Here is a 106943-nt window from a genome sequence, read left to right as displayed (position 1 = left end):
ACTTGGTGGAAGGACTAGCCAGGGAGCGAGAGACAGCAGAGTGCCCTGAACACACCTCCAAGGAGCTCAGGGGAGACACATCAGGGCATCACATAGGAGTAAACCAGCTCCTAATGCAAACACATGAACTGAACCACATTCTGTGTTGCTGCAGGACTGTGCAGCCATTCTGGTGTTGTGAAAGTATGGCATGGAGCTGGCCTGCTTCCCAGAAAGCAGAGTCAAGCACCGAGCTTTGGCTGCCTTACTCCCAGCATCAGTGTTGCTGCACGGTCAAGTTGTGGGTTTTCCTGGGAGAAGCATGAAGTGAGCAGAACTAGTTGCACAGCAATTTAATGTTTCCTGGTACGACACAGACTACCATGGCAAAGTGAACAGTCTGTTTGAGCATGTGAACTTAAATAATGATGTGGTAACAAATACTTAGAGACTAATGCTGGGATGAACAGAATTCATACATAAACTTTTCCAGTATAAAGGTTCATCTGCATTTTCCTACTGTTGTGCTGAGAGAGAAAATAGTAACATACAATTCTGAAAACAAAAATCCACTGAATTTTTAAGTTTCAAATGAGTGAAAAGACTTTTTTAATACTTTCCAGGGAAAAAAAAAGAAAGAAACTATGACAGGGTAGAGATCAAACACAGAGGATTTTTTGCCTCACCTGTAGTATTCCTAGAAACTCACAATGTTTGGAAAGCAAGAAGAAAAATCCTTTGGTCGCTAGCTATCGTCTTGTCCCTAGCTATGAAGAAAAGCCTCCACCTCAGACTGGGTACAAGTTAAAAACCAGCTGTGTTCCTCAGCACAGGCTGTGGGATAAAGCCTCAACGTGTGCCACTCTGCCCCAGGCTGGAGCAGCCCAGCGTGCCACCCAACGGCAGATTAAATTGCTCAGATGCCTTAAGGTCCCCAGTGTCCTTTCCACTGCACTCTGGGGAGGATCAGCAAGTCTCCTGTAAGCACCTGGGAAAGTGCCTGAGCTCATTTCAATGCCAAGATGCATGAGAAAGGTGCTCAAGTATGTATGGGCCAGGGCAGAAATGGCATGATCAGTGGGGCTGTGCACCAGAAGCCGTCATTTCTGAGCTGTTTTGCTCTTACTGCAGGGCTGAAATTAGCTTCTGTACATGATAACAGTTTTTGCATTTTAAATATGAGAACTTTCCAGCCACTGGATGAGGCCAGAAATGTCACTTTAGGATTATCAATGCAAAAATCCTACACATCGTTTTGGGGATACGTTGCACTTAATCCTGTTTGATGCCTGGAAACACAGACGTTAATTCTCCTAAATGACTCCTAACTATATGAGATAATTTGCATGCAGTGCAATTTTACCTGCTCGCCTCTTCTCTCCTGAATTACCTTCAATCCTGGTCATATTGACTGCCCATTCTTCCTGTAGGAAAAAGAAAAAAAGTTTGTTATAACCAAAGGCTATTGTAACATACAGACACAAGTGTTGCTTCCTCAACAAACAGATCCATCTCAAGAGGGTAAGGATGGAGTGGGCAGACTGTTAGGGTTTCTGAGGTATCTCTGTTTGATGTAAGTGTTCTACTATTAAGCTTAATTGGAGAAACTAGCTGAAGAAAAGACTGAGCCTGCCCACACCAGACCACCCTGTTGCAGTTCAATGTGTTGACCAAACTATGGGACTACACAACGCTACCACCAAGCCCAGAACATCCTGCTTACCCCTCAGCTATGCCTGCAACACAGACCAGCCTTGTGCCTGCATCTACACTGCTCTCTCTCTTTTTGTGAACATGCAAAGCAATCTCTTGAGATTTCTTGGTGAGGCTTTTCAAGGTACAACTGCATTGAAATTGCTGGCAGGGTGCTACAGGCAGTTTAGGACAGAGAACCCTTGTAGAATTATTATTCTCACAGTTTTCTAAGCTTTGGTTAAACTTTCTACCAAAGTTCAACAGAGTTTCAGGAGTGATGTGGGCTGTGGCTTGACACCGTTGGTCTTTCTGCCCCAGCAGCTCTCCCTCTATCTTCATTTTTGCCCACACAACTGCTTGTGGGACTAAGTGTAAGCTGATGAGGGAAGTAATGAAGTTCAATTTCTTCCCCAATGACGTTTATACAACCTGGATCAGTTCTCTCCAGATCACAGAGCAGTCCTGCTGCCATCACATGGGTCTGGAGGCACAAAGGCAAGAACAGCTCAAGCCAGTTTTGTCACCATGGGGAAACCATTGTCCCCCAGCCATCCCAGTCCCAGGCCAGGCCCGGGGCTGCGGTCACATGAAACATTGCTTCAGCAGGAGAACCATCCTGAGAAGGTCCTCTTGCTGTAGCTGGAGCATGGGAGCGAGCCCATCTGGAGCCAACCTAAGAAGCGGGTCACTGCAAACCTGGCTCACGGTCAGCAATCAGGTGCAGAGCCCTGCAAGCAGTTGCATCAGTGCTACTTGTCAAAGCAATACTAAGCCCAGGGCTTTGCACTGTGGCACAGAGGATTGCGCAAAGGGTCCTCGCTTGCTCAGACCTTGGAGCATGTCTGTACTGCACCAGAGCCTGCGGTTCTTGTGGGTGAAGAAATTTATTCTCCCAGTTTTCTAGTTGAGTAGTAAAACAGGTTTACTATTGTGCTAGCAAAAGCTGATACAGGAAATGTGCTTCCTTGCCATTCTAGCAACCTTTGACTAAAATCTCCCACAAGAAATCAGTCTATCACATCTTCAACTCCACTAAATGGGAATCAGAAGTATGGCAGGGCATGAAACAGTTCTTCTCTAACAGGATGTTGCCAAATTAGGGTTCTTATTCCTATACCCAAACTTGCTGGGATATACAGCTTCATTCTTTTTGATTTGATACAGGAATTTAAGATCAGGTGTCCATCATTGCGTGTACCATGACCATTGACTACAAGCTGCCTTGAGCATGGATATGGCGAAAGGGCAAGTTTTTTCTGTGTTTGTGGTGGATCAGTAGTTTTTTACAGGGATCTTGGTTGAAGAGCCATGTCAGCTCATTGGTGTATGTGTCAAAAAGCAAAAAAAGTGAATAAAATCTGTTTGGGGCAATGCAGAGAGCTTGCCCTGGGAGTTGGGGGGGACCGAAAAGCCAGAGTGAAAGGTGTAAATGGTTTTGAATGCATTCAGATGACAATTGTGTAATTAATTACCCTGATTTAAGTTACACTGTTTTTTTTGTGTGTGTGTGTACATAACGCTGAAGGCTACAGTGTTATCTTAGAGGAATGTTTGTGTCTGGAGATTCATTCTCACCCTGCCAATAATAAACATTCCCTGGAGTTTCTGAAACGTTAATTACAGTTTTGTAACGTGCAAGTTTTGCAACCAGCTCAAGGTAATTCTCTATAACACAGAGCTCTGACAGAAACAAATTATTCGCTGATTTGAAAACTGACGGTTGCCTAGGCATGAGCACTCAAGACTTTATTACGTTTGTTATGTATAAATAAAATGGGTCTCACTGTACTTGCCAGCCTGCCTGCTTACATATGCACACGCGCACCCTCCAATGTAGCCAGCATCTGGGAAGAACCGGTTTTCCCCAGCTAAAAAGCAAGCACTGACAACCCCAAGCAGGATGAAGAATTAAAAGTGAAGATCTCAGCTGCAGCTGGACATCATCTGAGTATTTCATCCTGGGGCTTCCCTCACCGAGGTGCCACCAGGACACAGGGGTTCCTTGCTCCAGCCTCCGCACGTCCTGAGTGCAGAGGTCTGCTTTGTAACACCATCTCCTTTAGATCCATGGCTTTTGTCTCTACCACATCAATTCCTTTTGCTCGGATCACGAAATAAGTCTAAAGGGACAAATTTAAACTTTAAAAAAAAAAAAAAGGCGGAAGATTTTTTTATTTCCAGATTTATCAAGTTACTACTTTGGACTAAAAATAAAAAAAGAAATGTAATTTTTAAATCATACAGAAGAATATAGATTCTCCTTAGCCCTTTTCATGTCTCTGCTGTCTTGAGGAGGGGAATGTAGCTTCCCACCTGGCCATTCTAGGGCTGCCTCTCCTCCTTGGCCATCTAGGATGGAACTAAATTCCCATTGGCATTATATTTCTTAATTAGCACAATCCTTCAAATTACGGTTGCTTTCCTGCAAGCCACAACTTGTTCAGGACTGTGGCTGATCTTTATAAATTGTGTAAGAAACATTAGCTGTCTTACCAGATAAAACCTAGAGCTCCTGAGCAGTTTTTCGTAGAGATGTTCTAAAAATACAGGTAACAGTCATGATATTGAAAGTGTATTTCTGATATTTCTGTGCATGACTTCCTTTGCCCTTTTGTTGGTATTGAGGGAATGGCTATCACCTCCGAAAGGGAAAAGGTGATGACACCAATTCAGAAATGAAGGAAGTGAAGCTATGAGTGTTAATAAAAAAGAAAAAGAAGAAATATTTTGCCAATGGGACTGACAACAAGGAAAAAAATAATTATTGAACTAGACGAGAAACAAACAGTATGAACAATGCTGTACGACCAGCAGCAGGTGTAGATGGTAAAAATGTCACGCCACAGGAAAGCCAAACTCAAGAAATAGTTGTCTTTTACACATATGTGTCATATATATACATATATACACATATGTATGTACATACATATATATACATAGGGTGTCATATCCATATCTGAACACAAAATGCTTCACAGCATCAGAGTGGTTGAGGTTGGAAGGAACCTCTGGAGGTCATCTGGTCCAGCCTCAGGGAGGGCCAGCTAGAGCCAGTTGCCCAGGAACGTGTCCAGAAGGCTCTTGAATACCTCCAAGGATGGAGACTCCGCAACCTCCCTGGGCAACTTGTGCCAGTGCTCGGTCACCACCACAGTCAAAAAGTGTTTCCTGATGTTCAGAGGGAACCTCCTGTGTTTAGGTTTGTGACTGTTGCTTCTGGTCCTGGCACTGGACACCTCTGAGAAAAGCTCCATCCTCCCTTCAGGTATTTATATACATTGATGAGATCCTCCTCAGCCTTCTCTTCCCCAGGATGAATCCCAGCTCTCCCAGCCTTTCCTCATATGTGAGATGCTCCAGTCCCTTCACCATCTCGGTGGTCTCTCTGGTAGCGGTGGGCCCAGCACCAGACGCAGCTCTCCTCACCACCGCTTCCAAATGCATCGCTATGGAAGGTGTTAAGCACAAACGATAACAATTAATTTTTTTTTAAAACATTAGGACTTGGTGGTGCATTCCCAGGAATTTTATCAGTTAAGGAAGACGCTGAGCCGTTAACATTGACAGTCAATAAATACTAACGGCCTACGCCAGCCCGCCGGGCCGCTCCTATCAGGGTGGCGGGAGCCTCCCCTGAGGAGGAGGTGGGCATGGGGCCGGCGGCCGGGACACACAAGCCCGGCGTGGCGAGGATCCGCCGACTCCGCGGCCGCGTCCCGCGTCGCCCGGGACGTGGAAGGCCGCGTCCGACCCCGCGGTTCCCGGCGGCGCCGCGAGCCCGGCGTTGAGGGGCGGTCCGCCGTGCCACGGCCCTTCCCCACCCCGCCTCCGGCCCCGCCCGCCGCCGCCATGTTGCGGCCGTTGGTGCCCAGTGTGGGGTGAGGCCTGCTCGGGGACCCTCGGCGGCGGCGGGGCCCTCAGGGGAGCTGCTTGTGTGGGTGAGTGCCGTGCGGTGGGGCCCGGCCGCGCTGGGGCCCGCCCCTCTCGCCCTCCCTCCCGCTGGCCGGGCGGGTGCTGCCGCCCCGCGGGCAGGGCGGGCGGCCCCGCCGCCGGCAGACGGAGCCCTCCGCGTCCGCCCTCCCTCCCGCCGCACCGGCTCTTCCGGCCTGCGGGGCGCCCGCCGCCTCCCTCCCCACCCCCCTCCACCGTGCTCCCCTCACTACCTGGCGGCGGACCCGGACACGGCTCCGGCTGCTCGGCCCACCCCGGCTCGGCCCGGCCCGGCTCGGCTCGGCCCGAACTAACTTCAGTGGGGCTCGCCCACGTGCGGCTGGGGGACGGTGGGGCAGGTCCGGGCTGTCAGCGCGGAGGCGGGTGGTGGGGCCCGGGCAGCGGCGGGACGCAGGGCCGGGGAGGCCCCCGGGCCTTTGTCTCGAGTGGGTCGCGCGTGGGGACGGCACGGACCGGGGTGGGGGGACTGCGGGGCTGCCACGGGCCGGGCGACCCCCGAATCCTCCTCCCGGAGCCCTTGCACCGTTAACCGAGGGCGCGCCGCGTTCCCGTAAAGGGCTCCTGAAACTTTAAAGTGCTGGGTTCCGCCTGCCGTTTGAAGGCTCCGGTGCGATCCCCGAGCAGCGGCGGTCTCCCCGTTTCCATACCCTCCCCGCAGCCCTGACAGCCCCTGGGCAGCCACTTCCCTCGTCGGGCTCGGCCGATTGGCCTGTGCTCCCTCAGCCCCTACTCCTGAGATCACTGCCTTCCCAAAGTGTTCCCCTGGCAGGCAGTCCCAGTCCACCTCCTTCCTCCAGCCCCTCCAGGAGATGCATGCCTCTTCTGGACCCAGGAGAGCAGCCCTTGGTGGATGTTTTGCAGATTGATCAAAAATTATTATTATTTTCCTTTATTCTTTAACCTCCATCTAACTGGGTTTTTATGCTTTCCTAGTTGGTGGCAGTCTTGAACCTCCTCCTTGAACAGCATGGTACGCGCTGGTTTGAAAGTGGCAGAGGAGCTACTGCAGATCTCCGAAAGTCTCCAGGAATAGCACTGCTAGTGAAAGGTTTGTATGGTGCGTGCATGGGACCCTGGTCCTGCTGTACCCCTGCCAGACTGCAGAGTTTTGAAGTTTAGCCACAGCAGAAGGCCCTGGGGTTTGACATACTGCCTTGAGCGAGTTGGCAAGGTTTTTTTGAGTGGCTTGGAGGCTTCTAGATTCCCTGCTTCCTGGAGGACCATGCTGCTGTGAGGCTGGTTTTGTGCAGTGAAATCCATGCGTTCTACTCCATAAGTCCTTCTCTGCTAATGTTATTCACTTCTATCGCTTTGCAAATCTCAACCTCCATGTTTTCATAGGCAAGCAGAGAGAGAAAACTGGATTCCAAGCTTGGGTTCTAAGGCAAGTCCTTTGCCCAAGAAGGATGTAATGAGGATGGTCTTTATTTCCAGCTTTCCTCACAAGGCAGTTTGCAGGAGCCTTTGACACAATTTTCTTTAATATAGTTTTTCTGTTTTTTAACTGAGAACAGAAGTAAATGGTGTTTAGTCAAAACTTTAAATTTGTGTAATTTAAAAATCACTTTTATTGGCAAGGTACTTAGTCTTCTCTAGAATCTGGGTGCAATTTTGCTTTATTTTGAGAAATTGTAGCTTCACATATGACAAATTTAAGGTGCAGTTCTGTGGAGAAATACTTGAGTAATAGCAAAGAATATAAACTAGTCTTCTATAGGACTCAACGATGTACACACAAGCTTCTGGAAAATGCAAGGTTTCTTCCAAAAAATGCTGTAATGCTGCAGATATCTCAGGTTTATTTTGCCTTGTATTTTAAAACACCGCTGCATCTGAAGCTGTGCATAGGTGTTCGAGAGTGAGAATGGAAAAGTCAAGAGCAATTGGCAAGCTCATTTTTCTCTATATGAAACTTGAGCGTTCCAGGTTATGGATGAAATGTCTTCCTTGTGGAAGGATTTGTGTGCCAGAAATTTTGGGAGCGGAGTGGTGCCTAGCTCTCTCCCAGCTGGCACGAGTTTTCCCACCCAAAGGAAGGGGAAGTTTCAGGTCCACACTCTGCCAACTGCAGTAGTCTGCAATGTTTCAAAAGTCATTACTGAGTGCTGGTGATCTGAAGCGTATGCATTATCTTCTGGGCTTCCAGTGGCTCAGGGCACAGCTGCCCTACCTTGCTGCAGGATGCGATTGTAAATTATTGCACAGCCCTCTGTGGACATTCATATTTGTGGTTTAATTTAAGAATGAGAACAAGTTTAAGCTAAACCACAGTGAGCCACTCTTAAGCCAAGTAAATCTCCGCAGCGTGTTTTACCGTAGATTAACCAAAGCAACACCTCCGGGCTTGTCTGTAGGCACAGCTGAACTAAAGCTCAAAGACCAGTATGTCCTCTTGGTCCATGCTGAAGTGATTTCTCCAGGCCTGGCTCTGTAAATTGTTCCCTGACCAGCAGTCTGGCAGGAAGGGTTACATTTTGTTTGGTTTTAATGTGATGTTTGACAAACTTTTAAACCCAATTGTAAATAAGGAAAGCAGCCTTAAATCAGTGGCCTTTTGGTAAGGTGTCAGACATCTTCCTCTCCTTCTGCCTTGTCCCAGGGTTCGCCTCTCTGCCTGCACCTCTGCTCCCAGCTCTTCCCCCTTCTTCTGGGCTCTTGCCACCCTCTCTGCCTCCCTTGCTTGCCACTGGCTTTGCAACCCAAGCCAAGTGAGCGTGGCAGGACTTACCTTGCCTGTGGATGCTCCTCGCCAAGTAGGAACTGGTACTCTGCTAGTTCAGTTGGTGCTCTTCAAGTTTTTTTCCTCCCCTGCATACAGCATATATCAGTTCACATAAACTTGGTGTTTAAATGGGACAGGTATTAAAAGAATGGCTTACTAAATATTTAGGAAGTCTATATATTGCACCACCTTGAAAATATTTTGATTAAACAGGGAAAAAGCAGTATCCCTGACAGTAGTGAACACAAATGTTCAAGTAATTCTGTGCTGTCAGTTTTCATTATGCATCTCATCAGAGCTTGATTATTGCTGTCATAGGTCTCTGACAAGCGTCTAAGTCCCCGCTTCCCTTCTGGAGAGCTTATAAAGAGAGAGCTGGCTGGGAACACCATTTCTTGTTATGATTTGGATATGGTCCTTTATTCTGTCTTTGGGCAGTTTTGCCTCTCATTGTCACCTAATTAAGGATTGCCCCTGTTTCAAGCAGTTTACTATGCTTTGAGCTGCTAATTTGAAATATTTACTGAAGACTTCTATGACTTAACTTGCTCTGGGTTGGGAGTCATCTCACTTTTCAGGTCTATTTCTCTTGGGCTACCTGTTTACTCCTGGCTTTTTACCTTGAGGGAGGACTGAATTCTTCAGGTGTGACAATCTGTTGAGAAATAGGCAGTGATCATTGCCTATTAGCTCTAGAAAAAATCCCAACAAACAAAAAAGAAACCCTGCAGTAATGAACTTCTGACTCTTTTCTGTTGAGGATCATGTCAGTGGCTGTTTTTGGAGTAGTGATGCATCTGACAGGTTGAAAAGATGTCCCCTGCAAGAGCTTGATGTCATTTAAAAGGTCATGTTTGAACCAGCTCTGTTCTTGGGGACTCTGGGAGAAGGGGATGCTGTCTGCCTTTTGCCTGAAGCACCAGGAGCAGCCCTGCCCACAACCTGGAGAGAATGGACTGGTCGCAGGACAGGAGTGAGCAGCTCCTGTCACTTGTCACCTGTCCCTGCCAGCTCGAGCAGGATGGGACCTGAGCTTTTGCTGATCCTCCAGGCGCAGCTAGGGCAGGAGAGGTTCTGTCCCCATGGTGCCCTGCAAAACAGTACTGTTGTGTTTAAAGCTGTGTTGAAAAAGTTGGGCTAATATTTTTGTGTATAAACAGTCAATCTTGGAATAGTTAAAATGGAAGCTGAAGTGTCTGCCCCAGGTGTTTCTGGCCTTTGTACCTGCTGTGGTAGCATTTTGGGCAGTTGTGGTTTTTGTCACAGAAGATGTTTATGCAAATGAGTCTCATAAGGTTTGTCCTTGGGGAAGATGTACCTGACAGTTTTGTGGTTATTTTTTCTTTTTTTTTTTTTTTTTTTTTCTTTTAATTGTAGGTTTCATCATGGGGGACATGAAAACCCCAGACTTTGATGACCTTTTGGCTGCTTTTGACATCCCTGATCCGACTAGCCTTGATGCCAAGGAGACCATCCCATCAACTGGGGAGGAGAATGAGAATCACCTGAAGTCATCAGGAATCTGCATTGATGAGAATGTGTCCTTATCTCACTCTTTGCCTCCCTCTGATGCTCCTGTTGTGAGTGTGATAGTGAAGAACACGAGTCGCCAAGAGTCCTTTGAAGCAGAAAAGGAGGGGAATCACCTCGGGACTGGTCTGCTACACAACGGGTTTCGTGGGTCTGATCTGCCATCAGAGGCTCATGCTTTAGTGCATAATTATGGCAAGTTTGAGTCGACTTTTATTAATGGTGACAGCTCAAGAAGTTACTCTGATAAACTGGACCAGTCCAAATCGGAGCCTTTGCCAACATTTAGTCAGTTTAGCCCGATCTCCAGCCCTGAACCAGAGGACGCATTCAAAGAGAACAGTATTGGTGATAAACCCAAACATGCCCAGACTCCATATTTTCCACCGTCTTCTATGTATATACCAACAGGAGCTTCAGTACTGGATCATCTTAGGAAGGTACCAGAGCCAGAATTAAGCATGTTTGATCAATACTGTAAAAAGGAACAAAAGATGGAAATCCACTGCCAGCCAGACAGTAGGCTGGAAATAAGCAGGAGAGAACAAGACAAAGCAACAGAGAGGTTTGAGTCAGGCAAGGACTTGGTAGATACTAATAGCTTTCTTGGAGAAGGCTTGGTGTTTGGAGGCCTCCCCCACAATAATTTAGGAGAAAGTAAGGGGTCTGTGCCTGAGCTGAACATGTCTTCGTCAGTACCACCTCGCCAGAGGTTGAAGCCAACTCATTCAAAGTTGTCATCCTGTGTGGCGGCGTTAGTAGCTCTTCAGGCCAAAAAGGTTGCATCTATTCCAAAGGGCGATCAGCCAAACCTTACCAAGGAACCTGGCCCTTTTAAAGATGGGATAAAGGGAAGTCCAAAAATGCCCAAGTCGCCAAAGAGTCCCCGAAGCCCATTAGAGGTGGTGAGGAAGGCCAGCAAGCAGCCTGAGAGTCCTCGAAGTGTGTGCAGTGACAGCAGTGGGAAAGGCTCTCCTTCTATGGCAGCTGGCTCTCCACCAGCAATTCCCAAAGTTAGAATAAAGACTATCAAGACATCCTCTGGTGAAATTAAGAGAACTGTAACCAGAATTTTGCCAGAAAATGATGAATTGGGCAAATCTTCAGAAGAGTCGCCTGTGGAAACCTCATCTGCTGAAGAGTTTATCAAATCTTTCCCATCCCCTGACACTAGTGCAGTTATGGAAAGCGAGGCTAACAAGAATTCAACCAAAAATGGGACTGCTGTGGCTATCCAGCTGTCAAATGTAGCAAGTCCTTACACAGACGGTATGAAAACAGATACTGCTGCAAACAGCACGTGTGCTGTGTCCTTGTCTCCACTGCCAAACTGCGGCGGCGGCGCCATAAAAGTAGGTGTTAAGCGGCAGCAGCAGGGTATCGTGATGCAGCCATCCAACATCACCACCTCCAGCCTTCTTCCCAAAGCCGTGCACTTGGCAAATCTCAACTTAGTCCCACATAGTGTTGCTGCTTCTGTTACAGCAAAGTCATCTGCACAGAGGCGAAACCAGCCTCAGGTGACACAGATGTCTGTGCCGCTGGTGCATCAAGTCAAGAAAGCTGCTCCTGTCATTGTGGAGGCATTTAATAAAGTACTACACAGTGCCAATCCGGTGCCAATATATACTCCAAACCTTAGCCCTCCGCCTGACACCAGTATTAATTTACCTGCCTCTGGGTATTGTTGCCTGGAATGTGGGGACTCGTTTGCCTTAGAGAAAAGCCTGACTCAACACTATAGTAGACGAAGCGTTCATATTGAGGTCATGTGCACTCAGTGTTCAACTATGCTACTTTTTTTTAATAAGTGTAGCTTGCTTAAACATGCAAGAGATCATAAGAGCAAAGGATTTATCATGCAGTGTTCTCAGCTGCTAATGAAACCAATTTCCTTAGACCAAATGTTTTCACCTTTTCCTACAAGCTCTTCAGCCTCTCTGGCTCCTCAGACTTTGCACTCGCCCTCTCCTACGTGTAAGTCCAGTGCTACTTCAGGAGGTGGGGTAGGAATTTCTGCTAACACTCAGCCAGCCTTGCCTCTCTATACGGACCCATTGAGACTAATCCGTCATGGACTTAAGTGTTTAGAGTGTAACAAGCAGGCACAGGATTACGTTGCTTTAGCAGCTCATTACCAGAGAACCTCAGAAGATAATGAGACACTGGTAAGTCATCATTTTAATGTTACTAGTTAAATCTCTCTGAGTTTAAAGAGATTGTCCTCTAGGGAAAAAAACAGGGGTCATAGTGGCAAATGAGTCACTTTGCCTAAAAAAGTGCTTGCAGGGAAGAATTGGGATGTGCATGAGCCCAGACGTGTGCCTGTGAAGAGATATTTAGCATTGTTTGCTTGCCCTCTTTTTACCCTTTGCCAACAAAAAGAGGGTAGTAGGGAGACTATGGAGATCCTTGAGCATCAAAGGAAGGTGCTGGAGATCAAGGATCACTTAGATGAGGTGTGCAGGAGTGCTGTAGGGGAGGACCAGTGCAGCGTTACCTGAAACAGGTTTTTGTGCTCTGAGCGTGGCTAGAGGAGATCTGACACAATTTAATTTTACCTTTCCTAGAACTTGTGCCAAGATCTTCTGTGTAACACGTCGAACATTGGGTGCTGGTTTTACTTTTAGCATGGTAAAGTTTGTATTGGGACGGAACTGGCTGAGGGGTGAGCAGTGCAATATGTGGAGTGGGAGGCTATTTTTGCCCGTTTGGGTGGGAGAGGGATGAGCCGGAGCTATGTTTCCATGGGAGGCCTCAGGAGCCCTGTTAGTGGCTTCCTGCCTTGCTCCAATGCTGCTGTGCTCGGGTCTCCACCACCTTTGTGGACCTCCCTCATAGGTGCAGGCAGGGGGTCTGAATCCCCTTTCAAACTCCAGCTTGGGTCTCTACTGATGAAGAGGACCAGATGCTCTTCATTGTACATCAAGACCATATGCTTTGTTTATGTTTTTTATTTTTATTTTGGAGGATATGGTCAATTGCGTTTAAGTATAAACCAAGCTGAAGTTGAACAGGAGGAGGAAACCTCTCCCCGTATCTCTTTAGATGAGGTGAAAGCTTTCTGTATTGGTCTGGCTGCTGGCAGAGCTGGCAGGCTCCCAGTAGTCTCTTCCACAGGCTTCACGAACAAGGACTCCATGCCAGCACGAGATGTTCAGGGAGATGACTGCTTGTGTCTGCCATGGCTATTGTAGTACCTGCATGCTCCAGAGCCTCCCTTTGCTCGTTAAATGGCTTGCAGGAGTACTGAGGTCGCTGTGGTGCTGTTCAGGTGCTTTATCTTTATCTTAAATTCAGCAGCAGCAAAAAAAAAAAAAAAATCATGGCTGAATGGTTTTTATGTCATGAAAAATGGTGAGGCCAGAAGGGATTGGTGTGGCTGTGTAATCAAGTTTCTTGCTTGAGGCATACCAGTGAGCGCTATGCTCCATGAACACCATAACTTACTTTTCAACTATAAAGCATTTTTAGGAAATGTCAGCAGTCTGGAATTAAAAGCTTCAGGTGAAGGGATACAACAAGTGATCCAAAGTGAGCTAAAATGTTAATCAGTTGCATTAAAAATGTATCTCCTATTTTTGCTGTGGGATTAACAATTCAAGAGCTTCTTAAAGAGAGAAAGAATGTCTGATAGTAAGTATTTTTAGCCTTTAATAAAATAATTTATTCTGTAACTTAACCAATAAAAGACTTTAAGCCTCTCACTTCGAGTTAGGTCTGCTAGATGTGAGATTATTTTTGTAGTATTTTTCTAAATAGAAGCACTGAAAAACTGGAAAAGAGAGGTGACATTAGAGCTTGTAAAACCATCTCCTCCCTGTTTGACCTTCCCATGCTTATACTCAACGGAATGCATGCATTTATCCTCTTGTTGCTGGGAGTCCTTTTCCACTGTATCTGCTGTCCTCCAGACTGCCCAGTGGTGCTCCATGCTGTTCCTGGAACATCTGCTTCAACAAAACTGTTATGTTTCTAATGGAAATAGTAATTCTTAATGAACGTGGTATTAACCAAGATGTGAGAAGGATGTAGGTAAGGCTGTTGGAGTATGCATCATAAGCTTCCAAAATAGGAAGACATAAACCAGCCCAACCCATTCTGAGAAGATGCTGTAGATATGCCTGACTCTGCATTAATGAAACTAATTTCTTGGGTTGCTATTTTTATTTTGGTCAGAAAAAAGGGGTGTTGGTAGGAGCTGGAGATGATTGAGCGATTGATTTTTTTCAAACGCTTTTGCAGGTAGTAGAAGCAGTTGAAAAATATTCCTGTCCTCTTATCTTCTTGTTCTCTCTGGTTTCTATCTCCAGAGTTGCATCACATCACTTGGTTTTTGTGGCAGTGGCAGAAATTGTGTTGCTGAGGAAGACATTGATATAACATCTGTATTCAATACAAAAAAAAAATTTCAGTGCCCCCAGTAGTGGATCAAAACCACTACATCCACCGGGCAGAAGGCATTGATTTATATACTGGTACTTCCAGTTAAAAAACCAAGGTACACGAGCGGTAGTGTTGTACCCAGGCTTGATCCAGCACACGCTGCTGTTGCAGGACAATCTGCCAGGATGCGGAGGTGGTATTAATAGTTGTGGGCAAGCTCAGACATGAACCGTATCCCCTACTCTCAAGAGACTAATTATCTAGTATTTATCATAATTTTGCGCATTTGAGCAAAAACCGGTGTGTATTTCTTCCTCCATACCTGACATTTTTCTCACTGTATTGAAACGTTGGTTTAGAAGTAACTATATGGGGTGGGGGGAGAGGTGGTCATAATTTCTTAAAGCTAACAAAAAATTGTACTCTAGTTTTGGAATTTTCTTTTAATTTTTTATTCAGTCCCAGAATTCGGACACAAACTCTTTCCCAAGCCTCCTTGAGAAAGTATGGAGTATCTTGATATTTTCTACATAAAGCTATGGTTTGACTTATGCCTTTTGAAGAGCTTCAAAATACAGAAGGGCAGGTCCCCACTGTATTAAGGCCTACAGCTCATCATCTGGGTGCCTGGCTTTTTATATATCCTATTATCAGTTGCCTGGTACCAGATTGTCCTGAAGTAGGAATTCTTGGGAAGGATCACAGAATGGTAGGGGTTGGAAGGGACCTCTGGAGATCATCTTGTCCAACCCCTCTGCTTGAGCAGGTACACCTAGAGCACAGGGCACAGGACCACATCCAGGCTTGTTTTGAATGTCTCCAGGGAAGGAGACTCCACAACCTCTCTGGGCAGCCTGTTCCACTGCTCTGTCACCCTCACAGTAAAGTAGTTTTTACTCATGTTGTGGAACTTCCTCTGTTCCAGCTTGTGCCCATTGCCCCTTGTCCTGTCATTGGGCACCACTGAAAAGAGTCCAGTCCCATTGTCCTGACACCCACCCTTTAGATATTTATAAGTACTGATAAGATCCCCTCTCAGTCTTCTCTAGGGTGAACAAACCCAGATCTCTCAGCCTTTCCTCATAAGGGAGATGCTCCAGGCCCCTGATATCTTGGTAGCTCTCTGCTGGGCTTGTTCAAGCAGTTCCCTGTCCTTCTTAAACTGGGGGGGCCCAAAACTGGACACAGTACTCCAAATGTGCTCTCATCAGGGCAGAGTAGAGGGGGAGGATAACCTCCCTTGACCTGCTGGCCACATTCCTTTTTATGCACTCAGGGTACCATTGGTTGTCTTGGGTACAAGGGCACATTGCTGGCTCAGGGTCAGCTTGCTGTCCACCAGCACTCCCAGGTCCTTCTCAACAAAGCTGCTTTCCAGTAGTTCAGCCCCCAACCTGTGTGTATGGGTTGTTTTTCCCCAGGTGCAGGACCTTGCACTTGCTTTTGTTGAATTTCATGAGGTTCCCCTTGGCCCAGCTCTCCCGCCTGTCCAGGTCTCGTTGGATGGCAGCACAGCTTTCCAGCATATCAGCCACTCCTCCCAGCTTGGGTATTGTCAGTGGACTTGCTGACTCTATCCCTTCATCCAGGTCATGGATGAATATATTGAAGAGGACTGGACCCAGCACAGACCTCTGGGAAACATCACTAGTTACAGGGCTCCAACCAGACTCTGCCTTGTTGATCACGACCCTCTGAGTTATGTTGTTGAGCCAGTTCTCAATCCACCTCTCTGTTCTCTCATCTAACCCACACTTCCTTAGCTTGTCTATGAGGATGTTATGGGAAACTGTCAATAGGATAGATGAATGGATAAGTGAAAGAGCATCTTTAGCTGAAGATGAAGGGTAAAAGTGATTTATCTGCAGCACCTGGATTTGTACTAGAAGATAGAGACCCCTGACCTATGGAAGATAAGCTAGGTGGATTTTTGATTGATGTTCTTAGAAGCTCTTCTGTTAAATGACACCAGATCTGGACTGTTAACCATGACATGCATGTCTAACATGACCATAACTTGAGAAACTGAGCAGACTTTGAAGTGCTCAGTTGTCATGCTTTTAACTCAAAAGCCTTTAGGCATGGTATGGAATGTGTGTGTCACCTTGCTGAGAAGGAAGGGTTGATAAAGAAAAGAAATAGCAGGAAAAAGACTTATTTTTCAATATTATGTTTTCAGTTATCCAGAAGCAGAAGAATGAGCAGGCTGCAGTAAGGAGCAGGAATGTTTGGATTGGAGAGGGGGAACAGGCTAAGCTGGTTCTGCTCCACAAGAAAACTTATCCTGTGTTGATACTTAAGACTTCTCACTTTAATTGGAATATCTTACCATTACAATTGCTTTGACATCTTCATGTTTCCTATAGCTGTTTAAAAGGTGTTTTTTGGGTTTTCGGTTTGTTCTGGTTGGTGGCTTGGGAAGTACTTGGTCTTATCTTTCTGCATGGCCTTGGGTGAAGCCCATGTTAATAGGACTGATAACCAGTAAATGAGTTTCCTAGGTGTGGCCAAAATGAGAATGATGTGGCTGGGTCATAGTTGTTTTGGAGGAAGGCAGATAGATATGGATGTGGTCTGGACAGCAGGGAAAGGAGATTTGGAGCAAGTGAGAGGAAGAAAGGGGGATGATGCTGTGGTTGAGAAGGTGGAATAAAAAGACCTTTAAAAAAATGATTGAAAGATTGACCTTAATATTACATTTTGGACTTGCAGTGGCTACATGATTGCCATTTTTCAAAGTATAGCAGGGAAATCCCACCTGGCTTATTTTTATATAGAGTATGCATAAGATGAAGGCAATTCATCTCAGCCAAATACTGCGGTGGGATCTCTGTGGCTTACAGTGAGGATGCAGGCTTTGCAAATTGTGAGCTAATCCACTTCAGAAATAGACAGAACTGGATTTACTGGATATGTGTTTTGAGTGGATCATCTTAATGTATCAGTTACTTTTTTGGAGACTAGTGAGGCCGATTTTGCAATTTTTGCAAGCTTGTGAATCAAGTCACTTGATGGGATGGGTTTACCGCTTTTCAAGTGCAGAACTGCAAGAAGTAAGCAGTATGTGAATTTGAATATCTGGTAAGTTGGATTTTGATCAAACTAGAAGCTGTGCTGCATGTAGGCATTATGCTTGTCCAGATGTTCAGAAAGTGTTAGCAAGCGTTTTGTGTAACTTCAGGTCTGTTTGGTCTGATTACAGCAGTGTTACCTTCTAGAGCAAAAATGCTTTTTAGGGAAAAGAAGGATATGATTAAATAGTGCAGTTTATGCAAATTAATCTGATATACATCTTCTGTAATTTATTTTTGGAGTAGAGGAATGGGTAGATCCTAATCTTCTTGATGTTCAGTGGGATGGGTGTTAAGAGGGCCCTGTGAGGAATGGCTGTACTGAAGAGGTTGAATTATGGGGTTGGAGCAGAACCAGGTAGAAGGGAGGTAACTGCAACTGGAGACAGGTTGCTTGTAAGACTTCTCGAGGGATGGCTTTAGGATACATCTGCAGTTAATGATTGTATTAAGGACCTTGGAGGATGAATGTGTAGATAAAATTTTCTGAACCAACAGAGTAAGAAATCATGGAAAACTGGGAATATTTTACAGGAGGATCTAGATGATCTTGAAGACCAAGTAGGAATAGGATGAAGCAACTGAAAAGCAGGATGCGTGTGTTTGATCACGAGAAGAGTCTGAATGACCAAGATGACAGTTGTGCAGGGGATTTATGTTTACCTGCAGTACCGGTAAGGGTTGCGTTAACACTCCCGGTCACTGCTAGAGATAACCGAGCTGGGGAAAGAATGTATTGCTTTGTTTATCAAGGATAAACTGGAATAAGTGAGGGGAGAATGACGAGGGAAATGGAAGGATGATTGCTTGAGGGGAAATTAAACAACCTTCATGAGTTTAGCTTGGCAAATACCAGGTAAATTAGGGTGGTTTTCTTCAGTACTGTAATAGACACAGCATTAAGGTGAGGGTTGTGGCACTTTTTTTCCCATCAGAAACTAAATCTGGAAAAAAGAAATGCTTCCTGTACTTGCAGGGATCACCCTGTGTAGTTTATCAGCATCAGAAAGTTTTTTTTTTTTTTTGTAGCCTGTTCAGGGCCGGGCTCAAATTACAGGAGATGAACAAAACCAATGCAGCTCCTGGTGCCATTGTTTTAGATGTGCTTTTCCTTAAATAGTGAGAGTGGATACAGAGGATGTTCTGTATCCGGTGTGACCTTTATAGAAAAGAGCTTTTTATAATTAGGGGCAACAATAATGCAAGAACAGACTGAAATAAATTTACATGGAAAATTAGAGGATGGTCTGTAACCATCAGAGAAGTGAATTCTGGAAGAGATTTGCAGCAGAAGTAATAAACAAAAGACGCAAACAGGTTTTGAGATGGAGCTTATTTGTTTTTTTGGCAAGGCAGACCATTGCACAGTAACGTGCAAGAATTCAGAATACTTCCTGAACCTCTTGGGCATAATTGTCCATCTACTGGTACCAGAGATATTTTTTTAGTTTGGTTTTTTTGATCTTTTTTTGACTTGATCACCCCAAATCCACCGAGGTAGCTAGAAACTTGAATAAAGTAAAAAATATAAACTAAGGACCTCTGAATTTTCTTGCACTTTTGTGCTTTTGTTCTCCCCCCTCTTTTTCTTCTTCTGTAGCCCTTTATTTGACCAATAAGAATTTTTAAATGAGTCATGACATATCCTGTTTACACACCACCTACACTGGAGTTGTTTAAAAGCAGTTTCATTGCTGCCTTTTCTTTTTCTTCTTCTTTCCCTCTCTTTAATCAATGTTTTTTAATTTATTGGCTAAAACTTGCCAGAAGCTAGTAGGACCACATGCTGCACTGGTAGTTTCCCAGAAGCAAAGTAGCAAGCAAGACAGACAGCAACCATATCTTTGCTATTTGTTCTTCGCCGCCGCCCCCACCCCCCATGTTCATGTTTTGATGTAGAAAATACGAGGATTGTACATTAAAAAAAAAAAAAAAATCCCTTGGCCCCATAAAGCATTGCTTTCTCCCTCTCCCAAACCAAGGGTGATTAGTGCCGTCCTTAGGTACTAGTGAGGACAGATTTTGTTTTATATGGAAATTTTCCCTCTGGATTTTGTAGAAGCAAAGGGATGGAGGATGTTATGATGGAAGCTTGTTGAGGGAATGGAGCTCCAGGCAGGGATCGCTGGGAGCACAGGCAAAGAGATGAGTGGAAGGATAGGAACAAGAGCCTGCACCCTGAGGTCAAAACAGAGTAGTCGGGATGAGTAGGAGGAGAGGTTAGGGAGGGAAGAAAAGCTAGAGTACAGCTCCATGGTCTGCTTAAATCAGTGTGTGATCTGCTGCCACACAAGGTGACAATCCTGCCTCTCCTCCTTTACCACCCATGCTTGCTTGCCTGGCCCTGGTGATTCTGCAGCCCCTGGGGGACTGAGACCAGCTTGGGGGAAGAGCGTAATGAGCATGGGTACAAATGGGGGGCCAAGACATGGGTGAGAGCAAGAAGGAGGGGACAACTGGAGAAAAAGGCAGAGTCTGTCCCAGGTAGGCTGGAAGCTGAGGCTGGAAGCTGGTGTCTTCTGGCACCAAAAGGAAGGCTCATGCTCCCCTGTTCTTCTTCCCTGTGGGCACCGGTGATTCTGCCAAGGGCAACCAGGAGGGTAGCAAAAGTGACTGCAGAGCTCTGGGGGTGATGGGCAGGCACATGGGTCCCAAGTGGTGGTCTGCTCAATACTGCCAGTGAGGGGAAAAGGTGGGAGGAGGAGATGCCCCTCTGAAGTGTCTAATTCTAATGCATGCAGCACGAGAATAAACATGAGGTACTGGAGATCTGTTGCAGGACTCTGATCTTATTGGTGTTACAGACGTGTGGTGGGATGGCTCACATGACTGGAGTGTTGTGTTGGAGGGACACAGGCTTTTTAGGATAGACGGGCCAGGAAGGTGAGGAAGTGGAATTGTCCTTTATGTGAAGCAGCAGCTGGAGTACCTGGAGCTCTGCCTGGGGATGGATGAGGAGCCTATGGGTCAGGATTAAAGAGCTGACCAGTGTGGATGACATTGTGGTGGATGTCAGGTATAGGCCACCTGACCAGGAAGAACAAGTGAATGAGGCCTTCTACAGATGGCTAGAAATGGCCTCACATTCACAGCCCCCAGTCCTCATGGGGGACTTCAGCCACCTTGATATATGCTAGTGGTACAACCCCGCAGGGTGCAAACAGTGCAGGAGGTTCCTAGACAGCATTGATAACAATTTCTTGACCCAAGAGATAGGGGAGCAAATGAGGAGAGGTACTCTGCTGGATCTTATACTCACCAACAAGGAAGGGCTTGTTAGGGATATGAAGGTCGAACACAGTAACCATGAGATAGTAGAGTTCAGGGTCCTGAGGACAAAAATCAAGATTACAACACTGTACTTCAGGAGAGTAGACTTTGGTCTCTCTAGGGGTCTGCTTCAAACAGTCTTATGGGATAAGGCCTTGGAGGGATGAGAGGTGCTCATGAGCAGTCCATCCCAACAAACAGCAAGTCATGTAAAAACACCACAATGCGTGCATGGATGAACAAGGATCTCTTGCCAAAGCTCAGACTTAAAAAGGGGGTGTACAGAAGGTGGAAGCAGGGAAAAGTAACCTGGGAGGAAAGTGGAGACACTATCTGAGTATGCAGCGATGATGTAGGAAAGCCAAAGCCTACCTGGAATCTAATCTGGTGGGGATGTCAAAGGCAACAAGAGGGGCTTTTGTAAGTAGATAAGTAGCAAAAGGACAACTAGGGGAAATGTGGCTGAATAGGGTGGGGACCTGCCTGCACAGGACATGGAAGAGGCTTGAGGTACTGAATGCCTCCTTCACCTCAGTCTTTACTAGCAGGATCAGCCTTTGGGAATATAAGGACCTGGAGACTGGTCAAGGAATACTTAAACTGGACATATGCTAGTCCATGGACCCTGATGGGATGTACTCATGAGCGCTGAGGGAGCTGGCGGATATCATTGCGAAGCTGCTCATGATAATCTTTGAACAATTATGGTGATTAGGAGAGGTGCCTGAAGACTGGAGGAAAGCAAATATCACTCCTATCTTTGAAAAGTGGCAAGAAGAGGGATCCAAGAAGGTACAGACTGATCAGTCTCACCTCAGTCCCTGGGGAGGTGATGGATCAATTAATCCTGGGAACCATTTCCAGGCACTTGGAAGGATGTGAAGATAATCAGGATAGATTACCAAGGGGAGGTCATGCTTGACTGAGCCAGTAACCCACTATGCTGAAAGTATTGCCCTGGGAGATGAGGGGAGAGCAGTGGATATTGTCTACCTTGACTTCATTAAGGCTTTTGATGCTATTTTCCATAGGATCCTCATAGAGAAGCTGATGAAGTATGGGCTGGATGAGCAGGCAGTGAGGTGGATTGAAAACTGGGTGAATGGTCAGGCTCAGAGGGTGGTGATCAGTGGTGCGAAGTCTAGTTGGAGGCCGGTAACTAGTGGTGTACCCCAGGGGTCAGTACTAAGTGCAGTCCTGTTCAACATCTTCATTAATGATCTCAATGATGGGGTAGAGCGTACCCTCAGTGAGTTTGCAGATGACACAAAACTGGAAGGAGTGGCTGGTAAAACAGAGGGTCATGCTGACATCCAGAGGGACCTTGGCAGTCTGGAGAAACGGGCCAACAGGAGCCTCATGATGTTCAACAAGAAGTGCAATGTCCTGCCCCTCAGGAGGAACAACTCCATTCAGCAGTATATGCTGGGGGCCACCCTGCTGGGAGGCAGTGCTGCAGAAAAGGCCCTGGGGGTCCTGGTGGTGGTGTGGTTCAGCCTCAGTTGGCAACTAAACACCACTCAGCCGCTCGCTCACTCCCCCACCCCTGTGGGATGGGGAAGAGAATCGGAAGAGAAAAAGAACTTGTGGGTTGAGATAAGCACAGTTCAATAATTACCATAAAATAATAATTATAATAATGATTATGATAATAATGACAATAATGATAATATAATAAAATGGAAAAGGAAAACAAGAAGAAAAAAAACCCACAGAAACACAAACAATACAGCCACTCGCCACCTGCCGACCAACGCTGCCCCTCCCCGAGCTGCGATAGCTCCTCCCCAGTAACACACTGGGCATGATGTTACATGATATGGAATATCCCTTTGGTCAGTTTGAATCTGCTCTCTTAGCTGTGCTCCCTCCCCTCCCAGCTTCTTGTGCACCCGGCAGAGCATGGGAAGCTGGAAAAGTCTTTGACTAGTACAAGCACTACCCGGCAACAGCTGAAACATCTGTATGTTATCTCAATATTTTTTTCATGCTGAGTTCAAAGCACAGCACTATGCCAGCTAGAGTGAAGAAAATTAACTCTATCCCAGCTAAAACTGTGGCAGTATCCACCCCTTATTCCATATAATTTACATCATCCTCAGGTCCCATACTGTCCAATAGAATTTCAATAATGCCTACCTGCCTTCTCATCCTTTAACAGAATGTACAGATTTCATTTATCATTCCCCTAGTCTATGGACCACCCCTGTAAAATGTCTGTGAAATGTCTATTGAGTTCATTTAGTCCATGACTTTGGGTTCCATCTATTGTAAGAGTCTTTCAGAGAGGTGCTGTGTAGGGTGTTGGATTGTTGCATGCTGAAGTCAGTCCTCGTTCCATCACCCCTGCACTGTTAGTCCTTGTTCCATCACTGCTGCACTTTTCTTGGTTCAACTGAAAGTTCATTTTTAAATTATTATTAGTTTGGGAGATTCCCACCATGATACCATTGATATGGCATATAGCAACCATAGTAGTGATGACATAAAACATTATATAGCAATTAACAGCATATTATTCAGTTCATTGGCTGTTTTCACCCAAAATCAAATCCCCTTAAGGTACACACCGGACTCCTCCATCCTCCCGCATCACCCACCAAGTGCACCCAGGTCCTTGAGCAAATGCAATCCCATGAATGGGTTTGCCTTTGCCTGAGGCAGGAAGAACCCAGACTGTCTTCCCCAACATATTTTTTATGTGCACTACAGGGACTTTATTCCCTGCCACAGTACGTAAGGGTTCTGACTGGGCAGGGCCAGCTCGCTTGACAGATCCCCTCGTGTTGACTAACCATGTGGCCTTTGCTAAATGTGTATCCCAGTGTTTAAATGTACCACCCCCCATTGCTCTCAGTGTAGTCTTTAATAGTCCATTGTATCTTTTGATTTTCCCAGAGGCTGGTGCGTGATAGGGGATGTGATACACCCACTCAATGCTGTGCTTTTTGGCCCAGGTGTCTATGAGGTTATTTCGGAAATGAGTCCCGTTGTCTGACCCCATTCTCTCTGGGGTGCCATGTCACCACAGGGCTTGTTTTTCGAGACCCAGGATAGTGTTCCGGGCAGTGGCGTGGGGGATGGGATATGTTTCCAGCCAGCCAGTGGTTGCTTTCACCATTGTAAGCACATGGCGCTTGCCTTGGCGGGTTTGTGGGAGTGTGATATAGTCAATCTGCCAGGCCTCCCCATATTTATATTTCAGCCATCATCCCCCGTACCACAGAGGCTTTACCCGCTTCACTTGCTTGATTGCAGCGCATGTTTCACACTCGTGGATAGCCTGTGCAATAACATCCATGGTCAAGTCCACCCCTCGATTACGAGCCCACCTGTATGTTGCACCTCTCCCCTGATGGCCTGAGGTGTCATGGGCCCACTGAGCTGTAAATCGTTCACCCTTATGCTGCCAGTCCAGATCCACCTCAGCCACTTCAATCTTGGCAGCCTGATCTACCTGCTGGTTGTTTCGATGTTCTTCAGTGGCCCGAGTCTCGGGGACGTGAGCATCCACATGACATACCTTTACAACCAGGTTCTCTACCCAGGCAGCAATATCTTGCCACAGTGCGGCAGCCCAGATGGGTTTGCCTCTGCGCTGCCCTTTGCTTCCACTGTTGTAACCAGCCCCACAGGGCATTTGCCACCATCCAGGAGTCACTATAAAGGTAGAGCACTGGCCACTTTTCCCATTCAGTGATGTCTAAGGCCAGCTGGATGGCCTTTACCTCTGCAGACTGGCTCGATTCACCTTCTCCTTTAGCAGTTTCTGCTACTTGTCATGTAGGACTCCATACAGCAGCCTTCCATCTCCGGTGCTTTCCCACAAGACAACAGGACCCATCAGTGAACAGGGCGTATTGCTTCTCATTTTCTGGCAGTTTGTTATACAGTGGGGCTTCTTCAGCATGTGCCACCTCCTCCTCTGGTGATATTCCAAAGTCTTTGCCTTTTGGCCAGTCCATAATCACTTCCAAGATTCCTGGGCAACTGGGGTTTCCTACTCGAGCCTGCTGGGTGATCGGTGCAACCCATTTACTCCATGTAGCATCAGTTGCATGGTGTGTAGAGGGGACGTTTCCTTTGAACATCCAGCTCAGCACTGGCAGTCGGGGTGCCAGGAGCAACTGTGCTTCAGTACCAACCACTTCTGAAGCCGCTCAAACCCCTTCATGTATCCCCGACTCCAAAACCCTAGGGGTCGACCCCAGGTCTCCCCATGTGCTTTCTGCCAGAGGCTCCAGGTAGGGCCATTCTCCCCAGCTGCAGTGTAGAGCACATTCTTTACATCTTGTCCTGCCTGGACTGGCCCGAGAGCTACTGCATGAACTATCTCCTGTTTAACCTGTTCAAAGGCTTGTTGTTGCTCAGGGCCCTGTTTGAAATCATTCTTCCGGGTCACTTGACAGAGAGGGCTTATGATCAGACCGTAATGTGGAATATGCATTCTCCAAAAACCCACAATGCCCAAGAAAGCTTTTGTTTCCTTTTTGCTAGTTGGTGGAGACATGGCTGCTATTTTGTAGATCACATCCATGGGGATCTGATGATGACCATCTTGCCATTTGATTCCTAAGAACTGGATCTCTTCTGCGGGTCCCTTAACTTTACTTTGTTTTATGGCAAAACCAGCCTTCATAAGGATTTGGACTGTTTTCTCTCCTTTCTCAAAAACTTCTGCTGCTGTATTGCCCCACACGATGCTGTCAGCAATGTATTGTAGGTGTTTGGGAGCTCCACCTTGTGCCACAGTATTATAGATCAGTCCATGGCAAATGGTAGGACTGTGTTTCCACCCCTGGGGCAGTCGCTTCCAGGTGTCCTGGACGCCCCTCCAAGTGAAAGCAAACTGGCCTGCACTCTGCTGCCAGAGGGATTGAGAAGAATGCATTAGCGATATCAGTTGTGGCATACCACTTGGCTGCCTTGGACTCCAGTTTGTATTGAAGTTCTAGCATTTCCGGCATGGCCGCAGTCAACAATGGAGTGACTTCGTTCAGGCCACGATAGTCTACTGTTAGCCTCCACTCTCCATTAGACTTCCGCACTGGCCATATGGGACTGTTAAAGGGTGAGTGGGTCTTGCTGATCACTCCTTGGCTCTTCAGTTGATGAATGAGCCCATGGATGGGAATCAGAGAGTGTCTGTTGGTGCGATATTGCCGCCTATGCACTGTTGTGGTGGCGATCGGCACGTGTTGTTCTTTGACCTTCAGCAACCCCACAACAGAAGGGTCCTTCGAGAGGCCAGGCAAGGTAGACAGCTGTTTCATTTTGTCCATCTCCAAGGCAGCTACATTAATTAACTCTATCCCAGCTAAAACCATGACAGGTGGATACCAAGTTGACCGGGAGCCAGCAATGTGGCCATGCTGCAAAGAAGGCACATGGTGTCCCAGCTGCATTAGGAGTGTTGCCAGTAGATGTGGGGAGGTGATCCTTCCCCTCTGTTCAGCACTGGTGAGGCCACAGCTGGAGTGCTCTGTCCAGCGCTGGGCTCCCCAGTACAAGAGAGACATGGACATACTGGAGAGAGTCCAGCAAAGGGACACCAAGATGATGAAGCAGCTGGACCACCTCATATGTTAAGAGTGGTTGAGCGAGCTGGGACTGTTCATCCTGGAGAAGAGAAGGTCTGGGGAGGATCTCATCAATGCATATAAATACCTGAAGGGAGGGTGCAAAGAGGATGGAGCCAGGCTCTTCTCAGAGGTGCCCAGTGCCAGGACCAGAGGCAACAGTCACGAACTGAAACACATGAGGTTCCCTTTGAACATTGGGAAACACTTTTTGACTGTGATGGCGACCGAGCACTGGCACAAGGTGCCCAGGGAGGTTGTGGAGTCTCCATCCTTGGAGGTATTCAAAAGCCATCTGGACATGTTCCTGGGCAACTGGCTCTAGGTGGCCCTATCTGAGCAGAGGTTGGACCAGATGACTTCCGAAGGTTCCTTCCAACCTGTGATTCTGTGATTCTGGGACTGTCCCTTGGGTGGCAGGCACTCATTCATTTGGCATAAACCAGTTATGAAATCCCAGGAAACAAGAAGCCACTGGTAGTGATGGGGCCTAAGAGAGGCTGTTGGAAGCAAGGAGTGGAGGAGTTTACTCTATGTCTTCCTTCTGGAGCAAGAGCTGAAATCTTTGAGTTGGGATTAGCAAATAAACCGTTGGTCAAGTAGGAAGAGAATCGGTGAAAACCCAAAGTGATTGGTGAAGATCATAGCAAAACTGGTATTTGAAGAGCTGTGGGACTGTCTTTGATGGGATACAAGGCACAAAGAAGTGCAAGATCAGAAGGAAGAAGCAGAGTTGAGAGGCTGCGAGATGGGCATCGCAATTGACAGATGGATAGCAATAAGCCCTGCGGGGTAGTGGGAAGAGCAGAGGGTTTAATATTGCCATTTAATTTATTGCCAGCCAAATCAGAGTAGGATAATGAGAAATAAAAACCAAATCTTAAAACACCACCCCCTCACTACCCCTCCCTTCTTCCCAGGCTCAGCTTCACTCCTGCATTCTCCACCTCCTCCCCCTAAGAAGTGCAGGAGGTCGGGGAATGGGGGTGGTCAGTTCATCACACATTGTCCTGCTGCTTCTTCCTCCTCATGCTCTTTCCCAGCTCCAGCATGGGGTTGGCTCCACCCACAGGATTCAGTCCTCCACCAGTTTCTCCAACATGGGTCCTTCCCACGGGCTGCAGTTCTTCACAGAGTGCTCCAACGTGGTCTCCTTTCCATGAGGTGCAGTCTTTCAGGAATAGACTGCTTCAGCATGGGTACCCATGGGGTCACAAGTCCTGCCAGAAGACCTGTTGCAGTATGGGCTCCTCTTAATGGGCTGCAGCTCCTGCCAGGAGCCTGCTCCAGTGTGGGTTCTCCATGGGCTGCAGCTTCCTTCAGGGGACATCCACCACCTCCAGCATGGGGTCCTCCACAAGCTGCCGGGAGGATATCTGCTCCACCACCATTAACCTCCATGTGCTGCAGGGGCACAGCCTGCCTCACCATGGTCCTCACTGTGGGCTGCAGGTGAACCTCTGCTCTGGTGCTGGGAGCACCTCCTCCCTCTCCTTCCTCATCAACCTTTGTGTCTGTAGGGCTGTCTCTCTCACATATTCTCACTCTTCTCTCCCAGCTGCTTCACAGCATTTTTTCCCCTTTGTTAAATATTGTGCTGGTTTTGGCTGAGAAGGGGTTAATTCTCTTCACTGTGGTGGTCGGGTACCTTTCCAGCTTCCTGCTCTGGCTGGGAGGGGCGGGGCCATGGTGGGGGCGGCTGACCCCAACTGGCCAATGGCATGTTCAATCTATACCATGTGACACCATGACCAGTATATTAAGCGGGGGGGCAGTTGTGACTCAGGGAGGCGCAGTGTCGGGTCGGTGGGCGGTGAGTGGCTGCGTCACGTGCGGTTTGTTTTGGTGGTTCATTCCCCTTCCCTCTCCTCCCCTATCCCCCCCCCCCCCAGGTTTCACACCTCTCGTTGTTTTCTTTTCCATTGCATTTTTGTTGTTGTTTTTTAAATTTTATTTTAATTATTAAACTGTTCTTATCTCAGCCCACAAGCGTTACCCTTCTGATTCTCTCCCCCATCCCACTGGTGGGGGAGTGAGCGAGCAACTGTGTGGGGCTGAGTTGTCGGCTAAACCATGACAAATATGTTACCTAGAGGCACTACCAGCATTGCTGATGGGCTCAGCTTTGGCCAACAACAGGTCTATCTTGGAGCTGGTTCTGTCTGACATGGGGACAGCTTCTGGTGTCTTCTCACAGAGGCCACCCCTGCAGCCCCCCACTACCAAAACCTTGCCACGTAAACCCAATACAGTGGGTCAGAAGAAAAGATGTGGAAACTGAAATTCTTGAAATTACAGCTGAAATCATAAACAGAAAAGAGGTGCAAACTGAGGAAATTCAGAATTAAGCTTATTTGGTGCATCATTGTCCAAGATGTGTGATATGAGTGGTTTTTTCCATTGCAATTCCATTCTGTTTCCTAAAACTGTCAAGTTTCTAGGTGTACACTGATGTTTTAGCTAGGGATTTCTCCACATACACAGCAATGTATTTTGTCTTTATTGAACAACCTCAATTTCCAGGGAATAAGGTTTTAGTTGAATGCTTTATTTTATTGAGGCTTAAGTACCCTGGCATCTTGGGATGATTTAGATGTGTGTGTAGGAGTTGGTCTTGGTGAAGGTCTGAGGAGGATGCTAGGTTTGGGAGTGTTGGGCAGTGAGTGAGGTGCAGGAATACAAATGAGAGTGAGCAAGGTTTACTGGAGGAGGTGGGATGCAGTGATGAGGCTGAGGATGAATAGATGTGACAGAGAGTAAGCTGGAGGTAGCAGAAGAGAGAATGGATGGGAGAAGTTTTGCATTGAAGGGTATCTTGTGGTCATGTCCTTTAGGCTGAAGGCCAAACAGACTCCCTCAGTGGCATTGGCTCTTAAAATAGGCAGTTGTAACCAAGGAAATGAAAATATCTTTACTGTGCTTGGGTATGATAATGTAAGAGTCTGTAGGTGTTAATTAGGATTAAACGTCTACATTAAGACTGGACTTGACACGTATGCTGTCACTGAAACTTGAATGCACTGGTTTTAGGGTATCAGTTTGTTTCTAGATTTTTGTTCTTAAAATTAATAATCTGGAGTTTCTGTTTTAGGGTTTTTTTTATCTACAATTTGAAAGTGCTAATGCAATGATGCCTATTGATTTAAGGAGAGCCTGGGGAGTAGTATAGTTTAGTTATCATGATGACAGGAAAATAAATTTTCTGCTCGCCACTTCTGCTGAACGTTGGTAAAATTTTCTGTAGCAGCATTGTAAACAGGATTGTTGAAATAAACAAAGTAAAAAATAATCCTCCGAGCATTTGGATCTTGACTTTAGCGTGGCCTAGCAAACAGTGGTACTGGTGGGAGTTGGGGGAGGGCAGCATGAAGTTGCAGAGATGAAGATGTTGAGACCAGCCGTGCTGCCAGAGCCAGCACATCACACTGGTACACACTGGAGCATCTACACTGAAGGATGCAGGTTGCTGGCATTTATCCCAGTAAGGCAGTAAGTGAAAGCTAATGCAAAGTTAAAGGTTAACTTTAAGTAGTAATTCAGCACTATTTTTTTTTTATAGCAGAAGCACGCTGCTAATCTCTAACTGCCTGTGATCCCTCAGCTGCCAGAAGTATCGGCTGCCCCTGCAGTCTGCCTAAAGTAGAAAAATTAAAGCTTGCAAAAGGCTGGATTTGGGAAGAACTGGGGCTTTGGGGCACCACTGGTAGGGAATTTTTGGTTTGAATATGTAAAGGACAAGCACTTTTTAAAACATTTACATTCTAAAAATATAATTTCTGTTCACCTCTAACTGTTTCACTTTGAGTCCTTAGAATTTTTTTTAAATTTAGAGATCATTAGGCTTATGAACCTTTCCCTCTTTCATAGCCCTGATCCCATCCCTTAAGGTCAGTGCAATCCTATATTTTTAGCTGAAGCTACATGATGATCATATCAAGGAGGACCCTTGTAATCTGGGGCCATCTCTTAAATAGTCGTGAGTTTAATCAACATCACTTAACTCTCAGCAAAGAGACTCTAAAACCAATGTAAAGTTTCTTTGCTTGTGCTGAAGCCACTTCCCTTTCCACTTGCGCATTGGGAGTGAGTGAAAGCAGAGTTTTGTGCCCTGAGTTCATCTTTCAGTGGTGCATTGATGGGGATCGTGCCCTTGCTGCTCACAGGCTTTATCTGGGCGAGAAAACTGGCCGCAGGAATTTTGGTGGGACACTTGTGTGAGAAGATGGAGCTTGCTCTGAATCTCTGACCTGGGGTGCTTTGCACCACCCATGGTTAGAAGAAAACATGCTTACAAATGGATCAAATCTGATGCTGAGTTGTGTAGTCAGTCCTTTCAATGAAAGAGAAAGGCTAACAGCACTGCCTCCACGCAGGCACTTTCCAGAGCAAAACTGTGTGTTAACTATAAATATCCTGATTTGCAAACTCCTCTGTGGCCACAGGTTTGGGTTTAATAGACGAACTTTTTTGGAGCAGTATGTTTTTTCAACCTTCACTCTACTTTAGTGAGTACTCTATTTTTTTCCCCCCTTCTGAAGAAGCTAATAATTAAAAATGGGAATAAAATCAAGCGTTCTGAAACGGCTGAGCTTCTGAGCATTTTTGTGTGTGTGTGTGCGTGTGTGAATGTGACTTCTGGAAGAAAAGCCCAAATGAAATGTGGCAGGCAAACTGGAATTAAAGAAAACTTGTAATAAATAACTCTTGATTCAAGTGTAGGTTATGGGAGTATATGAACAACACAGACATTACACAACTCAGATTCATATCCTGTTAACATGCTTTAGAAATAACTGACTAATGAATGTCTCAAATTGCTGCCAGACTTCTTTGAAAAGTCATGGAAAACTAGGAGAGAGATAAAAATATGACATCTGGAACCAAGTTACAATTTCTCATACAAAGCAGAATAGTTGCAAAAGAAAAAGCCACTCTGTATCCAAGATGAAGCCTTCGCTGGGGGAGCCCACATGCAGTTGCCCCTTTGCTCCTGATAAACGCAGCAGCTCCTGGTGTAAAATGGATCAGCAGACCCTCCTCAACACTGGGCAGAATTTCTGGCGATCTGTTAAAAAAGGAGGAGCATGAACATAAAGATGCTGGTTATAATTATTTTCATCCACTGAACCTGTTCTACTCTACTGCATTCCTCGGTTGATTCAATAGACAAACATAACCTGCCAATTTATCACCCAGTTGCTCAGTCCTGCAGTTCTTCGTGATCAGCCCTTATCTGTAACATACTGAGTTACTGGGCTATGTTCATCAGTCTTTGCCATTTTACTGCTCATTTGTCTTTCACAGATACTTTGAGAGTATTTTGAAGAGCCCAAATCCCAGCAGAACATCCTGGGACCTTCCTCCATCAAAAAACTGTTTATTCCTTTCTTCTACGTATTTATCCATGCAAAAACCCTCCCTCTCTTATGCCACAGCAGCTTACTTTCCTTAAAAACCTTTAGTGAGGGGTGTTGCAAAACCATTTTGGAAATCCAGGTAGCCTGAGCCATCTGCAGGTCAGATCTTCCTTACCGATATGGTTGTTGACACCTGTGGAGAACTCAAATGGGTTCATGAAGCAGGAAGGGAGAAACTGCATTGACTTTTCCCAAGTACTGAAGTAATGCTGGTTAAAGATAACAGTTGTCCTTACTCTTACTGATTTATCCTGGTGATTCATCACTCTTCATTTTGTCTGTTTACTCCCTAACTTCTTGTCTCTTCCACAAGACGATCTGAACTCAGAGGCTAGGGCTGGGGTTTTTTGTGCCCTCCCTGCAGAGCATGGTGTCAGCGTGGGAACCCTTCCAGCTTCTTCCCTAGCATCTGCAGATGCAATAAATTCGTTTAGCCTTATCCTCACCGAGTCTTGCTTTTTATTCCCATATTGTGTACGCACTGTCTGGCAGGCTTCCTGTTCCTGCAGAGCCTGAAGGTAACCACTAGTTTTGATGCCTCTTGCTAGCTGTCCCCCAAATTTTTCTGCCCTGCATTAGCATATTTTTGGTCCCTGCTGAGCCTTTCACATAATGAGGGAGGTGATGGGAGCTCACTGCTCCTCTGTCATAGCCTGCACATCCCCAGGCAACAGTGCCCAGGCACGGAGCCCATTAAATATCAGGCAATTTTGGCATATTTGGGATCCGGCACAGGCACACACAGCAGTGAAAATGCATGTTTTTAATGTGTGCCAATTGCCAGGGTGCCTTTGGGGGCAGTGGGTATGGCATACTGGGGAGGAAGAGATGAGCCCCAAACAGTCTTTTTGCAGACTTAAAATAAAAACTAAATTGGCTTTGACAAGGCAGGATCTGGAGAGAAAGCGTTTCTTGCTAAGCTACAAGGACAAAGGTGCTTTCAACTGAGTTGTGCCAAGTCTGCCTTAAATATTAAGCGAGATCAAAGCAAGAGGAGTCCTGTTTTAACAATGCCAAGAAGCTGAATTTCCCATTGCAAATTGAAATCCAGTTAGAAAAAAAAAATGCCGTAAAACACAATAAAACTGTTCTAAACATTAATTTCTTCTTGTAGCTCTTGTTTGGAGATTTGAGAGAACTTTGGAGAATTTAAGGTCCCGTTCAGCTGCTCACAGAGTGGTCCTGGGGGCTTTTCTATTTCCCATTTTCCCATTCCCGTTTATATTTCATGGCTCAGACCGTGGCTCAGTAGTGCTATTTTTCTTTGCTGAAATTGGGAGGCTTATTTGGTATTTGGGGAAGTGCTGAAATGCTCCTGAGTTTATTTAAATTGCATTTGGGTGCATGCGTGGGGGTCCTACAATACAGTTTCTTCCACCCATTTCTGTCTTTCCTAGGGAAACCTTTTCTCCTCTAAAGTTGCAACATGTCTCAGGTCATGTGTGTGAGGCTTTTGATGTGTTTTGGCAATTTCTGCAGTTTGCTCTTAGGAGAGCCTAATTCCCCCCCATGAACCTTTTCAGGTTTGTCATAGCTTTGCATTTTATTATACATGATGCTTTCTATTACTTCCAGTGTTTTTGACAGTTGCTTGATGGACATTACACAGTGGAACATCACAGACATGCTGCATGAAATAGCGATACAGAAAATGGAGTTGGCCCTTAATTTTATTTTACTTTTTTTGTTAGATTTAGAGGCTTCTGTCCTGGGTTTCTACCCTGGTTGCCAGCAGTGACATCTGCAGGACTTGGTTTGGTCCATCTGTGTGGGCACATGCTATGTTAAAAGGTTTGTTTGATCATGCAGACGTACCCTCTGGCACAACTTCTCACCACCTCTGATCTAATGAGCCTCATAACCTTCTTTAACTGTAGCGGAAGAAATTAGGTAGTTAAATTACCTGATTTGATAATCCATAATTACCTGCATGCTGTAGTTAATTCTTAAGCTAGAGTTAGGAGCAGAGGAGTAATTTTGTATGGGTTTTTTAATGACAGAAGAGATTTTGAGCTCCTAGAGGGCTCAAGGCCAGAGGGCTGGTATCTACTCAGCTCTACTCCTGCTTAGGATCAAGTAACATGCATCCTGCAGGGGATGAGCCCCTCCTGGGCTTTGAAGCAATACGGAAGAGTTGAGATGCCTGTGAAAGGGAGCAGAGGTTTGACATCTGTTGAAACTGGGATGATAGGTCCGCATAAAAAACTTTACAAGCCTCGTAAATGATGCTGCTTCTGCAAAGCTGTATTGCTAGTCAGTTAGGCCCTTCTAAGGGCAGGGAAGAAAATGGATTTCATAAAGGGTGCAGAAACAGGGAGAGAAAGAGTCTTTGCATCATTTCTAATTATCAAGAAGTTTCTGCAAGAGTATCATAGCACATGTGGTTTGTGGTTTTTGAAAGTTCAGATTTCATCTGGTCCAAAGAAATTTTGCAAGAGACACAACTGTGGGTTTGGTGGGGAAGGACTGCACTGCGTTCAGCAGTAGGGGTTTCGAGTTGGGGTATAATGAAGTTTTCCTGCTTTTTTGGGGTGGTTTTGGTGGGGGACAGGGTCTTGTTGAGAAACATGCTTTCCTTCTCAAGTGCCTTAATGCTGAAATGAAAGCAGTGACCACGCAGAATATCTTCAGAGCTAACAGGTAAAAGGGTTTTTTTTTCCTTTTTTTGGGGAAAAAAGGAAAATAAACCACAGAGGACATGGTTTAAGAATGGATACTGTCATCGGGAATGGCTAATTTTGGAAGTTGTTAGGGTTGCTGTGGAAAAAGATGATAAGGATGCTAGCCAAAGAGCTTTGTAGAGTTAATGCTAATACTAGAGGAATGTGCTGGAGCTTCCTCTAAACCTGAAAATTGTCTAGGGTGAATTAGGGGATGGAAAAAGCAAATAGAGAATAAATAACTAATGTAACCTTTCTTCCATCAGACGTGTCAAGTGTGTCAGATGATGCTGCCCAACCAGTGCAGTTACTGCGCTCACCAGAGGATCCACGCTCACAAGTCTCCGTACTGCTGCCCGGAGTGCGGAGCTGTCTGCCGCTCTGCCTATTTCCAAACTCACGTCAAGGAGAACTGCCTGCATTACTCCCGCAAAGTCGGATTCAGGTTTGTGAGGCTCCAGTGGCTCTGTGCCAAGATGGTGAGAGGGAGCGGGAAACTTGGATTTAGATCTTTGGAAATGTGTCTTCCTTACAGCAGAAATGTAGCAGAGGATGTAGCCTGGGCCTGGGATGGTTTTCTGCATGACAAAACATATTTGAAATGGGTAATTACTAAATGGATTTAAGAGAAGGTTTCTGAAAGCAGAAATTACTTTGAGGCAGCTTTAAGCTGAAAGACACTTGTGTTGCAGATGGGCCTCTCAGGATTGATATTTACAATAAAAAGACTGCAGATCTTAATTCTCGAAATCTCTTTAAGGTTTAACTTATATTTATGCCAGTAAAAATGGACTGAGGGATGTGTGCCTTCACAAGAAGGGCATAGATTATTTTCTTATATCCCCCTAGAACTCTCCAACCGCTTCTTATGAACTGAGACAGATGGAGGAAGGCTCCCGAGGTTCTGGATGTGGTGGTGTGTATGTGTGTGTGTTGTCTTCTCTCTAAACAAATTGATTCTTTTATAAAAGACATTTCTTTTCCCTACAAGCCTTTTCTTGGCACGTTTAGATTACCTCAGCTGAAGCACAGCTCTTAAGATGCAGAATATTTACTTGGGAGATGTGACTAGGTGACCTTTAAAGATTCCTTAAAGTTCGGGTTTTTCTCTGATTGCCACTAAATATTTTGAAATTTAAAATTAATAGGGCAATTTCTGCTCTTGGAGTTGTTCTTTTAAGATGTCTGCAGATTCAGGAAGCCTCCACTGTGTCGTTTGTTCTGAAATCACACTTAGGTTTTCAAGGGCTTTTTCTTTCAACTGTGGAGACAAGATACATAACAAACCAATTCCGAATTTAATTATATGCAGATAAGGGGGTTTCATGTGGGATCTGATTTGAGGGCACAGCCCACAACAAAGAATTAATTCCATTGCAAATTAAATGGCTGTGATACTTGGGCTGTTTGAAAGTGAGTTAATCTGAGAGAAGGAGGAAAGCTGGAAGAAAAAAAGGTTTCCCTGAGATGGAAAAATGGGAGTGGAGTAGATGTCAGAAAAACTAACCACAGGTATGGTTCAGTTCTTTGGACTTCACTGGCACCTGAGAATCCCAAATGCAGACACAGTGTCATCTTGCTGAGCAGCTTGTGCAGCATCCCCATCAGCATCTCAATGTGTTACGCTGGCCTGGGCTGCATTATGTAGGAAGCTCAGTCTTTTAGCAGTGGTCCAGTGCAAGTCCTTTCTCCTCTCTTTCCAATTGATGGGCTCACAGGATACAGCAGAGCTTGGTCCTGACTCTTAAGTGTATGACCTGGCATTTTTTAAAAACATTATTCATTCCAGATATATTACAGTAATATCTTTATGATGCCTTAATCTGTGTCAGCAACAAGAGCTTCCATCCGTCTTCAGATATCATTAGCAAATATCTGCTTTCTGTGCCCGGGACATTAATGAAGATCTAAACCAAGACTGAACTCAGGAATGATACATACGGATTTTTTAGGTTTACTCAGCTTCTCTAGAAGCTAAATTTCTTTAATCTCTTCTCTAATTCACATCTGCTTAGACTCATCTGTGAAAACTGAGTCCACCAGACAGGTGAACTTCTGACTGTGCCATCCTTGTTACCTCGCCTGTCTCTGCTGTGGGGTTGATGTCACTGGCATTGTTGAAAACAGAAGAAATAAATTTTAGTTGCAGAACTGCATCTAGATAACCCGTGGCATCTGTCCTGTGGTCACGTAGTGACTTTACTTCTTTTCTTTCACTTTTGTTACTCACAGAGCTGAAAAGCTGAGGAGTTCTTTTGAATCCTTCCCAGGGTCAGCTTGACTTCTGCAGCTTCTCACTATATCCCTGTTCTTCTGGAATTTCTGATGCATAAGTTTGGCTTTGGTTTTGTGATCAGTCCTTACTGTCTCCTCTTCTGCTAATACCCCAATGCATTTAATTAAGTTTGGAGTAAGATTGTTTTATTTGGATTTTAGTCATGGCTAGTGATTACATTGAAAATGAGAAAGGTCTTCTGCAGTTAAAAATTAAAATCAGCAAACCTGTCCTAAGTGCTCCTTTCCACTTGGCTCCAAGTGTCACCTCCCCACGTTTTCCAAGCACCATCCAGCTGTTCCGACTGATCTGGGACTTGTTTTCCTGCTCAGTGCCATTTAGAGAGTTGAGGGGCTGGAAGGTGACAGCATAGGAAATGTTCAGGGGGTTAAGACAACATCATGTAGCTTTATCTTCTCTCAAAGGATGCTTTCCAAGAGTTTTATGCCACCGTTCCTTGCCCTGAGGCCATCTGAGAGTCTTCACTTGTAAATCATTCCCCCATGCTGGGGAGATGATAGCAGAACTTGAAATTTGCAGAGATTATATGGCAAGCTTCTGACACCCTCCATCATCTTTATTCTGCTAATTAGTGTGTATGTGCAGGACTGGTTTAAGCGGAGATCTGCCGTTAGTTGTTTTGATTGAATCTTCTTAGGAGAGGCTGTTCTGGTCCTGGATCAGTGTAGGTGCTCCTGTGGGGATGGTAAACCCTGCAGCTGGCGTGGCTGAGGCAGGTGACGGTAGGTGTCTGCATCCCCGTGTGCCCTTGTAGTGTTGGTGTGTGGCTTCTCTCAGAACACAGCAGGTGGGTGGGTGCTTGGGAAGAGTATTAAAGCTAAATATAGTGTGGCTGCCAGTTGTTGCCATCCTAGGGGAGTGTCAGGCAAGGCCTGCTGCAGGAGAGGCTGGGACTGGTGGGGTGACCCTGGTTCTCCTGGCCCTGGGTTTATACTTTCAGCTGCCAAGAAGCGTCCTTTGGCTCCATATGCAACCTCTGCTTTTTCCTCTCTCTCCTCCTGGAGCATCCCCCCAGCTCCCAGACAAGTACTATCCAGGCAACACCTGTATCTTAATGATTTTAATGAGCTTAATCAGTTCCTTGGGTGTTTCTGTTGCTGTTTTCAGTATCTTTGCTGTTGCTGTCATTATTTTCTAGTGTTTAGTGGAGTATGAAAAGTAATTGTACAGGGTTACTGAAGATTTCCTAGCTGAATATTCTTTTTCTGTTTATTTTGTACTGGGTACTAATTGGTATTTATGCTGTTCATTGCTACCCGGAGATCTCATCAGATACTATTGCTTTAGTTCTTCACTTGTACTTGTGGTGGAATTGGCTTTCACAGATACATTTTGCTGAACCACATCTTCCTTTATACTTTCTGGGTTGTTATAGTCTTAGTCTCTGAAGGCTTCTTTTATAGATCTTGTTTGCTCGTCACTAACATCTAGTTGTGAGATCTGCCCAGCTTGTGAATTCTGTATCGTATTCCTCCTTGACTCTTCCATGTTGATATTCAAGAGAGCAAATGAGGACCCACCATACCTCTATCTGCGCCACTTTGCATGCATGTTGGAAGCAACACTGTGGCTGTAACTTGGCTCTTTCTTTGTTCACCCCCCAGGTGCATCCATTGTGGAGTTGTCTTCATGACCCTTGCCATGCTGAAAGTGCACATCCATGAGAAACACTGCGAAGTCTTCCACAAGTGTTCTTTTTGCCCAATGGCCTTCAAGTCGGCTGACAGCACCATGGCTCACATGACCAGCCAGCACCCAGCAGAGCCTCACAAGACTACTCAGTAAGGATTTTGGTTTTATCTCTTTTCCTTTGCTGGGTAGCTCCAGGATTCACTGTTTCCCTCCAAAGTTTTTTCAATTTTCTGTTTCTGTCCTCACATGAGAAGAAGAACTGCCACTTTGTCTGCTGGCAGGGGTCTGTTCTGAGCCACAGCGTGCTCTCCTTGGTACAAACACGGTCTCCTTGGGTAGAAGGAGAGGAGTTTGGGCAGAGAAGAGCTGAATATCTGTAAAAGGATTTTAATTGTCACCTCTTTGTCCAGCAGGACCCAGAGTGGCATCTCTTGGTAGATGACTCCAGGGTAACTGCTGCATCTGGCATTCGAAAGGAAGAGGAGAGTTATGCCATGCAGTGATGCCCCCCAAAATCACTAGAAAGAAACCTCCTGTTTCTGCACTCTGTATCTTTCCCCTCCAAGCTACTGCCAAAAATGTGTGCTTTAAGGGAGGAACTGTGGAAAGGTGGGATTGAAAGTAACATGTAGCTAGCTAGTGTACTTTGAGTTTGTTCCCATCTGTCTGCACTTACCAACGCATACACACACACACACATAGGTAGTTATGCATATGCATAGATGTAAACTTATTTTTAGAAAGCTGTGGTATGTGCCTGAGGCATTTTGTTGTTCTTCCCAATTGAGTTAATGGTTCAGTTGTCCACGTGGGTGTGTGTTGACAATATGCTGAGAGCGCAGCCCTCCTCAGAAGCCCATCCCTTTCTGAAGTTGCTGAGATAACTTTTTCCACTGTCTTCTTAAGACAACTAATGAAGAGAGACTGAGTGTACTTTTTTTTAACTTTTCCAGGGTGATCTACAAATGCTCTTGTGAGACCATCTTTAACAAGAAGAAGCTGCTGCAAGAGCACTTCCAGCAGAACACCAAGTTGTTAGTGGGAGTGTTTAAGTGCCCACAGTGTCAGCTGGTGTATATGCAGAAACAGCAGTTAATGCAGCACGTTAAGGTAGGTAACTGCCACCACTTGCTGATACTAGGTCCCATTTTTTGTGTTCACAAAGAGTTTACATTAACTGTGTGAGGAAATTGGTTGAAGTGGAAGGTTCTTGAGGAATATATTAGTAGAAGAGTATTATCTGGAAACATCAGTGGAGCATTTTGTGTTAGTTGGTAATAATGCAGGCAGTTACTGTCATCTATATATAATTTAACCTTATGACAAAGGCTTGTTTTCTACGGGTATATCTTCTTGATTTTTAACTGTTCTGTATTAAACCCAAGGAAGAGATTAAACCGGGGCAGAAGCTTTATCTTTGGCTGGGAGACAGGGTAAAGTATTCTCTACCTGCAGTGTTACTCAATTTATATAATGAAAGCTGAATCTCCCTCTTTTGGGTGCCCACCTAGAGAGCTTTGGCCTCCTTGCAGCTTCCTCAGAGAGAGGCTGTGTGGCATTTAACACTCCACTTCCCTGGCTGCTCCATTTGCCTGCAGAACCACACCAGACTGCAAGAGCAGAGGGACAGCAGCAGAAGTGATTACCCCAGAGGTGCCACCCTTTGGGAGGTGGGACCCCTGCGTTGTGTACATCCAAGTTGGCACCACTCAGGCTTCTCCCAGAAGATGGTCTGAAATGGATAGTTGTGTGGAACCCCAAAGCTTGGTGGAAATGATTGTCTGGAGAGTGCTTTGAAGCTGCCCTCCTTCAGTAACAGCTCATATTGCAGTAGGCACTGCAATAATCTCGCTATCATTCATCGCTCTTTTATACATATGAAAAGCTGGTTATTGTCCATTTGGTGGTGGTTTCTAGCGGGATGCGTGTGAGGACTTGCAGATCTGATTATCCCATGAATGTGCAAGCGCTGCAGTTTTCTGTTGTCTTAGTCAGTATGTTTCTATGTACAGTGTCTAACAACACTGCTGTGGAAGTCCTCTCAGATTTCTTGATGGCATTCTGAAGAAAGACCTTGCAAAGTCTTATTTCCCTTTGATTTGGAAAAAAGTGACATAATTTTTTTAATCAGTGACTTTATTTTGTTTATACTTACACTTAACAAGCAAGAAGATTCATTAGCTCACTCCTAAAAGCAGAACCCATTCAAAACTACTTCTTTGCTCTCTCCCCCATGCCTTTAACTTGCAAATCTGGAAAAGCTTGCCACGCAATAATGAATTAAAATTTGAAGCCCTCCTGTGAAGTTGATGATTGCTAATCTTCCTGTATTATAGCTGGGAAAATAGAGTTGAGATTAAGGCTTGGACCTTCAAAGAGGCATTCAACCCCAATGCTGAAAGACAGACTTGAGCTGAGGTACACAATTTATTGCGGCTTATTTGCAAATCCCACCCCTAGGGACCTGCCTGGAGCAGTTTGTGCACCAGCACCCTGACACCTCCACTACAAAACTTTCGTCTTTTAACCATGAGACTGTATTTGGCCATCAACAGGTCCTTGATATGCAAACTGAAGAAGGCTTTTTGGCTGCGGCAGAGTAGTAATTGCACTAACACATCTCCTGTCCCATCAGATCCCACTCCTTTATGCAGTATAGAGTTTATAGGAGGTGCTGTCTAATTTACTCCTCCGTGCAAAGTAAAGAAACCATGTGCCTTCTCGTCTTTCCTGGCTTTCCATTGTGAAAGGGTAAGAGTAGGAGTTAGAAGGTCTGGTTCGTGTTATTGATTCTGCAGAGAAGACAGTTCATTCTACTGTGCTCTCCCCACCCCCCCCACCCCCCCCGTGGTGCAATAACAGGAGGAGTGGAGTACTGGGTACTAATGTACTCTTTGCTCATAAAACACTCTTGAAATTTCCAGATGGGGAGAAAGGTGAAGTGTTTGTGTTACCCTAAATAGCTGGCAGTGCTGTGGAGCACAGCCGTCATTGACCTGCCATTGCATGAAAGAGCTTCTGGGGACATCAGCTGGATCAGGTGCAAAGCACACAGGCATCTCAGATGAGACCTTGTGTTTTGAAGCCTGTTTGGTGTCTAACCCACAGAAAGACTTCCAAAGGCCTGGGGCCTTTGTATGTTGAAACTTTACCCATTATTAATTACTGCGTACAATTAAACCTTTAAATTATCCTTTTGTGTGGATGAATGGTTTTGCTCCTAGGGGAGTTTCTTGAGGTTTCTTTGGTATGTTGCTATTTTATTTGCTTTTGCTTTCCCACAGCTCTTTGTTTCTGGATTATTTTCCTTATGTTCAATTTTCTTTGTTAAAATAACTTTTTGGGGACTTTGGATTTTGGCCTGTTGAACAACCAAAGAGCCTGGAGACGTATTCCTTAAAAGGCTGGTTTCTGGCTTTATGCTTGCTTTGATTTGTCAAGAGCAAAGGTTTGAACCGTGAAAATGTAAATAATGATAGGCATTGTGGAATTGAGGAAAGTAGGGTTGGAGAAAATGAGAGGTTGTCTCTTCCTGTTCCTTGAGCAAAGATGAAGCAGCTTTGGAGCCCCCAAGATAACAGCAACATCGCATTCAGAGCTTACCAAAACAATGTGTTTTTAGGGCTTAGGCTCTTGAAATAATGACAGTTAACATTTCTCTTCCAGTACATCTTCCCTGTTTAAGTAGAGCTCTCAGAGCTCATCCAAGATGTTGAATAGGCAGCACCAAGGAGCTGCTCTTGTCATGCAGGAAACGTAAATAAAGGAACAAAAGCGTCATGTTTCGTGGGAAATTCTTTTGCTGGGGAAAGCACCAGAGCTGGCTTTGCGGGGAAATGGGAAGATATGCAGGAGCAAGACATCAGCATACAGTTTCAGGGGAGCAGGAGCTTAAATGATTTATTTAAATAATAAATGTTATTTATTTATAAATAAAGGTGTGTGATATGAATTACATGTAAATGTTATGTGTGATTCCATTATTATTGTTATCCAGGGTGTTCATGGAGTCCCCCAAAATACTGAGGAGCTCTCAAACTTGCGACAGAAGACTGAGAAGGCATCAAGGAACCAGGTTCATACCCCACCAAAGGAGCTGTCAGTAGCCAATGGGACTTCCCACTCCCCTCTGCTTAGGAAGGACATGAGGGTGGAAGGCTATAATCCTGAATCCAAGTCCAGACTGAGAAGAACTGGTTGGACTTGCAAGGAATGTTCACAGTGGATCCCCGATCGGGAAACCTATGTGTCCCACATGAAGAGAAGTCATGGAAGGGTAAGGACTCAGATGAAACACTTCAACTAGGTAACAAGATATTTTTAGCAAAAAAGTGATAATTGTTAATATTTGGGGCAAAAAGAAACCGAGAATCTGTTTGCCAGCTTACTGAGGAGTATGCTCAGGGCCAGAAAAAAAAACAAAACCCAACAGATGTAGCCCATTGTAAGCACACTTTCTGTCCTTGATCGTATGCTCTACAACCTGCGTACCTCATCCTCTTTGCTGTTCCTTCTTCCACTGCATCTATTGCCAGGCTTCCTCTTTGGCTTATCTGGGTAAGTGGATGGCAAGTCATGTCTTCTCCAGTTGCTGATTCAACAGTCTGATCTAAACTATCTACACTCAACAGTTACAGAAGGACCTACAGTTCCTGTAAATGATGTTGTGTTGTTTGGTAGATATCACTGCATCTAAGTGGGGAAGAGTAACAGACTCACGCAGTGTGCAGAGCTATCATTATAAGAACTGTAAATCTCAATTTTGATGGTTTCATCCAGCTCAAGCCTTGTGTTGCCTTGACCTACTTCTGTCAAGCTAAACCTTGCTCACTGGCAGAACATAGGCCAAGATGTTGTGTGCGGCCAGATTTCTTAGTACTTTGGCATCAGGACTTCTTGTTTGATACACTTCTTGAGTGCCATGAGCAGAGGCTGTGAAAATCTGGATCATCATCTTTGATTCCTTCTAACCTGACTTGGGGAGTGCTGGATTGTCCATTTGATAAATATCAAGAGAAGAAGATGGGGGCAGGGTGAGCATGCTGGATTCTCCCATTTGAATTCTATAGAAGTAGGAAACTTCCCAAATATTTAAGTTCAATGCATATATGTATTCACTAATCAAGTCTAAGAAGATTTTTAATGGGATGCATGCAGGTTATACAAAGGACTGTAGGAAAAGGAAGAGGCTAGTTGCGTAGGGGATGCAGCTATGATAAATGGATAACAAGCAGGACCATGTGATGCTCTTTAACATCTTGCCCTTCTATTGTGCTGAATTATGAGGAGAGAAAAGGGTAAGTGGATTTGTACTTCATGCTGGGGACATGCCTTCTTCTGGGGCAGAAGGGACCTTCCACTGAATTAATTCTGGAGAGGGTCCTCTAGTGAAATGTGTCCACAGGAGAAGCAGCTAATGCAATTCCTATTAAAAAAAAATCAAGCATGTGCTTTAACTACTCCTGGTTTTTATAAAACAAGTGCTGGTATTAGCCAACTGTTGGGCTGAGTATAAGTGGGACCCCAAAATCTCAGTGATCTTTATCAGTGGAAGAGGGATTTTTTGCACCTGAGAGGTAAGGTCCAGATAAAGAGCATGGGAATGTTAGAATCCAGTCAGTGCCTTACATCTCCCTGTTAATAAAAGGTATTTCTGTTCTCCTGCTAGTCTATGAAGAGATATCCCTGTCGACAGTGTGAACGCTCATTTAATGCCTCCAACAGTCTGCGTAGACACATCCGCAATAATCACGACACAGCAAAGAAAGTTTATACTTGCTGGTACGTACTGAATGCCACTTTTCAAATTTGGTTTTCAATGACAGGCTAATCCTTCAAGTTTGGAAGCCCTTTGTAATAGGTCATGTCTGCTCCTACTTACACCATGCTGTAAGTTACTGAGGGAGAGAGAGAAGAATATATTAAACATGAGAGACTTGGTGGCTAAAATAAGTCCTTGCTTTTGACAGCACAATGCCCTTTGGAAACTTAGGGTAAGGTTTGATTTGAGATCTGCAGCTGCAAAATGAGAATTACATTGTGCAGCCTTGTGGAACAGCCAATAAAATATTGGGCCAGTCTTTCACTGCTCCATGGTTGGTGTAGTCATGAGGCACTCTTGTGCCTTCCCCATGAAAAAATTGTACAAAAGGTGTGTAAAGTCCTAAGAATCAGAGCCATTGCTCTGGGTGGGTCTTGCCACCACTTTACATGGGCAGAACTGACTGCACAAGCTGAAGGGCAGTGGAGAATTAAGCCTGCTGGATTTGGGAAGATGCACCTCAAAGTTGGAGAATGGATTTGGAGACTTCAGATGAACTATGTAAATCATCAGTGAATGAAAATCATTGCTGGTGAATGTATTTTTACTGTGAATACAGTCTCAGTTCAGGACAAAGCCTAGCTCTTACAAAACCGCCTCTACAACTGCTGCATTCTTATCTGCCATTGCAGAATAAATCGTATGCCAAGTGACCCTGCAGACTTGCTTCCTCTCTCATTCTGAGACATCCTTCTGAAACAGAATTTAAGCACATTTGTGTTGGAAGGGAAGTTTGCAGTGATGTAGGTTGGGGGATCTTTTTTTATTTAACTAAAATTTTGGTTTAATGCAAGTGTTTCTGAAGAGCATGTTGTCACTTTACAGCACTTAAGTTATGAAAAGCCCCTCTTGAAGAGTACATCCCTCATGTACTTTATTTCTTTGGACTGCCTAGTGAACCAAAATAGCTTTTAGCAAATGGATAAGGTATTGGCAACACCACTGGGGCCTGATACAAATGCATTCCTGGTGCATTTTTCAGCCAGGACTTCTAAATGTTCCATTTCTTCTAACTGTTCTCAGACTTGGAACTTCTGGAGAAGATGAAACCTTGGGTCCCAGAGTGTTTCATTACACTTTTAAGTTTGTGGGTGATGGTCTTTGGAGTTATGTGCACCTGTTCTGTATAAATCTATTCTATCTGGACCAGTTGTTTTCAAAGTGGAGTGTATCAGAATCAAAATGAACATAAGGCCTAGCTGGGAAGAAGGCTTTGTACAGAAATACCTAGCAACCTGGGACGTGCCAGCCTACTGTACGCATTAGCTTGTACAGGACCTAGGGTCCAGTTTGTCTATTACTTTTCAGAATGACACACAGTTGTGGGTCCACTGCTTCACCCAAGGGCCTATGGTCATGCCATGTTTACAGCGGAGAAGACACAGCTAGAAATTCAAATGAATTGTGGTTGTGTTTAATTCTCAAGTTTGTAGTTGCTCCTTCTCAAAATCTACTGATGAAGACTTAATTGGACAGTGGTTGCACTCTCCTTAATCATTGTAGTGGGAGACTTACCGAAATCACAGCACTCTTCAAATGAAACCTCTTTCTTGAAATACTTGTTCCAGCATCTCCAACAGCTGCTCTTTGTTGGATCCGAGGTCTTCTGTTCAGTCTCTCCTTTGATCCCTCTTAGTTTGTCCAGAGCACTGTTCTAAAAACCTCCTCTGTGATTGTTCCTTGCAAATCCTCCCATCTCTTTGAATTCCTCTTCAGCTCCTTTCTACGCTCTGTAAAGCATCGGATCTCTGCTGCTCCTTTTCTTTTCCCTTGATTGCTGGTGTCTGTTTTCCTTCTTCCCACCAGGCAGTTTCTATGAGTCTCACCTGTTATTCCCTTCAGGGGTTTTGACACCTTAACTTCATGTCACACTCTTCTCCTGGATTTACATGTGAAGCATGAGTAAATTTGTCATTGATCTGACAATTGCGTATTTTTCTGACTCCAGCGTACTGTTTTGTAGGTGACCTCCCTCTGGCTTCTAACATTTCAAGCTGTGATTTCCCCTTCTCCCCTTGCCCTGCTTAGGTCTCTGCATGTGTTAAAATTATAGGGAGAAACCAGTGGTGGAGGACTTTCTTGAACACCCTCCTGCCAAGCTTGTCACTGGAGTAATTCAGGTTAGGAAAGCATCTTTCCCTGCTCATGTGAAAAGAATTCTGAATTAAGACAAATTGCAAAATATTCTGATGTTTTATCTATTTTCTTTCATAATTCACTTGGTTATTGTTATGAGAACTTGCTCTTATTTTCCAAGTCTTAAGGATAAACTGGAACACTTGATTTTCAACTTGTTTATTTTTAATAAATACCACTTAATAACCTCTCATCTTTCCTCCATGAGGGAGAAAAATTTCATCATTATTAAATATTGATGTATCATCTAAGCGGTTCCTGTTTAAAACCAGAAGTATTCAATGAGCAGGTCTGCATTTTCACATCATTACTCATTGTTGTTTAATTTCCATCTAGTTACTGGAAGATCAGTAGGAATCTTCTCTCCTTTTAAAAGATGTCTTAGCTGCCCAGAGACACATCATCTCTTCTCTGTTGCTTTTCACCCCTTGCTGCCTACATTTCAGCTGCCATTTGTGCATTTCAGAGAAGTCTGGTCATACTTGCTTCATTGCTCGGGTCGATATGTAGCTGATGGACCCTCCCCATGTTGTGCTGACAGGCAGCAGAAGAGTACAAAGTCAATATTGGGTTTCCCAATTGCTAACAGAGACCTCAGTGTACTTCACCATGCTGCAGGGGGGTGGTTTATGTGTCTGCAAGACTGGGGGCTTATTCCCAGTAGATCTCGGTCATCCGGGAGTGAAGGTTAACAATGGCACATAGCCCTTCACACCTGCATTTGAAACGTTAATCACAGTCTCTGGCAGCTCTTGAATCCTACCAAGTTTTAACATGAATTGTTACATGTAAATGATGCATTTGTGCATGCTTCTGTCTAAGTTATGGTTATCAAAGATGGAAGTTCAGCAGTTTTGTAAGAATTTTAAGTGTGTTTTGAGACACATGGTCTTGTGAATGGGAGGCTACACTCGTGCTTGGGAGCACAGGGTGCAGCACCTGGTTCTGCTGCAGCCCTCCTTGGTGTTACACAGTTCATGAGGTCCCTCTGAGCCTGGGTCTCTCATGTGAGAGTCGTTTTTCTCACATGCATTTTCCGCCTTGATTATTTATTTTGGACTTGTGTAGCATGTACACCATGGACCTGATCTCCACTAGTTCCTGTATTTATTTAGTACTGTACTGTAAATAAGACGTGCCCTACTTTCACTCTCATTCATTCTTAGCGTGGTAAGTTCTAAACTGTTCTGGTATCTCTCAAGGGAAATGTTTTATTATTAAAATAACGATTTATTGCATATTTTGGTAATCTGATAGTACATTACTCACCAGCGTCTGTCTCCAATGACATCTATTGGTTTGACACATAACAAGGAGCTGTTTGGATGGAAATGAACAGTTGGGCATTTCCTCTAATAAATTTTCTTCCTTTTTATATTTCCAAGGTACTGCACAGATGAAAATCAGACATTTCCTCAGCCATTCATGCTGGAGAATCACATCAGCCTCATGCACGGCATCAAAAACCCAGACTTGTCCCAGATGGCCAAAGCCAAAGCTCCAGAGAGAGACACAGCAGAAGTAACTGATATGTTTTCATTGAAAAATAAATGTACCTGGCGAGTAGCTGTTCACTTGGGGTGTTATGTCAAACCACAGCCTTGTGGCAGTCAAGCCCTGTTGTCCACAGGGCAGATTTCTTTCCCCTCCTCAACTCCATCATTTGCTTCTCTCTGGCAGTGTTGGGATCAGAACTGAAAGTGCAGCTGTGCTGCAGAAGCACCAGGGTGACATATCTTGCATTTTTCAAAATACTCTTGAATGTGAGGCCTTGTGTTTTACTGGCCTTTTTGCAGTCTACTTTGTAACCAGGTCTAATTTAGGTTTGTTATTACTCTTGTTTTACCACTGCCACTCTGTTCATGAGCCTGGTGCATTTTTTCTCCTTCTCCCTTGCTTTTTGTGCTAGTAACAAAATATATCTTTTATCTTTTAAAATACTTATTAGATCTGTTACCTACGAGAACTGCGTTCCTCCTAAATAGGACCATGTAATTTTTTTCAACAAAAGTCACTGTTGAACTAATTTTATTTTGGGTTGTTTTGGAGTGGAGTGTTGGCTGATGGGGCTTCTTCGCTCCATTTACTTTAGAAATAGATGTAGATTTTCCATATCACTGCAATTTATCATTCATCTGTACTGTAGCACAGAGACTGACTCCCCTCCCTACAGTATTTGTGCCATAAGGAAAGCTGGGGTGACTCAAGAATTCACTCCCATGAGCTGATGGCTGCTTCCCCCAAGCACAGCTGGCGTAGCAGGGCACCTGGCTAAAGGGGGGCAGAAGGGTGGCTTCACGTAGCTCCAGCTGGTTCTGCAAATACAAGCCTCTAAGCTGTATCCTAAAGAAAAACTGCTCAATGCTGGTGGATGAGGAGATGACAAAATCACATGAAGGGACGTATGCAAGCGAGCCATCCTCATGGGAGGAGAAGCATGCTGTGGGATTGTAAGACAGAGGGGATAAGTTATTAAGAGATGCCACGAAGAAAAAGCCTGAGTGGAGGGGAAAATATTCAGAGTTAAATCTGAGAAGCATAGTCTGGGCTCATGACCATCCCCGAGTTTCTCAGTTGCCTCTGCTCTACGGGCTCCTCCTTCCCACACCAGGTTCACATTCTCTTTTCTCCATCACAGTTCTGTCCAACCAACCCCTCTCAGGTCTCCCATCTCACGTTGCAGGACGGCAGTTGGGATCCTGCATGTTGGGGTGAGGTGTTCAGGTGCTTGTAGGAAAGGCAATGCAACTGGAGCCCGTAGGCATGGCTTTGTTCAGTTTGTATCAAAATACCAATGTGTATTCACCCTCAGGTGTCTTCAGATATGCGTGTGGAATTTAGCACTACTTCTTCTGTGGGCTCGAACAATAAAGTAACTTTTTTATCTTATTTTTTTTAAGGCAAAATCTTCAAAGAGGATGGCAATGGATGAGTTGGGTCAGGCAGAGACCGCTGCAGGTTCAGATGCGCCACCAGCCAAAAAACTGAAAGCGCACTGGAAATGCGCTAAATGTGGATTTGCGACAGACATCAGTACTGAGTTTCAGGAACACATACCTCGGCACAAGACGGACAGCTCCACCTACCAGTGCTTGTTCTGCGGTTTGTGCTATACCTCTCACATCTCTCTGAACAGACACCTCTTCATTGTTCATAAAGTAAAAGATGAAGAGGAGGAGGAAGAGGAGGAGGAGGAGGAGGAGGAGGAGGAGGAGGAGGAGGAGGAGGAAGATGAAGGTGAAAGGCAGAAGTTACAAAGGGAGATGAGTGAGAACGGACATGAGGGGTATAATGGTGAGATGAACACTACGGTGGAAGAAGAAAACCTGAAATACAAAGAGTGCAAAAGTGACTCAGTTTTTTGTGAACACAGTCAGACATGTGGCATGGAGGGTCTGAATAGCACCTCGCAGAACAATCACTCAAAGTCTTTTAAGACTTAAAAACAAGAAACCCCTTTTGGTTGGTCGGGAGTTTTTTGTTGGGGGGGGTTTACTCAAAATATGGGTGGGGACGGGGTGACTCTGAAATATTCTGTTGATTTCTTGGGATGGACATTGCTTTCCGTTAACTTCTATTTGTAAGGGAAATTTAACAAAAAAAAAAACCAACCCTGCCATTGCATCCTAAGCACTAACTCTCTGCCAGACCGGAGAGGTGAAAAGGGAAAGCAGGGCAAGAATCCTCACTGGAGCTTGTCTAGCTCCTGAGGATCAAGGAGCACTTTCTGCAGCTGTAGTTTCCTTAAGATGAGCTCTCTTCCTTCAAGTGTGCACTGCCTCAGCCTCTGCCCGGAGCCCCAGCCTTGCCTTGCCTTCCCTATCTTGCTTTCTTTCTCCTTCTATTTATGGCTTCTTTTTTCTCTTCCCATCTTGCCTTTGTTTTACTCATTTTAACTCTTAACACAGTCTCAGCAAAACATGCTTGTCAGGACCATGCTGGCTGATCCAGGATCTTCTGCTTTACAAGGGACGGGTCCAAGCTGTAAGTCGTGCTGATTTTTCTTTTAATTGCCCGAATATTATTTTCCAAAAGGCAGTTTAATGAAATGTCTTGGACCTGAATCATCCTGAAGGAGAATTTGGTAGCCCCCACCTTCTCGGGTGAGCACAGCTCAAACCCAGGCGCCACATTAAGCAGGGCCTGGCACCCCTCGGGGACTTGCTGGCTGCATGTTGGTGAGGTTGCACTACTAGAAGTTGTCCCAGGGGTGGGTACAGCTGGGCCCGGAGGTTGGTGCCTCATCCAGGCATGGAGCTCAGGCAGAGCCCAGTGGCAAGTTGGCACCATCCCCAGAAGGGGAAAACATCCCCCACCCCATCCATAGTGTCGGCTGGAGCGAAACCATCCCAGCACTCCTGATGGTGTTGGCTCGCTGCCAGGGCTCCCCAACCAGCTCGTTTGGAGCTGCTGCGGCAGAGGAAGGGAGTGCAGCCCAGAGAAGTATTGGTAGAAGCAGGAACTGCCATCCTGCAGTGCTGCCAGTACTGGGGCCTGCCGGTGGCTCTTCTCCCGCCACAGCTTGGCATTACCTGTCACCTGGGAGATGTTCCTTTCCGTGTAGTCATATTGACTCTTTCCTCACTCGTTCCCCCATCACACGCACACTTCATGTAATATAATTATCTTCTATACCTTTTTTTTTCCTTACGTTGAGCCAGAACCCTGCTCGTTATTGTTTACTAGGATGATGTTTAAATAATTTAAGAACTATTTATCTTATTGCATTCAGATCGCTCACCTTCTTGTCTCGACGTGTTTTGATACAAACAGTTTGGACTCTTTGTATTTTTTGATACCATGTACGTTAGCCTAGGGGATGTTTTACCAGGTAGCCTACGTAGAGTTAAGGATAGCAGGGGGCACTCTCGAGCCATCACGTATCTATTTAACCCGCAGCGGCGTTTGTGCCTTGCTATGATGTTTACTTCGAAGTATCGCAAATAAAAGCATCCAAGGGTGCCTGCCTGGGCGTCGTTCTTGGCTCCGGCCGCCACGGCCACCGCCTCCCTCAGGGGCGGGGCCGGAGGCGGTGGTGACGCGGGAGGAAGCGGGGCCGGAAGCGGAAGCGGGGCCGGAAGAGGAGGTGGGGAGGGGCGGGCGGTGGTGCTGCTGCTGTCGGTGCCGGCGATGCTGTCGCTGGATTTTCTGGACGATGTTCGGCGCATGAACAAGCGGCAGGTGCCGAAGGGGGAAGTGGGGGTCGGGTGGGTCCCGGGGGACGGGGCGGGTCAGGTCCCCCCGGCCGGACCCCGGGCCTGACACACACCCCACCCCACCCCCAGCTGTACTACCAGGTGCTGAACTTCGGTATGATCGTCTCGTCCGCCCTCATGATCTGGAAGGGGCTGATGGTGGTGACGGGCAGCGAGAGCCCCATCGTGGTAGTGCTGAGGTGAATCCCGCCGCGGGAGTTGTGGGCGTGGTAAATGGTGACCCGTCCGGCGGTGCCGCCCGGGGGTGAGGGGTGGAACCCCGCGGGGCGGGGCTGGGGGCCGGCGGGGCCTCCCGGCTGTCCTCCCAGAGGGATTCGGGGGCAGCAGGAGGCTCCCGCTCCGTCCCGTCCCCTCCCGTCCCCGCTGGGGAGAGGCTGTCGTGTAACGTAGGGGAAGGGCGAGGGACGAGGAGGCGGGTGAGCAAGGGTGGCAGCCTTATGTAAAAATGGAACCTCGCCCTCCCGCTCCTGTCGGCCGGACAGCCGGCTCGTACGTTAAGGAGGTGATCCAGAGGGAGGGCTTCGAAGAAATATGGTGAGAGCGCAGCCCAGGTGCTCCTGGATCATACCAAACCTCCTGGAGAACTGCTTGGCGGTGTGGGTGAAAGAACCTTGAAAAAGGAAGGGCTTGAGGCAGGGAGCCTGGCACAAGCAGTGAACCCGTTGGTCGGGCAGATCACCCCTGTGTAAAAGCAACGTTCGTGGCCGAGCTCGTCTCCTCACCAAGGCTGGTGGCGCTTCCTGTAGCAGAAGCTGCGGTAGCAGAATGTGGCAGCACACTGGCACCTCCTGCCCTGCCTGTCCCCCTGTCTTGTTGCTGCTCCATGAGCAGTTGAAGTATTGGTGGTGAGTCTTGGTTAGTGAAAAGAAAGTGGGAATCTTTAAGATGCCAGCAAGGAAACTCATATAGTGAAGAAGAGTTGTTGGGTTTTTTTTAAACGGGAGCTGGCATTCTGAAATGCCCAGTGAACATGAGGATGTGTTATATTGCATCCCTAGAAGTATCCACTAACTCTTCTTTCGCAGCTGCTTTTTTTTTTTTCCCTGGCCTTCCAGTGAGTTATAGCATGGCCTGGAAAAGGGGAGCTGTAACCGCACCCTTTCACCTGCATGGCTGAAAATAAGGGCTATCACTCTGTAAGTGAATATGTTTTAGGTGTTGCATGTTGCCTTTGCAGAAATGCTGTGCAGCTGGTAGCACCAGTGTCACTCCCACCCTCCCAGTGCCTGGGACAGATTCCTGTGGCCAACATTCCTGGGCAGCCATCAGGTGCTGGTGCTATCAGACGCCATGTAGATATTGCACAGGGCCTGTTTGGTGGCCAGGTTGGCCTTTCCATGTCTTTCCACATCAGTGTTAAAGACCGCATGCCATTTAACAAAACTCCCACAAAATAAAACCAAGCAGCGTTCCTGTTCCCTCCTGAAGGGTCTGTTGGGGTCCAGGGGAGATGTTTCATGCTGTTCCTTTCAGTGAATAAGACAGGGGCTGTTAGGTCACGTCCCTTCTTTGGCGACATAATCTTCTATTCTGAATAGCAGCTTTTGCGCCGTCTTGAGATAAAACACAAATAGATGCCATGCTTAAAGTTCATCGTTTTGTTTTGTACTGCATTATTTATTTGGAATTGAGAAGGTTAAGTATTTTGTAACATCTGCCATTTACAAGACAGGAGAAAAATAACTTGAATAGCAGTGCCTGAAATGAGACTGTTAAGCAAGTGATGAATCACAATAACAAATTTTTAGCACTCCCGTCTGTCTGTTCCAGATGGAAGTACAAGAGCCCGCATGCTTTCAGTACTTTGTTCCTGAGGATGATCTGTCTACCTGCAAAAAATAAAAGTAAATGAAAGAAAGCTTCCCACCATCGCAGTGCTGCCAGTGTAGCCCTGCCAATGGAGAGCTCAGAAGTCAAGAAGGTGCTGCTTGTTGTGAGCCATGCTGTTATTAAGAAGGCAGAAGGCTTTTCCCATTCGGTGTGCTTTTAACAGCAGCTGCTGGCAGTGCTCTTTTCCCAACAAATCTGAACTGCTGGTAGTGTGGTGACTGAAAGTCTGAATGTGGTAGAGGTTAGACACAGGCCTGGGCTCCAAGTCCAAGTGGTTTTCTTAGGAGCTTTTCACCAAGGTTATTGCGAGGCTTAAAGGACTATAAACTCTGAAACCTGCTTCTGACTGTTTAAACATTGTTCTCTGTTTACTAAATTGTTAAATATTGCTGCCCTTCTCTTTTTCAGTGGAAGCATGGAGCCTGCGTTTCACAGAGGAGATCTCCTGTTCCTCACGAACCGAATTGAAGATCCAATCAGAGTGGGAGAAATTGTGGTCTTTAGGATAGAAGGAAGGGAAATTCCTATAGTCCATCGTGTCCTGAAAATTCATGAGAAGTATGTCAAGAATTTGGGGGATTGTACTGCAGATGCTTAGCTAAGTTGTATTTTTCCTCATTTCCTTGGGTAAACGACTGGTTGGGACGTCAGTGACAGATAGCCAGGTGCTGTAGGAAGAAGTAACACAGAAGTTTCAGGCAGATGAAATCCCCCCTCTTTGGTTTACTTATAAAGATCGTCCAGGAGAATTCGCAAGCTGGGGAATCTGTGCTGGTATCCTGGATTCCCCATGTTGCTGAATGTCTCCTGCGCCATCATTTCCATCCCAAGCTGCTGTGTAATGTTGCTATGTCATCTCCTGTAGGTCTGGCTGCATTTCTGCATGTGAAGTGGCTATTGCTTGTAGAGGTAGAACTTACGGAAAAAGGGTGTTTTGTAGGTAGTGCGCATTATTTTAAAACTTGTCTTTATGCCCCTGCTCTCTTGCAGAGGCAGGGTGTTTCCTTTCTTCTCTGTAGAAGGTGTTGCGTTGTTATACTCGGAGTCTATATATGCGCTGCACTCTCCATAACTGTTCATTCTGTGAATGTTTAGCAGGTTGCGTGTCTGAAGAAAGGAAGCACGGTCGCTCTGGTTTGATTGTTGGACAGGGTTTAGTTTTCCAAGCAAGGCTTCCTCTGCAGCAGTGAGCTTTCTTGTTTTGCTGGTCGGGGAAGATGCAGCTGTGACTCCTCCAGGCCATTCTGTGGGGATACAAGCCAGCCCCATGAGGCATTTGAGTGAAAACTAAATCTTGAACTGGATCCCTGTTTCTTCAAGGCAGCTCTGAGAGGACAACAGTTGGATGGTGTCCCAGCATCTGTTTCTGCTGCGTAAATGCCTGCTGCAATATGAATGAACCAGAGCTATACCAGGGCTCAGAAGTCTGTTCCTAGGTTAAGTGAATCGCTTGAATCCTATGTGGAGGTAGCGTCTGAGGATTGCTCTGGTCAGGTGAGGTCGGTGGAATAGAGACGGTCCGTTTTCCCAGGCATTTGTAGCAGCCACAACGTTGGGGAATCGAGACCGTTTTTTGTCTGGCCCAACGTCAAGGTCAGCCAGCTTTGTGCATGCAAACAGTCCAGCTGAAGTCCTGGCTATGAGAGAGTGGCACCTCACCCAGTACACAGAGCAGATAATTTGCTGTTCAGATTTAATCTCTGTCAAAAACATTTAACAATGTCAGTTTTCAAAGTAGGGTTCTTTGATACCACTGATTTAAAAATAAGGTCAATATACTTGGTAAATTTTGCACTTTTTGTGATGTCTTGGGAACTCTTTTAAGTGAAATGCTACTTTCCTTCTCTTGTGTTGCATGCTAAAGGCTCAGCTGGGCTCTGGTGCTGCTGCGATTGAAAAGGCAAGAAAGGTCAGGGTCTTCTCCAGTCTCAGCCAGTGTTTGGGAAGGAGAAGCAGAAACGTGCATTCTGTGCAGCAGTTCGTCTCCAGATATTCCCCACCCTTCTTTTTGTTGCCTGGCTCTATGTCAGCTCTAGGTCTTAAGGTATCCAGTGCTTAGCAAAGGTAAAACTGAAAAATAGGTACAGTGAGCTGAAGCTAGGCACTGAAGGCAGGCCTCTGAGGTCAATTGCTTATTTCACCAGTTAACGAATATTTTTGTGGTGCCAGTTTGGAATTCAGGAGTGTCGTCTGAATGGCCCGAGTGTCCCATTTCTTCCTGTAGTTATGGACTGAATGAAACCAGCAAAAAGTCTCTGTAATAGCTGACAGGAATGTCAAAATGAAGGAAAACAGAAATCCCGTTCTCAGTGATTTTGTGGCAACTCAGGATCCAGTTCACATCAGTATTGTTTGAGTGAGAAAAATTTTTTTTTACTTGCTAGCCTTTTCTTCTTTGTTCAGAGCGAAATTGAGCTCATTCTTTATCACTGAACACAGAGTCTATGGTCAAAATTTACTTAGTGGTTTTGATGCAGGACAGCCAGACAAGATTTCATTCACCTTTCAGACAGCAGAGCAACTGCTGTGGGCTTCTTACACTGGTTCTTGACAGTGCACTGAATTTGCTCAATAAGATGGTGTGTTCCTACACTATCAGTCTTCAGAGCTGAAACTACATTACCTGCACCTTTGGGTATCTTCATCTTTTTCGAGACTATCTGTGAGCTCCTAGAGTGTTTGCTGTTCCCACATCATGAGCCAAATGTGCTTTGAAGAAAGATCTGTTCTTTTTTCCCCCTTTTTTTTTCTTCCAAGCTTCTGCTGTCAAGTAATGCACATTGGTACTTGGGCATGATGAAAATAGTATGAGTTCAGAAGATCTTCTGTATGCTTTCCCAAGTTGTATTTGATCTGTTGTTTCTGGGAGCAAGCCGACATGATCAAGCAACAAGAACGCTCCTGCTCAGCATCTACCTGGCCAATCCCCAAGTAGTGGCACAAACTGCTGCTTAGAAGCAAGTGTTGCTGGCTGTCCAGCAAGCTGAATGGAAGTGGGGAAGGGTGAATAACAGGCTGTATGAAGCTAGAGTATGGTAGGAGCTCTTTCCAGGTCAAAGCAAAGGTTCATCTGCTCCAGGATCGTGTTTCTGACCAGCTAACTAATTCACCTCAGGACAAACTAAAGACTAGAGGGAGCGTGTAGTGATAATTTCCCTGCTTTCTGCAAGTTACCATTTCAGGCACAAAGTACTAGTTCCGTATTAATAGCCCCCTTTTCTTTTTTTACATGGAGTACTCCATCACATTTTGAACTGCTATAACATTTTGGCATCCAAAATATCCTTCCAGAGAGACATGATTCGGTTTGCACCGTGTTCGTTAAGCATGGCACCTTCTCTGACGTGTTTTAACCTGTTAGCTCTGAGTTTGGTTTGATGACCTCCAGTCTTGTACCAGAAGAGGCAGTGAAAAACTGATTGTTGCTGTCTGTGTCATTTGTATTGGACTACTGCCATATCTCCCATCAGTTCTGTCTTTTCCAGGCTGAAGAGTCCTGGTCTGTTGTTTCTTGTATGGAAGTGGTTCCAGACCTTGTTACCCATTTCTGAACCTTTGCCAGTTCTTCTCTCCATTTCAAAAAAGTGGGTTCAGAACTGCACAGAGCATTCAAGATGTAGGCACATCGTGAGTTCATGCAGTATTGTAATGGTATTGTTTGTTTTATTCTGTCCCCCTTTCCCAATAATTTCTAAGTTTCAGCTTGCTTCTGGCCACTACTGAGTAGAACGGTGTGCTTTAACCCCAAAGTCTCATTTTGGGTGGCAGTACAGAGCCCAGAACCCAATGCGTACATGAAGCAAGAGAAGCATCAACGCAAGAGAGGTCAAAAGCAAAGAGGCAATAGTTGCACCTTCGCTAGAAATGGCTTATCCTGCCGGCTTTGTTCTTAAAGTCTGACAGAAAGCCTGGCTGGGGCCAGAATTCATTCTTCTGTTGGCAGTTTTTTTTCCGAACAGTCTGCTTCCCACTGCATTTGACAGAGTTTCCCTTTTTTCATCCTGCTTGAACATGTAGGACGTGATTGCTTCTAATATCTTTGTGTTAGTTTCTACGTGCTTGTTCTGGAACAGCTTTTAATAAGTTCTTTTTCTCAGACTTACCTGCCTGTCTTGTCTTTGCTAGGCAAAATGGTGACATCAAATTTTTGACAAAGGGAGACAATAACGCCGTTGATGACAGAGGGCTGTACAAACGAGGGCAGCACTGGTTGGAGAAAAAGGACGTAGTAGGACGAGCGAGAGGGTGAGTGAAGTTGAACAAGATGCGGCTTTTTATACTGCTCTCCCCCAATGCCATCTGTTAATCCCCCTCTCCTCTTGAACTCTCCCCGCTGGGTTTTTGTGACCTGTCTGAAAGCATTTCAAAAGGTACTGTGGAGAGTTAAAAAACAATGGTAGTTCAGTTCTTAGCTTATGCAAAGCTATCAAGCTGTGAGCTGCGTCTTGAGATTTTTGATGCTGGATAGACACTGATGCAAAGGCAGTGCACCCTCAGGTGTGATCAGAATTTTTCATTAACACTATTCTGTGAGGCAGAGGCTTTGCAGAGATCAGCAAGATATGAACAAGGCAGAGGCTAAAACATACTCTGGGGCTGGTTGTTATTCAGCCCCCACTGCCATGGCTTCCCTGCTTGGGAGGAAGAAGTCCCAAGCCTGGTGACAGTAGCCCTCAGCATGCTTGAGTGGCTCTTCCTTTGTACAAGTACCAGGGCAGTGCTTCTCCCATTGCACCCTTGAATATTATTTGTCTTAATAAAACCTTTATTCTTGTAGATTTGTGCCCTATATTGGAATAGTGACTATCTTAATGAATGATTATCCAAAATTTAAGGTAAGAGCTCCTTCATTTTCTGCCTGCTTCTCCCACCCCAGCTAAAATTACTTCATGAGAACTTCATATGCACAGGCAGAACTGTTTGCCCTCTATGTTTGCTGCTATTGCTGCACCTTTAGATGCGAATGTGCACTCTTGTGTCTTCTCTTCTTTCTCTTGCAGTACGCAGTCCTCTTTTTACTGGGTTTATTTGTGCTGGTCCATCGAGAGTAGCCTCTTGCTCTGAAGTACAAGGTGAAGGTGCCGTGGGTTTTTTAGCTGAACGTTTTAAGTAGATGATGGTCCGATGTGCCGGGAGGAAGAAGAAAACATGCATTTCAAAGCTTCTTGCCAGTTTGGGTTTGTTTTGGTTTTTACTGCGTAAGGGTGAATGTTTGTCACAGTATTTCCAACGGTTTGTAACATTTTAGCATTTTTAGTGAGTTTTTTATATTAAAAATTTAAGCCAAACTGTTCAGTGTTTATACTTTGAAGCTGAGCTTCCTCTCAAAGTGCCTACAGGACTGCGTCCTCTAAGTTGGTGCTTCTGCTGGGCAAGCATGACCTCCCCCTGTGCTGACTGAACTGTCAAACAGTGAGCTGTGGAGGTGATGGTTTTTTCCAGTTCAGAATTGAAATAAAGACTTTGCATTTCACCCAGTGTCAGCCCTGCCACATTCTTTGTTTTTGGCCTGAGTGCAGCCTCTTTGCCCAGTTTTCCTTGAGGGGAAAGGGGTTTTAGGTCTCTAATGATCCCTGCAGCTGGCCACATCTTACAGCTTACCTGAAAGCTACAGAAAGGCTGAGCCCCTGCTGCACTGAGGCCTGAAAGAAGAAACCACTTGCCACCATGTGTAACACCTCTTTTTCTAGGCTTCTCATTCAGGATGATGGTCCTGCTTGTGTAGATGTGGTGTCAGAGGAGAGCCCAAGGAAGCAGTACAAGGCAGAGACTCTGTAGTTATCAGCTTCAATATCAATTTGTGCCATCTGCACTGAGCGATTGATCACTATAACTCACCTCTGTGGTGTCTATACTGGCTCGTGAAAACATTTTACTTCCCCTTTGCCAGGGCAGCTCTTCACAAGAGCAGGCAGTGGGAGCATGGTGCCATTGCTACCTCTGTACAAGGCTGCCTGACCCCACTTCTGCAGTTTCCTTACAGGTTGTCTTGCTGGGACAGCTTGCCCCAGCAGTGGGAGCCTGTCTCCTCCCCGCCTTGTGCTTCCCCTGGGTTAACAGCTCTTCTCTCCATCTTGCAAAATCTATAGACAGTTCAAAGCTACTGTGTGTTACTTCAGGTGCACTTCACCGCATCCTCTATTCCCTCTTCTTCATGACTGCTCCAAGATTCTGCAGCAACAAAGATCATTAAAGATGATTACTGCTGCCACGCACACAGCTTGTGTAGGGTAAGAGCAGTCAGGGAAGGCAAGGACAAAACCCAACGGGATGTTTATGGTCCATTTTCTCTTTCTTGTGTATGTACCTCATTAGGCTTGTCAGGCCTGTCCTATCTGTGGAGGTGGATTGTGCCATTAGTTACATTCATTTTGCTTAATGCTCAGTAGATGGGCTGACCTGTGGTATCCCAAGTGAGTTGGTTTAACCAGGTGGTTTGTTCCATGTGTAGGATGAAGCAAAAAAATAATTTTATGTTTGGGATCCTGCAAAGAGTCTATGAATAGGTCTAGGCCCTAGCACTGAGCCTTGGGCCTGTGGCTCTTTGAGTAATCATAACTTAGGGATTTTATTACCATTTTTATTGCTATCTATTACTCCCAGTACTGGAGCACTTGAGAACTCAGAGAATTTGGATACAGAGATCCTCCAAAATGCTTGAGTCACAGATGGGATGTTTTGTCAAAAGCCAAACCTGGGCAGCAGCGAGGGAACACAAAATGTCTCTTTGGGAGCTGCTGTCACCACAGACCACCTTCCTGAGGACATGGAGCAGCATTTCTACCTTTGCAGGTTGCGCTGAGGTTGAGTCTCTGTTCCCCACTTTGCCTTTAGCTTAAACTGTTTTTGTGAATAAATTGGTTTTTAACTTGGGCTCACATAAAGGACCGAGTTGAGCTCTTCTGAAACCTGCTAATCAACACCTCCCAGTGAAAACTCACTGAAAGTGCTGCTGTTGCTGTTCTCTGAGTCCTCTTGCTTTCACACCTTTTGCAAAAATCTGAGCGTGCAGAAGCAGCTGTGTTACTGTCACTGAGTTAATTTAACAAAAAAAATAAATAAATAAGCAGTTAATCCACTCACAGCTCAAATCTGAGCGTGCAGAAGCAGCTGTGTTACTGTCACTGAGTTAATTTAACAAAAAAGGCTAAAATACAAAGGATTTATGATTACAGCGCAATGATTAGCTCTTAAAGAGCATCTGCTGAAACCCCAGTTCTGAGAAAAAAGAAATGGTCATTTTGAGATATTAGGAAATAGTAATGTACCCCTCCTGCTTGTGGCAGGGTGACCCTGCTGGCGTTGCTGGTTACTGGCAGCAGGTGTCAGCAGTCAGTGTGGCTAAGGGGGCACGGTGCCAGTGTGGGTGCAAACCCAGTCTTGGGCCCTTGCCTTTCCCAGCCGTGCTCTCGCATTATGGCATGTGAAGTAATCAATCAGGAAGCACTTAAAAAATGCAGGGTGGTTGGGGTAAAGGGTGGGGCGAAGAATGTTGCAGCCCACCTTCAGTGGGTTGCTCTCTTCTGGGTTTACGGATGCTTTAAGAGCAGAAACAATTGCCCTAAAATCGGGCTGCGGTGTGAGATTTGGGAATTCATCTCTATGGCCTCTGTGCTGCCTCTTTTCATCTCGGTGTAGCTGAGAATGTGGTTCTGTGTTATCTTCAGTTGTAAAATGAGGTGTTGGCTCTAATTAGAGTGAGGATAAATAAGCAGTTAATCCACTCACAGCTCAAACACCCACCAGCTCCTGCACTGCCTCCCACATTACCTCCTGCATCCCTCTAATACCTTTCCTGCCACAGTGGGAAGAGAAGGTGCCAGGGATGAGCTTGCCCAAGCTGGAAACTGAGAACGTGGGGGCAGGATGACAAAGAGTTGTTGCCGGCCCTGTCCCCACCTGACTTATTCTGCTTTGCCGAGCAGAAAAGCTACAGAGTGTGCAGGATCTCTGGTTCAGCTGGGTGCTAATGTTTGGCAAGCACTGCTGTGTTCACATGGAGCCAGGGGTTTTGCTGTTAAAACTTGATGCATCTTTGGGTTTATTTCAGTTTTATTCTTTTTTCAAAGGTGAAGCTGCTGGCCAGCTCCAGCAAAGCCTTTGAGACCTAAGGCTTAGTAAAGATGGAGATCTTTGTGTCACAACAGGAATGGGATTTGTTTGTAAAGTATGTTGGTGGTGTAAGGTCTGGTTTACAAAGGGGAAAAAAAAAAAGGTCTGCCAGGGCTAAGATTGCCTCTGACTCAGTTGTGGTTACAGCTAAACTGAGCAGGTTTTATGGTAGGCAATTTCATTGCTTAATTACCACTTAATCGCATCTGCAGTTCCACAGAGTGAAGCAATGCTGGGCTATTTCTGATCCTTGCTAGAATTTTGTTGGGTGACCTTTTTTCATATTGTAGTTAAGTGCATAAGCGAAAGCATGATGGATGGGAGGGGAGCTGTGAGGAGCAATGTGCTGAAAGTCGAAGCTCCTTGAGACAAAGGGTGTCTTTGTATGTTTATGATGCTTGAACACATGGTTGTTTTTTAAACAATAATAAGCATTACACTGTTTCATCCAGATCTGTCACTGCTTATTGCTTAGCAGGGGTTTCTGGGGCTTGGATTTGTAAGACGACGAGTCGCATGCTTTCTTTAATGATACTGGGTAATCTCATGGGGGTTTTCCTGCCCAGGAAACAAGAACAGGTCAACCTTATTTTTTCTGAGGAGCATCTGCAAGGTCAAGTCTTGTCCAAGCATGGTTATAAGACCACTTTCTGCTGGAGAAATGCATGAATGCAAACCCAGGGCACAGCTCCCAGAATGGGCTAAGCTCGTTGGCTAAGAGGAGAGGAGCGGTGGCTTAGGCAGAGCATGTCACTTGGGGATGGCTCCATTGCTGGAGCAGGAGAGATGCAAAGCAGATGTTTACGTACCCTGGCTGAAGACCCACACGTTGTCAGTGACTCAATGGCTGAATCAGGTGAGGAGTGTCCTGGTTGCAGTCCTCAGGCTGCAAGGTGGGCCTGGATGATGCCAGAAAGGCACAGCCTTGGAAGCTCCCATCAGTGCCAGCAGCTCCTGGTGGTAGCTGGTGTGTAGCAGATGACTGGTCTGACCATCTCATCAATGGCTGCTAGGAAAAGGGAAATGGCACCTACATTGTCTTTTGAGCCAATATAATAGCTTCCCGCCCCCTTTACCTTCTCCCCTCCCTTGCAATACTTCCATCCCTTTGTTGTCTGCACCCAGCTGCTTCGGTTTGCTCACCCATCAGGAAGCAGCAGGCCTCTGCAGAGACACATGCTGGATTCAGTACATGGGAAGGGGCAAGGTGGCTTTTGTGGTGGATCTGTCTTGTTGGATCTACTCAGCCATAATTGGGCAGATTCCCTGCTGGTTGACAGCTTGCCCAACCATGAGGAGCCCCTCTTCATGGTGGTGGCCTTGCTGCTGCTGTGTGCTCGTCCCTGCTTAACTCTCGATGCCTGTAAAAAAACCCACCAGCTCCTTCACAGATAGTCCTGCTTCCCCGTGGAGCAGGGCCTTCCTACATTTTGGGTTCTGCTGGCTGAGCACATCATGTGTTAAACGTGTTCCTGCTCATGTGGTGATTCATACACACGTTCAGTTCTAGCAGGTCCTTTGGATGCCTCATCTGGCAGAGCTCCCTAAACCTTGAGGGAAATCAAGTATCTTCCACAAAGAACAATCTGATTAGGGATGGACCAGAAATGCACCCTCTGTGATCCAGGATGGAGCAGACACTCTGTCTTGCTCGCTCTGCCCAGCTCCTCTTCACTTTCTTGCTCCTTCAGTTTAATAATTTTAAAACAGTTCCTGGAGCTCTCTCTGCCAAGGATCTTGCTATCACCTTTCCTTTCCAATTTCTCCTTCCCCTATAGAAACTAACCTTGCAGGGTTTCAGTTTCCAGAGAAACAGAAGTAAAAATAATGTGGAGAAAATGAACTTCAATATAATGCTCTGAACCTCAATTCACTCAAACTGGGATGTCAGATTTTTGCCGTGTAATTCTGGTTGGGACACTTCTGAGCTAGGCCTGGATTTGCCTGCAAGAAAATAAGATATTGTTCTCTAAGTCTTCTTACAAAGCAGTTATTGGTACTGCATCTGGTGGGTGTGGAGCAAGTGGGAAACCTCAGGGGAAACCACAGCTCATTTATGGCTTAAATGAAAATTGAAAAAGAATTGAAAACAAGATGTGCAAGATTTCAAATTTTATCTTTTATAAACAACAGTTGTTGCCTGTGGACGCATGAATGTAACAGAGGGATTTAATCTTTGTAAACAAGAGACAAATGCATCAAAATAGACCCTCGGGCATATGGCAGGACTTCAAATGTGGCCTGACTTTGGAGAAGTGGTGAAGAAGAGGCTGAAACAACTTAACCGCTACTAGGAGTTTTATTGGCACCGGGAGCTCTGTGAAAGAGACAAATAGGGGGATTTGGGGCCTTTGCTCTTTGTATTTGTTTTTTATTAGAGCCATCGGTTTTGAGCATGCATTTGCCTGCCCAGGTGGGTATTTGCAGGGCCTGGGAGCGCTTGCACTGTGTTTCTGGAGCTCTCCAGCTCAGAGTCTCTCCCAGGCCAGACTGGCTGCCTCTCTGGGAGATGCATTAGTCAATGCCAAGGCATCAAAGCACAATTCAACAGAGAAGAAACAAAATGGACCTTGCTTTAAACCCTGTGAACCATGGTATTTCCAGGTTGGTCTGTTATGTTTGTTCATTATCAGCTCAGCATTAGCAAGGCCCGCTTAGCTGTGCAGTTTTCAGATACATTTACCTTGCATAGTTAGGGAAAGGTCTCCTTTCTTTCTCTGGTGAAATCTTGCTTCGTCTTTAGGTACATTTGGATGATTTGCTAATAGTGCCTGTTTCACAGGTCTGTTAATACTCCTATTAGCCCAACACAGACAAGAGTTGATTTCTGATAAGGAACAGGGCACCCCAGGTGTCCTGTGCTGCCGTCAGCTCCTGGGCACCAGCAGTGGAAGAACCCTCAGAGGAGATCAGTGACCAAGAGAACAGCAATGAACTCCAGGCCTGGGTGGAGCTGCCCACAGGCTCTGAAGGGACATGCACCTGAAGCATTGAGCTATTTGCGATGGTGAGCACCTGTTCTGTCAAACCCAGCATGGCACCAAGGGATGGAACGGTGGCTGAGGTGGAGATGCAGGGATCTGTAGGCTATAAACTAGATCTGTGGGCTGGAAAGGGGTAGGGTTTCTTTGAAGAGTAGACATGGAGCTTGTTGAAGGAGTTAGGAGGTGTATGGGCAAGGTAAGCCCACTGGCATCATCCATCTGGATTTCCCAAAGGTATTTGGCAAGGTCCCTCAGCAAAGGCTTCTCAAGAAAGGAAGCAGTCCTGGAATAGGAGGTCCTTAGGGAGAGAAATTGTTTGCTAAAAGGTAAGGAACAAAAAGTAAAAGGCAACAATCTCTGTAGCAGAAAAGACCAGGGAGCTGCACAGGGACTGTGTTCAGCATATTCAAAAATGATCTGCCAAAGCAGGCAAATACTGAATTTTGCTGCTGATAGAAAGGGTTGCGTGGATGAAGGCCAACTGTGAAAAGAGACTGGGCAATAAAAAAGATGAAATTCAAATGTACATAAATATAAAATGGTGCACAGGGGGAAAGAACCATTTTAACTCTATTTATGAAACAACGGGTTCTGAGTTAAGTGTTACCATCTGGAACACTGGGGTTGTAACAGATTGTGCTATGAAAATACCGGTTCAGTGGCCAGTAGCCATCGAGAAAATAAATCGTGTGTAAGAATTACTAGGGGAAAACAGAGAGAAAAACGGACAATTGCTATTTCCTCCAGCTGGAGGCATCGGGGGAAACCGATGGTGCAAGCTAAGGATCCCTGGAGATTTGAGGCTGCTGTGGGTGAGAAGGAACAATCCCTGGCAGGGCTGCGGAGAGGTGGTGGCAGGCTGCTCTCACCCAGTCCCAGAGGGTTATCCTGCTGAGACGGGATGGTTAGCTCTGTGCAGACACACGCTCTGCCTCAAGGATGGAACTGTCTATCAGAAGCCCCGTGTTCACTGAGTCACCTCCGTCCTTCCCTGGCTCCACTGCGAGGCCCTTGCAGGAAGCTGGTGGCTGACAGGCCAGTCTCTTGCCCCACCTGTGGAAGCTGGTGCGGTGATCTTTGCCAGCAAAATCAATTTCTAAAATAGAATTTGTAATGCCTTTTTTGATTTATAAGCTGGGAAGATTCCTTTGGTGGTTGTAACGGTTGGGAAAGTGAACCTCTGCTGATCTGGAGAGAGCAAGCAGTGGAGAAGCACTGCAGTGACAATTCCTGCCCTGAATGCTGCGGGTCTCAGCATGCTCCAGACCAAAGCTGTCACATCAGCAGGCTTCAGCCCCCTCTGCTACTGAGTGCTGGCTCCACCGCTGCTTGGCAGATGGGTGTGCAGGCACTGGGGGGCTCAGCTTTGTGCCCCAAAGTTGGAGGAAGGCAGAGGCAGAAAATCTAGCACAAACCCTACCAGGTTAGTGACTGGGGTTTGGAGTTCAGGTTATGGTGCCTCTCCCAGGCAGGTCCTGGGTGCCAGTTATTTTTCCCAAATTAGGAACAGCATCGCGTCTTTGTGAAGAAGATACAGACTGAAAAATTGAGAAAAACTGGTCTCAATTTGTAAGCAAGGCCACTTCTGATGCAGCCACCTCCTAGGCTGCATCTGTTCAGGCCCAGGGTGACCAGGGAGGGGGCAGCCCTCTTGCCTTCCCAGGAATGGAGGGATTTGGCTGCAGCATGATGAGCCCACTCTAGCCCCATACCACGGAGCCACAGTCCTTATTCCCAGGTGCAGTAAAACTGCATGAATGGACCCCACTTGTCAAGCATCTGTGTCTGCCCAGAGGCTGCTCAGCACCTGTGCCACATTCATCGGAAAACTCACTTGGCCTCTCACTTGGCCACTGAAGAGGGTGACCCATGCTGAGCCTCCTGTTCAGGACCTGTCTGTTGGTGTCTGGGACTAGTCTTTTAACATTCTGACCAAGATAACATGCACAGCCTGTGGTCTCCAACTGAAAAAGAGAAGCGGTCTGTGTCAGTTCTGGTTGTCTGTCTAGTTCACAATCAGATTAGGGTGGGATCAGGGGCATCATCGCAGGCAGCCCAGTCAAACACTGGTGAAACTTTCTTGCAAGGCTTGTGAGGACTGACGGGACACCAGAGCCGAAGCGGTGGCCGCAGCCACCCAGTACCACCAGGACAGAAGGCGTCGGGACTCCTCTCCCAGCTGACTCAATGGAGGAGATGAAGCTGCCACGATGCGAGCATGAGGGTCAGGGCTGCAGTGCTGCAAATGCCACATCCATGGTGGGCATCATATTCATGCACCCCACGCAGCATGTGTGGAGCGGCTAAAAGGGCCATCTCCTCAAAAGGCAAGTAGAGCTGTGGGCCCAGCAGTGCCCTGCTCAGCAATATGCTTGCTGAACACAGGGAAGGAGCATGGTGAGAAAGTGGAGTGAGATTCCTTCTTGCAGCCCAGGACCTTCAGCACACATAGATATGAGGCTAGTGGAGGCACCCTATGGGTGGTGGACCAACTAGAAGGCAACATCTCCTAGTTGGCCATGCCCATCAGCACGGCACACCTCCCAGACAGTAAGGGAGCACATGCAGACCAGCCAGCTGGCCACCCACGGGGATGCGCTGTCATGGTTTAGTCCCAGTCAGCAACTAAACACCACACAGCCACTCACTCCCCCCACCCCACTGGGACGGAAGAGAGTATCGGAAGGGCCAAAGTAAGAAAACTCATGGGTTGAGATAAGAACAATTTAATAATTAAAACAGTAATAGTAATAAAGTAATAACAATAATAATAACATGAAAAGGGAGGGGGCAAAACCTCAGGAAAAAAACAAACAAACCACAAGTGATGCAACCGCTCACCACCTACCAACTGACACTGCCAGTCCCCAAGCTGCGATTGCTGCTTCCCGTGGCTCACTCCCCCTAGTTAATATACTGGGCATGACATGATATGATATAGAATATCCCTCTGGCCAGTTTGGATCAGCTATCTTGGCTGTGCCCATTCCATCCTGGCTTCTTGTGCACCCGGCAGAGCATGGGAGGCTGGAAAAGTCCTTGACTAGTACAGGTACTACTTAGCAACAACTAAAACATCAGTGTGTTATCATCATTATTCTCATACTAAATTCAAAGCACAGCACTACACCAGCTACAGTGAAGAAAATTAACTCTATCCCAGCTAAAACCGTGACACACACACAGAGTTTGGAAGGATGTGTATCTAACGCAGGAGTACTTTTTGATTTTTTTCCTCCCTGTAACATTAGAGCTGCATTTGGAGTTCAGCCTCTAACTCCCTGCTGTTGAAGGGGAACGCGTCACCTCTAGTCCTTTTCTTTTGAACAGTGGTAAGTGCTGAGAAGGGCGTTGCTAATAAATCTTCCCTGTGCCGGTTCCCAGGAGAACTGGGTTATCCCAGGCACTTCCTCCCCCACCAGCCAGCACCTCCTTGCAAAGTCGTGGAGCTGTAAATTTGGCAGAAACCAACAGGGCCCTGAGGACACTAACAGGCCTTCATGGGTCTCACCTAGACCCTCCACCCCCATGGGCCCAGGAACCCATTTAAGCTTAGCCCTAGGCCTTTAGTTATTCCTTGACCTGTGCTGTAGGAGCACTGGTCTCCAGCTCAGCAGTGCCTGGCTACAGACTGACTTCTTGACCTGTTCTCACACCTGCCTCACCACCTGTCTGGAACATATCTGACCCTGGTTACCCTCACCAGACCTCATCCTGACCTGCAGCTTGCCCTGGGACCTGCCTCATCACCACGAACATGCCTGATGATCTGGACTCTCTCTCAACCTGGTGACCATCTCTGAGTCTGCCCTGCTTGCCTCCTATGTACTGTGGCTGGGGAAAGAGCGACATTGCTGGCCACCTGATCCTGGTTGGCCACCAACCCTTTGGATCTTCTGCTTCCTGACGGTGGTCTGTGTAGACAACACAAAATGAAGATCATTTGAAGCCCAGCATGCTGGCGGAGATTTCTAGGCACTCTTACTCATCTTTTCTTTACCGTTTCAGACACACAGGTTTGTCCTGCAGCTGTACAACCCCTGAGAGCACCCATTCATAATGTGGGTCCTGTGGGCTGCAGGCAAGTGGCAAGAAGAAAAAGAGCATAGCCTTTGTCTCAGAGCCCTCGGATCAAACATTTCCAATTTTACATGGACTTCATTTTACTTGAGCCCGGGGTGTAAACAGTCCATGTCCCAGGCCCCCACTATCTCTGCCCATGGCATGGCTGGGCACAGCTCAGTCCATGCTGTTGCTGGGTGTGCATCCCATTCATGGAAAAGGAGGAACTGGTGGGGAATGTGATGACCAGTGGCAGGTTTGGGTGTAGTGATCTGGAAATAGCGGTCTGCAAGATCCTGAAGGGAGTGGAAAAAGTGAGTAGTGATATACAGGTGCTGGACCTCACCCTATCCAGAGATCTCAGGGAGGTAAGATACACAAGTAGATGTATTAGGAGATGGGTTTGGCTAAACTGGGAATGAAACTTGTGACTAAGCTCCAGTGCGAAAAGGCAGTACGAAGGAGGTGGAAGCATGGACAAGCCATTAGGAGAAATATGGAGATATTACCTGGGCTAGTAGGAATTATGTTAGGAAAGTCAAAGCTCAGCTTGTTGAGATGCACAAGGAACATCGGTAGTACTACTTTGTTGAAGATCTGATGTTCCTCACACATCTCAACAAACTCCTTTAGGTGTAGAAAGCTGAAGAAGGAAAATGTTCACAAAGGCACCGCTGGTGACTGGGGCAAACAGTAGTGGACATGGACAATGGTGAGGTACCCCATGCCTTCTTTGCCTCAGCCCTCACCAACTAGGTCTCCCAGGCGTCTACCTGGAGGCAGGGTTCAGAGAGAATAACCAGCTGTGGATGAGGGTCAGAGTGGTTACTACTTGGAGAGCTTGACCCATAAAAATCTGTGAGCCCAGAGAGGCTGTGTGCAGGGGTGCTGAGAGGTGGCTGTGGGTGCTGGCTGGTGTCCTTGCAAGGCCACTTGTAGCATGATAGAGAAAATGGCGGAGCAGGTTCCTGTCTGGGAGGAGAAGCAGGAGGTAATGGGGAACAGGCAGCCTGGGGTGAGCGGGAGCAAACCCAGCCTGATGGCCTCCTGTGGTGGGACCACGGAATGTGTGGGCGAGGGCAGGGCAGCGCCGCTCGTTCGCCTCAGCGGTGGGTCTGGCACCATCTCTCACCGCATCCAGGCGGTGGGAATGACACGGTTCGGGGTGGGATGGGGACGACAAGCAGAGGGGTGAGGAGCCTGCGGGGCTCCGAGGTTTGCGGCTAAGTGGACGCGGGTCCGTCCCGACCCTGACGGGGGCGGGAGGGCGGCTGAGGGAGGGCGGGCAGCCCGTGCCGAGGCCCCGCCCCGCCGGGGGCTATAAGGCGGCGGCGGCGGCGGCGGCGGCGGCGGCGGCGGCGGCAGCAGCAGCGGGTCCCGCCGGGGCGGCCATGGCGGCGCTACGGTGCCTCCTGCTGCTCCTTTGCGGCGCCGCGCTGGGGCCCGCCGTCCACCTCGACTTCGCCGAGCACCGCAGCCAGGCGGCCAAGATCAAGGTCAACCCCCGCGGCAACCTCTGGGCCACAGGTACCGGGGTGGGGACGGGGATGCGGACACGCGTGTTGTGGAGCGGCTGTGGGACGCCGGCTGCCCGGCTCAGCCCTGACCCTCTGCTTCCCCCCTGCCCCATTACTGCCTGTGGGGAGCCCCCTGCTCCCCTCGGCGCCCCGAGGAGCAGAGTGGGATGGTGGGAGGCATGACAAGCCCTGCCCCAGCAGGCAGGACCCTCGGTGGGCAGGAGAACTGAGGCAGCCTCCTCCGTGGAGGAGTTTGCATCTCTTGGTGACAGGTCCAGCATCCCTTTAACCCCAGAAATTCCATCAGCAGGAGGGAAGTTTCCCTGAAGTCCGGTGTGGAAGGAGGACCTGGGATCTCTGGGCTTCTCCTCACTTTATTGTATTTGTTAATTTAGGCATTGGCTTTGCTCAGTGCTTCTTGTTGACTTGTTATCTGTTACCTCATGCTGACACAGCTTAGTGTTGTTCACAGGGAGGAGCCCCTGCCTCTCTCCCTACAGGCATCTGTGCAGACACACAAGTGTGTTGTTGCAGGTCACTTCATGGGGAAGAAGAGTGTTACAGGCTCCCCGCACCTGGACTCGCCAGAGGAGCCTGCAGTGCCAATGGTCTTCGGTCCTTCTCTCAGAGCCTTGCTGGAGGACATGATGGAATTGCTTACCCGTGAGCTCTTGAAAATCCTCCTGCAAGAAAGACTTTTGGATGAGAACCAAGGAAAATATGACCTCACTGACCAGGTGAATATTGACTAAGATGGAGATGCTCAGAGCAGGGAGGTGGTGGAGATGTTAATCTGCAACAGCTAGCCTTACTGGAGATGAGGGCATCTGCATGGCTGCTAGAGTTGTCCCCCCACTTCTGTTCCTGTTAACCCTCCTTAAATCAATTCCCAAGAGCAGCTGTAAAGGGCCAAAGAAGTCTCCCTAGGCCTGTGTCTAGTTGGGCAGTGGCTAGTAGTCCCAAATGCTTGGGAAGGGTGTGAGGACAAGCAAGGGACACTGCAATGGAGCTGTTGTAGTGGTGATCTCTAGCCCAGGGGTTGTTTGTAAGCATCTGGGTCTTCCTTGGCCAGGTGCAGAAGAGGATGGCTGGCCACTGTGGCTGCCATGAAAAAATGTCCCCTTTTCCAGCCATTGCAGAGACAGGGAAGACCTTTCTCCCCGCTGTTTCTGTAAAGAGAGGCCAAGAGGGACATAGCTCCACATGTGAAGGGAAAGGGGTCTGTCCTGCAAAAAGGTCTTGGGCTTCTGGTGCCCTTGTCTTGGGTCTGCATTGCTGTGGTTGGGATCCCTCATTACTGAGGGGCATGTAGCTTTTTTTGCTTGCCTTGCAGAGGGGAGGTGTGTGTTGTACTGCTGCAGCACGGGTTTCGGGGAGCAGGCAGGAGCTCCAGAAATCTCAGTGTGCATCAGCAGATCCTCAGCCTCCTCGGTGTGGCTTTTGCCTCAGAACTCACCCAACTAGTGGAAAACCTGCCCCTGGGAGCAACACATGCACACAGATCTTCACACAGGACGCAGAGATGGAATTGCTTGGTCTGTGTGGCTCTGCTTGTCTGTTGCCTCATGCGTGCTTCCCTGGTGTCTCACCCTTTCTAGTCACCACAGGAAGTAAATGTGAGCCTAAATGGGATCGAATCCTCTTAGGTGGGTCCTATATGTGCTGTCCCACTGAGCTGCTGTACTTGAGGAGCTATCCAGTAACGCTGCACAGGTAAAGCTACTTCTGTTATCCAAGTTTAAGGAGTGCTTGCTCGTATTCTTTCCTTTTTTGGGGAAGGCACAGGTGGAGCAGAGTCACAGGGATGCGAGCCTGAGTGGCACCAATTGTTCAAGCACCTTCTTGACTCGGTTTCAGCAGACTAAGGTAAATTGAGGCTTCCTAGAGAGCTGGTCCCATCAGGATAGAGGGCTTTCCACCATGAAAATAGAGCTGGGCATGCCTGAAGACACCAGCCCACCCTGTTCCCCATAAGATGCTGTGTGCTGTGACTGCTGCGCTGCTGCAGCCTTTGCTTCTTGGATGCAGCTGAAAGGGAGGAGAGGGTTGTCAAGGTACTGGACTCTTATCCATCCTCCCTGGGGAGCCTTTGAGGAGGAGGGTGTTTGCTACATTAACTACCTGAGATGGTGGGAGACCTAGTGGATATGCTGCCCAGCCTCATCTGCTAAGACATTCATGAGCATGTGGTGTGAGTTTGATAAAAGTGATCCTTGTGGCTCTCGTTTGTGTAGGTAAGTTGCATGTTCACTGCTTGCACGGCAGATGTGTTTGGGCAGAGGTTGCCCTGAGTGCTGGTGCTGTGTCTTAAGCTGCCAACTGGGTGCTGGTGCCCTGCTAGCCCTGTTGGTGCTTGTTCCCAGTGCTCAATGGCAGGTCTTGGCCAGAGGTAGCACCCAGGACTGCACATCAGCCTTCGGCACATGTGTGTGCTGGGTGTGAGAGCTCTGCTGTTGAGGGTGATTAGGCTCGTGGTCAAGCAGATACTGGCCAGGTGCCTGCCTCACTGCACTGGTGCCTCTCTGGTTGGAGGTAGGATTCCCTGCACACATGTGGCATCACAGCTTAGATTCCTGATGTGCAGCTGGCTCCTACCCCTCACCTTCTCCCAAAGCCTCTTGCATCTCCTTGGCCAGTGACCTGGTGTGCCAGCCATCCTCTTGGTGCCAGTGGAGACCTTGTTGGGTGATAGGTCTGGGTCTGACCTTCAGGCACCTCTGAGCACCTCACTGGATTCAACTCCTGCCTTCCTGCTCCTTTCTTCACCACCTGTCCCCGAGGGCATCCTTGCCTCTGAGCTACCATGTGATATTGCAAGACTGCTTCCCCCTGGTGCCTTTGAGTACTATCTGTGTTATACTTTTCTGTGGGACCTTATTTTTTTCTTGCTCTTTTGGATGACATGGTGCCAATGCAAATTCCTGTCACCCTGACAGCTTTCTCCCTCAGTGTGACTGTTGTTGGACACCTGGGGTCAGCACCCAGCCTGTGCTCGAACTGATCTGTGTGCAGTGTTTGCCACCTGCCTAACAAGCTGTTTAATAGCTCTGCTCTGTGAAACTCTGTCCATCCCCTACTCTGGATCTGTCACTTCAGTCTCTACTCAGTTTAGAAAAACAAATAAGCTTCTCCCTTTCTTGGGACCCCCCTGGTCAGCAAGGCAGGAATTAACGTGCCCTCTGAGTGTTGCTCTGCTGCTCCAGCACGTGTGCTGCTTCATGGAAGGATAAGGGAACTCGACTTTTATTGGAAAAACCCAATGGACTTTTCCTTTTCTGAGGGTGTCATTGATCATTCACAAATAGGTTCTTCCTTTCTCTGGGGCCCCTCTACACACTAAATAAATCCCAGGGCTTAGTCTTTTTGCTTGCTTTCCCTTCATGTGGATTAGTCCTGCTTGTTGCTGTTGGATTTTGTCTCAAGATGTTTCCCATCCCTTTGCAAAGCAGGAGCTCCATGTTAGTGATGGCAGAAGTAACACGCAGCAGAAAGGGTTTGCAAACAGGGATTTGTTTTGTATTTTTAATGGTGTGTGACAAGGATTTGGCTGGCAGAGGAGGATCATCCCCATCCCTTGTCATCTGCTTGGGTGTGTGAAAGTATTTCTCCAGGCGGCAGACAGGGTGAGACCATGTGTGTGGAGTAGAACAGCTCCAGGGGTGTGGGGAGAGCCCTTCTGTGTGAAGGCAGACACTGCCCTGCATAGCTCTGGGACCTCTGGGCAGTACCCAGTCCCACAAAATCCCTCTGTAACTCTTCCCTGCTGTGTTTTGTCTCTTTGCTTTCTTGTGTAGCTCTGTGCTGAATCAGGCCCTGAGGCTGCTCTTGTTCCTGAAGCCCGACTCAGTGGCTGCTGTCTCAGTGAGCTGGAGAAGTTTGCTTCTGATGTCTGCCAGCTGTGGTCCAGCTGTTGGAGCACAGGTTGGGAAGCAAGAGCCAAGCTCCTGGCTCTTTCCTTCTCATGTGCTGCCCCAAGCCACCCCTGAAAGTGCTGTCATGTTCCAGCATGGGACTCTTGTCTGATCTTCTGCCCCGTGATGCCCAGCAGGTGATGTTGGTGGAGGCTGTATATGGGACCCAGTGTCTCACCCTTGTGCCTTTCCTTGTAGGAGACAGGGCTTTTAACAAAGGTGCTGGAGAAGTATTTTTCAAACTGAAGAAGCACAGCCATGGAGGATGAGGTCTACAGGCTCGACTGTGCATGGCAGACAGAGGAGAGCATTGTCCTTGTGGGTTACTGTAGCAACATGACTTTTATTTATTCTTTCTGTAACATTGTTAATAGTGGTTGCTTGTATGTAAAGCAGAGCCTCTCTGTATTTTCTGTATGTTTTCTGCTTTGAGTCTGATGTGCCCCTGTGAATAAAACCAGTTCTTAGCACAGACTAGCTCAGACTTTTTTGTGGGTGTGGGAAGGGAGACCCCCAGGGCTTGTGCAGGAAGAATAGGGAGAAGGAGCAGCTTGGTGGGGGATGGAGGGAAGCGCCTGGCTCTTAACAGCCAGAAATGGGAATCTGATTCACTCCCTGCAGCCTCTACTTGCTGAAGGAGACCCTAACTGCTGTATGACAAAATTACAAGCTTGGATGAGCTGATTATACCACTTGCTACAGAGCATCTTTATCTTTATAACCCATCTTGCTCATGGCATTGCTGGGATTTCTGGTTCAAAAAGGGTCCCTGCCTTGTGGGACCCTGGGGTTTACTACAGGCTCATTGGCCCTGGTTGGACCTTCTTCCGTGGTCCCTCATGTGCAGGTGCTGACTCCTAAATGCTCAGCCTGCTTTGGGATGATTGTTTCGTGCATGTTCACCTTGTGCATGTAGCTAAGCACTCACAGGGATGGAGATACAAGCCCAGGGTCCTCCATGGTGCAGGACAGCTGAACAATGGCACAAGCAGGAGCTGCCCAAAATGAGTGATGGAGCACAGCCCTGTGAGCAGGCTTGGTCCTGCACCTGCTGAAAGTGCTGCTTATAGATACACTCTATGTCCCTCTGCCACCCCTGGGGATGTCCCCAGGCAGAGTTAAACCTGGCAGCAGATCCCAGACTGATGCTATAAATGAAATCATAATCTTTCCCCTGCCACACATTGTGAGGCTAAATTCAACCTGAACCTTTGAGCTTCCATGGGGAGGAAAGCACTTCTTCCCAAGAGTGACAGAAGTCCAGAGCCATGTCATGCCAAGCCAAGGGATGATCTAGTACCTGAACATGCTGATGACCAGTAGAGGGGAGAAAGCTATATTAGGAGACCTTCCCACCTTGCTCCCTATCACTTCAAGGATACCTTGAAGCCCAGAAGGTGTTTATGAATGTGTTGTTCCTGCAGGAACATACTAATGAGCAAGGGAAAGGCAGTGGCAGCCCTAAACCCTTTTCTGGGTGGCTGCAGGAGAGAATGGCTGGTCTCCATCCCTGGGCAGATGTGGGGTGTGCAGACACAGCTGCCCTCTCCCACTCGCATTATGGCACAGCACTGCCTCCTGCCCAGACGCAGGCCGGGAGATGCTTCTCAGGAGATAGTATGGTGCAGTAAACCCACTGCCAATGTCACAGGATGTCCCAAGCCAGGTGAGAGCTGGAGCCACCAGTGTAGGGGACAGCTGGAGACATCACAGGATCCCTGAGTCCTGCTTGGGACAGGCTGGCAACTCTGGGAGGTGAAAAAGAGATAGGTACCGCAGAAATGTTGTGTCATGGAGTCACCACTCTTTCTCTGAGCTTAACCTTGGGGTGCAGGCCCTATTGTGGGCACGACCAGTGTTCACACTGCTCATGTTTGCAAAAAAATGAGTCTGCAGGTTAGTTGCAGCATTGCCTGTCTGCCCAGCTGTTCACCTGTCCCCACCTTTTGTCCCCTGTAAGCCACTCCTGGGGTTGCTGGCAGCAAATGCCCAGGTGTTGCCAGCTGGGAATGATCTGCTTCAGTAATAGATACCCAGCATCCCCCATGCAGCAAGTGCAAAACCCAAGCATCGGCCTCCAAAGCCTACAGATCTTAGACCAATAAATGAGCATTTGTTTCCACTTACAGAACTTGAGTGTTCAGAGTTGTGTTTTCTCACCTAATCGAAAGTTGGTTTTTGTGGGTAAAAATCAAACATCCTACAACTAGATTGCCCCAAACATTGCCTTCAAAACCTGGTGCTCCCCATCAAATGCCCAATGCTAGGAAGGCGTTTTTCAGGAGGCGCATGATGATGGTTTAGATTATGCCAACCTTCCCCTGCCTCACTGGAGCAGTTGCATGGCCACAGCCCCCAGGGAGAGCATCACCTTACTACCACTAAGAGCCCTCCCAGGTTCTCCAACCTGCCAGCAGGCAACCCACCTGTAACACCAGAGCAGCCTCTATTCCCTTCTTCTGTCCTTCATGGTCTCCAACACACCAGATTCGTGCAAGAGGTGTCCCGCTGTCCTTCTGCAGTCACTCATGCCCAGGACTGCAGGAAACCTTCCTCCTACCTGTATTTTTTCGTCCAGGCTTGCTGCTGTGCGCTGGGATGTGGTTGACCCCCAGACTGCCTTTCATTAGCTGTAACAAAGCTTTGTCTTAGAACTAGTTATAAGCAAGAAAAATAATGACATAGTGTATCGTGTCTGACACTGGAGTAGACCAGATGCCTCTCAGCCAGCAGTGTGGGGGACTGACAGCCTAATGGGATTCCCTACCATGTCATGGGAGCACCAGCTCACATCCTCTCCAGGCAAGCTCATGGGAGGATGAGCAGGTTCCTGAACATCACAGCAGAAACCTGCCATGAGATATCTGTGCAAGATCCTTGTTCTCCCACCCACCCAGCAAGAATCTGCCCAACTGCCTGTTCGTCTGTCCCCCATCTTCCCCCCACTGTTATCTGTGGGTCGAGATAAAGATGGGGAGGTCACTTGGTAATTACTGTCATGGGCAAAACAGACTCGACTGGGGGAATTTAACTGAATTTATTGTCAATTAATATAATAGAAATATTTGAGTACTGATTCAGATTTTGGAAACAAAATCCCCAAACATTTTCACACTTGGGGAAAGCACCTCTCCTCCCATTAGCTGGGCTCAACATCACTCCCAGCACCTCTCCTCCTCCTTGTTATCACTGCAGGTTATACTCAGTCCCTTTGGTGAAGCAGCAGGTGACAGCTGTGGATTGTGGTCAGGTTGCAGTGGTTTCTCTGCTGCTCCTTCCTTCTTGTTCTTTACCTGTGCTCTGCTGTGACTGCTCAACACTCAGATCTTCCTTTGGCGGTGTACATCCTTTATCATGGGCTCATCCACACGCTGCAGTCCCTTTGGGGATGTATATTCTCCAGCATGGGCCCTCCACAGGCAGCAGTCCATTTGAGGGGTGCCTGCTCCACCACCGAGCACTGCTTCATCCTCATCCTCCTCCTCTGAACTGCTACATAGACTGCTGCGCAGTGTTGGCCCCCCTGAGCCATGTGTTGCTGAGAAGCAAGGTGTCCAGCACCTGCCTCAGACACCATCCTAGAAAAGCATAGGATAACTCAGGCTGGAGAGGACCTCAGCAGATCTCTAGTCCAGCCACCTGCTCAAAGCCGGGTCAGATCTGGTGTCAAAGCCTGGTGCTCAGGGCTTTGTCCTGTCATGTCTTGAAAACCACCAGGTGTGAAGGCTGGGTGGCCTGCTCCACTGCTTTACCATTCCAATATTTCTCCTTCTCATACACAGACAAGCAATCTCTCAAGACCAAAACCCCCAATCCCTCTTCAATTTAAATTACAAACTGAGAGGGTCAGAAAAACTTCTGAGGAATACCATTTTTTGGCAATTCACCTGCTCTGCCCTGGCATCTGCCTTTCTGACATTTGTCTGCTCATCCACAGCACGCCCAGTCTCTCAGCACAATGCCCTGTCACTCGCCAGGTCATATTCTTTGGGGGTTTCAAGTACCAAAGGTTTGTGTCCAGGCTAGGGAAATGAGTGAATACTTAATTTTTTTTCTTTCAGCTCTGTGTTTGTTCCCCTTGCTGCTCTGGTTCAAGGCTGTCCCTCAGTGCTGCTGCTTGGACTCAAGAACTTGCTCACAGCAGAGCTTGCTGCTTCTGCACACCGCAAGCAGAGATGCAATATGGCCACTGACTCAACTGAGGTCACTGGGACGACTTTCCTGGGGCACGCAGATGGCCGCAGACCAGAACTGAAGCACAGGCCCTCAGGAACTGTGACAGTCAGAGCATGGACATCTGTGATCGTAGCTGGTCTCCTGGACTTCCCGCACAACCTGTGGCCATGGTGTGACCCCAGGGATGGGAAAAGGACATGAAGTGAGATAAAAGAAATGGAGACAAGCCACCTTCTTTCTTTTTAGTTGTGGGACTGCCCCATGAGGAGGAGCTAGCTCAGAGGGATATTTGTGAAAGTCCACTGCCACCACTTGGTGTCATTGGTGTCCCAGGCTTAGTGAAGTTCTCCCTGTCATGCTCATTCACGCAGGACTGGCTCTCCTGCTATGCCCTCAGCAAAGACATCAGTCCCCAAGTTGGTGTGCTCCTTCCTTTGAGATCTCTTGAGACCTCTCTTCCATAGGAGACCAACAAACCAGGCAATGAGGAAGGGAGAGAAAGAGGCAGAAAGGAAGTCAGGTTGCCATCAGGAAGCAAAACAACCTTAGTGTCCTAAACACCTTTGCCATCTCCCATGCTCGTCCAGGGAAAGCTCTTCTTATCCTGATGTGGACACCAAAACGTGACCTGACCAAGGTAAACCCAAATGGTACAGAAGCTGAGACAGCCTGAGGAAGTGTGTGTCCAGAGCTTGGCACCCCTATTTTCTTGAAAATGGTTTCCAGGTTGAAGGGAGCAGTGCATCCTAGTGCAGAGGAGCCAAGGTTAAATGCAGTGTAGGGTTGCAAAACATCTGGATGCTCCATCAAGGATACAGAGGCCTTCTCCCCATGACAGGACCCAACAGCTCACTGCAAAGCACTGGCAGTGTGGAAAGAGAGGAGGGATACCAGAAGGATCTCATGTAATGACAAACCACAGACAGAAAAGTTGTATAGCCTGAATCTGGCACTGGTGCTTTCAAAATAGTCCAGCCTCATCATATGTGCTCGGGAGGCCAGTTTTCCGTGTTCAGCTCTAGGGACTGAGGATGGGGTCTCCTGGGTGATGAAGAGAAGAGAGACCTGAGCCATGTACCAACTTTTCTCCCTCCTGCCCTGCCTTGAGCATGGCAGAAGCACCCTGGAAAACATGGGTATGGGACCCTGTGGTGAAGTATTTCATGGTATCAGGTCCTTGGCTTCCAGCTGAGGGCCCCAAGAAGAGAGTCAGCTAAACATGAGCAGGAGGAGTGCTCTGGTAGACAGTAAGGGGCCTGACAGAGATCTGGTACGTCCATAGGAACACCAGAAGTTCAGAAAATGTCTCCATCTCACACTGCAGCTGGCAACAGCTCCCCAGTTTTATTTGGAAATGAGAGGGATCCAAACTCCCCATGTCACACCATATAGAATTTGTCATCCAGCCTGTTCTCACTGCTCTAGTCTTTATGGGAAACTCTTCTCCTGACCCTCTTTCTCAGCCCAGGAGATGCATTCTGCAGTATGAAATTACTCCAGTGTTGCTTGTGGCAAGCTAGCTCTTCCTACAAGGGACATGATCACCCTGGCCCCAAGCAAGTGCTTTGTTCTGCACTTGGGTAGACTGTGCATAAGCAACTAAAACAAGGCCATCATAGAGCATGGTGTCTTGAAATCCTGTGGTTTTTTCCCTGCTGTGACTAACCCGGGGAAAGAGGCACAAGTGCTTGACTGTGTTGGGAGAATCACAGTTCTCTGCTTGGCCAGTCCAGGGGGTCTCAGGTCTGTGCCTGAGCCAAGGTCCCTTATGGGACCCTGCTCAGAAGGAGATAGTCTTACAGTGTATGTGCACCAAATGCTGCTACTTGAGGCTGGAGAGGTGGACAATCCCAGCAACAGGCCCACAAAGCCTTTTTTATGGGCTTTCTTTGCAACACCCATTCCTGGCAGACATGAGATGTTGTTCTTCAATGGATGAAAACAGTTCTAGAGCAGCAGGGACAAAACCAGCCATGGGGCTGGATGAGAGCAGTCCTGTGACAGGACCCTCTACACGGGACTCCAAAAATCATCAGGGTGATGGAGTGCAGGGAGAGGAGGTCTAACACAACCTCACTTCCATTTTATATTAGTTGTGATGCATCTTTAACCTCCATATGGTGCTGAGAACCAGCCATGGACTGTAACAGGAATAAGGTATTAATATATTAATTGGTTCTTCAAGCGCGTGGTGTATAAAATGTAGTGAGTGGGCTAAACACATTGTAGCACTGGGAAATTGCTTTGCACTGGTAACAGCTTCTGGAGCACATGCTCCCACTGCACTGCAGAGAGGAAGGTGACTTAAAAGAGCTGCTACCAAGTCCACCTGCCAACCTTTGGAATGCTTGTACAATGCTGAGACTGCCAGGGGCTGTAGAGCTGGCACAATCGATGGCTTTTATAAAACACGTGTAGATCAATACTGCAACACTGAGGTATTTTCCCAGTGTGGGAAGTCACTCAAAGCGGTAATTCAGGCAAGCCCTCTTCCTGAAGCAGTAGGCAGAGGCAGATACACTAAGAGCCCTTCCTGCTCCAGATAGCGTCTAGAAAGAATGAACTTAAGACACTCCTTTCTTTCCATTCCCGGCTTTCAGTGTGCTCACAGTCTTGGCATGCCTCATCCTCTGAAGTGTCAGGGAAGACCTTTGCTTGCAGGAAGAAATCTGTACCCATTCCAGGTGTTTTCCAGCCAAAACCTGTGGCACCAACTGGTCCAGGGTGGTGGCACTGATGAGGGAGCCACCAGCCTCCAGCTGCCCTCAGGCAGCACTTCCAGCCTGGCTGTGCTGCTGATATGAAGGGCAGCAAAATGCTCCAAGACCTGGATGCAAATGCCATGGGAAGGGAAGGTCTAAGAGAGCTCCCAGCAGGGCAGGAGGACTCGTGGAAATACATATCTGGGACTTGGACCAAGGTGGACTCTGTTCCTCTTGCCTGGGAACAGTCAGGTGGCAGCACTAGACCTTAAAGACCTTAAAGACCATGTGTTTTCTTGAAGGGCCAGCTTCCTCACCTGCCATGTGCCCTTTCTCTGGAAGGATGGGAGACACATGCCCTGAAACATTTGTGAAAGGTGGCTCCCATTATATGCCAGCAATCCCGGTGCCATGTAGGCCATCCCATTGTCAAAAACCCAAAGTTGTCTCGGTGACACCAGCCACGGACCCATGTGTTGATAGATTGGGTCCACCTGTTCCTTTCAACATCACTGCCCACGACTGGAAGGAGGGAGGAAAAGATAACCTGTGCCCCAGATTCCCTCACTAACTGTCCCAAGGCCCTGAAGTCTCTTTTAATCACCCCTGGGCTACATACTGCAACTTCATCACCACCCATGTGGAAGAGCAGTAATGGGTAGTAGTCTGAGGGTCATACCAGGCTAAGAAGTTTCCTAGTGATATCTGAGAGTACTGAAGCAGCTGGCAGAGGAGCTTGCCAAGCTACTCTCCATCATTTATCAACAGTCCTGGTTAACAGGGGTGGTCCCAGACAACTGGAGGCTTGCCAAAGTGATGCCCATCTACAAGAAGGGCCAGAAAGGGGATCCAGGGAGCTACAGGCCTGTCAGCTTGACTTTGGTACCGGGGAAGATTATGGAGTGGTTCATCTTGAGTGTGCTCACTAGGCAAGTGCAGGACAACCAGGGGATCAGGCCCAGCCAGCTCAGCTTCATGAAAGGCGGGTCCTGCCTGACCAACCTGATATCCAGGTGACTGGCCTAGTGGATGAGGGAAAGGCTATGGATGTTGTCTACCTGGACTTCAGCAAAGCCTTTGATACTGTCTCCCACAGCATTCTCCTAGAGAAGCTGGCGGCTCGTGGCATGGATGGGTGTACTCGTTGCTGGATAAAAAAGCTGGCTGCATGGCCAAGCCCAGAGAGTTTCAATGAACGGAACTAAATCCATTTGGTGGCCAGTCACAAGCGATGTTGCCTAGGGCTCAGTTTTGGGGCTATTCTTGTTTAATATCTTTAACAATGATCTGGATGAGAGGATTGTGTGTGCCTTCAGTAAGCTTGTAGGTAACACCAAATTGGGCAGGACTGTCGATCTGCTCAAGGATAGGAGGGGGTCTGCAGATGGACCTGGACAGGCTCATTGGTGGGACAAGGTCAATTTTATGAGGTTTAACAAGGCCAAGTGCCAGATCCTGCACTTCAGTCACAACAACCCCATGCAATGCTACAAGCCTGGGGAAGAGTGGTTGGAAAGCTGCCCGGTAGCAGAGAAGGACCTGGGGGTGCTGGTTGACAGCCGGCTGAACATGAGCCAGGAGTGTGCCCAGGTGGCCAAGAAGGCCAACACCATCCTGGCTTGTATCAGGAACAGTGTGGCCAGCAGGAGTAGGGAAGTGATTGTGCCCCTGTGCTTGGCCCTGGTGAGGCCACACCTCGAATACTGCGTTCTGTTTCGGGCCACTCACTACATGAAGGACATTGAGGTGCTGAAGCGTGTCCAGAGAAGGGCAACAAAGCTAGTGAAGGGTCTGGAGAACAAGTCTTATGAGGAGTGGTTGAGGGAACTGGGGTTGTTTAGCCTGGAGAAGAAGAGGCTGAGGGGAGATGTTGTTGCTCTCTACAACTACCTGAAAGGAGGCTGTAGTGAGGCAGGGGTTGGTCTCTTCTCCCAAGTAACTAGCAATAGAATGAGAGGAAATGGCCTCAAGCTGCATCAGGGGAGGTTTAGATTGGGTATTAGGAAAAATGTCTTTATAGAAACAGTGGTCAGGCATTGGATCAGGCTGCCCAGGGAGGTGGTGGAGTCACCATCCCTGGAGGTGCTCAAAAACTGTGTAGACATGGCACTTCAGGGCATGATTTAGGAGGCCTGGGGGTGTTGGGGTGGCAGCTGGACTTGATGGTCCTAGAGGTCTTTTCCAACTTTAATGATTCTATGATTCTCTAACCTGGGCTCATGGGGGCAGCATACTTCCCTATGAGAATGGTCAGCCCAGCATACTGGACCCTCTGTTCCCCTCAGAAGGGAGTCTCCTACAGCTATGACCTGTCTTTTTTCCTTCTGGAGGTGGTGGTAATATGGGGGCTAGGTTTTTCTGATCTTGGTGACACCTCTGGTGTAGATGGATTGACACCCACATCATCCGCGTACTACTGGTCCTCCACATCTAGAGCCTCATACCTATTGTGCAGAGGCATCTGGGGGAATGTGGTGGGCAAGGGAAGGGTTCTCTTGCTGCCCCATTTATTCACTTTATTCCACTCATTGCTTCCCTTTAAGACCCTGCCTACATCCTGGTCGGGGGACGATACTGGATTTCTTTGATCACAGGCTCTTTCTGGTAGTTGACCGTGCTCAGGTTTTTGGGAGGTCAGAGCATAGTTCCATCAGCTTGAGCTGTCTCCATCATGAGATATGAAACGCAGCTTGCTGGGCAGCATAGTGGGCAGCAATACCTTCCCCTTCTCTCAAAACCTTTAAGAAACTTCCAAGCAGAACTGGAAAAATAGGTCCTTCTTTCAACTATATCTAAAGCCAAACCACGGCCACAGCACCGTGAACCTCTCTGCTCAGCTAGGTGGGAACTGGCCAGAAGGGGTCCCTCCATTGTTCCTCCTGTCCCTCCCTTCAAGCTGCTCCACCATGGGTCATTCTGCTGTTGCAAAGGATCCTGGGCAAAGAGCTGCATCCAAGCATTGGGACAGGACACTGGATGAGCTCCAGCACAACAGAGCCCCAGCCTGACCCCAGCTGCAGCATCCTCCATGCTGGGGACCAGGACAAAGGTGCAATGGGGACAGCCAATGGGGCAGGGTGACACCTGGACACAAACACCATGTATGTCCCACTGGCACCAATGGGTCATGCAGCAATCCTCTGAGCAAACGGTGGCCTCTTGGGGCTCCTGCTTCATCCCCAAAACTGCATCCCTGCCCAGGCACATCCCCACGCCTTCCCCGCCTTCGTTCCCGGCACCACAAGAGATCCAATGGCTCCAATGGTGGCTGATCCCACAGTCTGTGGATGCTTGCACAACAGATAATGGGTGCGGCTCCCCTCACCTCCACTTCCCTCAGGTGACACGGACCAGGTGACTCATCCCTAATTGCCCTGTCCATCGCTTACAAGTGAGTGAAGGAGAAGCTGCACAGCAAGAGAGGGCTGCCCAAGTGAGGTCAGAGTGCTGATGGCAGGAGCAGTGCCCTAAGCATGAGGCTGTGAGATCCTAGCAAGCAAGAACAAGTCCCCAGACCTATTCCCTGGAAACTGTTCAATGAACTACACACCTTTACTACCTGCAGAAATAACCAGAAAATCAAAAAGAGAGGAAAAATCCCCAAACCTCAGTTATCATCATAGCCTCAGGCTTTAGGTAGGACCTCTTTGTGGATGCAAAGTGCTGGGTGAGGAGTAAATCCAGCAGTTTTCCCACACTTGCCAGCCCATGACCCCATCAGCACCCCAGGGAAGTGGAGCATACCACCACCATAATGCCCCATTTCCTTTACTGCTGAGGACAGACAAGGGAACCAGAACAGCCCTGTGAGCTCCCCCAGTGTCCTTGCACACAAATGCTGTGTTGCTGGGCACCTCCTTTACAGAAGGAGGGAAACTTCCTCCCCCCTGCTTTCATTTCTAGCAATATGTCATGGCCCCAAAAGACATGTTTGTGGTGCTTGTATGAACAGCACAAAACCCATGGTGCCTCGATTTGTTCCCAGGCAAACCCCATATATTGGTTTGGCCAAGCCAGTGCAGCGCCCATTTCTCTGCTGCATCTCCCAGCTCCAGGGAGTGCAACAAGTGATGGTTTAACCCCTGGCCAGATGACTCCTTATCCCACATACCACCTAACATGGTTGCATCTTCCCCATCTTAATTAATCTCAGCTTGCCAATTACCAGGCACCCCCTCAGTTATCCCTCTCCCACACCAGAGGGAGAGGTACTTCCACCTTTCCAAGAGGTCCAAAGCCCCACATGTGTCCACACGATCGCCCCCGAAGATCTGCACCATTTGCTGCGGAGTCCGCGTCTCCCTCCATTTTGCAGATGCTGCCAGAGCTGGAGCTGACGCCACATCCCCAGCATTGCCTGCACTGGCAGACACCTCTGCAGCACAGCTCTGCACACATGTTTCCTAGCCACATCACCCTTGCCACCCTTTATTTATTTTTTTTAAGCAACCCTGGGAAGGAATTCAGTGTTCGGACTGGATAGCAGCAGTCTGGGACTTGAGGGGAAACAGCAAAGTCTGCCCAGAAATGCCTTTGTTTCCTGCTGGGCATGAATTAAAACTTGTTTTTACCGCCCTCTGCCAAGGGGGTGGGAAGCATAGCTTTTCAGGGCACCCAGCCAGGCCATCCACTGTGATGCAGAAAGAAATTCCCAGGGGATGGCAGTAATTGTGCCAGCTTTGGGGGCAAGTCCACAAACATGGATCAGGAGAGTGCTTCTGCCATGCTGGGACCTCTCAGCATCAATGTAAACTGTTTCAGCCAAAATGCTGAAGAATGAGAGCAAACCTCAAAAGCTTGAATTTTCGTGATCTCCACACCATGGCCAGATTAGCAACCTGAGTGTCTTTTGCATAACAGGGCTGGGAGCCCCTCTAGCTCTGTGCCTTTCTGCTGGTCCCCCTCACCAGCCAATGCATCACCTTGCCCAGTGACTGACAGGTTAGCCTGGACCTTCCCAGAGAACCTCCCCGGGGGGAAGGAGTCAGAGCAGGGTCAATGAGGAGACCGTGCAGCCACAACCTGTGCTAGATGACCACAGCTGGGATGCTTCACTGGGGAGCGCAGGTGAGGTTTTTGAAGCCCTCTGCTGCTTCTCCAGCAGCCTCCTGAGGAGCCTGGCTGCCCCAGGGTCTTCATGCCGTAAGGAACAGCTGAACTTTCCACTGCTATGCAGGGAAAGTTGAGGAAAAGAAGGCAAAGCACCCCCGGGATCACCCACCTCTGCAACTCTGCAACGCTGCAACACTGTGCCTGCCTGTAGCTCCCTTGCCCGCCCTGGGGCTCAGCAGGAGTGCCAGAGGGGGGCGATCAGCCGTAGGAAAGGCTGCACAATCCAGCCACCTCTAGAGGCGGGCACTGTAAAAAACACTGGGAGGAATCCAACCGTGACTCACCAGGCTGGCTTCTCGTCCACGGGCAGGGGAGGCAGCACGGGCAGGGAGGCAGCATCCCGGAGCACGCTGCAGCCCTGCCCAGCAGCCAGCCCTCAGGATCAGCCACAGCAGAGGTAGGCTCGGTGGGGGTAAGCAGGTACGAGTGTTTCTGCAGCCACTACTGGGACAGTCACCACTCCCAGGGGATGCTGAGCAACCCTTTCCTAGCAGTGAAGTTTCTTAGCCAAGTGCCATGGCAAAAACCACGGCCGGCTTCCCAAGCAGCATCCCTCTGCCTGCTGGGGCAAGGCATTGCCTCCAGATGGCTCTTGGGACAGACGGTTGGCAGGTGGAGACTGGCTCCCTGCTGCCAGGGACAGACAGTTTCTCTGTGCCCCCGGGTTACTCCTGTTTCCTTGGATGGGGAGGAGTTACCTCTGGGGCTCAGCAAGGAACAGCTCAATGGGCGCAGTCCGCGTTCGTGTGGTGATTCACCAAGCACCTTGAGCACAACATCTGCGACTGGGGGCCAGGCTGTTTGATAAGGAGCAGAACCGGGGAGGGTGGGAGCACAGGCAAGAGACCAGGGGTTGAGAACAGGCAGAGGAGGGGAGCAAGAGGCCCAGAGGTGTGCATATCTTACTGTCTCATCCTGGGGACAATGGGCATTGAAGCAGATGCCTCAGTGATTCCAAACTTGCTTTGCTCTGGGATGTACCCTGGGGAGATGGAGGGCTCCCATGAGAGATGCCTGACCCAGATGCGGGACTGCAATGTGCATGGGCACTGGAGATGCATGCACAGCCATGCCCAGGACAAGCAGCAAGCTGGCAAGTGGGCAGAAGATGGCTCTGCAGAGAAGTCTGGGTGGGGTGGAAGTATGGAGGTGATTTCCTCCACAATGTCTCTCTGGGTGCTGATTTCCAGCTGTCCCGGGTGGAAGGATGGTGCTGTGGAATGGCTCCTTCCCCTTCTATCCTGGTGCCAATGCATGCTTCCCCTTCAACACCACCCAGGCCATCACTGTCTCTGTCTTCCTCTCCATGCTGGCCACTTGCATCATCATCCTGCCAGGGATCCGGGGCAGGGGGGTAAGTGGTGGGGAGGGAGAACCTCAGCCCTCTGGCCCCTGCCCTGTGCATACCACATGCCTCCTCCTTCCCAGCTTCAAAAACAGACCTGGGGAGCAAACATGCCGCCACGCTCATGGCCAGGGCTCTGGGATCTCTAGCAAGCCACGGGGGTGAGCTCCAGCCCACCCCAGCATGTACGCACATGCTGAAGACACCAAACTCCACCATCCCAAATTTATGAGGCACCTACATCTGAACTTGGCTGGATTTCATTGTGAACAAGCGTAAGTGATTTCACAGGAGTGGAAAATCAGGGTGAGGCTCAAAGGCCTTGCTCCACCTTCCCCGAAACACTAATAAAAGGAGGAGGTGTGCACCACGCGTGCCCCAGCACTGTTCACGGGGCAGTGGCCAACGGACCCTGCTGCGAGCCCACCACTTGCACGTTGTGCACTTGGTGTGTGCTTGGTTTTGCAGTGGGGCTGGCCGAGACCCATGGGACACACTGCAAAACCCTGACCACTGCTTTTGCCAGCTGCCAACATGTCCGGACACGTGAAGTTTGGATAAGTGTGGAAATCCCAGCTCAGGACTATTAAAGGGAGTGTCTCCATCCTCCTTTCCAGAAAGGAGATGTCATGGCTTTCCCAAATGGGCTGTTTTGTCCTTCTTGCTCTGTCTGTATCTCCCTGTTGCCTCCTTCACCCTACCACAGAGGTAACCCAGCCACATGTCCCCACACCATGCCACCCACCTGCAGAGCCCATAGGGTGACTCCCCAGGGGAGGGACAGGCCTGTTTCTCACCAGCTGGCATTTCTAAATTGCATGCTTGGTGCTGAGGTCTCCATGGCAAAATCTGACTGAGAGCTGTCCTCCCTCCTCCCCCTCTGTTCACCCCTTGCAGCGCCTCTTCTGGTTTCTGCAGGTGGTGATAGGCCTCTTCGTGGGAACAGTGGTCCTCAGTGAGTACCAGGGTCCTGGAGGGGAAGCTCAAGGATGCCCAAGACATGGGGGATGGATGAGCAAGGTGATGGAGGGTGAACAGAGCAGCCAAGCACCACGTCCAGCCTGCAGAATGAGATTATGGGGAAGATCAATGCCTGTCTGTGTCTGGGACCTGGCTGCAGCAAGTGGTGGGAGGTACAAGCACCCAGCTGTTTCGCCTCTGAAGGCTGGCAGTCGTAGGCACCTACCACCTCCAGGGCAATCACCGAAAGCCCATTGCCAGCTGCCAGGGGACTCAGACTATTTGGCAGGTGCTTAGATGAGGACCAGTGCCTAGACAGTGCCCACACATCAGCCCCATTGCCTCTAGGGCTAAAAGCTGTGCTGGGTCTGGGGAGAAGCCAACCCAAGTGGGGCTCTCAGGGTCACAGGTCAGGTTTGATATTGGGGAAGGACATACATCCTTGGGATTCACAACCCAGGCCTTGCCCTTGGGATGGGGTAGATGATGCTCAGGCCATGGTGACTGTAGTGGCAGGTGCTTTCAGCACTAGATGTCTCACCACCAGGCCATGACTAACCTTTGAAGTCTTCATAGCCATACAGTTCACCAGGGATCGGGAGACTGGCTGGGTGACAGCAAACACCTCCTACAAGTCCTTCAGCCATGCCCTGGTGAACACAGACATCGGGCTGCACATTGGCCTGACAGGGGTGAACATCACACTGGTGGGTGAGTGCATATCACAACAGGAAGAGATTGGGTGTAAGTTTTGCACCTGGATACTGGGGCAGTGGGCCCTTGAGCCCCTACACCAGGAAGTCTTGGAGCTGCCTCCAAGGCTGAGAAAGGTCCTTAGTCTTCTCCCTCTGGCAGGAAACCCAGTGAATCAGGTCAACAAGACCATCAGCTACAACGAGCACTTTGCCTGGACCTTCAATGCAGACTACGACCGCAGCTACAGTGAAGGGCTGGACAGGGGGCTGCCCAGCCCCATCCTCTATGTTGCGGAGAAGTTCACCGTGCAAAGCGCCTGTGGTGTGCACAAACAGTACCGCATGTCCAGCCACTACGCATCCCTCACACTGTGGTAAGTTAGAGCAAGAGGTCAGCCTTATCTCTGCACAGTGGGGTGGTGAAAAGAACCGGGTAGAAGAGAGGGAGCTTGATGGAGCCACCTTCTTCCCTTCAAGGCCATGCCAAAACCTTGGCTGGCCTCTGGCACCCGCTGTTCTGCAGAAGCAGGGATGCTCATGCTCCTGGCCTGCCCATCTCCCCAGAGTCCTCTTCTGTGTCCTCTACCCTGATGCACAAAACTGCAGTCAGAGAAAACTTATTCTTCATTTAAAAGAAGGCAGACACAACTGTGTGGGGCTTACAGTGCAAGGTCCTCTCCCAAGAAAGATGCAAAGCCCTGATAAGATCAGCCATGGGGCGGGGTTCCTCTTGCATGCCTAAGAGGGCATGAGACCTGCTGGTGGGGAGTGGGAGCGACCATCAAGAGGGTGTTCAGAACCTGTCTTGTGGTGGAAAGCTGAGAGCCCTTGTGTGTGTTGTGATCGTGGAATCTCAGAGCATCCCCATGTGTCTCAGAGGTCATGGAAAAAACTCTGCAGGGAAGAGTGAGTCTTGCAATTCCCCCGGTGGACTTAGGCTTCAGGTCCCTGCCCACAACTCCTTTTTTATTTTCAGAAAAAATAACTAGCCCTGCCCAAACCTTGCTGCTACTGAGAAGGAGTATTTCAAGGCAGGGATGTTGTTGTAAACTTATTTTTCATTATTGGTCTTGGAATCAGAAAAATTTGTTAGGCTCACCTTCCAAATGAGCTAAACCCAAATCCCACACAGAGGGCAGGGCCAGCAGCTGGGTTCACTCCACGTGCTGAACCACATGTGGGCACAGCTTGTTGTGCAGTCCTATGAAGAAAGTTGTCCCTTGTTGCCATTCTCCTTTTTAACAGGTGGGGACTGCCTGGGGGTCCCAATTGTGGAGGACCACAAGAGTCAGAGAAAGGGTTAACTTGGAGGGAACTCCAGAGGTTTCTACTCCAATCCCCTGCCCAGACAGGGCTGATGTCAAAGCCATATCAAGATGCTCAGGGCTTCATAAAGTTCAGCACTGAATGTTCCCAGGTGTGGAGATCCCTCTCCACCAATGTGTGACCTGTCCCACAGCTCCACCATTCATGCAGATACAGAATCATTTGGGCTAGAAGGGATGTCCTTAGATCAGCCTGTCCAGCCCAGCTACTCAAGCAAGGCCAGCTAGAGCAGGTTGCCCAGGGCTGTATCCCTTCATTGGGATGTGGAGAGGAGACTCTGAGAAAAGGCTCCAAGAATGATGCTTTCTGCTCAGTTTTGTTGTCCTTTTGCAGGATGGCCTTTTGCACTTGGTTCATTTCCATCCTGTTGTTCTTCATGACCATCCTGTTCTATGGTGTCTATATGCTCCTGCTCACTGCTGTGGTGATGCTCTTCTCACTGCTTTTCTTCTTCATGGCAAGGAACACCTCTAAGTGCCCCATCCAGTTTGGCCCAGCTTCCTTGTAAACAAACTATGGTGGATCCTTTTGGCTGACATTAGTAACAGGTGAGTGCTCAGCTTGGTCCTGGGGCTGAGTGATGCTCAGTAATGCCCAAACAATGCCTCATCCCTTCTCTTTTAATGGCTGGTCACAGAAAATGATTTATTTTTTTTTTTAATAGCATACAAGGATTTAAGATAGCGTACTTGAGACTGGGGGAAAAGAGCTGAGCAGCAAGGAGATCCAAATGGCCTGTTATCTGTGTGCAGGTGTGCCCAGAGGAGTGCCAAGAAAGTCATGAATCGCAGAGTCAGAGAAAGATCTGGCCTGGAAGGACCCTAGGGGGTCTATCTCCCAGCCCTTGCCCAGAGCAGGGCTAACCTAAAAGCCACATCAACCTTACTCAGTCTAGTGGTGGATGTCCTCATGGCTAGAAATCCCCTCTGCCTTTCAGGACCTGCCCCACAGCTGTCCCACTCATGGGCAGTGATTAGTTTCTTTTATCAAGCCAGAATTTCCTGTGTTACAACTGTGCACCTCTGAGAAGACACTGGCTCTTTTTCAGCAGCAGGAGCTGGCAATTAAGTCCCCCTGAAGACTTTTCTTTTTCAAGCTAAACAAGCCCAGCTCCTCCAGCCTTTCCCCATACATGGTGGGCTCCAGCCCAAACTGTCTTGGCCATCTGCCCCAGTTCGTTGACTTCTTTTTTTGTACTGGGGAGCCCAAACTGATGGCAATGTCCAGATGTGGACTGGGAAATAACACCTTCTCGTGATCTCCCAAGTGATGCCACATGCCACTGGCCTCCAACCCCAGATCTGGGTCTGGACGGGGCTGGGACACAGCAGGGAGGAGGCGCTAACATGTCTCCCCATGCTGTGCATTGCATGGATGCAGTGCCTGCTGCTGGGGCTAAGCGTCATCATCCTGAATCCCATGCAAACACTTAAACTGAAGTTTGTCTTTAACCTTGATGAGGGAAAGGGAGAAGAAGAGAAAGTGTGGAACAAGTCCTACCTGCCAGCTGAGCCCAGCTCCTCTGCACAGGATGTGTTGGTGGTCCCCCTGGGCGAGCTTTGTGAGGTGACAGCCACCCAGCTGTAAGGCACTGTGGGATGGCAGGGCAGAGCCCATGGACACACCTTCTGAATTCAGGTTATGGTCCAACCCGTCCGCGAGCCCAAGTGGAAAGAGACACGGCAAGAGCCAGTTGACAAGAATATCCAAGTCTGGAAAGGTGTCTCAAACACGACAGTTTGCACTCAGTTTTTTGCTGTTGTTGTACTCACCAGTTGCTGGAAGACCTTTTGGGGTGGGGAGAACACATGCCCCATCCCTGGCTGTCCAGTTATAGGCACTGGGCTACTGCCCTTCCCCTTAGTCCATCCCCAACAAACCCTAAAAGTCCTCTCGAAGATGCAGAGACTAAACTAGAACAAACTGGAGAGAAACCAAATAAATGCAGAATCATGGATATGAACCAAAGGAGAGCCAGAAGCCCCCCAACAGCACCCTCTCTGAGAATCCCATCTGCTCAGGAGTGCTGTTCCCATCAGTGGTCAGGAAAAGCAAGCAGAGATGTGGTCACCAGGGTGCCCTGGACCCAGCACCTCCTCTTGAAGAGCTGGTTGGCAGGGAGGCCCACAATCGTTGGAGATACGCTGGATTTCAGACCCATCCTGGTACCCTGCACCTCAGGTTTGATATGGGTCTGAAATGCAGTGTGCTGTACATTGGGCTAGAAACATCATGGTAAGGGAGTGGGTTGGTTGGCCCTTGGTTCTTACAGTGCTTATAAACACCCCAAGCCACAGCCACCAGCCTGTGAGTTACTGGTGCTCTTGCAGCCCTCTGAAAGGAAGACAAATATTTCAGTGGGAGGGAAGCAGAGGAGGAGATGGGAACAGAGGTGCTACAGTGCACTGGAGAGCGTCTGTAATCAATTAGCATGAGGTGAGCATCACACCCACTCTGGGAGGCTTGGTTTCCTCCTGCTCAGCAGTGGAAATACATGTTGTCATGGGGCACATGACTCTGAAATCCTGCACACCCAGGATGGGTGCAGCCAACTCCCAACTACCATATCTACATATGGACTAGATCCAAAGTGAAACAAACCTCTTTTATTTATTGAGTTGAAATTCAGCACTCATAAATCTCTGCCTTTCCCTGGTGTGTCACCCCTTGCAGCTCAGCCTTGGGGGGCAGGGGAGTAGGCAGCTCTGCTGCCTGCTAGATGGCATGGTGGCTGCATGCCCTAGTGCAATGAGTGCCTCTAGGCATGGGGACCACGGTGCTTGCAAAGCCCCAGGCTGTGCTCTCCAAGATGCTTACAGTGTTTGCTCCATTGCTGGCACCGACTCTCTGGTTAGATGCCAGATTCCCTGGACAGTGCGGGGCCAGAGCAGCCCGGGCTTAGTGCCAGGGATTTAATGGCAATTATTTTATGTCTTGTCCAACAACAGCTCAGTCCAACCAGGAAACTAAGCTGGGACCTTTAGTGGACAGAGAAGGTAGGACCTGCAGCAGCACAACCTGGGGGCCATACAGCCACAGCTCTTATAGTGCATGTGAAGAAGCCACTATTTTGACATGCAGGGAGGCAAAATAATCACCCCTGAGCGGTGGCCCTTATGTGTGCACCTCCCTGTGGTGGTGAGCGAAGAAGTACTCCACCTGCAAATCTCCTTGCAGGTGGCTAGCCCCCATGACACAGCTAGTCCCTGTTGTCCTGACCCCTGCTCTGCATGAGACACAATGCATGAAGGGGACTCTGCATCCCCCATCATGTCGTTGCCACTACTCAGCTCCATGCAAGCCCTGCTGCAGAAATCCTGGCCATCCTGTTTGCTAGGAAGCCAGCAAGACACACAGAGATCTGGTGCCTCTGTGCTTCAAACAGATGGAATTTTGTTTTTGTTTTATTTATTTGGGCTCATGGTCCTTTATGTCGGATGCAGCAGGCCAAAGCTTTTCTTCTGGTGAGGATGCTATTGGGGGGAGTCATGCCTAAAAGCAGGAGATGAGGCTGGAGAGTGCCCGATGGGCTGGCAGAAAGGATGGGAAACCCCCCAGCCTCTTGTGATTTCAGGGCATGGGATCTATCCCACACCAGCTCCAATAACTTGTAATTGCTCGTAGCATCTTTCCACGATGCCTCTGGACCTGATATGTCTGGACACGAGAAAGATTTGAGAAAGGATTCTCCTTTTCCTGAGGGAGTTATATTGGTTTAGTCTTATGGTTTTTGTCCTGCTGCTTGGCTAGTTAAAGTCCTTTTGAGGCTCTCCTACTTCCCTACAGCGTGCTGCTCCACACAACAAGGGTTTCTCAAGGGCTTACCTTGACACATGCCAATGAGCCTCATCCTTCCTTTGGGGGAACCTCTGCCAGGGCAGCTTCCACCATGGAAGGATGCATCTGCTGGGAAATCGCAAGCAAGTTGCCTGCAGATAAGCCTTGCTGCCCCTGCTTAAGAAACCAGCCCCCCAGAATGCTCAAAGTGTTTCAAAGGAGCTGGTTTTTAATAGAGTTTTATTGAAAATAATAATTCTTGCCCACAACAAATCACATTAGTGCAACACAAATACCATGTGAAAGAAATAGTTAACAACAGCAAGGGTCTTTTCTCAGAAAGAAAAGAGCCAAAAAATTGATATTATGTCCTTTACAATTAATTGGACTGAAGCTGTCCAGGTCTCCAGCATTCAGATATGGCAATCTCCTTTTGCCAGCCTGTGGAGACTCTATCAGGCAGGTGGATTTGGTGATTTGGTGCCAGAGCTCATCTTCTGTTGTAATAACGCAGTTTGATGCACTTCATTTCTCACCTTGGCTGGGTCTGACCCCTGGCCTCAGGCTTGTGTTTTGTGGTGAGCCCAGAGAGCCCAAGTGTGTTCCAGCTGGATGGGGGTAGCTTAATTCTTCACTCTCTTTCCTTTCCTGTGGCATCTTTTTGGCCCATGCTAGGCTGTAAGTCTTATCTAATAAAGCCCAAGTCTGAAAGTGAAAATAAGTCACATCACCACATTCCCCCGTTTTCCCAAAAGCGGGTTCGTTCACCCATTGTGCAAAACACCAAACTACACACAGAGCAGAGGTATTTTATTCATTTTATTTTTGTGCAAAGATGGGTCCAAGGTGGTAACTCCATAAAGCTAGCACCACTCTATACAGTTCAATGTGTCAGTAACACATAATATTGATGCCCCCCACCAGCCAATCATTGGTTAGTTTCTTTTTCACTTCATCTTAAAGGCACAGCTCCCTTTAAAAATTACCACACACGCTCAGAGAGTAAGGGGTTTATTTGAGTAGGGGGTTTTCTGGCCTATGGGCATGATTTTTAGTATTATAATGAGGATAGTTCACCTAAAGGAAACTTAGTTTTAGGTCGTATCAACATGCATAAATATCCCAATTAGTTGTCCTCCTTGACTATATACTTTATCACCCAGCTTTCGGCATCTTCTGGTGCAGGATGTTCCCTTTTATCAGTCTCTTAGTTCTCCTTCAAGGATATAGTCATAAAACAAATGCTTCCCTATCTCTCACCTCCCTTCCCTGGCCACCAAATTCTGTTTTGCCAGGCCCACATGGTTCACTGTTTTTGCTTGGCAGAAAATCCCATTTTCTTCAGGATATCACCCCAGCAAACTCCATCACATGTTTACTCAGTCTTTATTTCAGGAGCAGTTTTTTTACTCTAGCTCATGCAGCATCCAGCCTGATGGAGTCTGGGTCTGTGTCTGGTTTTCCTAGGTACACCTAAAGGTCTACACTAAATGTCAGTGCTTGAGAAAGAGATGAGCAGGTTTAATCACCAGCTCTTGCAATTGTGGGTGCTCCCCATATGAAATCTCAGCAGTGAGTTGAGCTTCTGGGGTGGGAACTGGTCATCAGAGACTCACGACACCAAGATGTGCCAGGGAATGGAGCAGGAAGGGCATTTGTCCTGGGACAGAGACCCCCAGCTGAATGTGCAGCTTAAGTCACTGGTGCTATGAGCTGCTCCTATTGCAGCCTGCTGACTCTCTGCAAAGTCTGCCCTTTTCCAGAGGGCACGGTCAGGGACATACAAGGTATCTGATGCAAAGGTACTTCTCAGCAAGTACTCATCCCAGCGTGGACTCATGCACCCTCCAAAGGCAGTTGGATGGGGAAATGGGACTCTGGGGACATCAAGAAGGGTTTGTGCTCTGCTCTTTCAGGCCCTCCTTCAGGGAAGGAGAGGGAAAAACTTTCTAGACACCATTGGCATTGAGTTTGGGGACCTGAGAAGGAGAGAGTCTTTTGTTCACAAAACGAGGGTTGACATACACTTCAGTCATCTCCTGGTACTCCTCTCCTTTGTCCTCATGGAGATCAAAGAAAGTTTTCAGTAGGCCCAAGTTGAAGTAGTGCAGTACGACAACAGTGATCCCAGCCACAAAACAGAGCAAGCCTGGAAGACAGTGTGCTGTCTTAGAGCATTCCGGTAAACAGCAGCATACTTCCCACCCCACATGCCCCGCATGAGGTGGCTTCAGCTGCTGTGCTGAGCATCTTAAAACCCAGGCAAGTGATCCCCATCTCCTTGCATTACTGTACCTCAGGGACTAAAAATCCCTCCATCACCTTTGAGATGGGGATAGTTCTTCCCCTCCTGCCAGCCCTCTCCACATCTCTGCCAGGATCTGCTTTGCCAGGGCACAGGCTGGGGCTCTGGTGAGCTGCACTCCCTGAGCTCTCTCACCTGCACTTCTGGGGGAAAGCACTGGGGCTCCTGCACATCAAGAGGGACAAGGTGGTGTACCCTGATGTAGCTTGGTGTCCTTACCAATTGCTAGTGTGAGCCAGAAAGATCCCCCGTAGCCTGTGCGTAGGATTGCGGTCCCAAACTGCATTGGGCACATCAGGGAGTTCCTCACAGTGGAGAACGAGAGCAATGAAAAGATCATGAAGGCCCCTGTGACCAGCAGCATGTAGCCTCCATAGACTAGGACAGGCAGGGAGAAGAGCATGTTGGAGATGAGCCAAGTGCAAAAGGCCACCCTGGAGACAAGAGAAGAGCAATGGATGAGTTGTGCAAGTGCCACAGACTAGGATGTTCGGTGTGAGGACTTCCATGTGGAAGGAGGAATATGGGGTGCGGGTTGCATTGTATTAGGCCAAGAAGCTCTGTGGGCAGGCTGGAATGACCTCTGGCCTCCCAGGCTGAGCAAGCAGATTTGCAATGCTCACACTACTACATCCAGAAGGTAGAAGCGCAGATTTCCTCTTCCCATTGCTCAGACCACAGGCTGTACCAGTCTCAAGGAGGCCACGGCGGCTCGCCGTGAGTATCTAGACTATCTCAGCTCCCTGCCCTTCCATGTGTGGAAGACCCCACAGAGCAGCACACAGGACTAGAATAATTGCAGAAGCAGGCCTAAGTCATTTGTATCAGCTCTGAACTTGTCTCAGAAAGCGAGTGACAGGGGAAGCTTTCAGCTATGAACCAGCTCTTGCTCTGTGATACCACCAGGCCCCTCTCTTGGCTCCTGCACCGCTGCTCTCAAACCCAGGACACGGGGAACAGCACTGCAATAGTGCTTGCTCTCCACAACTCATGGAAGAGGGGAGCATCTCCTGACAACCATGGACCAGCTCTCCCTCAGCCCAGAGGAGCAGTAACATGTCACGGCCCAGCATATCCAACTAAAGAGTTGAGATCAACCCCACAATAACAGCACCATCAGCTTCTCCTCACCTGGTCCCACTCCCAAACATTAAATACCCTCACAGGTGGGGATGGGAGAATTCTGGACATGCCCTTGGGCTTCTCTCGGCCACCAAGGGCAGCAGCTCTCTTTCCATGGGGATGGACCCCTGCCATCATCACCACATTGCAGCAAGAGATCTCTCCTCTCTCCTGCACCCAGCCCTGGTGAAGTAGATCAGCAGAGAGAACCAAGACCATCCCATTTATCTGCTCACCCCGAGGTGCCTGTAGGGCCACTGGTTTGACCACAGACCTTGCAGAGGCCCCTCCACTCACATGGGTTCCCTCATGGAAAGGGCAGCAGAGCCTTTCCCATGTCCTGGCACCTCCCTTGCCTGCACCAGGAGAGGAAAGCTCACCAGAGAGTGGCTGATGCATAGTGGCTGGAGATGCGGTACTGTCTGTGCATGTTGCAGGGGCTTTGCGTGGTAAACTTCTCCGCGACATAGAGGATGGGGCTGGGCAGCCCCCTGTCCAGCCCTTCACTGTAGCTGCGGTCGTAGTCTGCATCGAAGGTCCAGGCAAAGTGCTCGTTGTAGTTGATGGTCTCATTGACCTGATTCACTGGGTTTCCTGCCAGAGGGAGAAGACTGAGGTCCTGCTGTGACCCAGTGGCGTGGGTGCTGCCAGCCAGGAGCATGGACACCCCAGAGACAGCAGGGTCCCAGGAGCCTCCACACAGACCACGGTCACCCACAGAGCACTTGGAGACCTCCTGTGGCTGTGGCCACTCCCGAGCTGCAGACGGGGACATCAGACTCACCCATGAGTGTGACATTCACCCCTGCCAGGCCGACATGCACCCCAATGTCCACATTCACCAGGGCATGGCTGAAGGACTTGTAGGAGGTGTTTGCTGTCACCCAGCCAGTCTCCCAGTCCCCTGTGAACTGGACAGCTGCCAGGAAAAGTAAAGCTGGGGTTAAAGACAGGCCGGTCTCAGGGTTTTCTGTGCTCAAGGGGGATCACAGGTGAGCACAAATGGTGACATTCCCTCCGTGGCACTTCAAGGGAGTGTAAGGAGGGCACGAGAGCTGACTCAGCCACAAGGACGTGCCTCAACCAGCTCCCACACCCTGGCAGAGCTCGTGCCCTCCCCACACTGAGCATCCGCTCCCTCGATCCGGGAGCGGAGGAGCTCAGATTCCCAGAGGTGAAACCCATGACCTGATTCCTCCTTAGGCATCCTCTCTGGGACTACCCTGCAAGCTGCCCACCACAGCGAGCACCGCAGCCCCCAGGGGCAGGGCTCAGAAATGAGCCCATTCCTCAGCCTCAGGAACAGGGGTGGGTTTCATTGCCAAATATTAAGCTCCCTAGATGGTACTATTAGTGAGTAATGAAGATCACCGGCAAACTGAGGGGTGGAGAGGGATGGCAAGTGCTGTCACAGCTCTTCCAGACTGGGGAGAAAATTTGAAATATTTCGAGTATAAGTTTTTTTGGAACAAAGTATCCTTTTCTGGATAACAAAGTTTCCTTTTATGAAACACTTCCACTTTGGGGTGGGCTTAATTTTCAGGCACTGAGACCAGCTGAAAATGAAGGTGATGATTTAATCGCAGGCTGAACAAGACCTTTTAAACCTGCTCAAAAATAAGTTCAGCTGCTGAATCAACTTGTGAGGCCACTGATCCAGTGGCAGCTCTGCAGGAACGTTTTCTAGCTGCAGGGTCGAGTGTGCCCTGCTGCTGCCAGACAGAAATCCAGACACCAGCTTTAAAACAACTAATTCCTCCTGTGTGCCCAAGCAGCACCTGGCTGCATCCTTGTAAGGAATGGTGCTGGATGGCTCTCCAGGACTGAGCTGGTTAAGGCTGACCTCCATCCCTCTGCCATCTCCATCCTGTACCATGTTCCCAGGCAGCTCTGGTGGCATCTCCCAGCACCTAGGCATCTCCAGGTGGAGGGTGACCGCTGCATGCCAGACTGGCTCATGTGTCAGCTGTCAGAGTCCTGTGGCTGGATATCTACTTCTATCACCTGGGTGAATCAGGGGTTGAGTCATTTAGGTTGTGCTTCATCATCCTTCTCCAAGCAGTCTTGTAATCCACCCTGTCCTTGGCAGCAGGAAAGTTTCTTTGATTTAGGGTCAGGGCTAGTTTCTCTTCCCATCTGTCATCCGCTATCCCCTCAGTACATCTTTTGCTTACACATCCTGTTGCCAAGTCTAAGTTGGAAATCCCACAGACTGGTTTCCACCACCAGCCCCATTTATTACAGAAGATTTCTTGGTTTCTACTAAATCAAACCATCTCCATCTCCTCCTGCCTTGCTCCTTGGAAGGTCTTTACCCTCCACACGCGCTTCTGCCCTGCTTGTGTTTTATTCTGACCTGCACTCTCCATGTCACTGCAAGGCTCCTCTCATTCTCCAAACATGCCCTGCTGCAGTCTGAGCTTCTCATCTGCGCTCCCTCGACAGCAGGCAGCTCAGGAGGCCTTGCATGGTCAGAAGAACATGGGGCTGTGCAGCCCACCAGAGCTGGGGCTGTTCAACCTCCATGGTACAGTTACAGCCAGCAAAGCTCCCTCTCGATTCAGAAGTAACAATGGGCACCTCCAGGTGCTCTCAGCCCCCATGCCAGGGATGGGGAAGCCCTTTTGGAAGCTGTGTGACTGCTTTGCAGGACAGGAGTCAGGCAGACCCTGCAGCAAGCCTCAGCCAGGCCACGGCTGTGACCACCAGCTCACATTTCCCAGACACAGACCTTGCCCCTGGGGTTTAATCCTGCCCCCATGCCCACCCTCTGAGGGCTGTGCAGCACTTACCAACGATCACCACTCCCACGACAAGGCTGAGGAGAACCCGGAGTGTCCAGTACAGCCTCTGCAGGGAGAGAGGTGGGACATCAGGCAGGGAGGAATAGCCCTGGCTCTCCTCCCACCTCACACGAAACCAGCCAGGAGTGTCCCAGCATCCAAAACGTGGGGAGCAGATGCTTATCCCCAGGGAGAAGGGTCACACACCGCCTGTCCACGGATGCCTGGGATGATGAGCAGAAAGCTGCAAGCGAACGTTAGGAAGACCACAATCACTATGATGGTGCTGACGTCGAACACGGAGACCTTCCTCTGCTGCAGGTAGAAGGGGTAGACGCCATTGAAGAGAGTCATCCTGTACCTCTGGCAGCCTGGGGGAAAGAGGAATTCACAGCAGGGACCCTGCACTGCCCTGCCTGGCTGCCTTGAGCTTGTGGTGGCCAGCTCCAGCTCAGCTCTGGAACAACCAGCTGTGGGAAGTCTACCTCAAAACTCCCCAGAGGGACAAGGAAATGTGACGTTGCAAGGAAACAGGCAGAGCAAAATACTCCCCAGCAGAGAAACATGCCACCCAAAAGCCCTTGGTGGAGGAGAGGAGGTGCCTGGGGCAGGGCTCCACCAGCCTGGAGGGTTTGTGGCAGCCCTGGGGAACCACAGCTTGAGGAGCAGCCCAGGCCCAGAAACCTGTTGAGCAGCTCCTCCCCAGACAGAGCTGGGTCTTTCCCTCCCGCAGATGCATCCAGGGCTTTCTACTTCATGGCATGCTGTTAAAGGAAGGCCACAACCTGGTGACAACCAGCAGATGCAGCCTTCCTCCAAAACGACAAGGAACCACTGAGAATAATGATTTCACAGTAGCAAAATAATTCCCAGCCAGGGGACATCATTGCTGAGCAGAATGAAGCCCACCACCCTCATTTCCACTCCCTGTCCTCAAAGAGGCTTTTCTCCAGGACCTGCAACAGTACAATCTAGGGAGGGAAGACTGCTCCTGTACTTGGTCCAGGGAGGGCAGAAGCAACCCCTGGAGTTGGGATGTGGGTCCAAGAATCACACAAGCATCAGGAGCACATCACAAGGCTAAAGGAAACTGACTTATGTGAGATCAAATGGCAGATGAAGCATGTAATTCCCAAAGATGGCTTTGAACTCCCACCGACACTTCAGTTCTAGCAGTTACACAGCTTCCCCTGTTCCTGGGTTAGATCTTTTCTACCAAAGCTGATTACATGCTTAGTCCTTTTATTTTGCTTATTTAATAGCATCTCTGCATGTCACTACCCTGGGAAGTATTCTAAAGTCAGGGAGTACCAGAGCTAACATGACTCATGACAAAATGCAATTTCATTCAGTGTCCCTGCATGGGGGAGTTGATTTTATTCTCATTTAACGAAAACAGTATTAATTGTATTTTTAGGTAAGATCCAACCCAGGGCAATTCAGCCACAAAAAAGTGGGTCCCAAATCCCTAGAAGTGGGTGGGGATTACAATAAGTATCAGAAAACAATTTACTTGGGCAGCTGAAGTCACTTTTCAATGCATAAAGCAATATTTAGTTCCAGAATAATTCTCTGTACAGTAACCTAGATGATTACAGCAAGAAGTTTAACAGAGAATGGGTTTTTACAACTGGCTCACTGGTCAGCTAGACCTGACCTTATCTTGACTCCCTGATCCAGACTAACAGAGCTATCACGTGTACTTACAAATCTTGTTTTGGGCTATTTTGCTGTAACTGTTTTGGGCTATTTCCCTGGAAATCCAAGCCCAGAGAAGGGCAGCCTTCAAGCACCATTCCTGCTGTGATTACCTGGCAAGCAGGAGCTGTAATTGAGTCTCAATGCTACAATGTCAGACTGAAGTCCAGCCACAGGGTTCCCAGCCCAGCAAATGTGCCCACAAATAGTCTGAGCAGCTCTAAGAGAAGAAATAAACTAACAGTTTAGCCTAGGACAAACTAAATCTTGATTGCTTGAATTCCACTGGTTTCATTATATCTTTGCCTAAATTTCATATGAGATGCAATGAGGGAAGGAATGGTTTCCAAGCCTGTATTCACCAAAAAGCAATTTTTCACAGCTTAAAACAGATCAACAATACATAACAATCAACAGACCAGAATGAAACATGGAAAATGTTGTCTTTTTAAATCTAAATTTAGTTTTTAAACAGTATCAAGGGATGTTTGCATGTCCTCTGGACTTTGCAACTTTTGAGAAGAGCTTTATAGAGAATTGGCAGGGAAAGAGCTCTTCCTGTTGCTGTCCATCCATTCTTTCTCACTTGATTACCCTGCACAGAAGACCAGCTCCTTGGCATTTTTGCAGCTTTGAAGTGGGAAACTGATGCCTGCAGCTCATGGCAGGAGAAACTCAAGTTGTTGCACCTTGGAAAACATCCTCTGTGCAGAAGCATGGCTGTGGCCCTAGAGCCCCTGTGGTTTGCTCCGTCACAGTGCACGGAGAGGGAAAAGACTAGAGACATCTTCAAGGAAAAAATCAGTACTTTAGCAGAAATGGACAACTTATTTTTTATTTAAAATATTCTGGACTGGCAGTGGAGAGGGGCAAAGGAGACAGAAAGTTTGCCCAAGTCCCAGTTTCTGCTTATGGAAACCCCACTTTCCTGCCCCAGAATGAATCAAGCTGGAAGTGACCTTTTGGAAGTGCCCAGCCAAAACCTCCACACAGCAGAGCCAACAGCAATCCTGGATTGGGTTGCTCAGGGCTGCAGATCGGTATTTTTCACCAAAACAAGGGAAATCCTGTCCCCTGGAAACTGAACAATCAGGGCTACAATTCAGTGATGGCAGGGACTCTGCGTTTTCCTGCCCCTGTAAGAGGGTCAAATCGGGATAGGAAAAACCACCGGGTTAACTCAGGATGGGGACCCAACCTCTCCCCCCAAACCTTACCTAGCCGGGACCCCTTGAGCACGTCAGGCAGCGTCTGGAGTTGCTCCCCGGAGTGAGCAAAGGGCCGGGCAGGAGCGGGTGACCCCGCCGAGGGGCGGTGGCTGGCGGGCAGCGGGGCGCGGGCGGGGCGGCGCGGGGGGCGGCGGCCCTTACCTGCCTGCCTGGCGGCGGCGGCTCGGGCGGCGGCGGCCGGCACCGCGCTGTTACAGGCGGCGGCGGGCGCGGAGCGCTATGTAAATGCCAGGGCGGCCCGCCCCGTCGCACTTCCCGCCGCACAGCCGCGCAGGTGAGCCCCGCGACGGGGGGAGCCGAGAACACTCGTGCCCCTGCCCGCATGGGGAGCGGGTCAGGGGGATCGGGGCCACGCGTGCCCCCGCCTGCGTGGGGACCGGGTCTGGGGGATTGGGGCCACGCGTGTTCCTGCTTTTGTGGAGGCTGTGGGATTGGGGCCACGCGTGTCTCCTCTTGCGGGGAGGCTAGGGGATCGGGGCCACGCGTGTCCCTCCTCCCCTCGCGTGGGAACCAGGGCCGTGCACGCTGCTGCCTGCGGGGGGGTCTGTCTATGCGCGTTGTCACCAGTGGTTGTGCTATTCCCATCTTCTCCTGCTTGGGGGGCAAGTTGTAATGGGGCCATGCATGGAGGCATGGAAGGGATCGGGCCACACGTTTCTGTCCTGTGTGATGAGGGTAGGATGGGACTATGTTCATCTCTCCCTCTCCCACCTGCATGGGAACCAGGGTGCTGGCCTACTGGTGTTCCTGCTTGCTTGGGAGACAGAGCACAGGGTGAGATGGGGGTGCATGTCCCCATCTGCATGGGGGAACCAAGGGGCCAGGGCCACTGGTGTCACTGCCTGCTTAGGGCACACACCTGCATGGGGCACTAGGAGGTGGGGCTACTCATGTCCCTGCCTGCGTGGGGGTCTGGGTCACGAGTGAGGACAGGATGGGATGGGGTCATGCACATCCCAACCTGCAGGGTGTGATGGAGCCACACACATCCCTGCCTGTGAGGGTGCAACATCACAGGACAGTGTGTTGGGACTCTTCATGTCCTTGCCTGCATGGGCACAGGGACACAGTGGGGACAGGCAGGTACCCCTTAGGTCCCACCAGGGAGGGAGTCCCTGTTGTGCACTGTGGTGGCACTGGGGCATCTGGCCCCCGAGCGTCACCAGGTGGGAGAGCTGGAGACGCCACTGGTCCCTGTGTGCATGCTGTGCTGAGGTTTGGGATTTTCTGGATTACATCCAAGGCCAGGGAGATGCAGCCTGTTCTGAAACTCCAGGGCTGGCTGGCTGGTGGGGGAAGGTGGCAGTCCCGCAGTCTGTCCCACTAGCACTGGGGAGAGCTAGAAATAAGGTGTGACAACAGGACCATAGGGATGAGGCTCCAGGCTTCTTGAATGCCTTGAAACTGCTCTCCTCTACCTGTATGGTCGCAGTACGTTCTGCAGTGGGGCTGCTGCTCTCTTACGGTGATGATGTGTCCTACAGTCCCAGCTCACTTGTGTCTCTGGGGAGAGCTCAGGAGACATTTGGAGGCTGAAACTTAATTTTAGGGAATCCAAATCTGCTGAGATCAGGTGGAGCAGGAGACCTCTGCTCTGGGGGAAGCCATGTATTTGCATGGTTTTTGGAGGGGTGTGAAGCTCCAGGCCTTGACAGGGCACAGGGATCGTCTCTGATGGGAGAAGACAAGCCTGGGGAAGCAGGTGCTTGATTTCACTAGGTGCAGAGGGAGGGAGTGACTTTCCAAAGGTGGCACAGGGAATCTGTGGAAAAGCAGAGACTGGAGGGCTCATCAGACCTTACAAAATTCCTGGAAAGCTTGACAGCTCTCTGGAACTATTCCAAACTTGCAAAGCTTTCCCTCAGCAAGCTACACCATGGGCTTCCAAGGTCAGTCCGGTTTCATTATGTCAAAGAGTCCCCTGGGCGGTTTGTGAAATGTGGGATGCAGGTGTGAGAGCAGGGAGGTCTTTCTGGAGAAGCTTGGCAGCTGGTCCTCAACACATGGGAGAGTATGCTGGGGAGTGTGAAGCTGGAGCTCTCAGCAGAAGCATGGGAAAGGAACTTGTGGGACAGCTGAGTGCCACTCATGAGATACCCCATCCTCCTTGGGCATGATGTCCCTAGCCCAGATCTGTGTGTTACTCCTCTTGAGTGCATCCTGTAAGGACTGCTGTCACTCAGCCTTGCCTGTGAGGAGGTTTCCTGCAATAGCTGGAGAAGGTTTGATAGGCAGGGAAGGCGTGGTGTCAATGTTTCCTCATGCCTTTACAGACCAAGTTCTGCAAAGGAAAGCTGCTCCTGGGGAAGACAAATGGTTCTTGAACTTTGATTGGGAGAGGCAAACTGCTGATGTGCCCAGTAACTTCTAGGAAGACATGGAGGCATGGAAGAGAACTTCCGTGTTGGTGAGAAGGGCCCTCAGAAATCTGTGGTCCAACCTACTGCTTGGAGCAAGACCACCACTGTCACTGTATCGCATTGGCCATGGTCAAGGCTGGAAAGCCTCCATAGACACCCCCCCCAGTCTTGGATTGACTAGGCAATAAGTGGGTTTTCAGTGCTGGGCCACGGAAAGATGAAAAGTGCATGAGAACTGGCATGTCATCTCATGGCTTGGGTCAGGAGCAATTCCCATATCTGAGGAAATGGGAGTTTTGCTATGTGACAGAAGGAACTTTAAAACACATTTTCTGCTGGATCCTTGCAAGAAGACCCAAGGGGAAGGGGGAAACATGCTACTCTGTGACTGTGGTAATGTGCTTTGAGGCTTGGCTTTCCTGAGCCACTTAGGTAAATCTTCTGTGGCACCTTCAGGTCTCAGCTCTAGATGGAGGTTGCAACTCTGTACGTTTTGAGTCAGCAGGAGATAAATCCAGCTGCGTCTATAGGGACTCCCTTCCTACAGCGTGGGAGGTCGTGTGGACCTCTGCACACAAGCAAACCACAACCACTGCAGGTTGCTCAGAGTATCTTCAGCCATACAGCCCTCCACATTGGTTTCAGCAGGCAGTTTCAATAGAGAGAGCTTTCTGGCAGGAGAGTCTTATGTGGTGATGGTTGACTGGGCTCTGCCACTTCTGGCAGAGGTCCTATGCATCTCCATGCTTTGCCCATTGGCCAAACTTTTGTGTTCTTCCTATGGAACGGGTCTCACAGTCTTTGGTTCTCACCAGCTGCACAATCCAGATCTTATGTCCACAAATTACATCAGCAGAGGGCTGTGGGATGGAAGACCTCTACGACCCCTTCCACAGGGGTATACTCCAGGAGGAAAGGGGTGGCACTGGGTGGAACAGGGACACTACCTAATGCTGCTCTCAGCAGCTCTGAGGCTTTCAGCAGCCCCAACTCCCACATGCATGGAAGTGAGGCCAGAACCAAAAATCCAATCAGTGCAAGGGTATTTCAATAGAGATTTAATGTTTACATTACAGAGATTACAAACAGAGATTTAATGTCCAACCATATGAAGTTTTACAAGGGCAAGGGCCGGATTTTGCACCTGGGGCGCAACAACCCTGGATATACATACACACTGGGGAATGAGCGGCTGGAGAGCAGCTCCCCGGAGAGTGACCTGGGGGTTCTGGTCGACGCAAGTTGCACATAAGCCAACAGTGTGTCCTGGCAGCCAAGAGGTCCAACCATGTCCTGGGGGTGCGTCAAGCCCTGCATTGCAAGCCCGTCGAGGGAGGTGATTGTCCGCTCTGCTCTGCGCTGGTGCGGCCTCACCACAAGTACTGTGTGCAGTTTTGGGTGCCACAGTATAGTAACGATATAAAGCTACTAGAGAGTGTCCGGAGGAGGGCCACGAAGTTGGTGAAGGGTTTAGAGGAGAAACCGTACGAGGGGCAGCTGAAGTCCCTTGGTTTGTTCAGCCTGGAGAAGAGGAGACAGAGGGGAGACCTCATTGCAGTCTACAGCTTTCCCACAA

At 48.3% G+C, this 106943-nt stretch overlaps 5 protein-coding genes and 1 long non-coding RNA gene across 13 annotated transcripts; 4 read left to right on the top strand and 2 right to left on the bottom strand.

Moving 5' to 3' along the window:
* Positions 1-3828: 3828 nt before the first annotated feature.
* On the bottom strand, positions 3829-6337 carry LOC135314318 (uncharacterized). The gene is made up of 2 exons (XR_010373815.1): positions 5838-6337; positions 3829-5120 (listed from the first exon to the last, which is right to left on the bottom strand). It is a non-coding gene; the product is annotated as an uncharacterized LOC135314318 (long non-coding RNA).
* Positions 5496-51107, top strand: ZNF592 (zinc finger protein 592). 5 transcript variants are annotated; one of them, XM_064456959.1, is made up of 11 exons: positions 5497-5612; positions 6559-6673; positions 9725-12045; positions 34527-34705; positions 38161-38337; positions 39142-39298; positions 42186-42464; positions 43857-43969; positions 47531-47666; positions 49046-49303; positions 49352-51107. In XM_064456959.1, exons 3-11 carry the CDS (start codon positions 9733-9735, stop codon positions 49586-49588), a joined length of 3849 nt encoding a protein of 1282 aa, XP_064313029.1. In that variant the 5' UTR covers positions 5497-5612; positions 6559-6673; positions 9725-9732; the 3' UTR covers positions 49589-51107. The 5 variants fall into 5 exon arrangements, with proteins under 5 accessions (XP_064313032.1, XP_064313029.1, XP_064313028.1 ...); XM_064456958.1 differs by having other exon boundaries at positions 49046-51107; XM_064456960.1 differs by lacking the exons at positions 47531-47666; positions 49046-49303; positions 49352-51107 and adding an exon at positions 46063-47498.
* Positions 51108-51200: 93 nt separating this feature from the next.
* On the top strand, positions 51201-58664 carry SEC11A (SEC11 homolog A, signal peptidase complex subunit). The gene is made up of 6 exons (XM_064456964.1): positions 51201-51326; positions 51431-51540; positions 53600-53749; positions 57317-57436; positions 57969-58026; positions 58192-58664. Exons 1-6 carry the CDS (start codon positions 51276-51278, stop codon positions 58240-58242), a joined length of 540 nt encoding a protein of 179 aa, XP_064313034.1. The 5' UTR covers positions 51201-51275; the 3' UTR covers positions 58243-58664.
* An 11030-nt stretch (positions 58665-69694) lies between these two features.
* Positions 69695-74251, top strand: NMB (neuromedin B). 4 transcript variants are annotated; one of them, XM_064456955.1, is made up of 4 exons: positions 69695-69876; positions 70401-70603; positions 73661-73787; positions 73976-74251. In XM_064456955.1, exons 1-4 carry the CDS (start codon positions 69741-69743, stop codon positions 74044-74046), a joined length of 537 nt encoding a protein of 178 aa, XP_064313025.1. In that variant the 5' UTR covers positions 69695-69740; the 3' UTR covers positions 74047-74251. The 4 variants fall into 4 exon arrangements, 3 of the variants coding, with proteins under 3 accessions (XP_064313025.1, XP_064313027.1, XP_064313026.1); XR_010373814.1 differs by lacking the exon at positions 73976-74251 and adding an exon at positions 71465-73489 and having other exon boundaries at positions 69696-69876; positions 73661-73733; XM_064456957.1 differs by lacking the exon at positions 73976-74251 and having other exon boundaries at positions 69696-69876; positions 71465-73759.
* A 12723-nt stretch (positions 74252-86974) lies between these two features.
* DUOXA1 (dual oxidase maturation factor 1) lies at positions 86975-90601 on the top strand. Its single transcript, XM_064455848.1, has 5 exons — positions 86975-87121; positions 88010-88067; positions 88649-88783; positions 88928-89141; positions 90427-90601. The coding sequence occupies exons 1-5, from the start codon at positions 86975-86977 to the stop codon at positions 90599-90601; spliced, it is 729 nt and encodes a 242-aa protein (XP_064311918.1).
* A 5742-nt stretch (positions 90602-96343) lies between these two features.
* DUOXA2 (dual oxidase maturation factor 2) lies at positions 96344-100434 on the bottom strand. Its single transcript, XM_009512217.2, has 5 exons — positions 100288-100434; positions 100090-100147; positions 98082-98216; positions 97678-97891; positions 96344-96609 (listed from the first exon to the last, which is right to left on the bottom strand). The coding sequence occupies exons 1-5, from the start codon at positions 100432-100434 to the stop codon at positions 96348-96350; spliced, it is 816 nt and encodes a 271-aa protein (XP_009510512.2). The 3' UTR covers positions 96344-96347.
* Positions 100435-106943: the final 6509 nt, after the last annotated feature.

Source organism: Phalacrocorax carbo, chromosome 7, assembly GCF_963921805.1.
Source record: "Phalacrocorax carbo chromosome 7, bPhaCar2.1, whole genome shotgun sequence".
Lineage (NCBI taxonomy): Eukaryota > Metazoa > Chordata > Aves > Suliformes > Phalacrocoracidae > Phalacrocorax > Phalacrocorax carbo.
The sequence above is the reverse complement of the archived record's forward strand: the minus strand, read 5'-3'. Positions and strand labels throughout refer to the sequence as shown.

Coding starts and splice junctions, on each gene's coding strand:
- DUOXA1 (XM_064455848.1), top strand. CDS start 86,975: ATGGTGCTGTGGAATGGCTCCTTCCCCTTCTATCCTGGTGCCAATGCA. Junction 88,068..88,648: donor CGTGGGAACAGTGGTCCTCA/GTGAGTACCAGG, acceptor AAGTCTTCATAG/CCATACAGTTCACCAGGGAT. Junction 89,142..90,426: donor TACGCATCCCTCACACTGTG/GTAAGTTAGAGC, acceptor GTCCTTTTGCAG/GATGGCCTTTTGCACTTGGT.
- NMB (XM_064456955.1), top strand. CDS start 69,741: ATGGCGGCGCTACGGTGCCTCCTGCTGCTCCTTTGCGGCGCCGCGCTG. Junction 70,604..73,660: donor AATATGACCTCACTGACCAG/GTGAATATTGAC, acceptor TTTCTTGTGTAG/CTCTGTGCTGAATCAGGCCC. Junction 73,788..73,975: donor GTCCAGCTGTTGGAGCACAG/GTTGGGAAGCAA, acceptor CTTTCCTTGTAG/GAGACAGGGCTTTTAACAAA.
- SEC11A (XM_064456964.1), top strand. CDS start 51,276: ATGCTGTCGCTGGATTTTCTGGACGATGTTCGGCGCATGAACAAGCGG. Junction 51,327..51,430: donor GGCGCATGAACAAGCGGCAG/GTGCCGAAGGGG, acceptor CCCCACCCCCAG/CTGTACTACCAGGTGCTGAA. Junction 58,027..58,191: donor ATGATTATCCAAAATTTAAG/GTAAGAGCTCCT, acceptor TTTCTCTTGCAG/TACGCAGTCCTCTTTTTACT.
- ZNF592 (XM_064456958.1), top strand. CDS start 9,733: ATGGGGGACATGAAAACCCCAGACTTTGATGACCTTTTGGCTGCTTTT. Junction 34,706..38,160: donor TCCCGCAAAGTCGGATTCAG/GTTTGTGAGGCT, acceptor TTCACCCCCCAG/GTGCATCCATTGTGGAGTTG. Junction 42,465..43,856: donor TGAAGAGAAGTCATGGAAGG/GTAAGGACTCAG, acceptor TTCTCCTGCTAG/TCTATGAAGAGATATCCCTG.
- DUOXA2 (XM_009512217.2), bottom strand. CDS start 100,434: ATGACTCTCTTCAATGGCGTCTACCCCTTCTACCTGCAGCAGAGGAAG. Junction 100,148..100,287: donor CAGGCATCCGTGGACAGGCG/GTGTGTGACCCT, acceptor CTCTCCCTGCAG/AGGCTGTACTGGACACTCCG. Junction 96,610..97,677: donor TATGCATCAGCCACTCTCTG/GTGAGCTTTCCT, acceptor TCTTGTCTCCAG/GGTGGCCTTTTGCACTTGGC.